Below are 144,179 nucleotides of genomic sequence, written 5' to 3' on the forward strand. Positions count from 1 at the left end.
GCCAGCATCTGCTGTCACCTGAGTTTTTGATCTTAGCCATTCTCACTGGTGTGAGGTGAAATCTCAGGGTTGTTTTGATTTGCATTTCCCTTATGACTAAAGATGTTGAACATTTCTTTAGGTGTTTCTCAGCCATTCGGCATTCCTCAGCTGTGAATTCTTTGTTTAGCTCTGAACCCCATTTTTTAATAGGGTTATTTGTTTCCCTGCGGTCTAACTTCTTGAGTTCTTTGTATATTTTGGAAATAAGGCCTCTATCTGTTGTAGGATTGGTAAAGATCTTTTCCCAATCTGTTGGTTGCCGTTTTGTCCTAACCACAGTGTCCTTTGCCTTACAGAAGCTTTGCAGTTTTATGAGATCCCATTTGTCGATTCTTGATCTTAGAGCATAAGCCATTGGTGTTTTGTTCAGGAAATTTTTTCCAGTGCCCATGTGTTCCAGATGCTTCCCTAGTTTTTCTTCTATTACTTTGAGTGTGTCTGGTTTGATGTGGAGGTCCTTGATCCACTTGGACTTAAGCTTTGTACAGGGTGATAAGGATGGATCGATCTGCATTCTTCTACATGTTGCCCTCCAGTTGAACCAGCACCATTTGCTGAAAATACTATCTTTTTTCCATTGGATGGTTTTGGCTCCTTTGTCAAAAATCAAGTGACCATAGGTGTGTGGGTTCATTTCTGGGTCTTCAATTCTATTCCATTGGTCTATCTGTCTGTCTCTGTACCAATACCATGCAGTTTTTATCACTATTGCTCTGTAATACTGCTTGAGTTCAGGGATAGTGATTCCCCCTGAAGTCCTTTTATTGTTGAGGATAGCTTTAGCTATCCTGGGTTTTTTGTTATTCCAGATGAATTTGCAAATTGTTCTGTCTAACTCTTTGAAGAATTGGATTGGTATTTTGATGGGGATTGCATTGAATCTGTAGATTGCTTTTGGTAAGATGGCCATTTTTACCATATTAATCCTGCCAATCCATGAGCATGGGAGATCTTTCCATCTTCTGAGGTCTTCTTCAATTTCTTTCCTCAGTGTCTTGAAGTTCTTATTGTACAGATCTTTTACTTGCTTGGTTAAAGTCACACCGAGGTACTTTATATTATTTGGGTCTATTATGAAGGGTGTCGTTTCCCTAATTTCTTTCTCGGCTTGTTTCTCTTTTGTATAGAGGAAGGCAACTGATTTATTTGAGTTAATTTTATACCCAGCCACTTTGCTGAAGTTGTTTATCAGCTTTAGTAGTTCTCTGGTGGAACTTTTGGGATCAGTTAAATATACTATCATGTCATCTGCAAATAGTGATATTTTGACCTCTTCTTTTCCGATCTGTATCCCTTTGATCTCCTTTTGTTGTCTGATTGCTCTGGCTAGAACTTCAAGAACTATATTGAATAAGTAGGGAGAGAGTGGGCAGCCTTGTCTAGTCCCTGATTTTAGTGGGATTGCTTCAAGTTTCTCTCCATTTAGTTTAATGTTAGCAACTGGTTTGCTGTATATGGCTTTTACTATGTTTAGGTATGGGCCTTGAATTCCTATTCTTTCCAGGACTTTTATCATGAAGGGGTGTTGAATTTTGTCAAATGCTTTCTCAGCATCTAATGAAATGATCATGTGGTTCTGTTCTTTCAGTTTGTTTATATAATGGATCACGTTGATGGTTTTCCGTATATTAAACCATCCCTGCATGCCTGGGATGAAGCCTACTTGATCATGGTGGATGATTGTTTTGATGTGCTCTTGAATTCGGTTTGCCAGAATTTTATTGAGTATTTTTGCGTCGATATTCATAAGGGAAATTGGTCTGAAGTTCTCTTTCTTTGTTGTGTCTTTGTGTGGTTTAGGTATAAGAGTAATTGTGGCTTCATAGAAGGAATTCGGTAGGGCTTCATCTGTTTCAATTTTGTGGAATAGTTTGGATAATATTGGTATGAGGTCTTCTATGAAGGTTTGATAGAATTCTGCACTAAACCCGTCTGGACCTGGGCTCTTTTTGGTTGGGAGACCTTTAATGACTGCTTCTATTTCCTTAGGAGTTATGGGGTTGTTTAACTGGTTTATCTGTTCCTGATTTAACTTCGATACCTGGTATCTGTCTAGGAAATTGTCCATTTCCTGAAGATTTTCAAATTTTGTTGAATATAGGTTTTTATAGTAAGATCTGATGATTTTTTGAATTTCCTCCGAATCTGTAGTTATGTCTCCCTTTTCATTTCTGATTTTGTTAATTTGGACACACTCTCTGTGTCCTCTCGTTAGTCTGGCTAAGGGTTTATCTATCTTGTTGATTTTCTCAAAGAACCAACTTTTGGTTCTGTTGATTCTTTCTATGGTCCTTTTTGTTTCTACTTGGTTGATTTCAGCTCTGAGTTTGATTATTTCCTGCCTTCTACTCCTCCTGGGTGTATTTGCTTCTTTTTGTTCTAGAGCTTTTAGGTGTGCTGTCAAGCTGCTGACATATGCTCTTTCCTGTTTCTTTCTGCAGGCACTCAGCGCTATGAGTTTTCCTCTTAGCACAGCTTTCATTGTGTCCCATAAGTTTGAGTATGTTGTATCTTCATTTTCATTAAATTCTAAAAAGTTTTTAATTTCTTTCTTTATTTCTTCCTTGACCAGGTTATCATTGAGTAGAGCATTGTTCAATTTCCACGTGTATGTGGGCATTCTTCCCTTATTGTTATTGAAGACCAGTTTTAGGCCGTGGTGGTCCGATAGCACGCATGGGATTATTTCTATCTTTCTGTACCTGTTGAGGCCCGTTTTTTGACTAATTATATGGTCAATTTTGGAGAAAGTACCATGAGGAGCTGAGAAGAAGGTATATCCTTTTGCTTTAGGATAGAATGTTCTATAAATATCCGTTAAGTCCATTTGGCTCATGACTTCTCTTAGTCTGTCTACATCACTGTTTAATTTCTGTTTCCATGATCTGTCCATTGATGAGAGTGGGGTGTTGAAATCTCCCACTATTATTGTGTGAGGTGCAATGTGTGTTTTGAGCTTTAGTAAGGTTTCTTTTACATATGTAGGTGCCCTTGTATTTGGGGCATAGATATTTAGGATTGAGAGTTCATCTTGGTTGATTTTTCCTTTGATGAATATGAAGTGTCCTTCCTTATCTTTTTTGATGACTTTTAGTTGGAAATTGATTTTATTTGATATTAGAATGGCTACTCCAGCTTGCTTCTTCTGACCATTTGCTTGGAAAGTTGTTTTCCAGCCTTTCACTCTGAGGTAGTGTCTGTCTTTGTCTCTGAGGTGTGTTTCCTGTAGGCAGCAGAATGCAGGGTCCTCGTTGCGTATCCAGTTTGTTAATCTATGTCTTTTTATTGGGGAGTTGAGGCCATTGATATTGAGAGATATTAAGTAATAGTGATTATTGCTTCCCGTTATATTCATATTTGATGTGAGGTTATGTTTGTGTGCTTTCATTCTCTTTGTTTTGTTGCCAAGACGATTAGTTTCTTGCTTCTTCTAGGGTATAGCTTGCCTCCTTGTGTTGGGCTTTACCATTTATTATCCTTTGTAGTGCTGGATTTGTAGAAAGATATTGTGTAAATTTGGTTTTGTCATGGAATATCTTGGTTTCTCCATCAATGTTAATTGAGAGTTTTGCTGGATACAGTAATCTGGGCTGGCATTTGTGTTCTCTTAGGGTCTGTATAACATCAGTCCAGGATCTTCTGGCCTTCATAGTTTCTGGCGAGAAGTCTGGTGTGATTCTGATAGGTCTGCCTTTATATGTTACTTGACCTTTTTCCCTTACTGCTTTTAATATTCTTTCTTTATTTTGTGCGTTTGGTGTTTTGACAATTATGTGACGGGAGGTGTTTCTTTTCTGGTCCAATCTATTTGGAGTTCTGTAGGCTTCCTGTATGTCTATGGGTATCTCTTTTTTTAGGTTAGGGAAGTTTTCTTCTATGATTTTGTTGAAGCTATTTACTGGTCCTTTGAGCTGGGAGTCTTCACTCTCTTCTATACCTATTATCCTTAGGTTTGATCTTCTCATTGAGTCCTGGATTTCCTGTATGTTTTGGACCAGTAGCTTTTTCCGCTTTACATTATCTTTGACAGTTGAGTCAATGATTTCTATGGAATCTTCTGCTCCTGAGATTCTCTCTTCCATCTCTTGTATTCTGTTGGTGAAGCTTGTATCTACAGCTCCTTGTCTCTTCTTCTGGTTTTCTATATCCAGGGTTGTTTCCATGTGTTCTTTCTTGATTGCTTCTATTTCCATTTTTAATTCCTTCAACTGTTTGATTGTGTTTTCCTGGAATTCTTTCAGGGATTTTTGCGATTCCTCTCTGTAGGCTTTTACTTGTTTATTAATGTTTTCCTGTGCTTCCCTAAGTGTGTTCAGGTCTTTCCTGAAGTCCTCCAGCATCATGATCAAATATGATTTTGAAACTAGATCTTGCTTTTCTGGTGTGTTTGGATATTCCATGTTTGTTTTGGTGGGAGAATTGGGCTCCGATGATGCCATGTAGTCTTGGTTTCTGTTGCTTGGGTTCCTGCGCTTGCCTCTCGCCATCAGATTATCTCTAGTGTTACTTTGTTCTGCTATTTCTGACAGTGGCTAGACTGTCCTATAAGCCTGTGTGTCAGGAGTGCTGTAGACCTGTTTTCCTCTCTTTCAGTCAGTTATGGGGACAGAGTGTTCTGCTTTCGGGCGTGTAGTTTTTCCTCTCTACAGGTCTTCAGCTGTTCCTGTGGGCCTGTGTCTTGAGTTCACCAGGCAGCTTTCTTGCAGCAGAAAATTTGGTCTTACCTGTGGTCCCGAGGCTCAGGTTTGCTCGTGGGGTGCTGTCCAGGGGCTCTCTGCAGCGGCAGCAACCAGGAAGACCTGTGCCGCCCCTTCCGGGAGCTTCAGTGCACCAGGGTTCCAGATGGTCTTTGGCTTTTTCCTCTGGCGTCCGAGATGTGTGTGCAGGGAGCAGTCTCTTCTGGTTTCCCAGGCCTGTCTGCCTCTCTGAAGGTTTAGCTCTCCCTCCCACGGGATTTGGGTGCAGAGAACTGTTTATCCGGTCTGTTTCCTTCAGGGTCCGGCGGTGTCTCTGGCAGGGGTCCTGCCGCTCCTGGGCCCTCCCCCACGGGAGCCCAGAGGCCTTATACAGTTTCCTCTTGGGCCAGGGATGTGGGCAGGGGTGAGCAGTGTTGGTGGTCTCTTCCGCTCTGCAGCCTCAGGAGTGCCCACCTGACCAGGCGGTTGGGTCTCTCTCTCACCGGGTCTGGGAGCAGAGAGCTGCTGCGGGCCGGGATCCGCGGGTGTGGGACTTCCGGTAAACACAGAACGTGCCCGGTTCTAGAGAAATTCTGCTTCCGTGTGTCCCAAGCTCACCAGGCAGCTTTCTTGCAGCAGAAAATTTGGTCTTACCTGTGGTCCCGAGGCTCAAGTTCGCTCGTGGGGTGCTGCCCAGGGGCTCTCTGCAGCGGCAGCAACCAGGAAGACCTGCGCCGCCCCTTCCGGGAGCCTCAGTGCACCAGGGTTCCAGATGGTCTTCGGCTTTCTCCTCTGGCGTCCGAGATGTGTGTGCAGGGAGCAGTCTCTTCTGGTTTCCCAGGCCTGTCTGCCTCTCTGAAGGTTTAGCTCTCCCTCCCACGGGATTTGGGTGCAGAGAACTGTTTATCCGGTCTGTTTCCTTCAGGGTCCGGCGGTGTCTCTGGCAGGGGTCCTGCCGCTCCTGGGCCCTCCCCCACTGGAGCCCAGAGGCCTTATACAGTTTCCTCTTGGGCCAGGGATGTGGGCAGGGGTGAGCAGTGTTGGTGGTCTCTTCCGCTCTGCAGCCTCAGGAGTGCCCACCTGACCAGGCGGTTGGGTCTCTCTCTCACCGGGTCTGGGACCCCTCCTCACTTTTCAATGCTCTTCTCCATTTCTTCACTCTTTTGATGAGGTCTTTCCCTTCATAGCCCATTCTCTGCCTTCCGCCCTGGACAAGGACACATGAAGCCCTAAGTTCAGCTCACTACAGTAGCCTGCACTGTTTGCCATTCTCTGACCTTTCATTGGATGCCAAATTCTGTAAATGATGTTTCAAGGCTGGTTACCAAATCAGTCTGTTTTAAGTTCCGGTGCTACCATGGTATTCCGGCTGATTTCTTTGTACTTCACTATCCATCAACCAGACTTTTTCTTGCTTTAGTTTCTCTTCAGCTACCCCAGGATATCATCTGCTTCCAGAGTGAAGCTGGTCTTTCCTGTTTCAGTTTATTATTATTATTATTTTTTGGGTAGGTATATATGTGACTGATGTATGTGTGTGTGTGGTGTTTCATGTGTGTGAGTACTAGTGTGCATAGTCGTGATTACATGAGGAGGAGGCTAGAGGAAAATGTTGGGTGTCCTGCTCAGTCTTTGCCTTATTCCTTTGGAACAGTGTCTCTCACTGAACAGAGTGTTTGGAAGTGGGTGGCAAGATGCATATTGGCCTTGGAAGGAGAAAGAGGTTTCTTCAGAGCATGTTGTGGGTTTTGAAAGTCACTGTGCAGATAGCACAGAACCTCGAAGGTTTGGTTAAGACTTGTGTTCTGTTCTGGGTTTTTTTTTTTGTTTGTTTGTTTTGTTTTGTTTTGTTTTTAATTTTGGTTTGGTTTTGGTTTTATTGAGATATGATCATCCTAGGCTGGCAAGTCCTACGCTGGCAGTCAGAAGGCTCTGGAGACTGTCCTGTCTCTGGATCCCTAGAGAACTGGAGTTACAGGGAGCCAGCCAGGCCTGCCTCATTTTACATGGAGGCCTGGGCACTTTATCTCGTGTTCAGGCTCGTGCTACAGCAAGCACTCTTACACACTGCAAGTCTCAGGACGGTCTGGAACTCCAGCACAGTTCAGACTTCACCCTGCATCCAAGGTCTGATGGGCCAAGCCCATTTGTGCACATTTGTGGTCCCAGTTCTCAGGAGGCTGAGTCGGGGGCTGGGGATTGGGGCTTGTGATTTTTGAGATCAGTCAAAACCAAACCAAAATAACAACAACAACAACAACAACAACAACAATAATAATAATAATAATAATAAAACAAGAACAGATCAAAATCCCAAACCAAACCTTTGAGGTTCCACACTATCTGCACAGTGGCTTTCAGAACCCACAATGTGTTAGCCATACCACTTTCTCCACCCAAGGCCAAGATACATCTTACCACCCACTGCCAAACTTCCAACATTATCAGAGGCATAGTGATCTTGGTAAACTATATAGCATTTTCTTTTGTTTCATACAGCATATTCTTAACACACTACATCTCCTGGTAGTTTTTCGTAATTTGATATCTTTAAAATATTATGTCTTTCATTTGGAATTTTATTTTTCCTATCTTCCTATTTTAAAACTATTAGATCCTAAACCCTGGTGAACCAGTCAACTTATTGCCAATCTCATAATAACAGCAGCAGCCCAATGTTACCACACACCTATAAAATGTCAGGAGCATACTGGACATCCATGGACACTTTCCCTTATACTCTCTCAAATACACACTAGGAAAATATTATTATCACTATTTTATAGGTAGATAAGATAGTTTTTAGGGGTGGGTGTTAGCCTGTACAGACGATATGTACATGTAGACTATTTGGGGAGTGATCAACTTAGTACTGTTTTTCAGCAGAGCACTCTTTTCCGCAATGATATGGACAGTCCAAACATCACTTCAACAGAAGGAAAGCAAAAATCCCCTATTATCTTAGCTTTCCCTCCCCCTTCTGTCTGTCTGTCTGTCTGTCTGTCTGTCTCATCTTTCTGTCACTAGAGATAGGGTCTCTCTCTGAGTCTCTGCGCCCCCTACTCTTTTTTCTCTCATTTGAGGCAGGGTTTCATTCTATAGCCCAGGCTATCCCAGACCTATGCAGTCCAGGATGGCTTCAAACTTGCAGCAATCCTCTTTCTTCATCCTCCAAAGTACTGGGATTTTAGGTGTGAGTAGCATCACCAGGCCTGGTATTAGCAATTTTAATAAGATTCAATTAAAGTCATGTGAGAGACTGTCATGTTTTCATTTATAGCATGTAAAGAGCGATCTCTACCATGAGTAGGAGAAGAGCTGAGAAGTATATCATCAAGGAGAATATGTTTATGAACTGAAAAGCACTAAAAACCAATGTTTCACACACATGACTATAACTCAACCGAATTCTTTCGGATATTATAGATACTCCACGTCTTAAACATATTTTACTCACTTCTTGCTTATTAACTGGACTCTAATTTTATAACATGTAATGCTTTATTATCACACAACAAGCTAAGACAGCCTTTGACAACATTCTATTTCCTACAACTTATAGCAGAACTGCATAAATATTAACTTAATATTTTAAAAAGCAAGTGTCTCCACATGTGCTTCTGGGCCTGAGGCTTATCAACTGGCGACTACAGGGCTTCCTGCTCTTGGATTCCAGTCACTGAGGAGAGTTGCCAACTGTCCGTTCATGAGTGTTCTTCACTCTGAATTGGCCTCCCATACAGAAGACAAGGCTGTCTGTCATCCTAGACAGTAAAGATGGTTCTTTCCTTTAGGGATGAGACCTTTGTTTGATCCCTTCCTGGAATCAGTAGGTGTTAGAGCAGCCACTGACAGTAATATAGTGTGCAGCAAAGGGACAAATAGTGCAAAAAAGGGACAAATACACTTCAAAATTATCTATTCATCTGTACTTTTACAATGCAGCCCAGGTTATCTTCCAACTCTTGGTCTCAAACAATCCTCCTGCTTCAGCCTCAAGAGTAACTGGAACTACATATTTATGACACTGTGTCCACCTTGGTCTGTATTTTAATACAGGTTTTCAAAGATAAGTTTGTAAGAATTTCTAGCTGATAGCTGAATTTTTAGGATTGGCTAAGTGAGACACCGTATGTAGCCTTTACAAGAATATCTTAGGCATTTTCAAGTTGATTAGTTCAATTGGAATGGTTGTTGACTATTAATAGTTCTGAGGATCATGTAATGCATCAGTTACCATGAGGAATATGGCTGGTTTTATAAGAGTTAGTCAATGAAATGACATCTGAGTATTGTCACGGACAGTGTATTATCAGCCCAGCATGCATATCTTTGCAGATCAATTTTCTAGCAAGGAACATGAAATAAGGAAGTCAAATGTTCCAGTGTGTTTCATAAAAGCATGTTATTCTACCTCAGAAAAGATCTCCCCCTCCTTCTCTATCATGTTCTTTTCTTGTTCCGTGCTCACAGAAGGCCCCAGAATTGAGAGCCTGTTCTTTCTCTTCCGTAACTGTCCTTGTCAGTTGATTAAGGCTGGATTCCTGCTCCCGCCCCTCTCAAACTCTGATATAACAGAATAAATGAGCATTAGTGTCTGGATGAATGTGTATGGTTCAACACAAAATGAGCTCTGTTGTGTTTTATATAAAAGAAAGAGCCAGGATATGTTTGGTGGAACCAGCTATGGTGAGATGGAAGGGGGTGCCTCTGCCAGCCCATGCTGAGGCATCCCTTCCCCCTGAGGTACCAATCATAGAGGGGGGAGGGGAGTCTGTCCAGGAGCACAGGGAGAGAGAGGGAGGAGGGGAGTGGGGAGAGAAGGGACAGAGAGAGTTAGAGGGTAAGAGAGTAAGAGAGTGAGGAGGGGACAAACACCCCCTTTTATGGTGAGTCAGGCATGCCTGGCTATGGCCAGGTAACTTGGGGCAGGGTGTGGAAGGAATGCTAACATTCTTCCATTTTGGTTTAATTTTAAAAAAGGGAAAACTAGACCGAGGATATGACGAGGCAAGAATAGGGTCATGGTTAGTTATTTCCTGCTGACTTTGGGACAACATGTCTCTGGGCAAGCTAAGAAAATGGTTATGGGGATGTTGGTCCAGTCTTAGGAGAGTTGGCTGTTCTCTTGCTGTGGAACCATCTGTGGATAGGGAGAAGCAGGTAACTGTGGGGCGGAGTCTAGAAGGAGCGCGAACAGGCTCCATGTTCTTGTATTTTTTTGTAATGAGCATTTTGTTTTGTTTTGCTATTTCTTGTCTTAATTCTTTTTAGTCTGTTTTAATTTTGTTTTTGTCTTGAGGAAGAGAGATAAAGAAAAGGAAAGCGCATGGGGTTGGGTGGGTAGGGCTGTAAACACTATCTGGGAGGAGTTGGAGAGGGGAAATACTATGACCAAACTATATGAAAAAAATTTGAAGTAAAAAATGAATTAACTAAACTTAATCCCTCAATTTCTCCATGTAAGGAATCTGTTAGGGTAACGAAATTCTATTTGTTCCCTTGTTTCTGTGTTTCAGAGCTGTAGGGAAAAATTGGCAGGAGCTAAACTGAAAGTTGAACGGACACACAGTGCGGTAAGACCTGAGTCGGCGAGGAGGACTCGGTCATCCTCACTGTAACTTCCCATGGGTGAAACAGGGGGCTGCCTTTGTATTACATTACGCCTCAATGATTTCATGTCAGTTTCGAAGACTCATGATGTATCTGCTTCCCTCTCAGAACAAATAGGTGGTTTCTTGGGTATCAACACTCAATCTGTGCCACACTCTTAATGTTCCTTTTATATTCGCAAAACATCCTCCTGTGCTGCACTAGTGAGCCTTGGTTCTGGGAAAGAACACCAAGGTGTAGAATACTTCCGTGTCTGTCAGGCACGTGAGCTTGCACGCAGCTGGTCTAGTAGTAGTTGGGGTCCTGGAAGTGCCTGCCATTAATGAGGAGCTTGTGGTCATCCCCTGGCCTTCAGAGAGCCACTTTAAAATGAAGCAGGTTCTTATGGACTTAGGTCACCTGCCATCGTCCTTGGTCCTCATCTTTCCTCTACATCAGTGTGCTACAACTGTTTTACTCACATTCTTTTCCCTCTTTGATGGTCCTAGCAGTAAAGCCGTCTGGTGCTTCCCCACTGTACTTAGTAAAATGTATACTAGAAAGTACTGTATTGTGGGTTTTAGTAAACAAACATGGCCTACTGTGTTTGGAATACTGATGGTTTCCTGACATGGCTGGACAGTCATTTATTTACCTGCCCCTAGGTTAAAAAAAAAAGAATTTTTTATATAATTTTTTAAAAAAATAACAAAGACACTATCTTTCCTCATTGATTCTGAGAGGCCACAGGCAAGCTCTGGAAATGAATCAGAATATTCATTCTTGGTAGGCCTGGTGGAGCAGCCCTATAGTCCCGGAACTACCGAGGCAGAAGCAGGAAACTGTGGTACTCAGAGCCAGCTTGGGTCACATGAGATGCTATTTCAGACAACAGCACCAGCACCACCACCACCACCACCAAAGGAGATCTATCCTTTACTTTTGGCTTGGGGGAACAACGCTGCTCCTCAGGTAGCAGAGCTCAAAGTCTGACCAGAGTTCATGTGCTGACTCACCTCCCCTGTGGAGGCCTTGGGGGTTGGTGAGTCTGGCTGGGGCTGCTGGCAAAACAACAACTGTTTTGTAATATCTGTCAATGGTGCTATTTGTTTTGGCCTTTCCTGGGTAAATTTGGTACGTAGCCAGGGCAACACAGGGTATTCCTTAGACTAGAGCTAGGGCATAGCAGCTGTGTGAATCTCTAAGTGGTGAACAGGAAGCAGCAGCAGAGGATGCTGGCCGAGGCCACATCAGAATAGAACTTAACAACTTACCCGCTCATATTTGAATAATGAGCAGAAGCAAAGGAACTGTTACAGCAGGTCTGAGCATGCGAGAGATGCCTGCCCCCTGGGGGAAGGGGTGTGAGAGTGGGGGTCAGGGGCTCTGCCTGTCATCCCCAGTGGCCAAGAATCACACCAGGACTACAGCCAAGCAGTTCCTCTCCACTAGCAAAATTCATGTGTGTGATTGTAATTCCAGGGCAGTGTGAGAAGCTTGACACGGTTGGGGAGTGGTAGGCACGCTCGTGTTTCTGAGAAATGAGAAGGAAAGGATGAATTGGTATAAGAACACGAGCATATTTACCAGCAAGCACCACAATAAAATACTGCGGGGAGAGCTGCATGTGCTGGGAGACTGGGTGTGCCACACACGTTTAAGTGATGAGAACTCAAGTGACGTCGATGCCCTTTCTAAAAATGTTACTTCTGTGTGTGTGTCTGTGACCGTGGAGGTCAAGAGAGGGCATCAGGAATCTGATGAAGATATATACCAGGCATAAAGATGAAGGTAGCAGGCCGTTGAGCTGCCTGACCATACTGGACACAAAACCCCAGCCCTCTGAAAGAGCAGTTACGCTTGCTTTCAGAACCATATTTCCAACCCTGAAGAGTGGATTTTTTTTAATTGTCCCATAGGGTTATCCAAGAAGAGGTACACATGATGATGGTCGTAATATCCAAATACGTGATTCTTCCAAGACTATGGAGTATGAATTATCTTTGAGTCCTATGAACCTATAAAAGAACTCTGAAATCCCCTTCGTTGCTTTGGGCTTATATAAGCAAATCATTACCCAAGATTTTCAACCTGTCTTTTCCTTAACTGCAAAGGTCATCACACTGCTCCTTCTTGCTTTGACCTCATGCAAGACCTCATTAATTATGCATGCTATTAAGATGTTAATTCTCCCTTCAAATACCTCATTAAATACAAGTGAAGTTAGCTATGTATTTTTCCCCCCTCTGAGTCAATTAAAAAGGCCTCAGAGATCAAGAAAAACCTCATTTATTTTACTGTCCTTTGCAAGTCCAAAGCATTACCCTTCCTAAACACTTCGTCTTTTTTTCAGTTGTTGCCTTGGAAAACGTACTCGTCTACCTTTTCTTTTTCTAAATGTAAAATTGCAGAGGTCAACTTCGATGGATGATTCAAGAGACTTACGTCTAGGAACCATCACGTACTCATACACCTGTCTGGATATATCTGTAAGCTATCACACCATCAGCCTGAGTCTGGATAGGTCCATTATAGACTGACAGCTGTCTTGTTCAGAGCGCTCAGATTCCCCGCAGAGGGCACTCCTGTCACGTGATCAATATTTATTTTATATGAAGATGCACCCACTCTCTGCTGTCATAAAAAAATTTCTTATTCCATGCCCATAATTTCTTAAAAATTATGTTTATTCATGGTATGTTTTTTTTTTCCCTAGACGACAGAGAACAGCTAGTCTGGGGAAATGCAGCAACCCAGAGGTTATGAGTGTGTGGGAGGAAAGTCATAGGTGGGAAGAAAGATAGTTTATGGTATTTTGCTACTTGAAATGGTTTGGGGTTTTTGAGTAATTGATAAGACAGATGTATTTTATGTATCTGAAACACATTACGGGAAATGGTAGAAGACTTTTCCACACATGAGCGAACACCTCAGAACACTGAGCTCCTTTCTGTCCAGAGTTGATAGGAAAATACGGTTCTTTTCTCAGCGTCCCATTTCTTAAGCAGAGTCCTTAAATCCCATGTTCTTTCCAAGGAGTCAGACAACTTGCAGTTTGAAGTACAGAGAGGCAGAAATCGAAGTTAAGTCCCCTCATGACCCTATAGCCCTGTCTTGGTCAAAGTTCTACTATGAAGAGTCACAATGACCATGGCAGTTCATATAAAGGACAGTGTTTATTTGGGACTGGCTAAGAGTTCAGAGGCTTAGTCTATTATCACCATGGCAAGCAGCATGGCAGCACACAGGCAGACACGGAGCCAGAGAGGTAGCTGATAGTTCTACATCTGGATCAGAAAGCAGCAGGAAGAAAGATTGACACTAGGCCTGGCTTGAGCATCTGAATCCTAACCCCCACCCCCGGACTACTTCACAAACAAGGCCATACCTCCTAATAGTGCAATACCTGGTGGGCCATTTTCATTCCAACCACCACAAGCTCCTTCCACTAAACCCTCATGACAGCTGGCATACATAAATGGCCAAATACACAGGATGAGAGCCAACTTAATGCAAATCTCAGATAAACCAAGGATGCATTGATGTCTAGCCCTGTATAAACAAATGTGAAATGTCTTCATGTCTCTGTAATCTTGAATCATCTGATTAAAATGCATGATTCCTTTTCTTCAGGAGATTTTACATGTGGATTTGAATTCTACGTCTCTTATCCACACTGTAAGAACTATACTTACTTGCTTGTACTCTAGTAATACTTACTGTGGGGGGCCTTACTTAATAGGTTATGAACACAAAGCTAAAGGAAATGGAACTTCACACTTTTAAACCATCAAGTGTCAGTTACTAAGTATTATGCTTCAGATTCTACCTATTAAGAAGACAACTCATGAATCCTGATATTTCAATAGAAAGCAGCAGAATCTGGGCAGGTGTATTAGTCATGGTTCTCTAAATATTCATTAATAGAATGAATGTGTGTGTGTGTGTGTGTGTGTGTGTGTGTGTGTGTGTGTGTGTGTGTATGGCACATTGAAGAGGCTTATAGGCAGTGGTCAAAGTGGTCCAGCAATGGACATCACCTGATAGAAAGTCCAAGGATCCAGGAATTATTCAGTTATGTCCTAATATAGTACTGGAGTCTGAGGGAGTTCCCAGGGAGCTGCTGACCGTCAGTCTACATTGGCATCTTGAAGAAGTTTGTTCTAACACCAGTCAAGCAATGCCTCAGCAATGAGATAGATGAACTTACCAGTGAGGGCAACAGGCAAAAAGCAAAAATTTCTTATTCCATGCCCTTTTATGTGGCCTCCACAAGAAGGCATGGTCCAGGTTGAGGTGGGTCTTCCTACCTCAAATGATCTAAGATGATTCCATCACAGGCACGCTCTGCTGTTTGGGTATTAGTAGATTCCAGATATAGTCAAATTGACCACCATATTTAGCCATCACAGCTGGGGAGATGGCTCAGTGTAGCCTCAGTGGAGTTCAATTCTCAGCATTTGCCTATGAAGCTGGGTGTGGCTGCCCAATGCAGCTGTAACCCCAAGGCTGGGGTGGGTGGAAGTGGGAGGAGGTGGATCACTGGGGCCCATTGACTACCAGTCTAGTCAGTAGCCAGTACCAAGTTCAGTGGTGTGCCCTGTCTCAAGAGGATGAGGCAGAGAGTGGTAGAGCAGAGCACCCAGGTGTGCACACCCGTACATAATCACACACACACACACACACACACACACACACACACACACACTTTTTATGTATGTAGTATAAATGTGTACACCAGAAAGAACATAAGAAGGGAGGGAGGGAGGGAGAGAGAGAGAGAAAGAGAGAGAGAGAGAGAGAGAGAGAGAGAGAGAGAGAGAGAGAGAGAATGAGAATGAATCTGTAGGCAAATGTGGTAAATTTGGTGGTCTATACCGATAATTCTAGCTCTTTGATTTTATTGTTTATATTGCATACGAAATTTATTATAATGCTAATATTTTTCAAACACAAGTTATTTTGTGAGTACACACTAATGCACAAATAAAAGTTATATATTTCATGATTCATTATGAGGTAAACTAGATACCAGACTGTGCGATGCTCCCTGGGGAGGCCTTTGGAATCCTTACAGTGGTGATGTTACTGTCATTTCTAAGAGAATTGACAGACATTTCAGTATCTATTTTTTCTAGTTTGCTTCATATTGCTGTGTTAAAACCACACAAAATTATTACTAAATTAGTATATTCCAATGAAAACGAACTCCAAAATTCAGATAAACAGTAAAAAATGGAAAATATAGATTTATAAATATAATGTGTACATGCCATTTCTTTCTAGGTATATAGTTAAAACTGTTTATAGTATCTGTCTTAATTAGGATTTTAGTGCTGCACACAGCCACCATGACCAAGGCATCTCTTTTTTTTTTTTTTCTTTTTTTCAGAGCTGGGGACTGAACCCAGGGCCTTACACTTGCTAGGCAAGCGCTCTACCACTGAGCTAAATCCCCAACCCTGACCAAGGCATCTCTTATAAGGACAACATTTAATTGGGGCTGGCTTACAGGTTCAGAGGTTCAGTCCATTATCATCAAGGTGGGAGCAGGGCAGCATCCAGGCAGGCACGGTGCAGGAGGAGCTGAGAATTCTACATCTTCATCTGAAGGCTGCTAGCAGAATACTGACTTCCAGGGAGCTAGGATGAGGGTCTTAAAGCCCACACCCACAGTGACACACCTACTCCAACAAGGCCACACCTCCTAATAGTGCCACTCCCTGAGCCAAGCATATTCAAACCATGACAATATCTTAAAATCATAATTGACAACACTGGAAAATGTGAATGTACTTAGAATGAAATGTGTCTATAACTGAACTTGACATATTTGAAAAAGTTGTTTAGAACATTGAAAACTAAGTATACAATGTGAGGGCTAGCTAGATGGCTCTACAGGTAAAGGTTCTTTAAGTTCCAACCCCAGGGTCCACATTGTGGAAATAAGTGACAGACTGACTTCCACTTGATTAGCACTGCACAGATATGCCCTACCCCCAATAAATGTATGATGCATAAAATTGAAATATGAAATGCTATTATATTAAAATTGACATATCGATCAAAGCCAATTATCTGAAGTAGTCCTGCGACTTATCTATGCAGACAAAGGAGCCTAGTCCACATTTTTGGGCAAAGGTAGAGAGAGGCCAAGAGATAATGTGCGGGCTGCTGTATAGATAAGTTTGGTGTTTTTTGTTTTTTTTCCACTTGAAATTTATATGAAAAACACACAGAGAAGTTTTACTTCTTTAAATGTAGGACTTTTAAAGAAGTTAATTTTTAAATATGTATTTCTATGTTGGTGGGGATAGGGAGTATGGGCTTCGATGTGCGGTGGCATGCCTGTGGAAACTTGAAACCTGTGGAAGCCGGAACACAGCCTGCAGGCAATCTGTTGGTTCGATCTTTCCACTCTATGGGGACTGAAGATGTTACTCAAGTCATCATCTGGGCAAATGTCCTCACCTCCTGGCCATTTCTCCAGCACAAAATTTAAACAGTATCACCAAAGAAAATATCACAACATTAAAAACTTTGCTGAGGATAATTTTATCTCCACAGTCTTCAGGTGAGAATGAAGCTGCAAACTCCTCTCAATCTTAAGCTGGAAGAATTCAGAGACTGCCTATAATTAATACTAAAATATTTATAGCATGCACTGTGTTGGTGGAAATCTTCTGACACTGACTCTAAGGTAGGGATTCCTATGTTAATATCTTTGGCTTGTTGAGCATGTACCCCTTTAAGAAGCTAATCAGGGAGTAGAGGAGGTGGCAGAGAAGGAGGAAGGCAAGAAGCAAAAGTCATGTCAGATGAACAAACAGCATCCCACAAGTCTACAGGGAGCCTAAGGTACATTGTGTATCTGACCCGCTTGGAGGCAGAAGAAGCTCACCTGTTAAATTCCAGTACAAGCGGGGACATAGTAGGAGTTTTTCCAGGATTGAGAGTACTTCTCAGCATGTCTGTTTCACTGTCCAGAGACAATGGCTGAAAAAGGGCCCTGGCTGCTCAAGTAAGTCCTCAAGTGAGACATATACTTGGCTATCAGAAATCTACACTTAAGTTTGAGTATATAGTTCTTCGTGTTTTATTGGGTCAAATAGTCTATAGTAGGAGTTCCATTTTGAGGCAGAGCTTACCAGCCCAAGGGTGTCTCCAGATGTGAGCATTTTCGAAGAAGCTGATTGCTACTTGGTGTGAAGAGGTCAAGAGGACCATACCCTGTAGGTGAATAAGAGATCATACAAAGGCTGATACTTATTGTGATTGGCTTAACATCAACTTCTGCAAATTAGAATCTCCTGAATGCAGAGCCTTACCTGAAGAACTTCCCTGATTGATTGCCTTAACGGATGAGGGAGGACCAACCCTAACTGTGAATGGTACCCTCTGGTATTGCTCCAGATAAGAAGGGGTGTGTCAGAAGGGAGCTTGCCCACGGTTTGCTCCCTTGGCCTTCAAGCTTGCTGTTGAGTTAATTTACTTGCCTGCTGCTGATTGCTTCTGATTCCTTTCCTGCCAGGGCCCTGGCCTTGTGGATGGAGCAACTACCTGCTTCTCAGCTTCAGGGGTTAACCTTAGCTGTCACTATTATTTTTGTGTTCTGTAAAACTGAGGCACAAGGAAGAAAAAAGGGAAGGAAATAAAAACCCATCACCACCAACAAACCATGAAATAACTAAGACCCAGGTCGTGCTATTTGTGGAAGGATAAGGCTACTTAGCTCATGAAACCGAGTAGTGTGCCTGCTGTGGAGGAAGGCTGGTCAGGGAGCCCTCAGCACAGATAGGAGTTACTAGATCAGTCTCCATGGGAAGAGTCCAGTGCAGCTGGGTAGTCACCAGGCTGACAGGACCTGTGTAAGTACAGTGCATTTGTGTAGGCTGCAGGCTGAAGAAGAGCCTGTGTGAGTACACTGCATTCGAGTTGGCCACAGTCTAGAAAGAAGCTCTCCAGGGGCCAAGGAAGTCTGTGGAAGTAAACCTCCGAAGAGGCCTGGAATGATGGCAAGCATAGTACTAAGGACAATGACCTTGGGTGAAGGCCAGAGGAGGGGCCAGCTGCCTCCAAGGGAAAGGAACTTGAAGCTGTCCAAGAACAGACCTTGGAAGGCTTTAAACCTGTGCCAAAATTACTGAGGAACATGACTCTTTTGTGCAAATTACCTCAACCCTTTGAAAGTTGTCTTCTGAAATTTTCTCACACTTTAATAGAAATTCCGAGCCTTTTTGACTCTCCCTTCAGCTTATATAGTTCTGTAGTCCTGAATGAATGTTGTGTGTTACTATGTCGTAATGCTACTATGTTGTTGTGAACCGTGTGTCTGGGTGTGCCTGGGAAGAAAAGTGAGAAGACTCAAAGGCAAGAGATGCCCGGGATTGGGGATTTAGCTCAGTGGTAGAGCGCTTGCCTAGAAAGCGCAAGGCCCTGGGTTCGGTCCCCAGCTCCGAAAAAAAAGAAAAAAGAAAAAAGAAAAAAAAAAAAAGAGAGATGCCCTTGTGTGGTCTTGGTGGGAATGACCTAACCATTGTAGTTATGAAGAAACCTTTCTAAAATAAGAATTAGAGGAAGCATCATAGAGAGAAAGGTCTATTGAGGCTGTGCCATTGGACTTAGGCGTGTTGTGTGTTCATGAACTATACCTATGTAAAAGTTCGTAGCAGGTAATAATTATGTCTTCCCCTGGATAGATGCTAATCTTTCCTTGGCTAGATTCTACCACACTTCATTTTTAATGTTAGAAAGGGAAGAACTAAGAAAGGATACTCAATGGTATTTCTGTGTGTATTTCACTTTACATATTTTATATTTTATAGCAGTTTGAGAGTCATAACAAAATTAGGAGGAAGGGATAGATTTCTCCAAACACACCCAACATGCAAAGGAATTTCTGTAGTCAGGCTTCTACACTAGGGCAGTGCAGTTAGAGCTAATGAACCTCTACATACCACCATCAGCCATCTACCAATTTGCACTGAGCTTACCCAGTATTACTGGATCAATGTAGACTGATCCCTGTCTATTACTGTTTGTCATAAAGTGTCATAAAGACAAAGGAGTGCCTTGAGCTCTAACTGATAATCCCCTTTCCTTCATAATTCTTCATCCTCGCTATCTGCTGGCTGTCTCTAAACTTCTGACAGTGCCATGCAGTTGAAGTCATATTGTATGTGGCTTTTTCAGGTTGCTTCTTTTACTTCATAGTGTGAACTTGTTACCTCCATGTATTTTCATTACTCAATAGCTCACTACTTATCCTTGAATACTATTCCAAATACTAAAGAAAACATTCCAATTTCCTTATTAAATCATGCACATCACAGCTTATTGGTTTATTGACCCAGTGCAAGGAACCACCCTTGCTCCACAGTTCTGACAATTATCAATAAAGCTGTTCTAGTGATCTGAATGCAGGTCTTGTGCGAGCATAACCTTTCAACTTCTTTAGATAATTACTAGGAAGCACACAGTGGTTGGATGCTAAGGCAAATGTATGCTTTGTTCTGTAGGAAGCTCGCCAAGCTGTCTCCCAAAGTGAATCATCTGAGTTCTCACCAGCAATGAAGGAGAGTCCCGTGGCTCCCCATCTTTATCTACAGTTGGCACTGCTGTCATAAGGTTTGACTTAATGGGTGTGGAATGGTATCTCATTTTAGTTTGTGTTTCCCTAATGACATGAAACCACAAGAACCTTTTCATCACGTGTGTGCGATCTGTATGGCTTTTTACTTGTGAGTTATCTATTTGGGGGTCCATTTTTAATCAAGTTGTTTTCATTGAGTTTTCTCTTTTCGAGGTTTGATTATTTATTTGTTACTCTTAAGGACTCTGATTTGATTGCAGTCAGATTTAGAAGTAGAAGCTTTCAGTGAGGACAGCCCACATCTCTGAGCATTCTGCTCCTGGTATTTCACTTTGGTCTCCTTCATTCTCTTTGCCAGAAGTTTAGCATATTCTGCAGCCTTCTCTGTGGGTTTTTCCCCTAGTTGTTTCTTCAAAGTAATGCAGCAGTATTTGAGTTGCAAAAAAATGAAGTAATAAGACGCTGAATCTTGGGTGCTTCGGTCCTGGCCTTCCTTTTCAAGGGCTTTCTGACAACATGTTGGTGGACATCATCATCTTAGAGAGCATCAGGATTTTTACTGGATCCTTTTGGACACACCACTAAGGCACAGTAATATTTGTCAGTCCAGGAACATTCTTCTCTCCTTTCTTTACAATAACGGAGTTGAGAACACTCAGTTTGGCATCCTTGAACAGACTTGGGCTTCCTTTCTCCAGTTCTTGATCTGTAACAAGAATTTTGCTTACTCAACAGCAGACTCTGCTGGGGGGGGGGGGGGGGGGAGGAGGTTCTTCATCTTAAGGATAAGCACCAGGGAAACCAGGAGTGTTAAACACACAGCATTGTCTCTTCAGAGGGAGGAATGCATAATCTGTTTTCCCTCCAGGAGGCTGGGAGCAGGCATGGTTCATAGCCTGCTAACCTTTGTGCTGTCTATGTGATAGAGACCAGACCACACTGGATCCTCCTCCAGACCCATATCATGAGCTTGTCAATCTGTAGAACCTATCTTTATTGATGGTGTCACTTGTACTTTATAAAGAGTTTTTGATGTAGTCATGTGTTAAATTTTATTGTGCACACAGAATTGAGATAATTATCTCTAGGAAAGTTCTCACCAAATCATGCTGTGCTTCAAAATGGCTAAAATAAACTACTCAGGGTCTTACTCACAAAGTAACCAACACCAACTACTTAGTCGTGTTGAACCAAACTAACCTTTTTGCCTCCTATGGATTGTTACTCCGCTGGTCGTGGTGGTCAGAGGAACCCCTGCACTCTGCCATGGGTTGAGATGCCTTACTTCTTGGGAAAACCTTGATTGTCCTGCCTGCCACTTATTCAGACCACATAACTCTTCCACTCTTACTCAGAGCACCGGAAGCTACTTCTGTGGCCATGGGCTTCTTCTGGAAGGCACAAAGCTTACCTTCATTGTTCAATGAGTTTCTGACAGCTGGTGGCTAGGAAGGAGATACCCAGCTTTACCTTGACACAGTTGATAGAAAAGAATTGTTTTTATTGAGTTTTAAGGAAATTAACCAGGCTCAGAAAGAAAAATGACACATTTCCTCTCAGATAATATCAATATTTGTGTTGAGTATAGGTGTGTAACTGTGGGTAGCACATGAAATCAGAAAGAGGGCCGTGAGGATAAGACGTCTACAGGAGGGGAAAGGGGGAATATGAGAGAGTAATACGATGCCATGAAGTGGAAGATGCTGCTATTTGTGGGGAAGATGAGAATCAGTAAGAGGTTGGGGGCAGAGGAGAACCGGAGGTGAGCAAGAAAAAGCAGAATAATTCTGTATAATGCATGAAAATATTACAGTGACACTCATTCATTTTATGCTAACCAAAAACTTAATAAAAGTTGCATTTATTTCATTTTGGTAGCCAAGAAAGTATCACATCCATTCCAACAGTCATGGCTATCCAATCATAACATACCATTCTTTATTAAGCAAGGTACAGATATTCCATGAGTGAGAACATTTCTTTTAACAGTGACCAAAGATTATGAGCTAACACATTTTTAAAGTCAGCAAGAGAATCATGCCCACCCTATTGAGAACTCAACTTCTTCTCTGTGGACCTAAAACGTTGCTATGATTACATTCATACCTTTCTGAGTGATCTTCCCAAAGTGATTTGATTTTTTTTCCAGCCATCTACAGGAGAGCATGATGTAATAACTCCTGTTATAGTCACTCAGCTTCACAGTTCATCCACTATTGATACTTTTGTTACATTTATGCACTTACCATCATTGTTTCTAGATTATGTAAGATAAAATTTCAGGTGTTGTTGTGCCCACAAATAGGCCATGGTGTGAATGGCAAGACAGTTTCTTCACAGAAACACAATCTCACCTCCATACACAAAAATTGAAACATGCCTTTAAGAGCATTGAGTATTTGACGAGTTTTGAGATCTTCATATGCTCTTAGCACCCTTTTCCAACTGTTTGCCTCAATTATGGTCTATGTAGGATTCATAATCCTCTGTGATCATCAGCACATCTTTGACTCTTTAGCATTCGGGTTCACTTCCATTTCCCCATATCTACCAATATGGCTCACACACACCTACACCGGAAGTTAGATTTAAAGACTAAATTAAATTAAAATGCTATTCTTTATTTTTTTATGTTACTATGTAAGTGGAGTTACCATCTTCTATTGGTGATGATATCAGGCTTTGCTCATGGTCTGTGTTTAGGTCTATTAATCAGAGAACCATAAAATGGTGATATTTTTACTCTCTTTCTTTTCACTTATAATCTGATTATTTGAAGAGAGGAAATGTTTCCATCAATTGTTTGGCTATGCACTTAGCACAAAATGTAGAGGAAAGGCTAGAACTGTGCTTGAATCTCTCCCTATAAAATGGTTTTCCCATAACCCATGGGCTTCCTCTAATCCTCAAAAGATAATGAATTTTGCTTTTAAAAATTGTACAGGTTATATTTTAAAACACTTATTATTCTGACTGGTACTCATGGTACGCTATCTTCTGTTTGTTTGTTGAATTTGTTTGACAAATTCACCAGTGGACATAGTTTTTTCATTCACAAATGCTGATAAATCCTCATATCATACTTTTCTGCCCTATATCTGCAATTTCTCCAAAGCATTCCAGAGAAAGATATTTGTGGATGAATGTGTTGGTGATGCATTCAGTGATGTGTTCAATAATGTATTTAATGCTTTATATAGTTTCTAAGTCATTGCAATAAACATAACTAGAGAGTATGCTTTTAAATTTTTTGATGATGAAATAGTTTTAATTTATGCAGATATTTCCAGCTCAATTTTAGGGGTAAAAGAACTATACAAATTCATTAAATTTTCTTTATCCCGTGTCTAAGTTCTTGAATTGTTTAGATTTATTTTATATGTGCAAGTGTTTTGCATGAATGTATGTCTGTGCACCATGTTGTTGTCTGCTGTGAACAGAGGTCAGAAGAAGTCATTGGATCCCTTGTAACTGGGGTTAGGTGTGAGCCACTATGTGGGTTCTTGGAGTTGAACCTGGGTCTTCTGCAAGAGCAAGTACTTTCAACCACTGAGTCTTCGACAAGTCATGGGGAAAATGCTGAGTATAATGGTATACGCCTGTATATCTGCGCATTTTAGACCCAGGAACAAGAAAATTGATGCAAATTAATGGCCAGCATGGCCCCCCCTCTGTCTTGTCTCTCTCTGTCTCTGTCTTTGTCTCTCTTTGTCTCTGTCTCTGTCTGTCTTTGTCTCTCTGTCTCTCTCTGTCTCTCTCTCTCTCTCTCTCTCACATACACACACACACACACACACACACACATCTTTTCAAAGTTTAAATCAAAGAAATAATGATAAGGTTGAGAATTACCCTTATATATTTATATATTTGTGGTGGTTTGAATATGTTTAGCCCACATAAAGTGGCACTATTAGGAAGTATAGCTTTGTTAGAGAAAGTGTGTCACTGTGGAGGTGGGGCTTTGAGTTCATATATATATAATATAATATAATATAATATAATATATGTAATATATTATATATATGTGAATACACACACACACACACACACACACACATGGTTGAGTCTGGCCAGTATGAAAGACCCTCCTCTGGGCTACCTATGGAAGGCAATCTCCTTCTGGTTGCCTTCAGATCAAGATGTAGGCCTCTTGACTCTTCTAGCAACATGTCTCTCTGCAGGGTGCCATGCTTCCCATGATGATGCCATGATGATAGTAGTTTAAAACTCTGAAACTTTAAGCTGTCCCCAATTAAATATCAGCCTTTATAATAGTAGCCTTGGTTATGCTATTTCTTCACAGCAATGGAAACACTAAGATAATATTAGATATTTTTCTGTTGCTGTGATAAAATACCATGACCAAGAACAACTTAAAGAACCAATGGCTTATTTTACCTTATGGTTCCAGAGGGATATAGTTCTCGAAGTCTGGAAGGCACAGGGTGGAGACAAAAGCAAAAAGCTGGCTGTGAATCATGTTTCCATCCATATACGGAAAGAGAGTGAGAACCAGAAGTGAATGAGGCTATGAACTTCGAGCCCAGCATTTTGTGATGAATTTCTTCCACCAAGCCTTCACCCCCTAAACATTTTATAATCTCTCCAAGTGGCACCACCGACTGAAGTTCAAATGTGAGAGTACATGAATCCATGAGGGACATTTCTCATTCAAGCCACCACACCTTGGGACTATTTTCTCAGACTCTGCCCCATGGAAGACTGAAGTGACTAAGAGACCCAACTCAAATCCAATTCCTTTGCTGGCCCAGACCACACTTTGTGAATTCCAGCAGGGCAAACAGCTCCCAGATCTTTATGTGTGTGGGTGTTTTTACCTGCAGGTGTCTTTGTGCTCCACAAACATGCAGTGCCCGCAGAGGCTAGAAGAGGTTTTTAGTGGATATGTGAGGCCTGGGAATTGAACCCAGGTCTTCTTTTTTTTTTCTTTTTTCTTTTTTTCAGGGGCTGGGGACCAAACCCAGGGCCTTGTGCTTGCTAGGCAAGCGCTCTAACCACTGAGCTAAATCCCCAACCCCGAACCCAGGTCTTCTTAACCAACAAGCCAGTGCTCTTAACCACCAAGGCAAGTTGTCCTTTCAGTCCCACCTCCCAGATATTAATCCAATAGGTGGTGCTGCAAACCTGTGAACTCAGTTGTTGTCTCTGTGTATTTACATTATTGTCTGTGCTCCTTTCTACTTTTAGGGAATTCCTTTTATAGAAGAAGATCAACTATGTAATTTATCTATCTATTTACTGTAACTGTTAAGCAATGTAATATTTCTTACACGTAACCTCTCTGTTAAGTAGAAAAGCAGGAAAGATTGTTGGGATGAAAAGAATGGGAGCTGGTTTCTCACACAGGAGTCTCGACAGTTTTTGTCCATGGAATTAGTGGTAGAGGAAGTTGTTCAAGAGTTCCCTGTGGGATGCCTCTTCCTTAATACCTGAACCACAGAGATCTGGTTATTCCTGATCTGTTTGAATCTACTCCATGGATTATCCTCTTTCATTTCCTATCTTATCCCCTTTTAAAACAATCTGTTATGGTCTAATCTATATATCCTGAAGTCTTATTCTGTATAAGGCTGTCTAAGTTCTAGAAAGAAATGAATTGGGCTTGGTTCTGGCTGCATAAGACTCAGATATCAGTGCTTGGGAGATATCAGAAATGGGAGAGTCAGGATGTCAGAGTTAGCCTGGGCTACTTAATAAGATGCTGCTGAAAGAAAGGAAGAAAGAAAGAACAGGAAAAAGAAAGAAAGAAAGAAAGGAAGGAAGGAAGGAAGGAAGGAAAGAAAGGAAGGAAGAAGGGAGGGAGAGCTGAGATAGAAAGAAACCAGAGAAAGACAGACAGAGAGACAGAGAGAGGCAGAGAAAGACAGAGACAGGGGCAGTCAGGTCAGAGAGAGTGCTGTCTGCTTACAGTCCTAGTGCTGGAGAGGTAGAGATAGGAGAATAGCTAGAATTCACTGACAATTGAGCCGCATCTAATCCTGAAAACTCTAGGTCCCAGTGAAAGCGTCTGTCTCTAAACTAAAGAAAAAAATATTTTTATAAAAACATACTTTAAAAAATGGACAGTTGGTCAAAGGAAAAATGCCCCAAAGTTCATCTCCAGCTTCCATGCACGCACACATGCACACGCACACGCACACGCACACGCACACACACACACACACAAACACACACACACGTATCTGCTTGTGTACACAAACAAACATGCACACACACATACATAAATGCAGAACGGGAAGAAAGAAAGGAGAAAGCATAGATGGCTATGGTTCGTGTTCTTGGCTGTTTAATCACCATGTACTTTTTGTTTAACCATGCACTTTTAAAAGGTCACACAACCAGAAGTAGCAGCTGTATTATATCTCAATAGACACACTAAGCAGAAGCCAGGAGTTCAGCAAGGGGCGGGGCTTTGGGGGGAATTACATTCATTTTGTGGATATCACACCTGTCAGATCTCTAAGTTATCCAGACCAGAAGGTTCACTAAGTTAAGGAATATCTCACAGACCTCAGTCCGTTATAACGCACTGGAATGTTTATTCACAATGGCTTGTTCCTTTCCTGTCATTTGCATGGGATATCCACAGATTGCAGAGGAAGAAAAATTATCATCCTAGCTGCAAAGGCTAGGGAGCCCTCAGAGGAGGAAGCATGGGCATCAACGTAAGATTCTGTTAGAGCCTGGAGCAGTGGGGAGGAAAAGGCATTGTTATTATTTTCTTAGAATCAGATTTCCTAAGGATTAATTTTGATCCTCTAACTTATTCTCTGATGTTAGTGAAAATACATATCTCATACTTTCTTTAAAATGTTCAATGTTTATTTTGCTGTGTCGCAGATTGAACCCCGGGCCCTCTCCTGCTAGACAACTGCTGTATCACTGAGCTCTGTCCACAGTCCAGATGTATCTGCTCTAAATAAAGAAATCAACGATATGTCCAATACCATAATAGCATTCCACAGATGATAATTTGGAAAAGTGGATGAATTTGGAGAGTGCAGTCATTTTATAACATATGTTGATCCATTACGGCTGGGCTGTAATAGCTCTAAGGGGCTATTTTTATCTAGAGGGCAAAGTAGGCAGACACGCAGCTGGTGTTTAAAGAAGAGAGGGTATTAGGTGAAACAATATAATTGCTGAAGAAAATCGTTTAAGGACCGAGAGAGCCTGGTTTAAACTATGTGAGCCAATGCATGACGTCAACATTATGGGTGGCTACTCATTACTGTCTGGATGAAGAAGTTCCCACTTAGAGCTAGGAGCCCATGTTTTGCTTTCATACAAATTGGAAGCTTGGTTTCCTCATAGGTTGCAAGTACTGGGGGGGAGGAGTTCACTGAGGAAGGTAGAGGAAAGTATTTCCTTGTTCATGTCAAAAACTGAAAAATGGAAAGAGTAAAGGCGGAACTTGGATGGCAAAGCCTGAAGGTTAGTGGAAGAACCTCTGAGGGACTCAGGCTTCCCAGAGGCAACGAGAAGTAGAAAATGTAGACGCTTCTTGCTTGAAATGAGTGCATTTTTTTATGGAAATGAGAGAGTTGTACGTTCTCTGTCTAGAATAGCAGCTCTCAACCTGTGGGTTGCGAACCCTTTCACAGGAGCCATATATCAGATAACCTGCACAGATATTTACGTTACTATTCATAATGGTAGCAAAATTACAGTTATGAAGTAGGAACAGAAAGGATTTTATATTTGGGGGGCTCATCACAACATGACAAACTATATTAAAGGGTTGCAGTATTCGGAGAAACCCTGGTCTGGAGTATTGTGGGGATTTATGCAAAAGAAAGAACGGTTATGGTCCACAGCAGCCAAGAAAGTGAGAGAAAGCAAACCGGAAGGTTTGTAGAAGTTACAGTACAGGCCCCTCTGAATGGTAGGATGGGGTATAAGATGAAGCTTAAATAAATCATCTGGGGACCAGGAATCCTCAGACGACATTTAAGGTACACCCAGCTGTTGCAGTAAATATTAAAAAACGGGTAACCTTTTATCCCGCGCTGGTGCGGCACCTTTGGGCCACATGGCACTGTGGGGTATTTTTATCTCAGTGGTTCCATGCTGCCCCCAAGTACTCTCAGACGCAGGTGGTCCCTAGTGTTAGTTCCAGCACCGGAGGGCCATACGGAACTAACCATAATTTATCTCTGGCTAGTATGTCTCCTGGCGGCTCTCTGCTAGTCACGAACTCTGTGGTTCCAGCTACTCAGTAAAATTAGGGCTCTAGAAGTCCAGCATGGGCTGGCCTATCGTGGCTCCCAGACACAGACTCTGCACACACTCTCAACAAACCCCCCACCCCGGTAGTTAAGGTATAAACCGCTCACCTAGATAAGATAAATTGACCTATAGAAATCCATCCCTTAAGAAATATACATAACTACCTAGGGCCATTTAAGACCATCGGGATATGGGTTGTACTTCTTCATCCCCATCTTGATTCTCCCACTTTCCCTTCTCTCTCACCTTACACAAACTTTGTCCCTGCCTTATTTTTTTACTGCCTAGTCATGGCCTTGACCAAACTTGTGCCAGACCTCACCTGCAAATAGACATCAACCTACACGTCACTCGGGGGATGTTGGCCTGGAAACCGGGAAAGGGAATAACAATTGAAATGTAAATAAGAAATACCCAAGTTAATAAAGATGGAGAAAACAAAACAAAACAAAAAACAAAAAAAAACCTTTTCTCTCAAATGTAAGTTGAGCACCACTATTATCATTTTTGTAATGCATAAATAAATTGATTTAATTTTCATAATTGGTGTGATATTGAGTCATGATTTCAATGGGTAGTTGGGAGTTTATATTTTAACTACGAGGGGACAGTTGTTGGGAGTGTGAGCAGAGTCTGTGACAGGGAGCTGTGATAGGCCAGCCTCATGCTGGACTTCTAGAGCCCTGATTTTACCGGGTAGCTGGAACCAGAGGGCTCACAGCTAGTAGAGGGCTGCCGGAAGAGCTACTAACCAGAGATAAATTATGGTTAGTTCCATATGGCCCTCCAGTGCCGGAACTAACTCAAAGGACCAGTGTGGCATGGTGCCATGCTGTAAGGGTTCACTGACCGCCTGGGTCTGGGGGCAGCATGGAGTCGCTAAGATAAAAGTACCCCACAGTGCCATGTGGCCCTAAGGGTGTCGGCCTAGCACGGGATAAAAGGTTCTGCTTTTTTAAATAATTACTGCAACACCCAGCAAATTATTTATTCCTAGGAAACGTTCTACATGAATGTAACATTTTAATGGCTTCTTTTTAAAGTGTACTTGGAAAGGTCATATTGCCTCTGAACATCTCCTACTGTGTTTCTGCACTCAAACAGTCCCTCCAACAAACCTTGGGGTTTCATCTCCCAATTTCTCTCAATGTTTAAAGCTACTCTACTTCTCATGTCTATTTTTAAAGCTTGAAGCAAAGACTAAACTAAAAACTTTGGCATAATGACTGTTGAAATGCTATGCCCCCGTTTAATTTACTCCATGTTGTATAAAATGGTGGGTTTTCAGGCTCTGCCTTGCCCTAGAAAACTCCATTTACAAGTAATTATGACCCCATTTTGAGGAAGAGGGATGACTCACCACCCACCCACCCAACATAGACTGATAAATGACTTATTCATGGAAATAGAAGGGAGCTACCCTGTAAGTAGAATGGGAGTCTTGGAGGACATGGGTATATTGAAATCATATCTGGGAAACCAGGCTCAAAAACTCATCAGACATATGAAAATAAGAAAGGGGTAGACCTCATAAAATGGCAGACACTTACTCCATGATAATATGGCTTTATACCAACCTAACATCTGCTACCTGGTATATGTCAAGTACTCAGGACTCCCCAGCTGTTCCTGGGCTTTGTCTTAGCTCTGTCCCCGTTTATTACAGTAGCCTACTTGTCTGCCTAACTGCCCACAGGTTTACTGTTTGTCTGTCCTCATCCAGACCTGGACCTAGTCTACATTTTCCCGCCACTGATCTACCTCCTGCGTTTAACGCTGAAGCTGAACCCTGAAGTTTTCTTCTTAAAGCTGACTCCAGTAGGTCTTGCGGAAGCTCCCTTGTGACACTGGCTTGTCTGTTATCTCATTATAGCCTCTTTCTTACTTCTGAAACCCCGTGAATCCTGCTAAAGCTTGGATTCATCTCATAAACCGTATAAATGCATATAGACATATAACTATATTTATGGTGTGATATGAGAGTCCTTAGTAGTTAAGCTTGGAATAAAAGAGCTTGCATTCTCCTTGGCAAAGCTGGGTATTCTATGGCAAATCAGTGTCATTGAAACTGTTAAGACTTACAAATGTATTGTTATTTAACAGATTCTGATTTTATAGAAAGGGACATATATGTTTATCTATGTTTCTGGAATAGTGTCCCCAGGACAGTGGTGAATACCTATAATGCCATCCTCACTCAAGTGCTAGAGGCAGAAAGACCAGAAAGGTTCCAGGTCATCTTCAGCTGCATAGCAGGTTTAAAGCCAGTTTGGTCTAAATAAGTCCCTGCCTCAAAACTAAACAAAAGGTAAGGAAAACAAAAATGAATGGGATGGCACCGAACTCACTTTGCATTCTTCTGAGGCAGCAGAGAACATCAAACCCAAGGACATAGAACTCAGCTTGCAGTCCACACTGCTGTTTATAGAGAGAACCACTGTAGAGAGAACGTCTTGTGCATTGTGTGGTTGCATAACCTGTCAACTCAAAAGCCTCTGGCCTGAGGCTTAGGCAGGAAACAGAAGAGGGGACATGGAAAGAGAAAGAATTCTGGAGAGAAGGAGGCAGGAGATTGGCCAGGAAGATGTAATGAGCTGAACGAGTGGTACCTGAGGACGTTAACCAGACACGTGGCAGAATGCAGGCTAGAATGAATGGGCTATTTTAAGGTACATCTAGTCAGAGAAGAGCCTGACTATACGGCCAAGGTGTTTGTAAATATATGTTGAGTCTGAATCTTATTTCTGGGAGCAAGGGGCTGGGAGGAAGAGCCAGGGACTAACTTCTACAAACCATAGTTATTTTACTTTTTTTCCCCTTAGAGGAGGCTCTACTGTTTTCTTTCCCAGGACCTAACCAGTTCAGCATTGGGGTTATATGATAGGAGTTAAGAAGCCTGGGCTGAATTTCTTCTGTAATTAGCCTGCTTATCCTTGGGGGAAAACAAGTTTAAAGGATGATAAATGCATAGACTTAGAAATAAACAATTTCCAATGTCCTTCAAATTTTAACTTACCAACAGATATTGCTTGAAAAGGTTTTCTTAATGTGTTGTCCTTTGTTTCTAAGTGTCTTTTCTTGGTGTCACATCAAACTCTAGAGCGGTCTGCTGAGGCTCCGCTAGCATTCACTGTATCTATGCCATAATCAGATTGATTTAAGTATTCGAGAGATTCTGTTTCTTGAGAGTTGAGTAAGGAGACTAGCACAAGGTGTTTTGGTGGGACCTAAATTTTAATATGAGCTAAATTATACAGGTAAGAGACAGCCAGTAAATGTTTATCGAGTGAATGTACGGAAGAAGACATATAAGCACACACTGGCCCCCCCAAAAAATACAATATGACTTTGTTCTTAAGGAGCTAATAGTTAAGAAAGCTGCATGAAATATTCACTTAGCAATTGAAACAGCTGAAAAGATCAACACGGTTTAGTATGTATGTGCTTGAGTCATTTGAAGACCATTGCAGGTAAGTTGTCTGACAGTCATATGTCATAAGGCAAAATAAGGAATGACTGTAATTATTTCAACCAGGTTTTTGGATAAATGCCTATTTTACATAAAATTTATTGAAGGACAATAATTACAGTCGCAGAATTCAATAAAAATATTTTTACTTTTATTGATATTTTTAACCAATTTGTCTTCCATACTGTAAAACCCATACCAAATAACCATTTTCTATATTCTAAGGCACAGTTAGGTTACAGAGAACAAGAGGCTTTATAGCACATTCTGTTTCCAGTGATTTTCTTTTCTTTTTTTTTTTTTTTTTTTTTTTAGCCTTATTGGTTAGACAAGGTTCCTTTCTATTAGGATAATGACAAGAATTACAGAATTACAAAGGAGGAAGGAGCCAGTTAGGGCTGTGGGGGATGGCATTTGGAGGGGTCTGGTGGGTCTGATGGAATTTTGGTGGGGGGGGTGGGCACTTCAGATGGGAAAAGTGTAAGATTTCAGAAGCAAGTCTGAGATGTTCTCAGGACAGTTTCAGTGCAGAGAGATGGCTACTGATGTTAGGATAATGGGATCGTTCTCTTCTAGTCATGGCCCATGTGGCTGCACATGAACATTGTAGCCACTCGGTATACATTCTGAACAGCTCCACTGGAATTTGTACTTCATCCGAGGAAAGACTTTGAGCAAGCAAACAATGCTGTCAAAATACAGATGTAATGAGGTGGATCTTTAGGTGAGACACAAATTAATTTTTAGAGAAACAAAGAGTGTGAAGGCAAAATGCTCAGATTTGGGGACTGGCTTGTGTCCGGATATAACTTTGTAAAGATTGGAATCAGGCTACAGTTGAGAATGAAGGGCAGACTGAACCCATTGTTGGTTGGTGAGTCTAGTTTTGCCCTAATGGCACACTTAGACATTGCTATAATTGAATAATAATACAAGGAAAATACCTATTGGTAATCTTCTCTGTAGGTGAACTAGCATTCGTAGAAAAATAGTTAAAAGTGAGAGCAGCATGGATTCTTTATCTGCATGATTTCACCAAGAACAGTGTTCCCAACTCCGTGTACTTTATTTACATAGCTCATGTAATATTTGAGGTGGACCATTCTGTTGAAAACTTAAGTCCTTGGAAAACTTTCTATACTTTTGAGGAACTCCTGTGTTTTCTTCTGTCTCCCAGTGAGGGCTATAAAGCTCAGACTTCTCTGATGATGGCCTGCTAAGACCCAGCTCTGTTGACTAGGTTATAGTCTGTCTTGCCCCTTTGTTCTTAATTCCTTGCCTTCCCCTACATCTTCCTGGCACTGTGTCCAAACTCCTAAACACAGGCCTCTCTCTGGCACTCTCAGCCTGTAAGCAGATGTCTTCATCTAGCACTTTCTTTGCCCAAACACTAAGCTTAGAAAAATGTGGTCCTTTACCAACAGTGCCTAACATCACTGGGCCGCACTTCAAAATTGTGAATTTTCAGACTCCACTACAGAGAAGTAAAACTTGGGGGAGAGGCCGCACTGTCTGTTGAATGAGTCTTCCATGTGATTCTGGCAGATGCTGAAGTTTGAAAGCCATTGCTTTCATGGGCAACTCGAACTCTATTCTAGTCAATGTGTTTTCCTGTCCATGGCGTCTCTGCTCCATTCTGTATGTTTGGTCTGTTATTCTGCTAAATTCTAAATTCTGCATGCACTCTCTAGAGTATAAGAACTCTTTGTGTCTTAGTTAGGGTTCCACAGCTGTGAAGAGGCACCATGACCGAGGCAACTTGTATAAGGGACAGCATTTAATTGGGCTTACAGATTCAGAGGTTCAGTCCATTAACATCATAGCAGGAAGCAGGTCAGCATTCAGGCAGACATGGTGCTGCAGTCGGAGCTGACTGTTTCGCATCTTGATCCAAATGTAGCCATCAGAGAGACTGGCATACTCTGGCAGCTAATAGGAAGCTCTCAAAGCCCACCCTTACAGTGACGCACTTCCTCCAACATTGCCACACCTCCTAATAATGCCACTTCCCATGGGCCAAGAATATTCAAACCACCACACTTTGTTTCTTCTATTCTGGGTATTGAACTTTGCTTGGCTATAGCGGAACTACAGTCTTAAGCCTTCTTTTTATTCTTTCTTTTGAGACAGGGTCTAAAGTGCCTAAATTGGCTAGGTTTTACTCTTTGGCCTAGGCTGGTTTTGAATTTGTAATTCTCTTTCTCTTAATTCCTGAGTAGCTAGGATTAGATGTGTGTGTGTGTGTGTGTGTGTGTGTGTGTGTGTGTGTGTGTGTATAAATTTATATGTATATGCACACACATATATACATATAGGTATACATACATGTATGTGTGTATACTGATATGTATGTATAAATATGTATATATGGAGGCTATCTACTTGTTGCAGTTAATTCCAAGTTTTCTGAGTGCTGGGATTAGAGGCACATGCCGCCACACCTGGTCCATGGGTTATTCCCTCCACAGGCTTCAGCACATAAACCTGGAGTTTGTGCCTGTCTAAGATACTTGACCTTAAGTGAATATACACATGCCCTTAGCAGAGAAATAGTTGGAAATTTCTTGGATCACCTAGAATTAGACTCCTCATAGGAAAAAAAAGAGGTGAGGAATGCTGCTTGTCACCTGGGTGGCTGTCACCTGCACTGCTTGTCACCTGTACTGCTGTCAGCCACGTAGCTGCCACTAGAAATGGTCTAGAATGGAGGAAGGGTACCTGCCCTGAGTTCTGAATATAACTCCAGGCAGAACTGAAAAGAAAGATTCTAAGGAAATGGGATAAGAATACAGTTCCTACATGACACAGATTTTCTCTCTCTCTCTCTCTCTCTCTCTCTCTCTCTCTCTCACACACACACACACACACACACACAGACACACACACACACACACACACACACACACACACACACACACACACACACACTTTGTGGAAATGTGCTTTAGAGTGTCCAAACTCCAGTCTCATCAACACCTCTCTAACCTTCAGGAAACACTTTGGAAGTTTAAAGGTGTGACAGCTTCATGAATTAAATGACAGCCTGCAAGTTGCTTTGTGAGCATTATGGAAGGAATGAACTTTGGTGGAGATTTCTTACTAAGCGAAGGCAGGACTCGTGGAGATGGAAAGTTAGGCTTTATTTGGCCATGCTGTCGCTCTGCCTTTCTGCAGAACAACATTGAGTCCCGAAACATCATCCTATCACAATGTGAAAGATGTTGGCAATAATGTTCCTGCCAACTGGGTCAAAGGTGGTTTTGTTTTCCATTTGTTTAATAACAAACAAACACATATCTATTGGATATTAAAGATGCATTTGGTTCCTACCAGGGGATTTCTCATCTGGCTGCAGATTCAAGATTAACATGTCTGAAGCAATGCCCAAGGTACAAGACGATAGATTGCTAAGTATTAAATTGCATTGTCCTTGATGCCCTCTGCTCACTCTTGGGTCTCTTCTCCACCTCTGATGACATTTTCTAATAAGTGTGCAGTGGACCAGTGTTTCTGTGTGCTGCAAACATTTCTGACATTTCATTAGCATGGGTATTCTCACAACCGTTTCAATATGCACTATTCTAAAAGCATGTACTTATTCTTAAAAGGGCATAATGGCTTAGACATATGACCCTTGGCGAGACGGTAAAAAATTTATAAATTAAATATCGGGAAACCATGTAGTCAACAGAGCTTGTGTTACCTCAGTGACATGGTGATGCTTTACTGAAACAAAACCCACCACCAGCCCCTGGGCCTATTAGTGTCTGTCCCTGGGGATTCTTTGGATCTTTCTTTACTTAAGATGTATTTGGATTCTTATGTATATGTTTTGATATGTGCATATCAGCATAGATGTTCAAGGAGGCCAGAGGTTTTAGATCTCCTGGAACTGTAGTTACAGAAAGGTATTAGAAGCCTGATCTAGGTGTTGGGAATCTGAGCCTATGGGTCTCGATCCTTTTGTGGGGTAAATACCCTTGTGAAAGGGTTTTCCACAAAAGTCATATATCTGATACCCTGCATATCAGGATATTATATTACAATTAGTAAGAGTAGCAAAAGTACAATTATGAAGTAGCAATGAAGACAATTTTATGGTTGAGGGTTACCATGACATGAGGAGCTGTGTTAGGAGTCAGAGCACTGAAAGGGTTGAAAACCATTGCTAGGCCTACTGTGCTGTTGGATGACTTAATGCTCACCACTTGATTAAAATTACTGCGAAACCGTATCATGTAGATCCTGGGGGATACCTGGTTTGTGTGTTATCTTTTAAAAAATATGCCTGCATTCGCTCTGCTTTTGATATTGTCTCATAATTAGCATCAGGATGGCCCAAACTGACTGAAGCACAGATAAAAAGGTAAAAATTACCATCTTGGTGGTACTTGATATAAGGAAACTATTGAGTTGATCCTGTTACAGATTTTAAAAGATTTGAAGACATGAAATCCTTACTCAAATCGGAGGTTGCCTGTAGTAGGCATAGCTGTTCCTCCCAGGTATATCTAACAGTAAATGTTATAAATGCCCAGCCTCTGACTCTTACCTCTTTACTGTTTGCTTGACCGCAAACAACTGTCAGGCACTCAAGAGGGAGGCAGCAGCTGGAACATTCACTAAGTACTCAGAATGGGGCCAGCTCTGTGGCTTAGCAGGGCCACCCTCCATATTAAGAGTTCTGCTTCTCATCTTCAGTTCTGATTCCTTCCCTCTCTGCTGCTACTTAGAATTCCCAGTCAATACCCTGTATGACACCTCCAGGTTAGCACCCGCTACCCAGTCATTCCCCCATGATGTTCTCATGCCTTTAACCCCAGCACTCTCAGGAGGAATCCACAGGCAGATCACCATGAGTTCAAAGCTAGCCTGGTCTACATAGTTCCAGACCAGTCAGGATTGCACAGTAAGAAACTGTCTGAAAAACCAAACCAATCCAAGCAAACATTCCCTAAACAAAGCAAGCAAGCAAGCCGCCCTCGTCTACAAGACTCCCAACTGTTCCCAGAGGGCCCGGGACAGGGAGAATGTCTGTTCCATTGGGAATGCCAGATTCAGGGTAAGCTTTTAGTCTCTAGGTTCAGCTCCTGCCGTGCTGTATGGTCTCAGCCAGTCCGGATCAGAAATGTAACTGATGTGTTAGGCTAATGCCTCAGAAAAAGGATGTGTGTTTCTGTTTTAAAATAGCTCGTTCATCAAATTCCCACAACTGCAAAAGCCTACAGATAATTTTGTTATCCTACACAGAGCTTTCTCTGCCCATCCAGCTTTCTATGTGTGCTTCCTAATCAGGGATGGTGTTGCCTTTTCATCCAGACATCCACTTCCCCCTCCACAAGGGATGCTCCCTAAGTTAAAATAGAGACCTTCTCTTTGCTCCTGGGGTAGCTATCCTATAGAAGGCTTGTGTTCCCCTCTCCCTTCGATTCTATAAACACTTAAGCCTTTTGTTTTTCCTGAAGAAGCCCACACCCTAGTTCTAACCCATACTTACTCACTTATTTGGGAGCACAAAACAGTGGCTCCCATACAAGATAATATTAATAGTTGTGGGGCTGAAAGCAGGTACTTATGCCTTCACTGGTCCTTCTTAATTAATTAATTAATCTTAATTAAAAAGATGTCTGTCCTAGTTTAAGATCAAATATATATTCAATTTTTTATATTTTTATATTACCATAAAGAGTAAGGACAAGCAAGTCTTGACACGCATCAGTGGTCATTTTGTGACAAAGAGACAAGCATACGTGCATGCTTTTTAAAGCAGCCAGCTCACTGAAAGATGCTGAGGTTCGGAAGGGAAAGCTGTGCTGTCAGTTGACGAGGAGAATGGGAGATGTTTGTGAGGGAGATGTTGTCAGGAAAACAGTAGAACATTTCCTGCCCGTGGGTGCAGTCCTGAGGATTTGTGATAGCCATGACGAACCCTGCCACCATCACCACAGCACCGACGGGAAACATGACACAGGCCATTAACTTATCTGAGTGCGTTCTTGGTTCTTCTGATAATTTCAGATAGCATGCTGAGGGGATGATAAAAATCAAAGGAGCCGCGCAGAGCACACCCTGTGTGTTGAAGACAAGACACGAGTTAATGTTGGAGAGATGCTTTCTTTGGCTCTTTATGTTGTTCTGTTTTTCTGAGACAGGGTTTCACTATGTATTAAAGACTGACATCAAATTGGCAGTGATTCTCCTGCCTCAGCCTCTGTGATGATTTGTATATGCTTGGCCCAGGATGTGGCACTATTAGAAGGTATGGCCCTGTTGGAATAGGTGTGACCTTGTTGGCGTAGGCGTGTCACTGCGGGTGTGGGCTTTAATACCCTTGTCCTAGCTGCCTAGAAGCCAGTATTCTTCTAGCAGCCTTCAGATAAAGATGTAGAACACTTAGCTCCTCCTGCACCATGCCTGCCTGGATGCTGCCCTGCTCCTACTGTGATGATAATGGACTGAACCTCTGAACCTATAAGCTAGCTGCAACTAAATGTTGTCATTTATAAGACTTGCCTTGGTCATGGCGTCTGTTCACAGCAATAAAACCCTAGCTAAGACAGCCTCCCAAGTACTAGGATTACAGACATGTTCCTATAGTTTTTAAAAACCTTTATAGAAGCATTTATTTTTGGAGGGGAGGGGGAAATGGTTCAGTAGGTAAAGGTACTTGCCACCCTGAAATGAAATGCAAATCTGGTGGCCTAAGTTCTACCCCAAGAACCAACACGAAGATGGGAGGTGAAAACTGAGCCTACAAAGTTGTCCCGTTTCCTACACATAAGGCCATGGCACGTGTGCTCTGCGACCACCTCCCACATTTATATCACATGCACACATACATGCGTACACACACACACACACACACACACACACACACACACACACGTACATAATAAGTAAACATTTTATAATAGTCCAGTTTTAAAAGTACTCTTTGTCATACATATTAAAAGTTTCAATTGAGACAAAGAAAAGAAACAAACTATTTAAGAAAGACCATCTGAATGTTTTTTCTTTCCAATGGAATAGTTGCAAATAAAAATCAAACAAACTAACCAACCCTTGATGTAATTGCAGCAAGCCTAAAGGCAGATGACAAGGTGAACTTCTGGCGAACTGGAAGCCCTCTTTTTTAGTCGTATCATCTTTCCAATACGAAGTAGAAATCCCTGTATATCTACAGCGCCTTTCAAATCTGAGTGGGTTCTGTGCCATTCGTGTAGAGAGAGGGACATTGGGAGGTTTCTTTGCTACTGTGTACAGAGAAGGCATGGGTAAACTGGGTGGGCATTTCTCTTTTCTCTTCATCTGAGCCTTTGAAACTAGTGCCTATTTGTGTCAGAGGAAAAATGTACTCCCAGGCTCTAGCGTGAAATCCCATTTCTAAGTCTCCTTTCAAGTAAAGTTAAATGCATTAATGACCCTAGACAGGAGAACTAAATGACAGTAACTTGCTACTCTTCCCAACTAGTTGCCCATCAATCCAACCCAAGGGGAAACTCAGATCGAAAATTGTGGGTAGTAGAGTTGTTTATTGTAAAAACACAGACACACATTGGCTTCAAAGGGAAAGAGGTTTTTCCCTTTCAATAGAACTCATTCTCACAGGAAACTCTGCAAATGTTGTAAATGTTCAAAGTCCCTGTATTTTAGGCAGTACATTTTTACCATCATGTTAGTATTATATGTTACCTCAAACATTAAAGATTTCTGACAAACATTTCTCATGCTTTAGAAGAACTTTCTTTGTAAGTAGTAAATGTCAGTTGTGTATATGAGAGGCTTGAAACATGGTGCCATGGGACCCATGTGGATAACATGTTACTCTGATGGCACAATTTTAGAATATATATGAAAAGAGTAACTGAGTATCTATTATGTATCCTAATTCTCAAACACAGCACAGTGCTGTTAGTCTTCGTGTTGAGTACTCAGCCTCTAGACTTGTTAAGACTGTCCCTTACTCAGCATCTTCTGCCCTGCACCTCCACTCTTTCCCCCCACCACAGTAACACACTTCTAGTCTCTGACTATACTTGAATTTCTCTTTAGAAAATTAAATTCCACATAATCAGCAAGATCATTGCAGGATTCTTTTTTTTTTTTTTTCCGTTCTGCATCTACCTTGTTTCACTTAGCATGATGCTCATGCAGATGGCCACAAGGACAGACTTTCCTTCTTTGTAAAGCCGGATCATATACCATGGTGTACACAAGCTGTTTTCTTCACTCATTCATTGTTGACAGAACTGTAGGTTGTCTCCGTACCTTAACACATGCAGGTAACGCTGCAGTGAACATGCTATGCAGATATGCATGTGAGATGCTCAGTGAGTCAGTAAACCTTGAATAGAGATTGCTGGCACCATGGTAGTCGTTTGTGAATTGCTTTAAGAACCTATGGAACTTTCCCCATAATAAATGTCAACCTCCATTCCTTCCAAGGATGTACTTCGCTAACATTTGTTTCATGACATTAGTGTAGGATGATGTCACAAGTGAGACAGGTACAGGATAGAAGGAGGCCTGTCATTGGAGGAGAAGGAAGGATGGGCGGGAGAGAAGTTTGCAGGAAGAGGAGGGGACTAAGAGAGAGAAGGGAGACGGAGAGAGGGGAGAAGCCATGGCAGGTGACATTAAGATTCTGCTCTGTGTATTTACAGGTTGTTATCAATGTTCTTAAGGGATGGATGGTACCGGGCTTTGTATGTTTAAGTGGTCACTTATATCTTACCAGTTGGATCTAAGATTACTGTGTTGTGTGTTCTTTTATGTGAGGGTTTGAGTGTAGGAAAGTGTGCAGCTGGGCTGTGTTTCCGCCAAGATATCTAGCAGATATCTTGGGGCCCCGAGGTGCAGACCAAGTGGGGTAAAAGACACTGTTACTTTTTATTATTTATATATTTTTACAACAACACATTAGCATCTTAAGTGTGTAATGGTTTATCAGTGGTGGTTTTAACCTGCAGTTTTCTGAGAACGTTATACCTGCCATCCATTTTCTTGGAGGTTGTTCGGGTTATTTTTCATTCATTCATTCATTCATTTATTCATTCGTTTGTTCATAGCCAGGTTCTCAGCCCTGGCTGGCTTATAGTCACTATGTAGATCGGTCTGTCCTCTAACTCACAGAGATCTGCCTGCCTCTTCTTCCTGAATGAGTACTTGGATTACAAACATGTGCCACCATGCCTGACTTTTACTTATTCATTTGTTTATGTATTTACTTATTTGTTTGTTTGTTTATTAATTTCCTTACTTCTGAAACAGGATCTCATTAGCTGTACAATACTTTTAAAAGTATTCTCTAGGACCAAACAATGCAAATTGAGTTTGAAACTAGGTGATATAAAAGTATAGACTATACCATAAACGTCTTTAAAAGAACAAGTTTTTCAGCACTGTCCAACAAAATTATATGTTTAATACTAAATTCTATCTCCGTACTTGAAACTTTCAATTATATACTTCTTTTTTTTTGTTTCTACAAAAAGAAATAGTGACAGATAGATGGCTTTGTGGAGTCAGATTATCCAAGGTAGAAAACTGAGGAAAAATGGTATAGATCACACTGCCTAGTAAGTATTTCCATAGTAAAAGATTCAAGAAGGGACAATACTATGAGGGACCTAAAATGCATCCCAAGCTAAAATACATAGGGCTGCGGAGATGGCTCAGTCACTAAATTTCATGTCATACAAGTGTGAGGATCAGAGTTCTGATCCCCAAAACCCATATAAATACCAAGTAGGCGTGGTGGTCCACTCGTAACTACTCCTAACTTGATGAAGACAGGGCTCCAGAGAAAGCCAGTTAGAGCCTTACTATATTGGCAAGCTCTGTGTTTGATTGAGAGACCCAGCCTCCACCAGTAAGGTAGCAGAGCGGTTGGGGACGTTTGCCTACATTAACTTTGGGTTTCCACATGAATGTGCATGCACACTAGAACACACATGTGCCCACATATATGCAAACATGCATATATACACACACAAATTACACGCACCCACACAGAGATAGAAAACAAGAACAACCGTGGGCACTGGAGAGATCCCTCAGTGGTTAAAGAGCATGTACTACTCTTCCAGAGGACCTGAGTTTGATTCCCTACACCCAGGTCACGTGGTTCACAACCACCTGTAATTCCAGCTACAGGGAATCTGACGCCTCTGGCCTCCTTAGACACCTGCACTGATGTGCATATACTCCCATCAGCTGTCAGATACATACACATAATTAAAAGTAAATAAGTACATCTTTGGGGGTGAGAACAAATGTCTTGTGTCTATTTCAGCAAAACTGTTTCTGTTGGCTTGTGGGTTTGCTTCCCATGGTACTGTAACATAAAAAGGCTGTGAGAAATGCACTCGGGGCTGGCGTGGTAATGACCTGCAGCCCTCCCATATCTGTATCTTGCATCTTTTTTTCTATCTCTCCTATAGTCATCCTCACTCCCCTCCCTCGGCCCAGGACTGTACAACGTTGAACCAGTCCCAGTACAAAAATAAAATAAAAGAAAATAAAAGAAAAAAAGAAATCCATAGACAGATTGTTTTGCCATCTAGCACTTGAATAGACGTAAGTATTTATGAAAGCCACATAGAAAATAATAAAAAAAAACACAAATTATCAAATGGCTGAAACTAAATGAACTGTGAACTGTCCACAAATACTTTGAGTTAAGTTATGGGAAATATTATGTAAATGATGGGGATGAGGGTGGGATCTCACTTGGCCCCTTGCTGCTGCCGCTGCCTAAGTAGTAGAATCAGCCTTTCAGGTTGACTCCACTGGCGTAGGCCTCAGGTGCTAGGATATGTAGACATGGTCCCTCCAGTCCTATGCATCAGTCCTATCTAGGTGACTTGTACTGAGGAGTGACAAAGGTGACAAGTGTGACCCACTTCTGATAGTCCTTCCCTCTGTCCCTGCTTTTACCCCTCAATGCAGTGAGGTATGTGGTTTCTCTGGGTATGGAGCCACCGTGTCTGAGATCGTCAAAGGCCCTGCAGGGTCCAGCCTGCCACCTGCTTCTCTTTAGCAGTCAGAAGCTCAGGATCCTTACTCCTTAGAGAAATCAGGTTGGAGGTATATGAAATGATAGTTAAGGATCTAAAAGTGAGGCTTTCTCTGAAGCCCCTTTTTCTTTGCTCTTGGTCCTTGCCTTCCTAGCAAGCCTCCCCTTCAGCCTCCAGTGTATACCTAATGGCGGCTACAATGCCCTGCAGGCTCTGCCCCCGTCCTGCAGAGCCCATATTTGCCTTGTTTCTGTTTCCTTTGGCTCTTCTGAGGAGTCCTTCTGGATCTCCCTGCGTCCCTAGAGCTTCTCTTATCCCTTCCTCTGTCTTCCTCGTCCTCCTCCATTGCTGCGAATATTTAAAAGCAGAAATGGAAAAAAAAAGACAAAATATTATCTGTCTTTTAAATCTCTTCTTCATAATCAACTGATACTCAAGAAATATATATCTTATCTTAGGGAAAAAAAATAAAAGGCTTTGTCCTAGGAAGCATGCCAACACGGACTCTGGTTTTCTCACCCGATGATTATGTTTCTGTGTCTGGGTTCTCACCGGCTGCTTTCTTCTGCCAAGCAAGCAGCACACAGTGCTTTTGGGACTGGTTCCTGTGGCCACAGCACCAGCTGTTTCTTTTCTTTTTTTCCCCCTCTTTGTACTGCAAGTAGAAACCCATAGGGCCCAATTACTGCAAATGCATTCTTTCCCCTAACAGCAACATCCAGCCAAGATGCTGGATGGAGTCTTGCAACAGAACAGGTCAAGGACTTTTTCTTTCCCTCTTTAAAATTAGGACTGTCTCTGCTTTGAGGATATTTCATTGCTGTTTTCTGCTATGAAAACAGTGAAACAAAGGTGCCATTCTAAATGGGCTTTGAATTTTACCAGGTAACACAAATATGTTACCTTGTATTTATTTATTCATATTTACCAATAACAGTATTTTTCTAATTATGCACGTTCTGATTCTAACACTTACCTCACCTCTGTGGGTGATTATGATATCTAAAAAGCCACAATAGAGAAAGGTTTCTAGAACACTAGAGCTAGTGACCCGACAAGGTTTTGGCCGTTCATACCCAATCACAGAAATTGTATTAATTAATATGAACACTATGAACAAAAAAAAAAACACAAAAAACTTTACTTCCAATTTACTTACAGCCTGATAGTTACTTTAATCCATTAAAAATCGTTTCATATATAGCACGTATTATTCTGAAACTTATTTAAAAATAAATTTAATCTCTCCCTCTCTTCCTTTCCCTACCCATAATTTTTTTCAGTGCTGTGGATAGGACCCAGATCCTTGAGTAAGTTAGAGAAGCAATGACTCCCTGAGGTTTATTCCCAGATGTTGTACATGCAATGAATGTTATGTATTCATAGGCATGTGGATATATTCATGCCTGTGGAGATCAGAAAACTTTGGGTTTCCTGTTCTGTCAATCTCTACCGTATTCCCTTGTTACAGGGACTCTCTAAGTTGAACCTGAAACTTGATGTTTCAGAACCAGCTGGGGCCCAAGAGATAGTGTAGTTAAGAGCACTTGCTGCTCTTGCAGAGGACCCAGGTTCAATTCGAAGCACCCACATGGTAGCTTCCAGCAGTTTCGAACTCTAGTTTCAGAAGATTTGGTGCCCGCCCATCAGCCCTCCATCTTTCCTCTGAGGGTACCAGACATACATCCACTTACATAAATACAGGCGAACCATTTATACACATAAAATAAATAAAATTTACAAACAAAGAATAATGATCACCTGGCAATATGGCTCAGTGGGTAAAACTGTTTACAAGCATAAATCTGACAGCTTGGGTTCAATACTCAAAATCCATGGTGGCAGGAGATAACTAACTTCCAAAACACTGTCCAATGACCCCCTATGTATGTATATAATGCCAGACATGTGTCTGCTTGCTCTCTTCTTGCTCACTGTTTCTGTCTGTCTGTTGTCTGTCTGTCTGTCTGTCTCTCTCTCTCTCTCTCTCACACACACACACACACACACACACACACACACACACCATGCATGCATAGTGAGCAAATAAATTGAAAAAATTTTTAAATAAAAAAAAAGACAAAAAACAAAAAACATTGGGAACTCACATCAGATAAGTCATAAACTCAGGAAGATCAAACAACAATAGAAACCAGGATGGTGGTACTGTGGCTTGAATGAGAACTAGGTCCGTGGATTTGAACACCCGTCCCCAGTGAGTGCTGCTGTTTGGGGAAGTCATGAGTTCTTTATGAGATATAGCCTTGCTGGAGGAAATACATGATTGGGAGCAGGATTTGGGGTTTTATAGCCCTAAACCCATTTCCTGTCGTTTCCCCCCCCCACCCTCCCCATCCCGTTCTCTCTCTCCTGTGAGTGGATGAAATGTGATCAGTCTGCTTCCTGAAGGCCAGGCTGGCCTCATTCTCCTGCTGCTGTGGCCTCTAGTCATAATGAACTGTGAGACAAAAGGAACCTTTTCTTTCTCAAGTTGCTTTGAGTATTTTATCATAGCAGCAGAAAAGTAACTCTATAAGAGCTTGTTATTTTAGACATTTCTACACTGTAGTTGAAATGTTAATACTACTGACAACACTGTGATGTGATGTGATGTGATGTGATGTGATGTGATGTGATGTGATGTGATGTGTGTGTGTGTGTGTGTCTGTGTTGTACAGGCTTGTTTTATGTGACAACTTGACACAAGCTGGAGTTATCACAGAGAAAGGAGCTTCCCTTGAGGAAATGCCTCCATGAGATCCAGCTGTAAGGTATTTTCTTATTTAGTGATCAAGGGTGGGAGGGCCCATTGCAGCTAGTGTCATTCCTGTGGTGGTAGTCTGGGGTTCTTATAAGAAAGCAAGCTGAGCAAGTCAGGGGAAGCAAACCAGAAAGTAATATCCCTCCATGGCCTCTGCATCAGCTCCTGCTTCCTGCCCTGCTTGAGTTCCAGTCCTGACTTCCTTTGGTGATGAACAGCAATGTGGAAGTGTAAGCTGAATAAACCCTTTCCTCCCCAACTTGCTTCTTGGTCATGATGCTTGTGCAGGAATAGAAACCCTGACTATGACAATATATATGTATATGTATGTGTGGTACATATATGTGTATGATATGTGATAGATATACATATTTTCCTTAATTTCCTGCTTCTATTCTAGTGGATGCTCTTGTGTCTATGAATATTTATATGACTGGGTCCTAAACTGTGGTCATAAGACATAATCACTTACGTAATAATTTGAGCCCAATGTTCTCAACACAGTATCCAGTGTGGTGGACTATGACAAAAGTAATTGAATGTGCTTGTATTCAAAGAGCAGTTTGTATTCAAAGAGCACAGTTTGGTAAGTAAGGATAATTCATGGACAATTCAAATGTTACGTGTTCTAAGATCTTATATAAAAGTTACTTTGTAAGGCTAAATGAAAACCATTCACAGGAGTTAAGACTTATATATGATTTGATTTCTGCCATTTGTTTTAGAGATGAGTTCTTACTATACTGCTCAGGCTGCTCAAGTGGTCCTCTTGCTTAGTGTTCTGAGAAGCTAACTAGCTGGGACTACAGGGCTGCATCAACATACCAAAGGAAGGCTTTTTCCTGTTGTTGATATAATGGATGATCCTAGTGTCTGGGGCTTGGGGAAGATGGAGAGTCTCCCTTTCCATGTTACCTGATATAAGAAAAGTTCAAATAGTCCTCAATGGACTATTTTCTTCCTTTCACTGAAACTTGTAGTCACACTGGCACTGGGAGAGCACAGTGATGTGAATATGAAGGAAAGGCCTTCAGTTATCCCACAATTCTCATAGCCAGAAGTATATGATGAACTGCAGTCTGTCCTGTGTAACTCTGTCATCCCTGTGGCAAATGCTAACTGGTTTCCTTCTGATTAGAAATCCTGTAAGGCTAGTTAGTGTAAGGGAAGAATAATGACCTTGCAGTGGTGGCTTTCATTCATTGCTGTCTCATCAAAGGACACCATTATACTAGCTGGACGAAAAAGAAAGGAATCATTCTTGATGTGCTTCTCTGTCCCTCTATGTTCCCAATGGAATCTGTCAAATTAATCTGTGTTAATTTTGTGTGTGTGTGTGTGTGTGTGTGTGTGTGTGTGTGTTCTTCATCATCTACACAGCAGCTAAACTTTCATGTTGGTGAGAAACTTTAGATTTTTTTCTAATTTTCTCCATCACTGTATTTCTGCTGTGTTATACAGAACATTGCTTAATGACTATATGGTCAGTGAATGAATGAGATAGAAGTTGCACTTGGCAATAGTCTTTATAGGATTTAGACAGACTTAGATCGATATGGCATAGTTACAGGCTAAAAATAAATCTAGCATCTAAGGGAGCCTTTGGAGAGGGACATTGGAAATAAGTTTTCATAAAGGCAAGGGCTAGGTTATAGGACAACAGCATTTCCAATTGCTTTGAAAGAAGTGGATCAATTCAGACAGGGCACAATAGAGACATAGATCTGAGTGGTATGAGAGAGGACAAAAGTCTGGGGAGAGAAAAATATTTAAAGAAAAAGAAATTTGGGTCATCCAAAGCCATTATGTGATTGGGATAAAATTTTCTTCCCTCTATAACTCCAACAAGTCCAGTAGATATTTAGATTCCACATACAATGAAGGGTTTAGCCAACTGAGAAATACCTTTACAGTATAGGGACAGGACTTGTAACCATGGAAGCTCTGCCAGAAACTCTATGTGTCTATAAACTGCAGAATATCATTACCAACATTTATCATTGTATTGTGAACAGATTTTCATTATGTTCAGGAAGCAACACTTAAAAAAAAAGAAAACCACAATTTGTATTAAAGGGACAACTTTTTAAGAAAGGAGAAAGCAAATCATTCAATGTACTTACATTGAGTTCCAAAACTATCCCAAGGCAATCAATCAGCAACGATATCATTGTGGCTGCAGTAATAATAGCCGCTGTTAAGATGACGTGGAATACCGATGAAAGGGCCCCACCAAAAAACACATTGGTAATAACCTGGCAACAAAACAGATCAGACTGAGAGATGCTCTCGAGGCTTACTGGAATCACCGTGATCCTTTCACATAGTAGCACTATGACTGTGTCAAACACCCCCAAAGAGGCGATTCGTCAAACCTTAGGTCACTAGGAACGTTTCTATCTTTCCACTGTATTTACCTATTCTCATACATAGCAATAATAAGCATTCTTCACTATGTTCTTTGTCAGTCGGTGTCTTAGGCTGTAGACCCAGAGCACGGCACACCAGGGTTATATATTTTTAGGGTAAGATAGCTCTTTGATTGTTGCTTTACCCTTCTTGAGCTGGTAGGGTTACCACTAAAAGAAGCAACAAATGCTAATTGATTATTTAATGACTTTTAAGGAAGGTATTGGGATTTACCCTTGAGTGCTATCGTTTATTAATAGGAAATCTACGCTACACAAATAAAACCTACAAAGAGGAAAGGCAAACTAAGATGAGTTCATCACTATATTCCATGAATACACAGACCAGGAAGCTAATCTCTGGGCCCCTATTGGATGCAACCCACTCTGATAAATTTACAATAAGAAGATGTCTAAGGGATGATTCCTGTTCTCAAGAACTGACATTCTAAAAGAAGACCTATAACTTGTATAAAGAAACAGAACAGTTTGTGGCAGAATGAAAAGACCAAATATAGTTTAGAAGGCTCTCTAGTTATCTAGAATGTCCAGTGTGTGAAGTAGAGAAATTCATGTACAGAGCAGGTGAAGTCCCCAGTGAATGTTTATTACTGACTTGAGCACAGCCATGTCAAGGACACCAATGTCACAGACTAATGGGATTGGCCAACCCTTCTCAGGGTCTATGTGCAGTTTTTGACAGAAGGTGTACTCTGCCTCATGTCCCTCTTCCCAGATGTTTACAGTCTGAGACCCAGGGCTACCTAGCCCCATCCCCTTACCCTGTATATAATAAACATTTTAGTTTCTAGGCTAATCCTAGTAAGCTCCTTCCATCAGAGCAAGCAGATCCCATCCAACTCCAGTTTTTCTACATGCGAGACTGTGTTCTCCATTCCCATGTTACCCCAGGCAGGTTTTTAGAACCATGGCATATAAACGTGACAGTCAACCTTAAAGTACTCCTCTTTTTTGTCATTGCTGAAATGTGAGTCACCTGTCTGAGCTTGAGTGGGGATAAAATTTAGAGTTGAATTACAAGCTAAAGCCACACTGTACAGAAAAGCAATGTGGGGGGGGGGGGCAGATATAGGACATTATCTATGGAGGACAGGAAGAAGAATCTGAACAAAGTGGTGACCATGTGCAAAATCTCAGAGGAACAAGAATTGTCAATGGGGGTAGAGGGGAGGCCAGGTGCCAGGTACCATGAAGATGACCTGTGTCGAAGAATCACCCAGATAGATGATATCCCCACAGATCAGCTGCTCCAGCCCTGCTGGTAGAGACCTAATGGTGATATTAATAACTGTAGATGATGTGAGTTTGATGTTTCTCCAAATTTATCTTCTTTAAACACAACCCTTCCATACATAAAAAATCTCATAAAATTCTATAAAATAAGATTATGAGGCTGAAATAACCACTTAGGCAGGGCAGTGAAGGACATATACCAAGCCATATAGTCTTTTTATCCGCCTTAGGTGTGCCTGGCTGTTTTCTGTTTTGCCTATGAAGATAAATAGTTCTGTTTACGCTGGTTCTCTCTCTCTCTCTCTCTCTCTCTCTCTCTCTCTCTCTCTCTCTCTCTCTCTCTCTCTGTGTGTGTGTGTGTGTGTGTGTGTGTGTGTGTACTCACGTGCAGAGAGCACCAACAACTAGTGAGATTCATATAGCATCCTGCATGGTATATGCCACCAAGGTAAAGATCTTGGTTTCATTCTGCTTGCCTGTCATGGCAGCCAGAATAGAAACTCCTTTCCCCATTGGAAAGACAGAAAGAAGCTGCAGGTGAAATGCCTCACCCCATCCGCCTACCCTCGAGCAGAAGCCATCTGAGCCTGCACCATCTGCTGCTGTTAATCTGGAGATCCGACCTGAACCTGAAGTACTGGGCAGATGCTGACAATAGCTAGCAAAGCTTGGGAAGAATCTCGAAGTTTAAAATCCCCCCTAGAGTAAGCCACAGTTCACTCCTGTCTTCTGTGGAGGAAGTACACTAGCCGTGGGTTATGCCATCCACGAACCTGGGTGTGCCTGGACAGAATGCACAGTTCTGAACATCCCCTACCATGGCCCGGAACTGCCTCTCATTGCCAGAACTGGCCTACAGGGAGAAACCAGCAGCCTTGAGAAGCCCAAGGATTAGGTAGGGAATTTAAGGCTTCGTTGGTGGTTCCTTCATACATTGCACCCATTCACACAGTGCACTGTGTAAACAGCCTGTAGGGATAGAACCTGACTGAGACCTTTTCACACTGACTCTGAAAGAAGCTCTGTGAGCCAGGATGGTGGGTTCTGCTACTCAGAACACTGGATCTCTGGCCAACAGCATAAGAGATTCCTGATGAATCATGTTACACAATTTTACACAAGAATAGAGTCTCTTCCATCTACATAGCTACCTGTATTTATAACTATGTAAAATTTTCATGAAACATTTATATAACTGTAGATATCAAAGTTTAGCTGTAGACCTGTAGTTTTAAGTTGAAGTTTGATTCCCCATGGACTATAATATTTTAAATATGGGAATATATTATTATATCTATTTCTATATTATATCATATATGATACTATATTATATAAATATATTATTACATATTAAATATAAAATAAAAACAATCTGGCCTATGGTAAATAAACAATAATATTTTAAACGATTTATTTATTTATTTTTATACAAATACACTATAGCCATCTTCAGACACATCAGAAGTGGGCATTGGATCCCATTACAGATGGTTGTGAGTCACCATGTGGTTGCTAGGAATTGAACTCAGAACCTCTGGAAGAACAGTCAGTGCTCTTAACTGCTGAGTCATCTCTCCAGCCCAATAAACAATGACTTATGCAACATCTTGGCAAAATATAATTTTGGAAACAATTATCTTTAAACTTTCATCCTTAATTTGTTTTTTGACATTCCTTTAAAAATAAAAGCAGCTACTTGATTTAGGTGTCCTAAAGGCTACTGCTTACTTGGGAAATAAGTGGTATATTTGTGTTTACAATAACATAGACTCAACCCTGGAGCATAATTTATAGTTACAACATGTGAAACATTTTATTTTCTGAATATTTGAATACATATTTGAGTGAAAATGAGGGCATGACCACTCCTAGGTAGGGTTGAGGAGAACACTTGTATTGTAGATGTAAGGGAGAGAAAACAGCCAGAAGCATCTTCAAAAGTCCAGACCAGGAAGAGAAAGAATCACATTAATCATGGCCGGTAGACTGGATGGGGCCATAGAAGGAGAGAGAGAGAGAGGTGAGAAAGCAAAGAAAAGGAGAGAGAGAGAGAGAGAGAGAGAGAGAGAGAGAGAGAGAGAGAGAGAGAGAGAGAGAGGAGAGAGGGCAAGCTGACCAAGAGAGGCGCCAAGGACAAGAGACCAAGAGAGTACATGGCTGGATTGTGTAAGAATCGTAAGGAGTTGGGGTGGAGTGAGGTGGGGGAGGGAGTGAAGCTCAAGGTCTAGAGAGGTTTAGGTTAGGGGGTTAGGATGAGAAGTGTGGGAGGAGAAGTGCACAGAGGAGCCAGGATTTTGTGAAAAAGACTGAGAGTCTGGCAGCCTGTGTCTGCTTTGATATGTTAATAGGCGCCTCAGTTAGCCATTTGTCCCTGGTTTCTTTGGGGCCTAACCATATTCACCTGTAGATTCTGGTACTTTCTAGCTTATAGAGAAGGCTTTATGAATCTATCCCCTGTCATCATGTGTTTGGGAATCTGCATATTGAATTATCTGGGTTTTCCTAAGTGCAGTAGAACCTATGCTTACCTCTCTGGTCACAAAGCATTCAATTGGGTAAGTCAAAATAACAGTGATGCCGTAACAAAACCTCCCAAAGGTCACCAGGTCATCACTTCTGCAGTAATTTTCAAACAAGTCTCCTGGAGAACAAGAGAAAATATATTTATTTGCAAGGTATTGGGGATAACTAACAAATGAGATATTCTTTTGTATAAAAGTGATAGCGTGTGTGTGTGTGTGTGTGTGTGTGTGTGTGTGTGTGTGTGTGTATCACTAAAAACCTAGATTACCAATTACCAGGTTTAAGTATAACATACTGCCTTTAGTAGCCCCAGGTTTATTCACTGCTATTAAAACTAGGGAATGTTCACTTGAAGGTGAACTTGTCACTGGTAGAGTTCTTATTTGTTTTTGGTACACTTGCCTTAAAGTTGTGCCAACTTTTGAAAAAAAATACTTTGTCCATTGTTTTATTTTTTTTTCTTTCTCTCTTTCTTTTAATAACAGAATCAACTCCCTGAATTCTTATGTGTTAGCCTTTATAAATGGCTTCTGGTCTTTGTTTCTGGTGACTGTATTATTTTTAACAAATGTCAATTAAAATAAACAAATTTCTCTTTGAAATGCTATCTTTAGCTTGAGGACAGCCCCACAAGGAGGGGGAGAAGCAGAACATGTGGGGAGCTGGGTTTCCTGCGCTTGAAGTATGCAGGTCCAGATCACAAACCCAGGACCACACCAAGGAATTCCAAGGAATTCCGTCTTTCATGGCATTTGATACAGCCAGATGTAAGTGCATATTTCACTAGTTCAAAATTGAAAAAAGGGGGAATTCCAGGAACAGACATTAACTTTATTTTCAAACCAAGTAATAAATATATATATTTTATGCTAGCTCTTATTGAGATTCCGTTTATTTTCAGAAGTCTATGAAAAAATACAGGGCTCTGTTCCCGGATCATATGCCAGCACCTAACTTGCTGAACACAGCCTTTGGGCCTCTTTATTTCCTGAACATAACATGGTTATGTGTGCAGACAGCAGTTGCCTTTTTTGAATTAAAACCAATTAGAAGATCAGACAGGAAGCCACATATTTTACGACACTGTTTCAGAAGGGCTTGCTTTTATTAAAGAGTGAGGAGGGAATCTACTTGTACATCCTCCTTTTGAGACACACCTTAAGTGGCCATGTCCTTTCCCTCCACCAAGGACACCAGATGTGTGCTCCCTTTCTGCCACCCCTTCTGGGCAGAAAAAGATGACCGTGCAAAGCAGTTGCAGCAGAAAACAAGCTTGAATGTTGATTGAGGGGTCAACACTGTGAGAAACCTAAGAATGGAGATTCCCATCACTAACCACTAATGACTAGGCCTTGTCTCTTCTCTGAAGTCCCAGGGAATAGCAACAGAACTCTAGACTTCCCACGGCCTTACTGGCTTACATTTACCTGATGAAGAGTGGTGTGTGTAGTTTACACAAACAAGACCAGATCGACAGTAAAAGTATATTTTGTTTGGCAGATGTAATTATCTCCAAGGCTTACTGCCTCAGTCTGCTAACCCGGGCCTGGCCCTGGAAGCTTCTGGCCTCTGTACAGTCTTATCTAGGCCTAGAATCTTTTCAGCCTCTGAGACTTGCTGACAAATAAGCTCACCTCTTCCTAGTTCTTTCTGCTCTCTGGTTGGCTGGTTCCACTCAGCTGTCTGTCTCAAACTCCTCTCCAAGTTGACTGATTTGATCTGGGTTCCCATGGCTTCTCTTGAATTGCTCTGCTTGGCCTCATACTCACTTTTCTAATATAGTCTAATCTTTTGCCTCACTCTCATTCTCTGGCTGGTTCTGTTTCCACTTGCGTCTAGCTTGTTCTTTCTCTGCAACCTGTCTCTGTACAACTGTCCCAGTAAAATTACCTCCTCCCCTTTTCTGCACAGCTCTCTCTTCAGTAGCTTCTCTTTCCTGTCCTTGTGACAGCTGTGTGTTGTGTGTGTATGTGTATGAATGTGTGCAGTATATGCACATACCTATGTGGGTATGTTCATGGGCTGTGGAGGCCAGAGAACACCAAATTTGTATCCTGCAAATCACGCACTGTCCTATTATTTTTGAGATAGAATTTCCCACTGAAGCTATGCTGGCAGCCAGGAATCTCACATGATCCTACTGTCTCTTCCTCGTACCCGAGGACAGGGACATGCACATGTGACCACACTCAGCTTAAAGATCCCCTGTCACACTTCTCTTTACAGGACAGAGTATTGCTATACAGCACCGTCCACACATCCTCTGCCTTAGTTTCCCGTGTGTTGCGTTGGGATTACAGATATTAGGGACCACCTACAACTGTCATAAATACTACAGCATGGTAGCAACAAGTGCTAAAAACACTATGGAGATGTCTCTAGCAAAAACAAAGACATTTACGAATCAAGGTTATCATGCATGCAGGAGCCCTTAGTCCATTCAACTTGGCATACTATGTAGTAATCCCTACTGGTACAGGGCAATGTTTGAACACAGTTCATATGTGTGTGTGTCTGTGTGTGTGTGTCTGTGTGTGTGTGTGTCTGTGTGTGTGTTTATATATGTATATGTGTATATATGTACATTATAGCACATATATTACTCTATTGATATCATATTAGTCATTTTTAAAAAATCTTTGTTTTCTGACAAATGTATATAATCACGGTGACCTATGACATCTATTCAGATCAAGGCATCCCAAGAGCAACACAGTGTCACAGAGAGCTAAGCCAAGCAGATCTGGACAGTAAGAGGCCGTTAGAGGCTTTGTGCTGATCAAAATGTGGGAGACAGACAGAGAAGGGGCAGGGAGAGTATCTGAACTTGAGCATCAGTAGACATGTACACTGGCTGCTACCAGCCAGCTGGGGCAAGTTACTTCTATTTTTGTGCGAGCAGGAAGTAGAACTAGTTATTCCACTTACATCCGAAGGGTTGTGGGAAGGTCAAGTGAGATACTAGACCAGTAACAGCTACAGAATGAATGGATCCTGGCATTCGGGTGCTGTCGGGCTACCCTGAGTACTAAACTCTTAATGATTGGATGAAAGCGTCAAAAGCAGTAAAAAGGGGACCACTTAGTTACTAGGTCCAAGAGATACAAGAAAAGAGAAGTCACTTTGAAGGCAGGGAGGGAAAGGGCTGGCTTTATAGGAAAGATGTTTGCAATTTAGTCCAGAAGGAGACATTTAAGCAGAATCGTCCTTCAGGCCTGGGCTTCAAGGAGAATGAAAAGATTACCCAGAATATTTGTCCACAAAAAGTAGGACCCCAATCTCCGTGTGTGGTAGGGGATTCGAAAGGCCTGAGGAAGGAAACAACAACCACAAAAGAATTAGCACAGAAACAAGAAACGCTGTAACTGTACAATCATCCTTTCCTCAAGTGGGAGGCAGTTCAGTACAGCTAACTGACTCAGAATGGCTCAGAGACCAGAAGCAGAAAGGTTGTCAGCTTCAACTTTGGGAGGCTATTAGTGCCCAGGAAAGGAAAAGCACAGAGAGGCAGTCGAGAGGGAAGCCATGTCCGGAAACAAACAAACAAAAAAATGTGCCTCGACTCAGAGAGTATGGACCACAGAATTGAATCTGAGAGGTTAAGAAGAGAGAAATTGGGGTTGGGGATTTAGCTCAGTGGTAGCAAGGCCCTGGGTTCGGTCCCCAGCTCCAAAAAAAAAAAAAAAAAAAAAAAAAAAAAAAAAAAAGAAAGAAAGAAAAAAGAAGAGAGAAATTGGGGAGCAGACATTAGGCAGGCAGGAGGAGAGAACAGAGAGTGGGTAAAAGAGGGATGGTGTGGGATTGCCCCCCCGGGAAAACTTCCAGAAATGAGCAGAACGCCGATATCGGTACCAGTACACAGTGCACCAAGCTGGACTGTGGCTTAGTCTCTCATTTTACCTTGAGTGAAGCCAGTAAAAGTGAAGTACCCACACGTAGCAAAGAGCACACAGATGAACACAGAAACCAAGATGGACGTGTGGATGACCCGCCGCCACTTGGCCACTGTGGGCTCTTCTAAAGACCCATACACTAGGAAGCAGTTATGGTGGCAGATGAACGCTGCAACATCAAAGAAAACCTCATTACTAGGGAAACAGTGGGGCTGTGTTTTCTACTTTGAAAAGGTGAGAGAGACGTATACTGCCTTAGAATATCAAATATCTAAAATGAAAATATATTAATTTACAGCGCTAAGTAAGCCAGAACATAAGGTCGACATAACAAGGGACTTCATGTAACTCTCAACATAAACCAGACCTGTCCAACGGCTCTCCTGTTTTTTCCTCTTCCCCTTCCTATCTTCAAGAAAATCTGTACTTCATTTTATTTGGTAGCTGGGACATAGAGGAGTTACAGATATTTAGCCAACTCTTAAATCCTTCCTTAAAGAAGTTCATGACATTTGCTGGACTTTCAAGTTTGGAAACACACAAACCATTGGTGGAACTAAGAGGTGGGTTTGACAAAAATCACATTATGCAACAGGTCTCATGGGGGAGGTTTGTTAAAGGGAGGGGTGACAGGGACACAGAGACTGCCTCTGGGAGGAGGAAAGGAAGAAGAAGAGGTTTGGGGGTTGGAAAAAAATGGCTTTTTATTGGGGCCATGACACATGCAGGAGGACATGAGACAGGGCAGCAGTGGGAATTGTTTTGCCCCTGGGCAGCTAGTGATGATACGACTTGTTGCCAAGTCCCATGGGGCTGGCAAGGAAGGTGCCTGATTGCTAACTACTGTAATAATGTCCAGCTCAGAAGCACCATTCTCTGATTAGAAGCAAAATTTAGGAATGAGTGAGAAGGTTTAGTAATGGACACAAGAAAGGCTTGAACCTCATTTTATATCAACACAAACTAGATAGACCCTATGTGGCTAATGGGGAATCTAAACATAAACTACCCTCTATGGACATACATGGATGTATGAACCTCTTCACAGAGCAGATGTGTCATATTGAGAAAGGGTTTGGAAACCAGATACTCACCAAAAGACATCACCCCAATAGCCTGGATGGCATTGGGCCTTGCAAACACCCAAGCATTGTCTGTCTTTGGTCTAAAAGAAAATCAGTTAATTAGATACATTATTAAACAAGTGTAATAAAATAAGTTTATTGGAGAGTAAGAAATAGCGTCATACATAAAGACTGAGTTTCTTTCAATAGGAACTTAATAAACAGGCCGGAGAGACAGCTCAGAATTTATTAAGTACTTGTTTTCCTTGCAGAGGCCGCAGGTATGGTGCCTAGTGCTGCCATGATGACTCATGGCCGTTTGTAACTCCAATTCGGGGGTTGAATGGCCTCTTTTTTTTTTTCCAGAGCTGAGGACCGAACCCAGGGCCTTGCGCTTGCTAGGCAAGCGCTCTACCACTGAGCTAAATCCCCAACCCTTGAATGGCCTCTTATGAACTCTTTGGGCACCAGATACATGTCACACACACACACACACACACACACACACACACACGCGGGCACACGGGGGGGGGGGAGGGAGAGACAGAGAGAGACAGAAAGAGACAAAGACAAAGACAGAGACAGAGAGAGAGAGAGAGAGACAGGGACAGAGAGAGAACAATTTTTGTAGACAAGAATACCCATACATATAAAATAACTTGCTGAAAAGAAAAAGAAAAAAATGAATAAGTGGCTTCCATTCATCTCACTGACATACCTTTCCCAGGGGCATCAGTTTCCCTGTGCTCTAAAATGCCTGTTGAACACTTGGACAGATTCTGTGTTTAATTATACATGTAAAATACTCACTGTGTGATTTGGGGAATCAATTTGCTCAATCAATATAACAACAAAAGTCAGTATGGAGTCATCCCCCAAGATCCTAAGGGAGATATAGAATTGCCAGCATCCTATAACTGCTCTCCATTTACCTCTTCAGCTTTTCAGGTTCTATCCCCTGAGAGAGGTGGAGTGGGAGCTGTAGTTCATTGAGGAGAGAATGCACGAGTTCATACTGACTGAGGGTGCTCTGTCTGTTGCTGGGGAAACATATTGTGTTATTTCATTTGTTCCTTGCAGGGACATTCAAGAATTATCATCGTTTACGCCAGACATAGTGATGCACACCTTTAACCTTAGCCCCTAGTGGGCAGAGGCAGGTGGATCACTCTGAATTCAAGGCTGGCTTGATGTACAAATTGAGTTCCAGGTCAGCCAGGGCCACACGCTGAGACTCTATCTCGACCCAAAACCAAAAACAAAACAAGTATTTTTGTTTAACACAGGGGAGTCTCTGCCTCATCTCTACTTTGCTTTGCTTCCTGGTGTGCTCCGTACAAAAATCTTTTCTTGCTTTGGCCTCAGGTTCCTACCTGTGGGTAGATGATCCTCGAGAGGAGCTTTGATCATAAACACTTTTTAAAATTATATTTTACTCAGTTTTTGGTTCTGAGACAGAGTTCCAGGCTGGCCTCAAACTTGTGATCCCCTTGCCTCAGCCTTTATAGTTTTAGAATTAAAAGTGCGGCTTCCTCAGGCTCGTTTACACACTTTAAATTCTCAAGCAGCATAAATCCCAGTGGAGTTAAAACATCCAGAATCATCACAGATTGGCCTACCTAATACATAAGTTCTTCTCCACCTCTAGTACTAAAGAACATTACAGGCCCTGAGTCTGTTCCTCTGGCCTCTTCTATTTATTGGCTACAGCATGCCTGTTTCAATTTCTGCATTCGTGAAATGGGCAAACCATATTATCTAATTCCCTGAGCTATTGTATGGATTAAGTGAGATAAGGCATGTAAATCTTCTGAAGGAGGGACTGTAAGGCAGTGTATATTCAACATATAGTCAGTTTTATCAGTACTATTTATTAATATTTGATTAGTGTCCTTTCTTAAGTGGTCAAAGGCAGATAAGCATCCACAAGCACGACACAGGCTGAATGAGCCTCAAAGGAGTGCATGGAGGTAGACAAGGAGCCCACTGAAGAGCACGCAGTCACTCAGGGGTTAAATAAAAAAGGGGAATTCTCCAGATGAAAACTCATGTCTGTGTGGAGATGACACAAACGAATCCCATTTGTTTTGTCGAAGTCTGTGGAGTTTGTGCAGTAGATCATCTTTCTATAAACGAACGGAGCAGCTCTCAGGGGGGAAAAAAACCGTCTTTCAGAAAAGCTAGGACGGGAGGGAGGCCTCCCACTGTTTCCTCTGGACCTGCTGGGAATCGCTGCTCTTTGAATGGGAGCTACTGCCACCTGCTGCTTCCACTGCTCCCTCTCTCCAGTCAGCCTGGCAAATTCCAGCCTTAGGGAGCGACTGAAACATGCACTCTTATTCAATACACTTATAAATGATCCCTGTTGAGCAGTATTACAAGACTCTAACTTTCTGATATGCTCTGAGCGAGCAACGTGTTTCAAATCTAGGAAAACAACAGAGGTGACAGGAAGTGGGTTTTCAATGGTTTGTGACAGGTCTGAGTTCAGAAACAGGGAGGAAGGGGAAGGAGGAAAGGAGGAACAAAGGGATAGGGAGGGGGCAGGGGAAGGAGACATGGGGAAGGGAAGAAAAGAGAGAGAAGGAATGGCTCTCTCCTCTTGGTATAATTTATGCCATGACATAAATTTGATACCCAACCTAGCTGAAAACAAATGAAGTTATGGTCTTTCTGCCTTTAGACAGCAACTATTAAATACAGAAGTGTTAGCAATACACCCAAGCAATCCGTATGATTAATACATTACTGAAAATGGTCTTCATAATCAATGCCAGCCTAGTCTCATAGAAACATCTGTTAGTGAATTTGCCATATTAACAGATTAGTGTGGGAAAGCACATGAATCTTAGCACATCCACAAAAGCATATGATTCAGTATTTATGTTCATAGACACACCAAGCAAGCTGTTAGTCTCACCAAATCGATTTTACCAAATCGAACACTTATTGGATGCATTAACAGGCACATGTACTTAATCCCCCATTTGTGGTTTTATGTAAAGGCATATTTTTAAGGGTTGACTCTCATAGATTTCTTCCCAAAGATTTCCTCTGAACACTAATACCCGATGTTTCTTACTTTTTCTCTTTTTAAACTTTGGATCACATGTAGATTAACAGAGACTAGGAAATGGCAAATGGTAAAGAAGGGACTCAGAATAAAGCTGGTAGAAAATTTATTATGTTTTTCATCTGAATAAAAATCTGCATATGTATGGAGCACCATGTATTGTGTGTGTGCTGTGTGCTGTGTGTGTGTGTGTGTGTGTGTGTAAGTTTGTCCTGATTTTAAAATTAATATACACGAATCTCTCTCACACACACAAACATACTCAATCATTTATTCTTTATCATAAAAATATTTAAAATACTTTCTTCTAGCTTTTTAACCATAAGTACTACATTATCATTATCAATAACCATTCTACTGAATATAGGACCTAGGACTTACTTTTGTTGATTGTGACTTTGTGTACCTACTCCTCAGCCTCTTGTGGCAACCATTCGATTTGTAGGAGAGTAACTTTTTTGTTTGCTTTTTGGAGACAGGTCTCATTCTACACCTCGGCTGGCCTGGGATTCTGACAGGTTTGCTTATTTCCACCTCCCAAGAGCTGGAAGTAAAGGATGTGCCACCAAGCCCTTCCTGAGACCAACTTTTAAAATATTACACAAGTGAGTGACATCGCATAGTGCTTGTCTTTCTGTGTGTGGCTTTATTTTACATGACGATATATATCCCTGTTGTGGCACATGATGTGATTTGATTTGATTTTTTTAATGGTGGAATAGCATTGCACTGTATGTGTTTGGCTTGTTTTCCTTATTTATCAGTGGGTAGACACATTGTTTCTTTTTCTTCATTATTAGAAATAATGTTGCAATAATTAACTGGGTAATTTTTGAGAAAGAATTACTTTTCTATCTGTGATGGCTATACTTGGTTGTCAACTTGACTACATCAGGGATTAACTAAAACCCCCAAATGGAGCACATCTGTGAGGGATTTTTTTTTCTTGAAGTGTGAAGATTTACTTCTAATCTGGATATTTGACGTGGGAAGACACACCTTTAATCTAGATCTTTTGAGGAGGAAAGACCTGCTTGTAATCTGGTCTACTCCTTCTATCTAAGGGCATGGAAAAAGGAAGATTTTGCTTTTTACCTTCCTGCTTTCACATTGATACCATGTCCATTCCCTCATAATTGGCACAAGAGCCTATTTCTTTGGGATTCCAACATATATTGAATACCAACTGAGACATTTATTCTCATGGATAAATGAGCAACTATTGGATTCTTGGAACTTCTATTTATAGGCAACCATTGTTCAATTAACTGGACCACAACCTGTAAGTTATTCTAATAAATTACATATATTTTGCTGCTCTAGAGAACCCTGACTAATACACCATCCCCCTTCATTAGACCACAGCAGAATATAAATTCCACATAAAAAGAAATAACTTCTCTAAGGCATAAAATTCTGAAATAAATGATTAAATTTGCACTTACATTTCCATGCAAATCAATAATTAAAATTTTTAACTTGGGCCTAGAGAGATGGTTTGGCAGTTGAAAACACTTCCTGCTATTCCAGAGGATTCCAGTTCCTTTCCCAGTATCCATATTGGATTTATTCTGGCCTCCACAGGTACAAAAACACGCACATGCACAGGCACACATATACTTGTCTATCTAACTAAGCAAGAGTAGAGAGGACACATGGATTTCCCCTCTGTCCTGGGATCCCACTAAAATTTTACTAAAAGAATTTAAATGGTTCCCGAGGGAGAGGATGGTGGCAGAAGAGACATCTGAGGAGAAAATATTTTGTGAAAGGAAATTGTATGTTTAAGTCCTAACTGTGGAGAACCATATGGAAGACACACACCATGAGAAAGAGTAGCTTGAGTCACACCAGCTGGGAGTGGGTGGGGCTCAGACCCCAGTGAGCTATGGTGGGTGCGCCTGTAAAATGGCAAAGCAAAGGAAACCGGGTGCTTTGGGATCCTGGAGAGAGTGTCTGGAACAGGGAACAGGCGAGGGTATATGGGGGTGTGGCGATGGGTGGGGAGAGCCTAAGGTGGTGGGGGTGGCGCAGGCACAAACTGAGAGACTCATCTCTTTTGAAGGCTCAGCAGGACAGGAGGCCAGTCAGGGTGATCCATTATCTTACCTGTGTGAGTATTTGCAAGAAGGTTAACAAAAGGGATCAAGTCAAACGTGGCAAACCGGCAAACACAAAACACAAAGCCGGAATTAAGCTGGGAAAAGGGAGAAGGGGGTAGGAAGTAAGTATAAGAGAAAGGAAGGGACTTAATTTTGAAAACTAGTGTCTATGAACTACATGGTGCAAAGAGAAAAAAGATCATTTAGGGCCTGGCATAGAGCTGTTTGCAGCCTTAGAACGACCAGTGCTTCAAAAAGAAATGACTGCTTCCTTTACATAAAAAAATCAACAGATGTTTAATTATATAATATTTGTTTAGCCTTTTTGGTGGGGGCTGCTGAGGACCAAATTCCTGTGTGCTAACCACAAAGCTATACACAGTCTTATATGCTTTTAAAGAAAGGATTTTTAATCATTTTTATTCATATGTATGTCTGGGAGCGTACATGCCATGTGTGGGCATTCCTGGCAAGGCCAGAAGAAGACATTAGATACTCTAGGACTGGGGCTGAGGCTGGCTGTGAGCTGCCAGATGTGGGTGATGGTTTTGACTCTTGGATTCAGGCATCTTATAGTGATTGGAAACTCAAATTTGTTATCTTCACAATGGCTGAGGGATCGATCGGATGTTGTCCTACCAAGTAAGCCTGTCTTCACAAAGTGATAAAAACAAGTTTCAGGCTGGGCACGGGGTGTCTCACCTGAAATCTCAGCGCTCAGGAGGCAGAGGCAAGTGTATGTCTGTAAGCTTGGGGGCTAGCCTGGTCTACAAAGCAAATTTCAGGCTAGCCTGGGCTATGTATTGAGTCCCTCTTTCTAATAAATAACAACCAGACAACAACTAAGCTTCAAGGTATTGCTACTGGGTCTTAGGACACTGCATCTCTAGGGTCAGGAGGCTCAGAACAACGTGTACCTTCTGGTAGTGCACGCTCAAACTCTTCAGCAGAGCACAGGAGGCTTCCGAATAATGCAGTGTTAGTCAAACCTGTTCTAAATTAACTGCTTCAATCAGACACAGCTTAGCGTTAAATGCCCTGGATACCCCTAGGCACAGCGCAGATCTCCTGCTTTCTGTCACAGCACAAGCTCTAAGTGACAGGCAGACCTGACCACTTCCCCAAGCTCAGCATCAGCTGGCTCCTTAGCCACGGCTCCCTCCCAGCTCAATTGTGTCTGACTCCGTGATACAGATCTGTGTTTGCCTTGAGCTGCCAGGAAAAAAGAAATCCTCCCTTGTCATTACTCTCAATGTCAAAATGGATTCATTCACTTTCTTTAAATACGATTTTTAAAATTTCAGAAAACCTAATGATGAGTTTTTGGGGGGTGAGGTGGGGCAGAATTTAGTGTTGCTCTTACAAAAATGATCTACATGAATCAAGTCACGTAATCGTGAATATGTTTTGCCTTTGATTCTGATTGTCATCTATTCTTTGATTCCCCTGCTGACTCTTCATGAAGTGCTGTTGCTGGGTTGATTTTACACAAACAGGTCGGGGGGAGCGTGCGGGGGGGAGTACAGTAGTAACTTACCTCAAAAAATATTTATTATTACCATTATTATCATCTTATTGTTATGGGTGTGTGTTTTGTGTATTCATTTGCAGAACACCATTATGGGTGTGTATAAGGACATGAGCCTGTAAAGGTCAGAGGTCAATACCCTTCCTCAGTCACTTTTCCACCATATCCTTCTTCCCCCAACACAATATTTTTATTTATTCCTTGAAGATTTCACAACATACACCCCTATCACATTCAGTTCCAAGTTCTTCCCTGTCCAGCCCCCCTCCCTCGTGACCTCCTCCTAGCAAAAAGAAAAAGTCCAATTTGTGTTATCTGTATACTTACTGGTGTTTGCTCAAACTCTCAGGGGCCAACCCTTTCAATAGAGCTGAGCTTTTCCTCACCCGCAGCCCTGCTGGAAGCCACCTATTGTCCAGAGCAACATTTCATCATCCTATCAGTTTTTAAGAGGTCTCTTCAAGGGCTTCCTGCTTAGGATGTTACTATCTATTGGAATGGGGTGGGGAAAGCTCTTTCAATGAACGTGGATTGGTTTAGACTGGATGACCAGCAAGCCCAGAAATCTTCCTGCCTCCACTTTCCTAGCGCTGGGATCGTGAACCCATGATTTGTCTTTACAAAAGGGGTGCTGGAGATTTGAATTCAGGTCCCCACGCTACAGACACATTATGACTGAACCATCTCTCCCCAGCCTCCTAATTTTTTAAATATGAATATTTGTTAGACGTATGAGCATTTTTTTTTAAATTTCTGATGGTTATGTGCCCAACTCTACTCTCAATAAACTTTAATAGAGCCACAAAGGGGGACTGGGTTACAGCTACCTTTGTAGCCCCACAACCTTGAACAACTGACTCAACAGGCATTTAGTACCTCTAATTGATCGACACTAGACTCTTCTATTTCAGCCTTTGGTGGTGAGTTCTGGAACATCTATGAATCTAGTTGCCCTAAGTTAAAAACCTTGGTGTCAACCATCACTGTATGTGACTCTTGCTCCCTTAGTCCCTTCACTTAGTGACTAAGCCTAATTAATTTTATCAGCTTAAAGGTTCTTCCTTCTTCGTGTCTACTACACACACACACACACACACACACACACACACACACACACACACTGGTATATATATTAAACCAGTTATCCTGTGCCTGGGCTCTTGCCACAGCCAGCCTTCTTCCAGCTTCTGTTTGCCCTTACCTTTGCCCTTACCTAGGGCTACAGGAATAGCCCAATTAAAATGGACTACTTTATTTGGCCACTCTTCTGTCACTGTCCACCAGCTGAACAAGAGAAGATTTTTTTTTTTTTTTGGTTCTTTTTTTCGGAGCTGGGGACCGAACCCAGGGCCTTGCGCTTCCTAGGTAAGCGCTCTACCACTGAGCTAAATCCCCAGCCCTCAAGAGAAGATTTTTACACTACAGCCTTCCCTTCATCTTGGTTTAGCAAACCATTTCTTTGTATACTCCAAGCAGACTTTAGCCAGAATCAGCAGAACTCTAGTTATGTCTTAAGCACAGTATCTATGTGTTTAAGGGGAAAGCAGGTGATAGGAAAGTGGGGGTCAGTGGTCATTATGATCTGGGTTCGAAAAGTAAACTTAGAAAAGGACTTTTACATGAAAATTTCATTGTCTTGGATTGATTCCTACTTTTTAATTATATCAAAACCATGTTCAGCTTTGACTAAAGCAAGAGGCTTATGATAGCTGTCAACTGATGATCTGGGAATGCTCTGCTCTGTGTCGAACACTCGGAAGAGCTGAGCATAGAGTGAAAGAGCAGATTCGACCTCTGTTCTCCAGGGGCTTGTAAGCAAGATGAAAAGACATGAAGTACCCTACAAGAAGATGCCTAAGAGATGAACAGAGACAATTCAACAAGAAACATGATCATTTTGTGTCTAAGTAGAGAACCCTTCTCAATTCCTTCTGGTAAAAGCTCCGGATTTACAAAGCCAAAAGACTCAAGTTCTGAATCCACTCTTGACCACCATTCCAGGACAGCAACAGAAGCTCCTGATGGGAAACTCAGATCCTCAGAACAAATCCACACGCTCCTCTCTGTATCCGTAGGTCATCCTTTCACGGATGAATAGCCCAATGCCCCAGAGGCCTTCAAGAGCTCCTAGAAGCAGGATGTGGTGGCTCACACCTTTAATCCCAGCACATGGGAGATAGAGGTAGATGGTTTCTGTGAGTTCGAAGCCAGCTTGGTCTACACACTGAGTTCCAGGACAGCCAGAGCTACATAGGGAGATCTTGTCTCACCCCTCCTCCCAAGATGACTCGAGATAACAAATTTAGATTCATCTTTTGACTTGACCTATCTATCATTTGCTCAAGAGTTCCTATGTTTAAAACAAAGTAAGGCATTTCAGCTCTTTTGTCACCTTGGGCCAGTTTCTCCCACGTCTTTATTTCATTTCTACCCTTTATCAAATCAGGAGCTTTGTCTTGATCCATTGTTTTCTACTGAAATAACTTATTGAACATAGTCATACCATATGGTTTTTAAGTAGATAAGTGACACGAAATACTTTGCTAGAAACGTTGTGGGATTTTTTTTTCTTTTTAAAAATTTCATTAAACCATTTCTCCAGGTTCCAATAGGAGGGTTTTTCCACCCATGAGGATTATTTTCACTTATATCATAAATTCTTCTGTGTGTTCTTCCCATACCATGTAAGGAAACCCCTATTATCTAAATGGGTACTGTAATTGGCACACTGGCCCTTCCACATTTCTAATCGTTACGCTTGGCTTTTGGGGACACTCGTTTTTCTATTCGGTCTGGATGCATACTTGGTGGGAACCCATTCTTAGCTCCAAGGGTGCACAGCTAGGACCAGATTACAAGCAACACAGATCCTGGGGTAGGAATCCTTATAGATCCTCCACAAAGCCAGATGGAAATAGTCTTTGCAGTGGACTGGAAGCACCTGAAAGAGAAAACTCTTTCTCTTTCTGTGGACTTAGACCAGACCTGTATAGGTCTAAGTTAAGACTACCTGCTGTTACCTTAAGACAATAAGCAGGCATTTCAAACAAGAGTAGGACAAAGAGACAGATATTAAAAAGAGCCATGTCTGACGTCACTAACTGAACTTCTGCATACAACATACTGGTGACCATACCCAGCAAACAATCTTGAACCTTACAGTTGGGTTAATAAATTGTCTTCTACTTCAGTCAGATTACAGTTTGGTGATTTTCCTTTACAACGAAAGCAGCCACAATTCATATGGCATAACGGTTAAGTGATTGACATTTGTCATAACTAATCAGAACGCTTCCTCAACTATGCATGTTTACATATTCTTTACCCATTTTTCCCATTCCTGTCCTGAACCCTGTCTAGTTTGTTAAATTGTAGAGTTTTAGGCTTAGATTGGACGGAGTAAGGAAATTAATGCCTGCTGAGTTCTAGGGTACATTGTGTGTATCTGAACGTCTGTAAAAGTGTAGACACAGTACTCCAGCTATGTTTAGAATGCTAACTTATTGATTAATATGCTAGGACAGAGATGTCACATGAAGAAAAAGTTTTAAATTTAATTACATGCTATTTCCACAGTGATTTTAAGATATGAATTAATCATATCCCAAATAATGAATTTTTTAAGATGCCTCTTATTGAAGTTAGAAAAAAATAGAAAAAAAAAACCAAGCATGTTATTGCATTTTTATACTTGTGCCCTTTCTAGAAAACAATTAAATTGCCTTGCTAGCCCAATTTTTATAAAGCAAAGACCTAGAAAATACAATAAAACTGTCATAATTTCCAAGAGGAACTGAAAGTTGTTGGGCCGTGGCTATTTGAAATCATACCAGAAAGCAGAATTTATAGCCCTATGAGTTATAGAAAAGGAAATTGAATTGTGTTTTATTTTTAAAACACAACCACTAAAAAGGTGTTTCCATGGTAACAAGGTCAATACCAGCAGCTGTTACAGACCTGCCTCTCTTCTGATAGTGGGTTTAAAGATATTTTTTTTCAAATACCATTTTAGAAGACCTAGGGAGAGGAATCTACAGCCTTTCTGATTGTTCATCTGAACTGAAAATGAAGAAACACACACACGGTGTATTGGATTTCTCATGTTTTATGGATGATAAGCATCTTTGCCTGTCTTATTTCCAGAAAGAAGCCTGCTCGACTGGCTACTGTGCCAACCTCTATGGAGATTTCATTAGCCTGGTTGCAAGCAGGGCAAGCAGAAATTGTTTGCAGAGCTATTCAAACAGAAATAAAAGATGGCACTGTAGGAAAAGACATGCTTCTTAGACATCTAAATATTGGAAGAGTTAAATAAATCATTCCTGTCACTGTAAAAAAGAAATTACTCTTGGATAAAATATTAGATCATGAGTAGAGGAAATTAAGGCTACATTTTGTTTAGAACCCAAACAAACAAACAAACAAACAAACAAACAAACAAACAGCTCTTTAAGCTCTTCAGCCACAAAACGAGCTCGTTTAACCTGACAGGAAGTGAACAACCTTTCCTGATGGACCCCCTGATAGTTATCTACAGGGGTTATTTCCCCACTAAGCGGGAAACCCTTGAGAGCAAAGACATTTTATTTCTCTTTGTATTCAAAATAGTCTGTCACATGACACTTTCCACATAAGAATACATACTGAGAAACACAAATGCAGAGCAAACCATCAACCATGGGCCATCCAGAAGAAACCAAAAGCCCTGGTTTCATGTGGGGGATGGGGGGCAGCTGTCATATACGTGTGGCCAGTTAATGGGTCAGAGTCTCTTTCTGGCTCCTGGCTCATGGACTCTTAATTGTTCCATGAGGAGGACAGTTGCCTGGCCCCTAAGCAGATGCTCTCAGAGGGTCTGTGGGTGGGACGCTGGCACGTCAATCATTGAAGCTAGTCAGGTGAGTGGAACCTGTAGTGTAGATGGGGAACATTGTTTGCCCCCCGCCCCGCCGCCCAGCATAACTGAGCTCTGATCCATCGACTTCTCAAGTTTCCTAATTCTGTCTCTCCCCTTCCCCCTTTCGACACCATCCCATAGTGTTATATATACCCAGTGAATAAAACCTTTTATTGTGCACAGCTACTCACATTTACGTCTCTGTATAAAAGTTTCAATCACTGTACTTAAGTCTCATATTGTCACCATCTTGCCTAAAAGGTTACTTATTGTATGATTTAATGCATTGATTATCTTCTGGTTTGTGTGCCTCAGTTTTTGAAAGCCAGGTTGGCATATAGTATCAGCACAGTAAATACCAAACGAGCAGCAATAGGACTGTTTCTGTGTGCACATTTATGGAGCCTATGATGCCTTCCATCCACTCAACTCTCTAAAAAAATTCCAATCTATCTGTGAAGATACCGAGATCATACATTGTTCCCTCCTCAGAAGAGCTCTCCTAGATCCAAGCAGGTCGTGACACCCTCCCTAGTTTGACCATTGCCTCTAACCACCCCCACTTTCACGTTTCTGCTTCACACATATCACGTGTATGGATTTGTTTTCCTTCTGGGTTTAGAACATCCAACTGATGAATGGCTTGCAGTAGATACTGATTTAGATAGTACATTGCTCTTCTCTCCCAGGACATAGCACAATCACCAGAAATAATAGGTATGCAATGACAGCCTCCTGAAAGGAGAGATAAACGGCCCTGCTGACCTGAACCAAATCATATACGTTTCAAAGCTGTTACAGGGGTGTAGGGCTGGATTAATGACCCCTCCCCTCCCTCCCTCCCTCCCTCTCCCCCTACCTCCCTCTCTCTGTCTCTGTCTCTCTGTCTCTCTCTCTCTCTCTGTCTCTGTCTCTCTGTCTCTGTCTCTCTCTCTGTCTCTGTCTCTCTCTCTCTCTCTCTCTCTCTCTCTCTCTCTCTCTCTCTCTTCTTTTGTTGCTCTTGGGAAATGAATTTAGGGCCCCTTTGCATTCTAGTTAGGTACCCATCCAAGGAGCTCTCCCTCCCCAGTTATTTGTAGCAACTCTTATGGCAAAGCCCTGATATTTCAGTGTGGCGGTGTCTGACAAGAAGGCCTTTAGGAGGTACTGAGGCTCAGATGAGATCAGGAGAGGGACAACATAGCTGGTTGCCATGTGAGGACCTGTAGCAAGGGTCAAGAGACACTACTAAATCAAAGCACGTTGTTACTCTGTCTCAGATTTCCTACTTGAGTCTAGGTATTTTTGGGGGGTGTGGTGGGGTAGTGGATAGGTTTGTTTTTGTTTTGTTTTGTTTTGTTTTGTTTTTGACATTCTTTTCTGGCCAGCTAAGGAAGGAGTTTTTCATAAGCATGAAGAAGCAACTTTACAGAGTAACAATTAACCAAGAGGGAAACAGATTCTGTGCACAGCACTACCAATCAGATCTATTCACTGGGTTTCCTTCCCCCCTTCCTTTCTTAGAGACCATTCATAGAAGACAGTGTACCTTGCACTGCTTAAGACATAGTGTAAATTAGCTTCTCTATTGCTCAGTACAATGCAGGTCTCTCAGTTCATTTCCTAACTGTAAGTCTTTCTCTGATTCTTCCAAGTACCACCTATATGGTGTTTCTTACTGCTGTGTATATATGACCTCTTTTTCTTCCCCTTTTCCTTCTTTCCTTACTGATTTCCTATTTTGAGACCAAGTCTCCTGTGTCTCAGCCTGGCCTTGACCTTGCTACGTAGCTGAAAATGACTTTGAAACTTGACCTGGCTGCCTTCTCTTCCTGGGCCCTGGGTTAATAGGCATGAGACACCACATCCTGACATTTCTTTTCACTTCAGTATTTTACTTATGTTCCTGAATATGCTATATTTAAGCAAATCTTGATGTAAAATCAAAGATACAACAACACTTACATGTTTGACCCCAAGGAAATGGTTCTTGTCACTACCACTCCAAGAATCACAGTTGTTAAAATCGTAGAGATGAAGGAGATCTGCAAAAGAAAATGCGAAGACATCGTCAGTGTGGCATGCAGATAATTTATGCAAAATAGCGCACCATTAAACACAGATATGAACCTATTCATAGATTTTCTTTATCCAGTTCCCAAGGGGTTTATAAAGTATAGACCGGTCTCGACACTCATGGGTTTGTAACTACTTATCATATCGTGATTTTTGTCCCTGAGCCACAAACAGAGGATCAAGTGTGCACTGTGATCTTGCCACAAAGCTCTAAGGATTTTTATTTACTTCTGACACAGGATACAAAGTGAGGATTTGTCCTGGAACTCGCTTTGTAGACCAGGCTGGCCTCGAACTCACAGAGATCTGCCAGCCTCTGCCTCCCAAGTGCTGGGATTAAAGGCGTGAACCAGCACTGCCCAGTCAAGGTGGACTCTTAGGAAGGTAAAAGTGAAATTATCTTGTTTTTCATGCCTCATTTTAGTATTGACGTAAGGTTCTATTTATGATTGATTCTTCCATTTTTACCACACCCTCCCTTTCTTTCAACATAACATGCACACACTCATCTCCATTGATTTTTAATATCTACCATTTCCTCTTTGCTCTCTAGCTCAGTCAGTCTATTTGCCTGGTGCAGTTTGCCCTTTGCTCTGTCTCTGGGTCTGTTCTTTGTCTTCCTCTCAGGGCAATGCCCATTTCATCTGGTTAAAACACGAGCTGGCGCGTGTGTGCTTGTGCTTTGCTCCATACAGACACTTATTCCATTAGGTTTGTGCTTTGAGTTTTCATTTAAAACGAGTAAGCACATTTGAGACGATTTCTATGACAAAGGGAAAACAAAGTCTGAGAATGCTTTTATTTCATGTGATTATTATTAACATTGTGATCTAAGTTTTTAATGTTTAATTTGAAATAAACGTCTATCATGAGTTCCTGATCTTCTGAAGAACAGGGAGAAAAATTAGCAAGTTGAAGTTCACACAGTTAGACAGTAATAGGGGTGGTATTCAATGCCAGCAGCATATTCCAGAGAGAGGGCCAGCACTGTGCTCTGTTCATTGGGATTTCAGTATGATACCTTCAGGGGACATATAGTAATCAATATGTTTAGTATTACCATTTTCCCAAGACTGTTTTCCTTTCTACTCTCAGAAGATAACATTATGCATCATATTGAACTTGTGAAGGGAAAAGTTGTTTATTCATTCATATATATATAATTGGCACATAAAAATTTTCCTTTGGATACACTATTTTATTATTATTATTATTATTATTATTATTATTATTATTATTATTATTATTTTGAGACAAGATCTCATTCTATAGCCCTGGCTGACCTAGAATTACAGGTAGATCAGGTTGGCTTTGGAATCACAGAGATTTGCCTGCCTCTCCCTCTAGCTCCTAATTCTGGGATTAAAAGTATGTGCTGCCATGTCTGGCCTGCCTTTTAAAACATCCTTGCTAGTCTCTGGATGCATGTTGGGAATAGAAAGCCTGGTGGTAAGAATATTCTGGAATGGTGACTCTGCAAATCTGCATGGAAGAAGGGACTTCCTCACTGGATATACTGTCAAACATGAGAGAAAGGCGTATGATATGCTTGATGGTTGCAGTTCTCAAAGCAGATTTTAACAGTATCTCATAATTAATTATTATCAGAATATTTGACCATGCAGACATAGTAACAATTATGTTTTGGATAAAATAGAAGCATTCCTTGGCAATAAGAGAATAAAATACAGAGAGACGGGGACTGGAGAAGTAGTTCAGTGGTTAAGAGCACTAGTTCCTCTTCCTAGAGGTAGGTCCTGAGTTCAATTCCCAGCAACTCTGTGGTGGCTTCAGCCATCTGTAATAGTATCAGATGCCCTCTTCTGGTGTGTCTGAAGACAGCAACAGTGTATATACTTAAAAAAATATGCAGACAAATAATGGATAGTTGATATAAATAAGTTTCTATGGGTATGCCAAATAATTATTTAGTTGATTTTATTTAAAAAATTTAGTGTCATAGGTCAAATTCTCAATAATTGATCACTCAACAAATTGGTACTTAAATTCACTGAGTGGAAAATGTGCATAAAAACATTGTAATTTACAAATAAAAAACTTTACATCATTTAAGGATATTTTGATTTACCATTAATTTTGACTGATACACAAAATATAACCATATAGATTAGGGTTACCACTCCAAGTTTGTCACATGCATAAACTGTACAATGTTACATGGTATAGATTATACAATGTTACATGCACGGATTGTACAATGTTTCATGCATGGATTGTACAATGTCTCATGCACAGATTGTTTTGTTTTTTGGTTTTTTTTGGGTTTTTTTTTTTCGGAGCTGAGGACCGAACCCAGGGCCTTTTGCTTCCTAGGCAAGCGCTCTACCACTGAGCTAAATCCCCAACCCCTTCATGCACGGATTGTACAATGTTACATGCATGGATTGTACAATGTTACATGTATAAATTGTACAATGTTACATGCATGGATTGTACAATGTTACATGTATAGATTGTACAATACTTGACTAAGATTAGGCACTTATGTCTTCAAATACTCATCATCTCTTTGGCATGCTTAGCTTAAGTATTTAAATTATTGTCAAGAAGAATGGGACACTTTCTAATAATGTAGACTTGCTCTAAATATAGTTCTCTGTATTTTCTAAATTTAAAACTATTGTCTGACATCATGTTATCTACTTTAGTGAAGAAAAAGGAAGAACATATTTTATTCACATTTACCACCAGTTTCTCAAATGAGCTAATCACAGTTTGCTCAAGAATACTAGTATATTGTGTACAAGCATGCTTGTAACTTGAATAGGCTGTAGATTCATAAAGCTAAGGGTTATTTAAAATGTAAAAACGGAGCTGGAGAGATGGCTCAGTGGCTAAGCATACTGGTTGTTCCTATAGAGGACCTGGGGTGGATTCCCAGCACCACATGTCAGCTCACAACCCTTTGTAAACACTCTAGTTCCAGGGGGTCTGTTGCCTTCTTCTTGCTCCTGCAAGCCCATGGTGCACATACATACATGCAAGCAGAACATTTGTATACATAAAAAAAAACAAAAATAAATTAATGTTAAAATATAACAGTTACCTTTCCAAGCTTTGCTATATCACGGTACAGCGACAAAGGCAGAGTACATGTAACCGTTGAAACCACAATAATGAAATGTCGACTAATAAACCAACTTCCAGGATCAACTAAAATGTAGTAAATATTATTTAGTTTGCAACTATAAACCACACACTGGTGACGTAGTAACTACCTAAACATTTTCATCATCAACAATGAATTAAAAAACATCAGTCATATATAAAGATGATTTTGAGTTAATAAACAAAAAAAATCATGTTAAAATAGAAACATGCCATGAACTATAAACACAAAATAACCCCCAAGTGAGCCTATGTTTCACATGACATCATAGAACTTTACATTCCCATTAAAAGCCTCTTTAAGAATGTATTTATTTATTTAATATGCTGTTTTGGTGTGCATATGTCTCTGCATCATGTGCATGACTCGTGCTCAGGAAGGCCAGGAGAGGGCATTGGATCCCTTGGAACTGGAGTTACAAATGGTTGAGAGTCCATGTAGGTGCTAGGAATTGGACCCTGGTCTTCTGCAAGAACAGTCAATGCTTTTAACCAGGGAGCCATCTCTCCAGCCCCAATAGCCTCGAAGTTAGTTTATCTGCTCCTATACAAGCAACCTTGCACAATGCCTTCTGAATAACTCCCATAATGAGGATATGATGACATGATGAACAAGAAGTGGGTTTGTGATACACGCGCAATTGCCCCACAATGGAAATGGTACAAATGTTCCTTAGCTGAGTGACGCACTAGTTATTTTGTATTTCCATAGTATTGAATACTCCTAACAACAAAAATATTAACAGACTCATGATAGAGCCTCAGAAAGTGATACATCTCAGCTACATACAACCTGCTGAGTGCAAGAAGCAAGACTCAGAAAACTTCATGTTCTTTGGTGCCATTTACTTAGTAATCTGAAAAAAAAAAAATCAAAACTACAAAGAAATAAGATGAAAGTTTATGCCACTACATCTTACATGGAAAAAAAGAAAGTTTATGAAAACTAGTTATTAACAAATTAATTATTTTCGAGATAGGGTTTCGCTGAGTAGCCCTGGCTGTCCTGGACTTGGAACTTGGAGAAATCTATCTACCTCTGCTTCTGGAGTGTTGAAATTAATAAAACCATGCACCTCCATATCCTGAGAAAAATAGCAACTTAAAAAAATTACTTAATAGCTAATATAGATCTGTGGCCTGGGATGGATGTGGATCGTGGGAACTGTGAAGTCTGTGAGGTAGTGTAACCCTTCCTCCAATATTTTATAAATGTTTATGAATTACATGATAGCTATGCAAACCAAACATCTTTCTCATTTTTACCTACCTCCCGGGAGTCTTTGAAAAACTTTGCTCAAAGTATCTCCAGTTATTATGTTGTAACTTATCATAGCTGAAAACACAGTGACAAGAATGGTCATTAATAACATTAATACACATTTTATCTTGCATATTCTGAATACCAGAAGTTATTAGTTTCTAAATATTTACACTTTTAACACATATTACATATACTTTCTGGAATATACAGATTAAGGATAACTTGATTGTTGAGGTTTGTCCTGTTGCTATGTATTGTAACCCTCAATTCTATACCCGAAGGTCTAGGACCATGCGTGACTTCTCACGTTTACAAGCATTTGTTGTGCAAACCTTGTTCCTTCACTTAAAACTATTGGTTAAATAAAATTGGCTACAGCCAATTACTGGAGGGATTAGAGATAGATGGGTTTGGAGTGACCTGGTAGGGGAAGGAAGATGAGAAGAGGAGGAGGAAGGAGAGAGAGGAAGCCGCCATGAGGGGAGATGGACCATGAGCACATGGCCAGGAGAAAGAGCAAGTACCTGGGGTACACCACTGGAGAGGTAGCCAGGCCTGCAGTTAGAAGAGTAAATTATGGGTGACCACCCAGTAATTGTCAAAGCCCAATAAAATAACCACAGTCTGAGTCGCATTTATTTGTAAGCTAGCTGGAGATAAGCTTAAATTGGTTCTACTACATGTGATAGATTTGCATCAGATTATCAACTTGAGCTTCAGGAAAGTTTTCACTTCACAGTTGGTTTATCCTAGAGTGCTGTCAAATATTGCGTTTGACACTCATTTAAACTGTGGTTTGTTTTGATGTTGAAGGTTAGCTTCCAAACACCTTTTTAGGAACACGTGTGCTGCTTAAATTGAAGTCAAATAACCATAGTAAAATTTAAAGGCATACCCTCCTTCAGAGCACCCTCAATTGAAAAGCAAGGCTTTTGAAGGGAGTAGTATATTTTTATATTTCTGCGGGAATATGTGGACTTACTCCAAGTATCTTTGATTTTAATATAAAATATAAAGTCAACATCAAAATTCTCAAAGAATTAATTAGATGTTTTATAAATGAAGTAAACTTGGTCATTCATTTATATGAGTATTTTATCTAGTTAAGGAGGAGTAAGCAACATTTTCACAACTGTAGTATAAACATAGGCACACAGCTCCCCCAAATCCTTACGCTTTCAAAAAAAAAATAAAAATAACTGTATTAAGCCTTAAGAGAGACTTATTGTCACCCACTTTAAATCCCAACTCATTGTGTGTATATCTGTGTGTTTGTGTGCATGCATGGGTATGCATGAATCTATCTGTATGTACACATGTCTATATATATATGTGTGTGTGTTTGTGAGTATATGTGTAATATTTTTGTGTGTATGTTATATACTTATATGTGTATATGTTATATACTTACATATATTCTGATGAGAGAGAGAGAGAGAGAGAGAGAGAGAGAGAGAGAGAATAGGACAGTTAGGGAAAACAAAAATATTAACCAAATCCCATTCATTTTAGAAAAAAATGTTCACAGCATAGATTGAAAGTATCAGAAAATGAGAAAGAAAATAGTTAATATGCAAACACTTAATTTGGACAACACTACAACTACTAATTATCTTTGCTGACTCTCAAATGTCTATTAAAGCTTCTGTTATTGATTCAAAAAAAAACCCAAAACCATGCAGGTACCAACTATTGTCACATCTGTCTTCACAGCCATCTTACCTATAAAAGGGTACATAAACTGTAGGGTAGAGAGCAGCAAGTACCCTGGAAAGCCAAAGGTCTTGTTAACCAAAGACTGGTAGGAGTCTGTTCCAGAGAGGGCTCCGCCTTTTATCAATAAAACTAGGGAAAAGTCTGTAGTGAAACAAAACAAACACAAATCATTTGGTATAAAAATTTGATGCAAAGCATTTGCGTGACTCAACTGAATTGTCTTAGAAAACAAGAGAACGGTCCATGTATCCCAGGTTGACCTCAAATTTGCTATGCATCCAAGGATGACTTTGAACTCCTGATCTCCCTGCCTCAAGCCCCTGAGCGCTGAGATTATAGGCAAGTGCCACCATGCTGGGACATTGGAACACGGTCCAAGAATGGAATTGGGAGAGTGCCTGTGAGAAAATGCCAAGAAAATAAGACAAGGGTCTTGAGAACTCAGCTTCCTCAAAAATACAGAACTGTTCTTGGAATATGCTTTAGTGCCCCTCCACGGTGCAGCAAAGGGGAGTGAGATTAGGAGTCTCCAACATGCTTGCCATAGAAGAACAACTAACATCGACTCCCAGTTGATCTGAATGAGGCTGTATGTGACGGTGAACACCTTTAACACTAGCACTTGCGAGACAGGCAGGCAGATCTCTGAGTTCGAGGCCAGCCTGGTCTACATAGCAAGTTCCAGGCCAGCCAGAACCGTGAGATCTAGTGACATATACATAAGCAAGAGAAAAACCACAGATGTGTGGCAATGTTGTAGAGTGCTGGTCTACGTGTATAATCCCCAGCAACATGTAGACTAGGCCTGATGCCCCCGTGCCTATAATCTCAGGACTCAGGAGGTGGAATAGGAGGTTCAAGGCCATCTTCTACCCCACAGCGAGTTGGAGTGAGGACAGCCTGGAAAAGAGATTTTTGTCTCAAAGAAATCTAGAGATAAATCACCATTTAATTGTAGTGTTCCTCAGTAATTTCCACTGGGTTAAATGGCTAATAAGAGCTACAGGGTTAAGGAGGTAGGATTTAAATTGCAGCCTGACTTGAAAACTTAAGATTTTTAATTACCATGTTGTCCAATAGAGTCATATCTTTTTAAACAAAGTCTGATTCCACTAAAAAACAATTTTAGTGGGGCTGGGGATTTAGCTCAGTGGTAGAGCGCTTGCCTAGGAAGCGCAAGGCCCTGGGTTCGGTCCCCAGCTCCGAAAAAAAGAACCAAAAAAAAAAAAAAAACAATTTTAGTGTTAATTAAAAAAAATTAAAATACTGTACTTGTAGATTTTGCTCTTAAAATGTAAGAAAGAAAATGAATATGAGACATAATTGTTTGGCTTCTGTAAAGGGAATCTTTCCTCTATTAAAATTATTTAAGGATTTGGATGCTATTAATAAGTGAGTTGTTCAATCAATACTGCCGACAGCAAGCTTACAATGCATGACTTTGGTGAGACTGCACACCGTGGGTACATCAGCAACTGAACGTGCTGTGTCCATTACGATTTATTTACGTGTACTACGATGTGGGTTTACTAAACGATTCATTTTCTTCCAATCCTGACTCACAGGTGAGAGGTTTAATTTTCTCTGCCTGCTGATTTATAATTATGTCTTTACAATGCACTAACGCTTTGGTAATACAACTGGGTGGAAATTAAATATTTGTCAGCACTAACCGGGAAGCAGGAAATTAAAAAATGACCAGGCTCTTAAAGATAATTGTACTCATATGCATAGATGAATGCTTCTCTCAGGCCTGGTCAGAGCAGCTGCATTTCGCAGTGGGAGACAACCGACGCATAGAATCACAATTGAGTACTTGACCCTAGGGCAGACATATTTCTTGTTCCTTCTACACTTCAGGAACATTGTAAAACATGGAACCAAAGAAAAACCAGTGGAAAGAGAGGTCCCATGAAACATTGTACTCATGACACAACACGTGTACTCATGAACTCTGTACCACCTACACAAGATAAGGGTCCTCTAACACTCCATCATGCCCAATGGGGAGCGCCTCATGAGACTCCACCCTTCCTTGTGGAGCTATGAACAGTTAATGGTGGCTAGGCAGCAAGAGAGGTTCTCATTTTCTTAAGTGGTATAGCCAATGGTAAGTTGCCCATATTCTATTAATAACCCCTGCCTCTGCTCGTGCAAGCCACTGTAGTTAGACTCAGTGGAACACACACACACACACACACACACACACACACACACACAAACACAAACACACACACACACTCTTCATGGATGGGGCAGAGGAAACAGGTGACAAGGGGGAAGTCTTGGGTAGAGACTAGCAACACCCCAGGACTGATGGTTTATCTCTGGAGCCCCAAGTGTACCTCCCATAGCCCTACCCCTTCCCCACAATGGCGACAAAGGTTGACTAGTTTTCGGATTGTTAATAGGAATTGCTTGGAATCCCTTGTGAAAATAGGGATTAGGGAAAGTATATAAACTTACAGGAAGGGGGTTTCTTGAGGCACAGGCCACAGGTTCAGAGAAAGGACAGCTGAGGGGTTTTGCACTAGTTGGTACAAGACATCCATCTAGATTACTCCTGATAACTGTCACCACAGCAAAACAAGGACGAAACAAAAACAATAACAAAAACTGTAAACAAAGCCACCTGCATCTGTTAATGATTGCTGGCTCTTTCACAGGGATCCTAAGTCAGGGGAAAGTTTCACAAAGTAAGCCCGTGGGATGACAGGACTGGCTGAATTGAGGGTTACAGCAAGGAGAGGTAGTCTGAGTGCTGAACCTGCATTTATATGAGGAGTGACAATATGTGGGTGTGTGGATGTGGCATGAGTGGGGAGCAAAAGAGAATGATTTAGAAGCAGCTTTCTGGTGTGTAGGAAGGCACTGGCAGACAGAGCACACACAGGCAGCACTGGAGAGAAGGGACCAGCCTTGCCACGTGAACACCCAAACCCCAGTGTCACCTACACAAACACAGCAAACAATGGCTGCCCATTTACCTGCACCTCCCACCCAGCACTGCCTTGTGCACTGTGGAACAGTGTCCTCTCAGCTACACAGTCTTGGAAATGACTTTCTCATCCACCATGTTCTGCTTGAAGTAAAAAAGGCACATGACCAGCTTTAGGCTTGCTGATATAACATGCTACTTCTACTAATCTGTTTAAAGGATTAGGGAATAAAGCAAATCTCAGATGTGCTGCTTAAATTCCTCAGAACGCTTTGATGCACTTTTTAATTAAGTAGGAAATCCAATTGCAGGGTATAGCTGTGCCCGTAAAGAAGTCATTGCACAATTTAAATTGGAGGGATGTGTAGTTGTAGGCTATTTACCTGTGATGTATGAGACCCAGAATAAAAGCAGTATTCCCAAGGGAAATCCGGCTTGCTTCATTGAATAGGGTAATCCTGGAAAAACAAAATGCCCCAATCTCACGTTAAAAAGACATATCGGAAATGCAAAAAAAAAAAAAAAATCTCTTGCAATTCATACATGGTAAAATAAACTATGTAAGTGATTTAAAAGTTGCAAGGTGGGGTGGGTAGTCAAAAATCAAATATAAGCATATTAGCTCGTATTTCAGAATGGAATGTCATTAAGTTAAGGACCTGTCAAGAAAGCAAGCACATGAGACGATGGAAGAATTAAAAAGCAGCAAATGAAAAACTGATTCCAGGTCACATAAACAATGCTTCTCTCAGGGTGACGGTTAGTGCCCTGGACTCGGTGGAGGATGAAGCCCCCTTCCTTCTATGCTGCTATGGAAAGCACCAGGGAACAGTTGCAGGATCTTAGGGAAAACTGGTTCTGGAGTCAAAATGGGGGGACGATGTAAAAAATAGAGAGAATGCGGAGGAACAGGCAAGCAATTACTTCTTCTCGAGCCAAGTGGGGTCTATAACATGATTTTTTACTGCTTTGCACCTAGGGGTCATTTTAGATTACAGACTATAAAATATCCAAAATAAATTAATTTAAGCATTTCATTTTTCAGAAAAAAAAAGATTTCTCTTTTAAATAACTCTGCTGAGGGTACTGAAGGGGAACATTTCGGCATCGCTGACTAAGATTAACCTGGAAAAGTATTCACATGAGGAGTAAATTCTAGAATTCTGTCAGGTTGAACTGTCCATATTCCTGTGATACATGGAGACAGGCTTCCAAACAGGCGTGTGCCCTGCTTGTTTCTGTTTCACTCCAGGAACCTACAAATTATTGTTCATTTAAAAAACATGTATATGGATTAAGGCAAAGCCAGAAATCACAGCACCTTGTGAAAAAAAAAAAAATGTCGGGAACTTATCTCAGGGACTAGAGAGAAGGCTCAGCCATTAGAGCCCTTGCTGCTCTTACCAAACACCCATCTCCCTCACCCACATGGCGACTCACAGCCATCCTGGAACTCCTATTCCAGGTTACCAGACACCCTCTGCTGATCTCTGTGGGCACCAGGCACACATGTGGTATATATGCATTCAGGCAAAACACCTATACATGCACATAGAATGAAATAATAAATAAAAAGGATCCATTTGATAAACTTACACTTTTAAGTAAATTAAAATCTGGAAATTTTGTAATCGAAAAGTTACATATTTGGTGGGCATTGCAATAGATAGGTTTTTGTCTTCCCTGCCTTTTGGGAAATGGAATGTTTCCAACTACAAAAAGAATAACAAACACTGGAAAATACTGCTTCTATTAATGGAATGGAATACCTTTAAACGTTTTTACTTTTTTAGAAGCTTTTCCTTGCTTCTAACTTAGTGGAATAACATAGACTATTCTTACCAATTGTAAACACTGTTGTGAATGAACTATATTAATGACTAGATTGAAGAAAGGATTTCATAAGTTCACATTTTTAAATTTAAGGTCACATAGGTGCACAAGGAGATATTATCTAGTTTAATTTTCATAGGATTCTTAAAAGTCTCACATTAAACTTTTGTACACTTAGTATATGCAAGAATCCTCAAGTTTCACACTGATATTAAGATGATTTTTGTAATAGATTCTACTTCAGAAGGAAGAAGCAAATGCTCTAGTTGAAAGGATCCACTGATCAGGCAACCTATGAAAGCCAGTTTCCCCAGCTCCTGTGCAGCCCCTCCCTCCAACTGGAGGACGCTATTGTCTGCCATGGAGGGAAACAGTGCAGCTTCACATAAAGAGGATGGAACATTACTATGGAAAAATAAATAGAATGGCTTTTATGGAAGAAAACCACCAATCTCCCCATTGAAGTCTGAGAATATCCTAGAATAACAGTAACACTTTGAAAAGCTGGTCTTTTTACTTCATAAACAGAACCAAGCAGACACAGGTAGCTTACCTATTATCCCAGATCCTATAACAGAATTGACTACATTGAAAACAGCTGCAGACTGACTCGATTTCCCTCCGTGTTCATGTCCGGAGACCAGGCTCTCTCTGTCACTCGGGTCTGTCTCTCTCTGTTTGAATAGATAAAGTGATTAAATATTCACTAGTTTGAAAATGAAAAACGTCAGACGAATAAGCAATTCAGGATTCAAACATAGTAATGCCACCAAGTTATGCCTATAGTGTTAATAGTATGTCAATAAGCCGTGAAAACAAGAATGGCCGGTAACCCAAAAGAACTTAAAGTCTACCCTTAGGTCTCTACAAGTCTCCATGCTGTAGCTGCCCAACCACTTTGACCCAACTCGAGTTTGTCAAGAGTCAACCTCATGAAATTAAAAAGGTTACTAATGTTATTGAAAAGTGTTTGCCAAATCGGCGTAGGTTAGATGAAGTCAGATCTACCCCTTTTTGCCAAACCAAGACCCCAGCCTGAAACTTATGGAAGTTGTTCAGCTTCTGCCCCCCCCCGCCCCCGTTGCCAGTTTTACCTGCAGAGGACCCCTCAGCTGTGGCTGCTGGTAGCTCATGTCTGCTCAAGGGAAGAAGGTTCTGGGGCTGGGAAGCAGGGTCCCACCTGGCCAAGCTCCCCTGCTGTTTTGCCTGCAGTCAAGTTCGCCCGAGAGTTGGAGAGAGCCGCACTCTGGGCGCTAGGCTGCAGCTCAGAGGTCTCCGCCTTCACAGGGCGGGTACACCCTGCTGGCTGCTGCTGGTGAGCATGCTGTAGGACGTTTCCAACCCCGTTGCCCAGATTCCCCTCACTCAGGGCGCACCGCACCGCACCGCACTCTTTCTCTCCCTGAAACTGCTTACAATTAACTTTACCATATGCACCACAAGCATAAACTGAAACGCTTGGTAAAACTTAACTCTTCAATCAAAAAGAAAATTTTCAGTTTTAAGAAGCATAAGGTAAAGGGTAAAAGCAAACGGACAGCTAGAGGGAGAAGGAGGGAGAAGGGCAGTAGAGAACAGAATGAAGAAAATGAAGTAAACTGACCTAAGAACATGGCATCTCGACACTGTTACTTTATGTGCTAACTTAAAAACTCATGGGGGGTGGGGATTTAGCTCAGTGGTAGAGCGCTTGCCTGGCAAGTGCAAGGCCCTGGGTTCGGTCCCCAGCTCCGAAAAAAAGAAAAAAGAAAAAAAAAACCTCATGGAAAATAAAGATTGCAGGTTGGTTGCTGTCAGTAAAAGGGCTTGCCACAGGGGTCTGGTGGTCTGCATTCCATTACTGCAATCTGTGGTTGAAAGAGAAAAATGACTCAAGAAGTTCTCTGGCCTCCCTGAGAACACCCTGATGTGCATGGTAGTTTGCCCCCTACCCCAATAACCAAAATTTTAAAGGAACAGAAAACAAAAAATAAAATACAGGTAAGTTGTCTTATCTCTCCTCCAAAGATAACCTTAAGATAAAGAAAACTGTGTGTCCCTGTCTGTGTATTTATTTATTTTTCTACTGGAAAACATAGAGTATGTGAGTTTTAAAATATGTTCACAAAGTCTCTCTCTGATATTTCCGTCAAAAAAGCCACTTTATTCATTCATTCATTCATTCATTCATTCATTCTTGTGACTGGACGAGACTCAATGATCCCCTTCTAATCACCAACTTTTGATAAGAGAGATGTGTACCATTTCCGATGCCAAGTCATAGAGGTGTCGGTGGCCACTAAGTTGCTACTTCTTTGGTTATGTTAGGAATTCTAATTGTGTATGGGGAGGCTCATGTGGTCAGGAATGCTACAGCGTCATGTGGCTGACACATGAAGATTCTTCAACCTCAGTCTCCCAGTTGCAGCCTCTCACAGCAACCTAACTGTAAGTCCATGAAAGACCCTGAGCCAGGCTGTCCAAACAAGTTGCTCCTGAATTCCTGATGTACAGAAAATATCAGATAACAAGTGTATTGATCTTTTTAGGTAGGCCACTAATTTTATAACTGTTTGTTACAAAGAAACAGATTAGCTAAAGTAAGGTGTATGCATTTATGTGTGTAGTATGTATGTATATATGTATATTGGTTTATAAATGCATAAATAATTGTTGGATAATCTTTCTATACATGTTTTAATGGTATCTTTGAAAGGACCTTTTCATGATTCCAAAATTATTGTCATTTAGTATAATTTCAAAAGTACTAGATTCTCAATGAGGAAATCTGAAGATGAACAGTCAGCATAGAGTCACTGACAGTCCTCCCCCTCAGAGGCAAACCTAAGAAATGCTGCAGAAGCCTTTGGTTTAGACAGATTACATAGTGCTTTCTCGGTAGAAGTGCATCTTCACAGGCAAAAGGAAAAACAACCACTTGATATTACTGAATCTGTCCGCTATAGCACCAGACTGAGGCCAGAAAACCAGAGTTTCAGGAATAAAGAAAGCCTTAATTTGAGCTTTTTATAGAATCATGCAATTAAACGAAACGTATACTTTGCTCACGTAGGACATTGTTTTTCTAGTTTCTTTCATTATAATCCACGCTAGCTAACTTCTGAGAGCCCCCAGCTTCCTTACAACTCATGGACAAAGGTTCATCCAGGCAGAAGTCTGGGTTTAGAAAGCTCTTCCCAAAGGTTAATCTGACCCTTTTCTGACAAGTGTTAAGGTGTGAGTAAGGAAAGGATTGTTAATTGGTCTACAATAAAGCCTTTATAAATGTTTGCTGTACCTAAACAGAAACATACTTTGTTGGGCTAAAACTGTCCAACTGTTATCTAGCTCAAAGCATTTATGTCTTAAGTTGGGATTTCTTTTTCTTTTCTTTTCTTTTTTTCGGAGCTGGGGACCAAACCCAGGGCCTTGCGCTTGCTAGGCAAGCGCTCTACCGCTGAGCTAAATCCCCAGCCCCATAAGTTGGGTTTTCTAATGCTGCGATAAAATGCCCTATGTGATAGCAACTTGGTGAGGAAAGGACCTCCTTTATGCTTCCAGGTAACAGTCTGTCACTGAAGGGGGGCAGGGCAGAAATTCAAGCTGAGAACTGGACACAAGAACTGAAGTGGAAGCCAAGGAGGAGAGTTGCTTGTTGGTTTTCTCTCATGACTTCCTCAGACTGCTTTCTGGTGCCATTTAGGACCACCTGCCCAGACAATGTACTGCCATAGTGGGCGGGGTCTTATCACATCAATCATTGATCAAGAGAATGTTCGTAAAATTTTAAAAGTTATAATCTTTTCTTTATCTGGACCAGCTAGCTCCCACATAAATGAGATAGAGACTTTAAGATTTATTTAATTAAGCTTTACAGCACAATAGCTGAGCAGTTATTAACCTATTCTATTCCTCTAAGCTAATCTGGCTACCTCCCAGCCAAAGGCCCTGAGATACTTGGATTTTGGTATTGATCTGGCTCTCTCTGCTTCAGGTGTGTTCCCATGGTGGCTCCTGGACCCTTTCTTCATGGACAATCAATCTCTCTCCTCTCTCCTACCCCTCTCCTGGCTGGGTTCAGAAGTCTAGCCCTATTCTCTCTTCTGCTCAGCCATAGGCTGACCAGCTAATAAATGTGCGGCAATGTTTACACAACATTGAGATTCATAGAATAAGATTTACAATGTCCTGTCTTGATTGCAATCAGATATGGGAGCAGAGAAATCAGCGTTTGAATGATACAGGGATAACCTTTACACAGTTCACAGCAAAGCTACAAGAAAATACCCTACAGACTTTCCTACAGGCCAATCTTTTTTTTAAAAAATAAGAATGGTAGCTGACTTTATTTTATCAAGTAGTTTACTTTTTATTTATTTTTTAAATTGCATTTTATTTACATTTTAAATGTTATCCTGTTTCCTGGTTTCCCCTCCAGAAACTTGCAATCCCACCCCAACCCCTGCTTCTATGACCCTCACCCACCCATCCACTCCCTCCCACCACCCTGCCCTGACATTCCCCTACACTGGGACATTAAGGGTTGACAGGACCAAGGGCTTCTCCTCCCTTTGATGCCTGACAAAGCCATCCTCTGCTACATATGCAGATAGAGCCATAGGTCCATTCTTGTGTTCTCTTGGGATGGTGGTTTCATCCATGGGAGCTCTAAGGGGTCTAGTTGGTTGATATTGTTGGGATGGCAAACCCCTTCAGGTACCTCAGTCTTTTTTCTAACTCCTCCATTGGGGACCCCGTTCTTAGTTCAATTGTTGGCTACAAGCATCTGCCTCTGTATTTGTCAGGCTCTGGCAGAACCTCTCAGGAGACAGCTGTATCAGGCTCCTGTCAGTATGCACTTCTTGGCATCCTCAATATTGTTTGGGTTTGGTGGGATGCATCCCCATGTGGAGCAGTCTCTGGATAGCCTTTCAGTCTCTTCTCCACACTTTGTCTCCATATTGCCTCCTGTGAGTATTTTTGGTCCCCCTTCTAAAAAGATCTGAAGCATTCACACTTTGGTCTACTTTCTTCTTGAGCTTCATGTGGTTTGTGAATTGTGTCTTGGGTATTCTGAGCTTTTAGGATAATATCCATTTATCAGTGAGTGCATACCATGTGTGTTCTTTTGTGATTGGGTTACCTCACTCAGAATGCTATTTTCTAGTTCTATCCGTTTGCCTAAGAATTTCATGAAGTCGTTGTTTTTAATAGCTGAGTAGTATTCCATCGTGTGTCTGTATAAATTCTCTGTTGAAGGACATCTGGGTTCTTTCCAGCTTCTGGCTATTATAAATAAGGCTGCTGTGAACGTGGTGGGGCATGTGTCCTTGTTGCATGTTGGAGCATCTTTTAGATATGTGCTGGGTCCTCAGGTAGTTCAATGTCCAATTTTCTGAAGAACCTCCAGACTGATTTCCAGAGTAGTTGTACCAACTTGCAAACCCACCAACAATGGAGGAGTGTTCTTCTTTCTCCACATCCTCGCCAGCATGTTTTTTATCTTAGCTATTCTCACTGACACACCTATGGTCACTTGATCTTTGATAAAGGAGCTATAGGCAAATCTTATTGAGGCATTTTCTCAGTTACGAGTCCTTCTCAGATATGTCTAGGTTTGTATCAAGTTAACTAAAAGCTATCAGCATAATCAGATTCCTTTTCTTCCACCAAGGGTGCCTCTGAGATGTTCTAAGAATTCTTCGGAGAGTTAGAACTTTTTTCTTCACCTGCACTTGTCTACGGGCATGTGGAGATGCAGGAGGAAGGAGAGTTCTAAAAGGGAAGGGTACTCACACCGTTTCCTCTCTGCTTTTTATAAGTGAAGTTCAGAGACAGGATGATGTCCAGAGTGGGAGTGTTGTTCTGAAGTAGCCATCTCCTAGAAACTCAACACCAAGGATAACAAACTACCAAGAGAACTATCTGGATGTTCAATAGATAGGCGAGGTTTCAAAGAAGTAAGTTTAACATTGCCTTAACCAGAGGTAACCTGGGGCCTTCCATCATTTGCATTCATTCATTTCTTAATAAACCTTCACGGGATACTAATATTATAATCCTAACAGTCACTGTGCTCACTTTAGGCACTTCTACATGTGTAGTACCAGGAAAGAAAGATTGTTTAATAGGATTCCTCTTGAAAGTTACAGGAAAGTTGACTTTGTTTTCTTAAAGTGTACATTAGTTGAAACAAATGGCCCTTCAGTGATAAACTATGAGCCATGGACTTCTGATGTGTGTAGCTTTACCCCCTGGCCTGCTTAGCTGGTAGAATACTCTCTGCAGGTTCCACCTGGATCCCTGTGCGCAGGTCACATGTGGGTTCTTATCTGAGGAACTTGGGTCTGTGGTCAGTGTGACAGGCCAGGTCTTGGATAGGGCGGTACCAAGAAATCTTACACATTATGGATGCGAGTCTGACTTGGAGAAACTGTACTCTGACTTGTCAAGTGGGGTCCTTAGTATCTGCTGCTGTGTTGCCATGATTATCTTGTAGAGATGCAGATTACATTTCTGTGTGTGGGGATGTTTTTACAGGTAATCTGAACCCATTTAATCTTTCCTGTTATAGTTTTAAAGTTTTTCTCTGAAAGGTGATAGAACATTCTTAGTCTCTAAGAGTTGAGATGTCTACCTGGTCTTTGATGCTCATTCTCAGGTGACTAACATGATGCAAACTAACGTGAAGAGAAAGTGGGCAAGAGCCTCGAACACATGGGCACAGGGGAAAATTTCCTGAACAGGACACCAATGGTTTATGCTCTAAGATCAAGAATCCACAAATGGGACCTCATGAATTTACAAAGTTTCTGTAAGGCAGAGAACACTGTCAATAGGACAAAACAGCAACCAACAGATTGGAAAAAGATCTTTACCAATCCTACATTCCATAGAGGGCTAATATCCAATATATAGAAAAGAACTCAAGAAGTTAGACTCCAGAGAATCAAATAACCCTATTAAAAATGGGGGACAGAGCTAAATAAAGAATTCTCAGGGGTTGGGGATTTAGCTCAGTGATAGAGTGCTTGCCTAGCAAGTGCAAGGCCCTGGGTTCGGTCCCCAGCTCTGAAAAAAAGGAAAAAAAAAAGAATTCTCAACTGAGGAATATCAAATGGCCAACAAGCACCTAAAGAAATGTTCAACATTCTTAGTCATCAGGGAAATGCAAAACAAAACAACCCTGAGATTCCACCTCACACCAGTCAGAATGGCTAAGATCAAAAAGTCAGGTGACTACAGATGCTGGTGAGGATGTGGAGAAAGAGGAACACTGTTCCATTGTTGGTGGGATTGCAAGTTGGTACAACTACTCTGGAAATCAGTCTGAAGGTTCCTCATAAAATTGGACATTGTGCTACCTGAGGACCCAGCTATACCACTCCTGGGCATATACACAAAAGATGCTCCAACATACAACAAAGACACATGCTCCACTATGTTCATAGCAACCTTATTTATAATAGCCAGATGCTGGAAAGAACCCAGATGCCCTTCAACAGAGGAATGGATACAGAAAATGTGGTACATCTACACAATGGAGTACTACTCAAAAACAATGACTTCATGAAATTCATAGGCAAATGGATTGAACTAGAAAATATCATCCTAAGTGAGGTAACCCAATCACAGAAAAACACACATGGTATGCACTCACTGATAAGTGGATATTACGCCAAAGGCTCGAATTACCCAAGATACAATCCAGAGATCACATGAAGCTCAAGAAGAAAGATGACCAAAGTGTGGATGCTTCACTCCTTCTTAAAAGGGGGAAAATATTCATAGGAGGATCAGTTTGGAGCAGAGACTGAAGGAACAGCCATTCAGAGCACACACACACACACACACACACACACACACACACACACACACACACATATATATATATATATACATATATATATATATATATATATATATATCTCCACCAAGTAAGATGGATAACGCTAAGAAGTGCATGCTGACAGGAACTGGATATGGAATTCTCCTGAGAGACACAGCCAGAGCATGTCAAATACAGAGGCAGTCGCTAGCAGCAAAGCATTGAACTGAGAACGGGTTCTCCATTAGAGGAATTAGAGAAAGGACTGAAAGAGCTGAAGGGGCTTGCAACCCCATAAAAACAACAATGCCAACCAACCAGAGCTCCCAGAGACTAAACCACTACCCGAAGACTATACATGGACTGACCCATGGCTCCAACTGCATATGTAGCAAAGGATGGCCTTGTTAGGCACCAAAGGAAGGAGAAGCCCTTGGTCTTGCCAAGGGTAGACTCCCAGTGTAAGGGAATGTGGGGGGAAAGAGGGTGAATGGGGAGGGGAACACCTTATAGAAGGACAGGAGGGGGAGGGGGAGGGGGAGGGGCATAGGGGGCTTATTGACAGGAAACAAGGAAAGGGAATAACATTTGAAATGTAAATAAAGAAATGTCCAATTAAAAAAAAAAGAAAATGTGGTCTTTACATACAGTGAAATATTCTTCCTTAACATGAAATAGATTTTGCTTTATTATATGCGGTATATGCATAAAACTTAAGGATACTTTTCTAAGTGAGTGAAACCAGTCACAGAATGAGTAACACTGTATGATTTTCCTCTTGATTCATGTGTATGAAAGTTAAAATAAAAAGGAAGAACAAGGGTTATAAAAATGTTTATAGTAATCAACACAACTGATTATTCCCAATGTCCTACTATTACATAACCATTAAATTGAACCATTGTCTTAAGTTTTATAGTGGACTAAATGAGTAGGCTTTTAAAATCGAAATTGCATTATTTATATTATATGGTATATAAATATTTCCTTATTATATTATATGGAATTGACTAACTTATCAACTCACTGGTTATAATGCATCATCTTGGTATTATGATACCTTAGTCATGTCTCATGCCAGCAGCTGAACCTCTGGAGATTTGGAGCCAGCATAGAAAAATCTGTTTTATGTGTTTTCCCCTGAAGTTTTCCCAGAATCCCTATTGTGCAGTCTCTTCTAATAGATTGTTAGCACTCTTTTAGAATTCTACATATGGACCATTTAGGTGAGTAGAAAAATAAATTTTAGGTTTAAGAGGCAAATATCCTAAACAGAGTTTAGTAAATAGAATAAATAAGATAATTATACATTTGTGTTGCTATTAATAATATTGTGTTACAAGGGCAATGATCATTAAAAGTGTGAGCACACACACACACACACACACACACACACACACAGAAAATATCTTTAGTGAGATAACCCAATCACAAAAGAACACACATGGTGTGCACTCGCTGATAAGCGAATATTAGTCCAAAAGCTCGGAACACCCAAGATAACAATTTACAGATCACAGGAAGTTCAATAAGAAGAAAGTTCAAAGTGTGGATGCTTCAGATCTTCTTAGAAGGGAGAACAAAATACTTAGAAAGGTGACAAAGTGTGGAGCAGAGACTGAAGATAAGGCCTCCAGAGACTGCCATCCCCCATGCAGTCACCAAACCACTACTGGGGATGCCGAGAAGTGCATGCTGACAGGAGCCTGATGTAGCTGTCTCCTGAGAGGCTCTGCCGAAACCTGACAAATACAGAGGTGGCTGCTCACAGACAATCACTGAGCTGAGAACGTGGTCCCAATTTGAGGAGTTAGAGAAAGGACTGAGGGAGCAGAGTGGGTTTGCAACACCATAGGAAGAACAACAATATCAACCAACCAGACACCCCAGAACTCCCAGGGACTAAACCACCAACCAAAGACTACACATGGGGGAACCCATGGCTCCAGCAGCATATGAAGCAGAGGATGGCCTTGTTGGGCATCAATGGGAGGAGAGGCCCTTGGTCCCGTGAAGACTCATTTCCCCAGGGTAGGGGAATGTCAGGGTGGGGAGGCAAGAAGGAGTGCATGGGTGGGTCGGGGAGCACCCTCATGGAGGCCAGGGGCGGGGGGATGGGATAGGGAGTTTCTGGAGGGGAAACTGGGAAGGGGGATAATATTTGAAATATATAAAGGAGATATCCAATAAAAATGAGAAAATATTGTTTCATTCTTCATTATTTCATCACACACACACACAAAATGTCAGTATGAAAGGAATGATGCTCTGTGCTTTTGAATGTATCTTAGTCAAATGAATCTATGGGTGTTAAACTGGAATAATTAAGAGCTCATGTACTTATCACCCCTACGCCTCCTTCTGATTTCATAAAATTTAATTTGCCACATTTTAGTCTTATCTTGGTAGTATGGGACTAGACAGAAGGATATTATTACCCATTAGGGTGGACTGGTGAAGAACTCACAAGAGAGTAGTTGTGATGACTTCAGCTAAAGTAACGGAAGTGGAGTAGAGAGTGGCATGGAGCTCTGGCAATGGAAGGTTGTGGCTGCGTCTTCTGAGTGCAGCACTGTTTTCTCATACATGGTGTTTGCCAGGACACATCTGTGATAAAGAATGTCAAGTGGAGCTAAATCTGGGATGTGAATAAAGAGGCCAAAGAACCTTGTGACTTTAATCCCAGATCTTCCCAGTGACAGGCATATGAGGCAAACATTCTACATAGCTCGAAATCTTATGTACGTCTCTGTGCTTACTGGCTTTAATCAACTTGACGGAAACTGAAATGTGGAAGGAGGGAGCCTCAACTAAGTTATTGCCTCCATCAGACTGACCTGTGCTCATGTGTGTAGAGCAGTTTCTTGACTAATGACTGACGTGGGTGGGCCCAGATCACTGTGGATGCTGCCACTCTTGGACAGGTAGTTCTGGCTTGTATAAGGAAGGTAACAGAGCAAACCAGTAAGCACCATTCCCTCATGTCTTCTGCTTCAGTTTTACCTCCAAGTTCCTAATGAGTTCCTACCTAAATTTCCCTCAGCAATGGACTATTATGTGGAAATATAAGATGAAATAAATCCTTTACTCCTTGAGTTGCTTTTGGCCAGTGTTTTATCAGAGGAACAAAAATCGAATTAAAATAAATTCCTTCTTTCTGAATTTGAGTAATTTTGTTTACTTGTGAATTGTATTAATTCATTTTTTATTTCATGCTAAAGGTATGTGTGGTCATGTGTGTGGGAATAGCAATTCTATTGAGGGAAGGATTTATAATGTAGATAATTGTTTTCATCAATCCATGTAGTAGTGATTCATATCATTTCTGTTGCTCATTAAAAATGCACCAAATGTACATTACACTATGGAATACTTTTCTGCTGTGATGAAAAATGAAATAATGAGATTTTAAGGTAAATGGAATATAACCGGAAGAGATAATATTAAGTGAGGCAACCTGGACCCAGAATGACAAATGTTTTGTGCTCTCATCTGAGGCTCTTAGCTCCAAATCTTCAGATATAAATATATAATGTAGAGTAACTGAAGAAGAAGAAACAGGAAAATAAAAACGATCACAGGATGGGCAGGATGATGTGTTGGAGAGAGCAAAGAGAGAAAGCAGCAGTGTGCTAATGATCTGAAGTAGAGACTGGGTGAAACAGGAGGGCTCTAATTACGGAGGGGAGAGGAAGATTAATCATGGAGCAGTTTCTGGATGGTATTTCAGTCTCTGCTCCATACTTTGTCTCCATATTTCCTCCAGTGAGTGTTTTTGTGTCCCCTTTTAAGAAGGTCTGAAGCATCCACATTTTGGTCTTCCTTCTTCTTGAGCTTCATGTGGTTTGTGAACTATATCTTGGGTATTCAAGCTTTTTGGCTAATATTTGCTTACCAGTGAGTGCATACCACGTGTGTTCTTTTGTGATTGGCTTACCTTATTCAGGATGATATTTTCCAGTTCCAACCATTTGCCTAAGAATTTCATAAACTCGTTGTTTTTGATAGCTGAGTAATATTCCATTGTGTAGATGTACCACATTTTCTGTATCCATTCCTCTGTTGAAGGGCATCTGGGTTCTTTCCAGCTTCTGGCTATTATAAATAAGGCTGCTATGAACATAGTGGAGCACGTGTCTTTGTTATATGTTGGGGCATCTTTTGGGTATATGCCCAAGAGAGGTATAGCTGGGTCCTCAGGTAGTTCAATGTCCAATTTTCTGAGGAACCTCCAGACTGATTTCCAGAATGGTTGTACCAGTCTGCAATCCCACCAACAATGGAGGAGTGTTCCTCTTTCTCCACATCCTCGCCAGCATCTGCTGTCACCTGAGTTTTTGATCTTAGCCATTCTCACTGGTGTGAGGTGGAATCTCAGGGTTGTTTTGATTTGCATTTCCCTTATGACTAAAGATGTTGAACATTTCTTTAGTGCTTGTTGGCCATTTGATATTCCTCAGTTGAGAATTCTTTGTTTAGCTATGGAGCCCATTTTTTAAAAGGTTTATTTTTTAAAAGTTTATCTGGAGTCTAACTTGAGATTTTTGTATACACTGGATATTAGCCATCTATGGGATGTAGGATTGGTAAAGATCTTTTTCCAATCTGTTGGTTGCCATTTTGTCCTATTGACAGTGTCCTCTGCCTTACATAAGCTTTGCAATTTTATGAGGTCCCATTTGTCAATTTCTGATCTGAGAGCATAAGCCATTAGTGTTTTGTTCAAGAATTTTTCTCCTGTGCCCATGTGATTGAGGCTCTTGCCCACTTTCTCTTCTATTAGTCAGAGGATGGCCTTGTCAGGCATCAATGGGAGGAGAGGCCCTTGGTCCTGTCAAGGCTCAATGTCCTAGTGTAGGGGAATGTCAGGGTAGGAAGGTGGGAGGAAATGGGTGGGTGGGTGAGGAAGCACCCTCATTGACACAGGGGTGGGGGTGAGATAGTCGGTTTCTGGACAGGAAACCAGGAAATGGGATAACATTTAAAATGTAAATAAAATAATGCAATTAAAAATAATGGAGCAAGGAGAGAATAATAGTAAGGATATCTGGGAAAGTCATAAGGAAGCATATTATTACGTATCTATCTAAAAATACCCATAATATATGTAAGTGACTATACATGTACAAACACACACACATGCACACAAAGACACACACACACACACACACACACACACACACACACACACACACACAAAGGGGGGAAGTATTTAGATGAAAATTTCCTATCGGGCTGACAATGCTCCCCCAAGAGCCATAGGCTATCTAACAGAACTAACATCAGGGATGAGAAGACCTCTTTTGAAGTATTGATCAGGGATGCCCAAAAGACTCCTGAAACATTATGGACAATTGCTGTTGTCAGGTTGCCTCCTATTGTTGAAGATGCCACACACTTCAGACACAGGGCTCAGAAGACTCAGGTTGGAGCTGAACTGAAAGCCTCCTCCGTGGGTATTTATCTTTCTCACCCTACTTTAATAAGGGTTCAACTTCCCCTCTAGCTCACGACCCAGCAGAAATAGTGGAAAAGAATTGTTTTAGAATACAGGGAGAAGTATACCTGTTTACAAACAGCCTGTTAGAAATAGTTCTCTGGGCCAATTCCAGCATTTGTTGTTCTCAGTCCAGTCCACTAGCAAACACTGAACACAAATCAGTCGCTGTAGTCCAGTTCACTTGGCAGACACCACACAACAAGGGTAGTTCAATCCAGAAGAAACTGTGAGGCTAGCCAATCAGCCCGAGTCCTCCTCGGAAGCAGCAAGAAGCTGCAGGAACCTCACAAGAAGTTCTTTGCTGAGTTTCTCTCTATGAAGTCACCACAAGGGAAACTCTGCAATGCAATGTAAGGTGACCCAATACATGCGTGTCGTCAGTGAAGCCTAGCAAAGTGGAGCAAGGCAACCAGTGCTCCAGCTCCCACTGTCTGTAGGGTCGTATTTATATTATTTCTAACTATTACACATCCTTTCATGTGTCTGCTTCAGCAAAACATACTTTCCCCTGTGTTCCACAACAAAACACCATTTGATATAACTGACTTCCCAACGAAACCAGAAGTTCCCACTTCATTCCTCACTGAGGACTAGATTCCCTGGCACCAAAAGGTGCCATTTACGCTTCTAAAGGAGGGAAGCAACCTGGAGTCCTATCCAGCCATGATGCCTATGAACCCCAAGCAGGAGCATGGCATGGTAACCCTAAGAATGCAGAAGTGGAGTGTATACCTTGGTGATAAACAAGAGATGTGTAACTGGAATTAAATTCAATAAGATTAAAACCATTCATAGACAAATGGATGCAACTGGAAAATATCATCCTGAGTGAGGTAACCCAATCACAGAAAAACACACATGGTATGCACTCACTGATGAGTGGCTATTAGCCCAAATGCTCGAATTACCCTAGATGCCTAGAACAAATGAAACTCAAGACGGATGATCAAAATGTGAATGCTTCACTCCTTCTCTAAAAGGGGAACAAGAATACCCTTGGCAGGGAAGAGAGAGGCAAAGATTAAAACAGACACAGAAGGAACACCCATTCAGAGCCTGCCCCACATGTGGCCCATACATATACAGCCACCCAATTAGACAAGATGGATGAAGCAAAGAAGTGCAGACCGACAGGAGCCGGATGTAGATCGCTCCTGAGAGACACAGCCAGAATACACCAAATACAGAGGCGAATGCCAGCAGCAAACCACTGAGCTGAGAATAGGACCCCCCGTTGAAGGAATCAGAGAAAGGACTGATAGAGCTCGAAGGGGCTCGAGACCCCATATGAACAACAATGCCAAGCAACCAGAGCTTCCAGGGACTAAGCCACTACCTAAAGACTATACATGGACTGACCCTGGACTCTGACCTCATAGGTAGCAATGAATATCCTAGTAAGAGCACCAGTGGAAGGGGAAGCCCTTGGTCCTGCCAAGACTGAACCGCCCCCCCCAGGGAACGTGATTGTTGAGGGGAGGGCGGTAATGGGGGGAGGAGGGGAAGGGGAAGCCCATAGAGAAGGGCAGGGGGAGGGGTTAGGGGGATGTTGGCCTGGAAACCAGGGAGGGGAATAACAATCGAAATGTAAATAAGAAATACTCAAGTTAATAAAGATGGAAAAAAAAGATTAAAACCATGCCTGGTACTAGAAACCTAGCCAACCCAGGGCGAATGTGGCCACGGATCTTGGAAGGGAACCTTTTTGTTTCTTAGCTGACAGCACCCAAGAGGTTTCCCATCCAAGTACTAGCTAGGACCCACCCTGCTTAGCTTCCAAGATCAGACTAGAATGGGCACATTCAGGGTGGTATGGCCACAGACTGGAAGAGAACCTTTAACTACTACCATATTAAACCACTGAGGATACAGACAAGTGTAGTTTTCACCCCTAATTAAGAAAACTTTTCTTTGCAACAGATGGAGAGCATTACACAAAACTAGAACTGATTAAAATGTAGAGTTGTAGAGCTCAGTCTCGACTGACACATCTACAACGTAATTCCTGCATACTAGGAGCAGAGATCTTTGTAGAAGAGAGGGCAGAAAGACTGTAAGAGTCAGAACACAGAAAGTGTGAGATTGTGTTTCCTTGAAATCAGAGAAGGAATACTTTTGAAGTCTCATCAACATGACTGCTTAAACATAGGACAAAAGTAGACATGCCAAAGTGAACTGGAAAAGACCATGAGGCTGCAAACTTACAGAAATAAGCACAAGAAATGAAATTAAGAAATGCTGGGGGTCAGCAAAATAGTCTACAAGGAAGAGGACAACAATTGGTGATTCAATACCAAATGGTCATCCCTGAAAACATATATACAGGTAGCACTATCTAGGAGATATCTCTCTCTCTCTCTCTCTCTCTCTCTCTCTCTCTCTCTCTCTCTCTCTCTCTCTCTCTCTCTCCCCCCTAAGAATGCAGTAGTGGCATACACATCTTTGTGATGACGAAGAGATCTGTAATTGAGTTAGGCATATTCAGATATATGATATGTGTGTATAAATTTATATATCCTAAATTTATTATATATACATACATATATATATACAATTTTTAAAAGAGACATGAATTTGAAAGGGAAAAGGAGGGAACACAGTAAGAAAGGAAAGGGAGAAATGACATAATTATAATCTCAAAAAATAAAAATTATTTTTAAAAACGGCATATGCCATTATGAACCACCCAAAAGTAAGGCAACTTTGTTTGTAGAAAATTTTCTTACTGAGTCTGTGTTGAGTTTGTGAATTCCCCTTTACAAATAATAAATAAGTAAATAAATAAAAATAAATAAACAAACAAACAAATGAGTTTAAAAATATATCAGATAGAAGAAATGTTCTCAGAGGAATTATTTAGGAAAAACTGTGGACATTAAGTGGCAGTAAGTTTAGTTTAGACAGCAATAAGGAGCTCAAGGAGAACACTTAAACTGTAGATTTGTGAACTCTCATGCCTCTAGGGTCTCTTGAGAGGCTGAGAAATGACTATTTTATTTATGTTTTTGACACATGCACACAAAGTATTAAAAGATAACTGTTATTTTTGTGTGTTATGTTTGTGTGTTCTTTCTCTCTCTCTCTCTGGGAAGGGATGAGCAGGGACTAACCATAAAACTCTTTCTTGGAACTCCCTCTGTAGATCAGGATTATCTAGAATTCACGAGATCTTCTTGTCTATGTCTCACAAGTACTGAGATTAAAGATATGTGCCACCATAGCTGGAAAAAAGATACATTTTAAAAAGGTAGCAGAGCCATATACAGTATAGCACATCTTTAATCCCAGCACTTGGAAGATTGAGGTAGGAGGATTGTTGCAAATTTGAGGCTAGTCTAGGCTACTGTCTTAATCACTGTTCTATTGTTGTGAAGAGACCCTTAGCCAAGGCAACTCTTATTAAAACAACAAGAAGAAGAGTATTCAATTAAGGACCTGCTTATAATTCAGTGGTTAATCCATTACCACAGTGGGGAACATGGTTGCACACATGGCATTGGAGATGAATTTGAGAGCTTTACACCCTAGTCTTCAGGTGTGTGTGTGTGGGGTCAGGGGTCAAAAGGGAGGGAGGGAGGGAGAGGAGAGAGAGAGAGAGAGAGAGAGAGAGAGAGAGAGAGAGAGAGAGAGAGAGAGGGACTGGGTGGGCCTGGCTTGGACTTTGAAACCTTAAAGCTGACCCCTAGTGACACATTTCTTCCAAAAAGGCCACACCTCTCCAACAAAATCATACCTCCTAATCCTTCTAATCCTTTCAAACAGTTCTAATTCCTGGTATCTAAGCATTCAAATAAATGAGGCTGGGAAAGCATTCTTATTCAAACCACCACAGCTATGACAAGAGACTTTGTCTCAAAATATTTTAAAAGGGGGGCAGAATAATATGAAATCATTACATAATTTAAATATGTCCAATTAAGAGGTTAATATTGAGTAATGTTATATACTCAAACATAATAGAATGTCATGCTAGTGTGGCAGAAATGAGAAGATATTGCTGCATTCCCATGTCTCTGGAGATGGACCTAACTGGAATGTCCAGGGAATGATGAAAGAACAGACATATTTGAATACACAGACAAAGAAAAGCAGCGCTGGGTAGACTGATGGAGAAGCTACAGCATGCCAGAAGCTCCCTGTGTTTGTTATATATAGTCTAGCATGGATGTGGGGTTATTATATACAGCTGTATACAGTGGCAGGGTTAACTAATCTTGGGAGGAACAGTATCTGTAGGAGAGCAGTCTTCAGATGTAAACATCTGGAAGCAGAAAACTGTGGTAGACATTTTCTGCATACACCATCAACATTCACAGTTGGAATAAGGAAGTCTTTGCCATCCCTCTGAGCCTCACTTGGGGAAGGCTTTGCTACTCCCACAGGGCTGAGGCATTGCTCTTTGATAAGGCCATACCCCTGCCAAACAATACACATTCACTCAGAACTTCATCAGTTCCCTACAGAATGTGGTTAAACGTCTCCTGCACTCAAAATGCATGAAAATGAAGTAGGTAAAAGTGGGACATGCATTTAGACATGCCTGTGAGTACAAATTTTAATTTAAACCTGTGTAGCTATTCATACAAACTCTTCAAGCATTGAGGGCTGAAGTCAGTGGCTCTTTTCAAACTTCTGTTCAGGCCACCTATCTAAGAATTCTACTTAGTAGAAGCATACTTTAAAAGAACTAATGATGTCCACAATATTTTAGAACTGAAGTAATAAGTCATATACTCACTCACAAGTCTACGGTCTTATCTACTTGTTTTCTGTGTAAGGAGTTGGAAAAATATAGTAGTTCCTCTTGACCAACCCACTGTAGTCACAGGTCTAGAAAACCCAACTGTTGACAAGAAAACACTATAAGATCCCCTGAATACATTTAAAACTTATGTTCTTAAAAATAATTGTTAGTTAATAGTTGCATTAGTTGAAATTCAGCAGAACATACGAAGAGAATGGATATATATTACCAGGCAATGGATTAGATATGAACTGGGTAGAAGAACAATGGCGGTCTGTATGTTGCAAAGGCAGAAATGCAAGAGCTGCTTGCAACCCACCATGCTAGGTATCTCAGTAATTCTGATATGGTGCTGAAGGACCAGGAGATTTCTGAAGACCTGATTGTCATCTTCTGACCACACCGGAAGGCTGAAGAACCCGAGTTCTGATGTCAGTGACGGAAAGCAGCAGCAGAGCAGATTCACTCATCAGGAGGAAGGGGAGGGCGGGCAGGCAAACGGATTCTGCTTTTCACTCAGACCTTTTTATATTTGGGCAGTCATGGAATTTGTTGCCCACATGGGGAAATATCCTCTCCTTTCAGTTAATCCTTTTAAGAAATACCCTTGTAGACCTACCCAGGTGCAAGACTCCCAGTTCATTTTAGAACCTATTAAGTTGACAATCAAGTTTGACCATAACAAGTGTTTTCCAAGACAGGGTCTCATTATGTAGCTGAGGATGGCCTCAAACTCATGACCTTTCTGCCTTAAGCTACGTACTGGTATTACAGGTATGTGCTACTATGTCCAGTGTAAGATTGTCTAATGCAGCATGCTATAGGCTCTAAACGTGAGGTATGCTATTCTATCCTTTGGACTCAACCTTCATAAAGAGATGGTAGGCTGACAGGTATCGAGTACAGATAGTAATATAACAAGTAACTAAAATAGAGCACTTTAGAGGAACATGTGATCAAAAGAGCCTGGGGTAGGTGCTCAGGGATACCGAAGACTGAAAGTATAAGATCAAGCTCATCAATGATAAAAATTAATAGGCAAATTTAACATTCTATTGGATATAAAATCCAATTCTTATACAGAGGTATAAGGTGGAAACAGGCCTATGTGCACATTCCTGCACACATATACACACAAAAAGAAACATAAATACATAAAAACTAAATCATTATAGAAAAGACCTCAGTGTACATGGAACCCAGTTTAGTGATGGATTCTTTTCTAGTTTGGCACTGTAGCTTTTCCAGCAGGCCACAGATTTTCACCCCTGAGATGTTGTCTGTACATCAACGGCAGTCTCATCATCTGTCACGACGGCTGGTCCTGGAGCTTCCTTCTTCTCTAAATTAAGTGTATATAAACAATGGTGATGCGTGTCTGCCTTTAAACTAAACATCACCTCTCTCTCTCTCTCTCTCTCTCTCTCTCTCTCTCTCTCTCTCTTCGCTTAGAATCTTTTTTGTTTACTTTTTATTGGTTCTTTGTGAATCTCACATCATGCACCCCAATCCCACTCATCTCCCCCTCCCTCAAACACACCCTCCACACTTGTAACATCCTCCCCAACAGAGAAAAAAAATCTCAATGTGGAGCTGTGTCATAGTGTGGTGTCCCACAGTATATCTTTTTGTCTACATTTCTTTGCTTGCAGATGTTCATTTGCAAATGGTACGAGGTCTGGTACAAGTCCCCTAGCTTCCTCTACTTACTGGACTCCTCTCAGAAATCCTATTGTTGCCCTGTGTCATGGAGGTTCAGTAGTACCAGTTCACTCATGTGCTTCAGTACTTCATTGGTGAGATAGATGTTGGTGTGAGACAATGCAAAGTCCTGGATCTGGGCCTGGGAGGTGAAATGGAAGTTTCTAGATATGTCAGGCAACGCAGACTCATGTGGTATTTTGCTTAAAGGCAAGGCCTGTGGGAGGACATATGATGTTTGGAGAAAGTATAACTAGAACTCAACAGACAGTGACGGCACACTTCTTTTGGTCTCGAGTCTTTGCTGATTGTTGCTTATCTTCACTGATTTTTTAGCTTCTTTGAGAGAAGCATGGCTGACAACTTCTTCTGTCATTCCCTGCTGGTCCTGGTCACTCCCACTAACTTTTTCTGATTCTCCAGAGGCCTGGCTGTTTCTGCTGGATTGTGCCACTGCTGCTGATTTATGTTTGGTATCCTGGCATTACTCAACTGGACGGCTGGTATCCTGTCAGACAGAGATGGGAATTACCCCCAAAGAACAACAGGTCCACACCCCCTTGTCCTATTTACTATCTTTTCTCCCCTACATTTGGATAGTGGGCTATAAGGCTGGGGGTCAAAGCATTTGCAAACCCTAATTAAAAGTACATTTTGAAAAATGTGAGTCTAAAATATAAGAGAGAGAGGTATCTGTGCTTGTCGACCCACCTACTCCCCTACTCCCCTGCTCCCCTGCTCCCCTGCTCCCCTGCTCCCCTGCTCCCCTGCTCCCCTGCTCCCCTGCTCCCCTGCTCCCCTGCTCCCCTGCTCCCCTGCTCCCCTGCTCCCCTGCTCCCCTGCTCCCCTGCTCTCACACTGTCCTACAACCAGAGCTAGCTCTACTCTGCTGCCCAGGAGAGGCACAGGGCTTGCTCTCTGGAGTACTGCAGTGGGTGAGAGGCAGGGACAGCTCTCCTGCTCTAAGGTCAGGTCTCCTGTCTGAGCTGGTGGTAAGGAGTGAAGGGGAAGAGGTTATCTCTTCCTCTAGCTCAGCAAAGATAAAAATTAACAAATATAACATCCTGACAGTGGATGTAACATTCGATTCCTATACATAGGTATGAGATGGAAACTGACTTTTCTAAGAACTTGCATGTACACATGTGTCTCCATACATGGGAGACAAGGGTAGAACCATGATGCCCACATTTGTATCCTCAGGGCCACTGACCCTCAACTCCCATAGTGTGCAGGGAGGGGTGGAGGTCAGGGGGAAGAGGGGAGGGTGGAAGGTAGAGTGCACTCTCCTGAGTTACGGCAGCTGGAGTGGACCAGGGTCAGCTCTACTGTTTCTATACCCTCTGTGTCAGTTTTCTCCCCACAACCCTCACTGTCCAGGTGAGGGATGAGGCCAGTTCTTTACAGCCCTCAGACATCAACATGTTACCAGAAAGCACCCCAGACCAGGGATGTCCACCTGGCCTTTGATGATAACAGACCCATGTTGATTCAGGGCCAAGGAACCAGTTGTGGCCCTCAATGGCAGCCCATGCCAAGACCCCACTATGGTCTCAGGTGGCATCACCCAATACTCACATCAGGCTGCTCCTTGCTACTCTGAAGGCTACAGTTCTGTCTCACTTCATTGTGCCCACATCCTTCACATTCTCTTTCTCTTCCATTTTTCCACCACTTATTTGTCCCCTTTAGTGGCAGCTGGTGTCTCTAATTGTCCAGGATCATGTCAAGAGTGGTCTCAGGAGAGGTTTCAGGCATGTTATGTCCTGCTCATACATTATGGTGCCAGGCAGGGGTCATCTCCAAAATGGCTTGCCACCCCCTCACCCACACACACGCCTGTACAGTGCTAAACTGGTTGATGGTCATCCCAGCTTTGCTTTTTTTTTTTTTCTAAAGGGGATGTTAGGCTACTAATTATTCAGATGTTTATGAACACCACTATGTTATGAACAGGTCAGAACACTGAGAATAGACTCAGCCTCTCTCCTCTCTGCCACCTACTGACGCACATGTAACCCAGCGGCCACACTTGCAATGCCTCTAGGGGCAGAGCCTACTTTTTCTTTAATAATGCTGTCGGAACCCCAGAAGACATGGGGAAGGAAAGAAATCAGCCAGCTACAGGGAATTCACCCCTGTGCAGTTCCCAGTAGCCAAGTCTTGCTTTTGCTGGTATCCTCCTTGACCCATAGCTGTGGGCTATCTTCAGTCAGTTGGTAGCTGCTGATTCAAGGTCTGGTGAACTAGGCAGCTACAGGAGGAACGTTCAGTGCTGTGGCAGGCAGACCCTTCCCATGGATTACTGGATGCAGTGGAATCTAAAGCAGATATGGTCCTTTAGGAACCAGAAATCTTGGAAGTACCAAAAGCCTTTAGACTTTTTTTAAGCAAGGTAGTTAATAACTTGTTGGCCTCCTGCTCTACTGGGATTTCAGTGGCAGCAGTCACCTTCTCTCCTCCCTCCTTCCCCTCATTCTTTTTGATATATTGGATTGTAGGATGATGTCATACAGCTGAAGGCAGGTACAAGATAGAACGATGCCTGTCATTAGTTGGGAAGGAAGGATGGGCAGGAGAAAAGTTTTAGAGAAAGGAGGAGACTGGAGCAAATGAGAAGCAGTGGCCAGCAGAGAACATGGAAGCTGATGTTAAGATTCCTCTCTTCACCTTTACAGTTGTTATGAATATTCTTATGGGATGGATATGTACAGGGCTTTGTCGTCTAGGTGGGCAATTACATATTATCAGTTGGATCAGAGCTAATTGTGTTGTGTGTTCTTTCATGTGGTGATTTAAGTTCAAGAAAGTGTGTGGCAGCTGGAGACACTAGGCAGCCATGGAATTGGGATGTATATTTCTGGCATGGTGGCAACCTGCCTTGGGAACTAGATGGGTAGAAATTCCTGCCAGGCTCAGAGAGAAGACATCAGCAGTGTGATATGGGATAGAGCAAAGCGGGTAAGAGGCTTTGTTGACTGAGGTGAAGATATCTACTGAAGATATCTACCAGATATCTTAGGGCACCAAGGTGCTGGTCCTAGTAGTGCATGGTAATAGACAGCGTTTTTTAAATAATTTTACAGCAACATTGGATACCTAGAAGAAAAGAAGAGTGGTTAATAAAGTCATCAAAGGGTGATCACTGCCTGAACTTAGCCATCAGGGATGGCTGAACCATTGGGCTGATGAAGGTACCAAACTTGTTCTCTAATCAGGGGGCAGAGTGGAAGTGGAGAACTGGCTAAGCTAGAGGTGACTGTTGTCAGTGCTATAGCATGAGCAGTAAAGTGATATTCTGGACAGTGTTAAATTTCCTCCGTACCTCATAACTCCTCATTTCTAGGCTAGGATTAGAATCGACAGGCAGTGACTAAGAGCAAGCTCAGGGAGTACATGCAGAGGCAGGTCCATGGGTTGTTGCAGCAAGAAAAGCAATGAACAGGACGAGGCAGCTACAACCATTTAATGTGAATCCTGGTCAGCTTTTTTTTTTTTTTTTTTTTTTTTTTATTAACTTGAGTGTTTCTTATTTACATTTCGAGTGTTATTCCCTTTCCCGGTTTCCAGGCAAACATCCCCCTAATCCCTCCCCATCCCCTTCTTTATGGGTGTTCCCCTCCCCACCCTCCCCCCATTACTGCCCTCCCCCGAACAATCACGTTCACTGGGGGTTCAGTCTTAGCAGGACCAAGGGCTTCCCCTTCCACTGGTGATCTTACTAGAATATTCATTGCTACCTATGAGGTCAGAGTCCAGGGTCAGTCCATGTATAGTCTTTAGGTAGTGGCTTAGTCCCTGGAAGCTCTGGTTGCTTGGCATTGTTGTTCATATGGGGTCTCGAGCCCCTTCAAGCTCTTCCAGTTCTTTCTCTGATTCCTTCAACGGGGGTCCTATTCTCAGTTCAGTGGTCTGCTGCTGGCATTCGCCTCTGTATTTGCTGTATTCTGGCTGTGTCTCTCAGGAGCGATATACATCCGGCTCCTGTCGGCCTGCACTTCTTTGCTTCATCCATCTTGTCTAATTGGATGGCTGTATATGTATGGGCCACACGTGGGGCAGGCTCTGAATGGTGTTCCTTCTGTGTCTGTTTTAATCTTTGCCTCTCTATTCCCTGCCAAGGGTATTCTTGTTCCGCTTTTAAAGAAGGAGTGAAGCATTCACATTTTGATCATCTGTCTTGAGTTTCATTTGTTCTAGGCATCTAGGGTAATTCAAGCATTTGGGCTAATAGCCACTTATCAGTGAGTGCATACCATGTATGTCTTTCTGTGTTTGGGTTAGCTCACTCAGGATGATATTTTCCAGTTCCAACCATTTGCCTACGAATTTCATAAAGTCGTTGTTTTTGATAGCTGAGTAATATTCCATTGTGTAGATGTACCACATTTTCTGTATCCATTCCTCTGTTGAAGGGCATCTGGGTTCTTTCCAGCTTCTGGCTATTATAAATAGGGCTGCGATGAACATAGTGGAGCATGTGTCTTTTTTATATGTTGGGACATCTTTTGGGTATATGCCCAAGAGAGGTATAGCTGGATCTTCAGGCAGTTGAATGTCCAATTTTCTGAGGAACCTCCAGACTGATTTCCAGAATGGTTGTACCAGTTTGCAATCCCACCAACAATGGAGGAGTGTTCCTCTTTCTCCACATCCTCGCCAGCATCTGTTGTCCCCTGAGTTTTTGATCTTAGCCATTCTCACTGGTGTGAGGTGAAATCTCAGGGTTGTTTTGATTTGCATTTCCCTTATGACTAAAGATGTTGAACATTTCTTTAGGTGTTTCTCAGCCATTTGGCATTCCTCAGCTGTGAATTCTTTGTTTAGCTCTGAGCCCCATTTTTTAATAGGGTTATTTGTTTCCCTGCGGTCTAACTTCTTGAGTTCTTTGTATATTTTGGATATAAGGCCTCTATCTGTTGTAGGATTGGTAAAGATCTTTTCCCAATCTGTTGGTTGCCGTTTTGTCCTAACCACAGTGTCCTTTGCCTTACAGAAGCTTTGCAGTTTTATGAGATCCCATTTGTCGATTCTTGATCTTAGAGCATAAGCCATTGGTGTTTTGTTCAGGAAATTTTTTCCAGTGCCCATGTGTTCCAGATGCTTCCCTAGTTTTTCTTCTATTAGTTTGAGTGTGTCTGCTTTGATGTGGAGGTCCTTGATCCACTTGGACTTAAGCTTTGTACAGGGTGATAAGCATGGATCGATCTGCATTCTTCTACATGTTGACCTCCAGTTGAACCAGCACCATTTGCTGAAAATGCTATCTTTTTTCCATTGGATGGTTTTGGCTCCTTTGTCAAAAATCAAGTGATCATAGGTGTGTGGGTTCATTTCTGGGTCTTCAATTCTATTCCATTGGTCTATCTGTCTGTCTCTGTACCAATACCATGCAGTTTTTATCACTATTGCTCTGTAATACTGCTTGAGTTCAGGGATAGTGATTCCCCCTGAAATCCTTTTATTGTTGAGGATAGCTTTAGCTATCCTGGGTTTTTTGTTATTCCAGATGAATTTGCAAATTGTTCTGTCTAACTCTTTGAAGAATTAGATTGGTATTTTGATGGGGATTGCATTGAATCTGTAGATCGCTTTTGGTAAAATGGCCATTTTTACTATATTAATCCTGCCAATCCAGGAGCATGGGAGATCTTTCCATCTTCTGAGGTCTTCTTCAATTTCCTTCTTCAGTGTCTTGAAGTTCTTATTGTACAGATCTTTTACTTGCTTTGTTAAAGTCACACCGAGGTACTTTATATTATTTGGGTCTATTATGAAGGGTGTCGTTTCCCTAATTTCTTTCTCGGCTTGTTTCTCTTTTGTATAGAGGAAGGCAACTGATTTATTTGAGTTAATTTTATACCCAGCCACTTTGCTGAAGTTGTTTATCAGCTTTAGTAGTTCTCTGGTGGAACTTTTGGGATCACTTAAATATACTATCATGTCGTCTGCAAATAGTGATATTTTGACCTCTTCTTTTCCGATCTGTATCCCCTTGATCTCCTTTTGTTGTCTGATTGCTCTGGCTAGAACTTCAAGAACTATATTGAATAAGTAGGGAGAGAGTGGGCAGCCTTGTCTAGTCCCTGATTTTAGTGGGATTGCTTCAAGTTTCTCTCCATTTAGTTTAATGTTAGCAACTGGTTTGCTGTATATGGCTTTTACTATGTTCAGGTATGGGCCTTGAATTCCTATTCTTTCCAGGACTTTTATCATGAAGGGGTGTTGAATTTTGTCAAATGCTTTCTCAGCGTCTAATGAAATGATCATGTGGTTTTGTTCTTTCAGTTTGTTTATATAATGGATCACGTTGATGGTTTTCCGTATATTAAACCATCCCTGCATGCCTGGGATGAAGCCTACTTGGTCATGGTGGATGATTGTTTTGATGTGCTCTTGGATTCGGTTTGCCAGAATTTTGTTGAGTATTTTTGCGTCGATATTCATAAGGGAAATTGGTCTGAAGTTCTCTTTCTTTGTTGTGTCTTTGTGTGGTTTAGGTATAAGAGTAATTGTGGCTTCGTAGAAGGTATTCGGTAGTGATCCATCTGTTTCAATTTTGTGGAATAGTTTGGATAATATTGGTATGAGGTCTTCTATGAAGGTTTGATAGAATTCTGCACTAAACCCGTCTGGACCTGGGCTCTTTTTGGTTGGGAGACCTTTAATGACTGCTTCTATTTCCTTAGGAGTTATGGGGTTGTTTAACTGGTTTATCTGTTCCTGATTTAACTTCGATACCTGGTATCTGTCTAGGAAATTGTCCATTTCCTGAAGATTTTCAAGTTTTGTTGAATATAGGTTTTTATAGTAAGATCTGATGATTTTTTGAATTTCCTCTGAATCTGTTGTTATGTCTCCCTTTTCATTTCTGATTTTGTTAATTTGGACGCACTCTCTGTGTCCTCTCGTTAGTCTGGCTAAGGGTTTATCTATCTTGTTGATTTTCTCAAAGAACCAACTTTTGGTTCTGTTGATTCTTTCTATGGTCCTTTTTGTTTCTACTTGGTTGATTTCAGCTCTGAGTTTGATTATTTCCTGCCTTCTACTCCTCCTGGGTGTATTTGCTTCTTTTTGTTTTAGAGCTTTTAGGTGTGCTGTCAAGCTGCTGACATATGCTCTTTCCTGTTTCTTTCTGCAGGCACTCAGCGCTATGAGTTTTCCTCTTAGCACAGCTTTCATTGTGTCCCATAAGTTTGGGTATGTTGTACCTTCATTTTCATTAAATTCTAAAAAGTTTTTAATTTCTTTCTTTATTTCTTCCTTGACCAGGTTATCATTGAGTAAAGCATTGTTCAATTTCCAAGTATATGTGGACATTCTTCCTTGATTGTTATTGAAGACCAGTTTTAGGCCGTGGTGGTCCGATAGCACGCATGGGATTATTTCTATCTTTCTGTACCTGTTGAGGCCCGTTTTTTGACCAATTATATGGTCAATTTTGGAGAAAGTACCATGAGGAGCTGAGAAGAAGGTATATCCTTTTGTTTTAGGATAGAATGTTCTATAAATATCCGTTAGGTCCATTTGGCTCATGACTTCTCTTAGTCTGTCTACATCTCTGTTTAATTTCTGTTTCCATGATCTGTCCATTGAAGAGAGTGGGGTGTTGAAATCTCCCACTATTATTGTGTGAGGTCCAATGTGTGTTTTGAGCTTCAGTAAGGTTTCTTTTACATATGTAGGTGCCCTTGTATTTGGAGCATAGATATTTAGGATTGAGAGTTCATCTTGGTGGATTTTTCCTTTGATGAATATGAAGTGTCCTTCCTTATCTTTTTTGATGACTTTTAGTTGAAAATTGATTTTATTTGATATTAGAATGGCTACTCCAGCTTGCTTCTTCTGACCATTTGCTTGGAAAGTTGTTTTCTAGCCTTTCACTCTGAGGTAGTGTCTGTCTTTGTCTCTGAGGTGTGTTTCCCGTAGGCAGCAGAATGCAGGGTCCTCGTTGCGTATCCAGTTTGTTAATCTATTTCTTTTTATTGGGGAGTTGAGCCCATTGATGTTGAGAGATATTAAGGAATAGTGATTATTGCTTCCCGTTTTATTCATATTTGGATGTGAGGTTATGTTTGTGTGCTTTCTTTCTCTTTGTTTTGTTGCCAAGACGATTAGTTTCTTGCTTCTTCTAGGGTATAGCTTGCCTCCTTATGTTGGGCTTTACCCTTTATTATCCTTTGTAGTGCTGGATTTGTAGAAAGATACTGTGTAAATTTGGTTTTGTCATGGAATATCTTGGTTTCTCCATCTATGTTAATTGAGAGTTTTGCAGGATACAGTAACCTGGGCTGGCATTTGTGTTCTCTTAGGGTCTGTATGACATCAGTCCAGGATCTTCTGGCCTTCATAGTTTCTGGCGAAAAGTCTGGTGTGATTCTGATAGGTCTGCCTTTATATGTTACTTGACCTTTTTCCCTTACTGCTTTTAATATTCTTTCTTTATTTTGTGCATTTGGTGTTTTGACTATTATGTGACGGGAGGTGTTTCTTTTCTGGTCCAATCTATTTGGAGTTCTGTAGGCATCTTGTATGCCTATGGGTATCTCTTTTTTTAGGTTAGGGAAGTTTTCTTCTATGATTTTGTTGAAGATATTTACTGGTCCTTTGAGCTGGGAGTCTTCACTCTCTTCTATACCTATTATCCTTAGGTTTGATCTTCTCATTGAGTCCTGGATTTCCTGTATGTTTTGGACCAGTAGCTTTTTCCGCTTTACATTATCTTTGACAGTTGTGTCAATGATTTCTATGGAATCTTCTGCTCCTGAGATTCTCTCTTCCATCTCTTGAATTCTGTTGGTGAGGCTTGTATCTACAGCTCCTTGTCTCTTCTTTTGGTTTTCTATATCCAGGGTTGTTTCCATGTGTTCTTTCTTGATTGCTTCTATTTCCATTTTTAATTCCTTCAATTGTTTGATTGTGTTTTCCTGGAATTCTTTCAGGGATTTCTGCGATTCTTTCAGGGATTTTTGCGATTCCTCTCTGAAGGCTTCTACTTGTTTATTAATGTTTTCCTGTGTTTCCCTAAGGGAGTTCTTCACGTCTTTCTTGAAGTCCTCCAGCATCATGATCAAATATGATTTTGAAACTAGATCTTGCTTTTCTGGTGTGTTTGGATATTCCATGTTTGTTTTGGTGGGAGAATTGGGCTCCGATGATGCCATGTAGTCTTGGTTTCTGTTGCTTGTGTTCCTACGCTTGCCTCTCGCCATCAGATTATCTCTAGTGTTACTTTGTTCTGCTATTTCTGACAGTGGCTAGACTGTCCTATAGGCCTGTGTGTCAGGAGTGCTGTAGACCTGTTTTCCTCTCTTTCAGTCAGTTATGGGGACAGAGTGTTCTGCTTTCGGGCGTGTAGTTTTTCCTCTCTACAGGTCTTCAGCTTTTCCTGTGGGCCTGTGTCTTGAGTTCACCAGGCAGCTTTCTTGCAGCAGAAAAGTTGGTCTTACCTGTGGTCCTAAGGCTCAAGTTCGCTCGTGGGGTGCTGCCCACGGGCTCTCTGCAGCGGCAGCAACCAGGAAGACCTGTGCCGCCCCTTCCGGGAGCTTCAGTGCACCAGGGTTCCAGATGGCCTTTGGTGTTTACCTCTGGTGTCCGAGATGTATGTACAGAGAGCAGTCTCTTCTGGTTTCCCAGGCTTATCTGCCTCTCTGAAGGTTCAGCTCTCCCTCCCACGGGCCCTGGTCAGCTTTAGTTATTGTTATTATTCTCACTTTGTAACACCGCTTTTCGCCTTAATATTTTTACTAACTGATGAGGTCCAACGGGCATGTGACAAGACACAAAAGTAGTGTGGGTTCCCAATTTACAAAAATAGAACCTTTGAAAAATGTGAAACACTGACTGGTGAGTTGAACTTAATATGCTGTATTAAGCGTCTTCATTGTTATTTGTGACTAATTTCTTCACACTGAAAACCATATAGGAAAAGAGCCAGTGAGATAGTTCAGAGAGTAAAGGTGTTTGCTGCTAAGCCTAATTAATGATCTGAGTTTAATCCACACATAGTGGAAGGAGAGAACCTCTTCCGGGAAGTTGTCCTCTGACCTCTGCACACATATTACGCAACACTGTGCATGTGCACACGCACGCACACACGCACACACATAAATGTAAATAAAGGAAGAAGAAAAAAGTAAAGCTAAGCATTCTTTTTTCTGTGACACTGTTTTTCAGGGGGCCTCGATTTTCTATTTTAATCTTAATTTTTTTTTCTTATCTGAGTTTCTGTCTCACGGCTGCTACAAACTATTTCCTTCTTGCCCAAGACTCCAAGATGTTTCTAAGACAGTATCACAGGGACCACTTGCGACGTAGGCAGCCAGGACCTAAGCCTGACTTGAAGAAGCAACACTAGAACCCTAAACAGAGTGGGACCCTGCTTGGATTTGTAGTAAGCCCTGCTACCTTCTTTATTTCCCACCCTCTTTCATAAGCAGCACTTGCCCCTTTATAAGACTCCCTACAGGCTTGAGAAGGAATGTCCCAGATTTCAGCCACATTCCCATGACCTCTCTTCCCAGGGGCCTGTCCAGATGTGGTGGGAAGGACAGGGTGGAAAAATCTCTTCCTGCTGCATCCTGGCCTGGCTTTCCATGTCCCCACTACAAGGGAAGAAAATGCTAATTCTTCTTATCATGAAATATGTAAAGCCTATTGAAATAAAAATGTCAGTTTTCAGAGAGGTTTTGAACTTCAAGATTGGACATGTGGAATACTGAGAAGAAACGAAACGTAACCCAAGAGGACAGGCACTTTAAAGTCTGATTATGAAACTCTGTCAACTCGGGGGCAACAAGGGTGTTATACTAAGAGTCTATGTGTTTTATCTTTAGATAGCTTTGGGGGTAACATAAGAGCTATCTGATAAATTCAATGCCTAGTTATGCCTCTGCTCTCACAGAGCGTGTTCTATTTTGGTAGACAGAGAAAACAAATGAGGTCTCTATTCCCCTTTTAACTTGGGTAGCCAGTGGCTCTCCCGCATTTAACTCCTCATTGATTCAGTCCGAGGGACAAACAATTACATGTTTTTCTCATTTACCCTTTCTGATGTACCCTCTTTAGAGGAAGCATCTTTCCCTCTCAGACATTTCTTTTTAAATGATTTTCTATTTCACAACAAGTTCTGAAATTATTTTTCCCGGCATCCATTCACGGCAGGCACTCGTATCTCTCCCTTTGTCTGAGCTTACTTCTCTTATGAACTAAGACAGACTCTTCTTTGTCTAACGCGTCACTGACAACACTGAAGCAAAGCAGCTTATCTCTCCCTCAGCCAGTTCATGGTAATACAATTGCACCCAGTCAGGAATCTGGTCTTAATTAACTGTGAAGTCCCCAACACATTTTAGGCTGTCTGTAGTCCTCCCCGTCCTTCAAACAATGGGAAGACTTTCAAGCCCCTGGGGCCAGTCTTGCAGTGGCTTTAGACCACATGCCTGGGCCATTGACCACACAGTATCCCTGGGCAGTGGTGAATTGGGTGTCTGTTTTTGTTCTTTTTTTTTTTTTTAATTCTCAGCCAGTCCAAATACAGTTTTTCTTAGAGAGGAACCTAGGGACTCCATTTCTTGGTTTATTCTCCTTTTATACCCCCCCCCCCCTCACGAATTTTCTTAACCTAGTCTCCATTCCTTTTTCTTTCCAGAGGGCTCAAGTCCACTTTGGGTGGGGTAGTGTCTAATCCCTTTCCTCTCTGGAGAATTCCCACTGTTATATGAAGAAAAAACCGACTCTTTGTTTGTTTGTTTTTGTTTGTTTTGGGGTGAGACAGGGTTTTGCTTTGTAGCCCTGTAGAACTATGTTGACCAGGCTGGCCTAGAACCCATAGAGAACCACCTTCCTCTCCCTACTGAGTGTCACCACATTCAGCCCATTTTACATATTAACTGCTCCTTAAGGCATTACTGACACACACACACACACGCGCGCGCACACACACACACACACACACACACACGCGCGCACGCGCACACACGAACTGTCCTTTTTTTTTTTTTTTTTTTTTATTAACTTGAGTATTTCTTATATACATTTCGAGTGTTATTCCCTTTCCCGGTTTCCGGGCAAACATCCCCCTCCCTCCTCCCCTTCCTTATGGGTGTTCCCCTCCCAACCCTCCCCCCATTGCCGCCCTCCCCCCAACAGTCTAGTTCACTGGGGGTTCAGTCTTAGCAGGACCCAGGGCTTCCCCTTCCACTGGTGCTCTTACTAGGATATTCATTGCTACCCATGGGGTCAGAGTCCAGGGTCAGTCCATGTATAGTATTTAGGTAGTGGCTTAGTCCCTGGAAGCTCTGGTTGCTTGACATTGTTGTACTTTTGGGGTCTCGAGCCCCTTCAAGCTCTTCCAGTTTTTTCTCTGATTCCTTCAACGGGGGACCTATTCTCAGTTCAGTGGTTTGCTGCTGGCATTCGCCTCTGTATTTGCTGTATTCTGGCTGTGTCTCTCAGGAGCGATCTACATCCGGCTCCTGTCGGTCTGCACTTCTTTGCTTCATCCATCTTGTCTAATTGGGTGGCTGTATATGTATGGGCCACATGTGGGGCAGGCTCTGAATGGGTGTTCCTTCAGTCTCTGTTTTAATCTTTGCCTCTCCCTTCCCTGCCAAGGGTATTCTTTTTCCTCATTTAAAGAAGGAGTGAAGCATTCACATTTTGATCATCCATCTTGAGTTTCGTTTGTTCTAGGGATCTAGGGTAATTCAAGCATTTGGGCTAATAGCCACTTATCAATGAGTACATACCATGTATGTCTTTCTGTGATTGGGTTAGCTCACTCAGGATGATATTTTCCAGTTCCAACCATTTGCCTACGAATTTCATAAAGTCGTTGTTTTTGATAGCTGAGTAATATTCCATTGTGTAGATGTACCACATTTTCTGTATCCATTCGTCTGTTGAAGGGCATCTGGGTTCTTTCCAGTTTCTGGCTATTATAAATAAGGCTGCGATGAACATAGTGGAGCACGTGTCTCTTTTGTATGTTGAGGAATCTTTTGGGTATATGCCCAAGAGAGGTATAGCTGGATCCTCAGGCAGTTCAATGTCCAATTTTCTGAGGAACCTCCAGACTGATTTCCAGAATGGTTTTAACAGTCTGCAATCCCACCAACAATGGAGGAGTACGAACTGTCCTTCTTAAGACTTTGCTCAAGCTGCGCCCTGCTCTAAGCTACACAATATTATGTAAAACAGTTACATTTTTCCAGGTTGTTCTTGACCCAAGAGCTATTTCATAAGCTGCATTTGACCCCATTTTGAGTGCACACACAGAGACAGGAGGACTCTGCACCTTGTTGGGCACACAAATAGCACCATCTGTCCCCCAATACAACCCAGGATGCACAGACTGACGACTTAATCCTAAAAGTAGAATTTGTGCCACCCTATAAATTTACCCAAGTAAATTGGAACTAGACCATATGAATAAATTGGCATATTAAAACCATATAAAATCATATTCAAGAAAACTAGGCCCAAGAATGTATTGACCAATCCTGACAGTAGAAAGCATGTAGTAGTCTCATTTGAACCCCATAAGGAGGCACAGATACCAAACACCGAGTTGCCAGTAGTTCCCCAAAACCTGATATCTGATCACGGAGAGTTTGCATGAAGGTACCCATGGGCAGAAAAGTATCTGTTGCCCTTGAAGCTGTAGTTTAGCGTGGTCCCTATTGTTGGTGTGGCCTACCCAGACTGCTATATCTGTACTTGTTCATCCATCTAGACCTAGGATCTGGCCATTGATACGTTGATCTATTTGCCCATTTTCCCAGCTGGACCCAGTGCTGCCCTCTGTCTCTATGGCCTTCTTGCTACACTTCATGAAGCCTTGTCTCAGAGTTCATCTTGTGAAGATTTGTGACAGGGGAACACTGGTTTTCTGTAGATGACACACTCTGAGGCTAGGCTTAACTGAATCTGCAATGGGACTCTGGCACTGTGTCTCAAGAAGACCCTAATGGGGTACGCTACCTAACTCCCACGATATCCCCTTTACATCCTTACTAGTCAGGTCTCTTTGGGACTTCTTGAGCTCTGCTATAGCCTCTTTAGCCCTTCGTAGCTATTTTGTAACCCACATAAGCCTAAGCATAGAGTTTTTCTGTGCGATACAAAAGTAATTGTTAGTGGCTAAGAGCTGAATGAAAGAGCTTGTGTGTGATGATCAAAAGATGTCAGGATGGCTTGGGAAGCTCAGCCAGAAAAAAACAACAACATAACTTATGGGTTGGTTGTTATTAAATGAATTCCAACATTGTTAAAAGACACCAATTTATCCATCTCTTTTCCTGACACATTACACTCTCGACACTACTTAAAATATTAACATTGGCCTCTGTCACACAACCATATTTCACAGAAGAAAGTACAGACAAAGCCCTTAGAATGAAAGCCAAAGTTCAGTCATTTTCCCAGGGTTGGCCAATCTCTTAGAACAGCTTGGAGATGTGGTAGCACCCATGTCAACTGTACTTCTATTGCTTTTGGAAATGGTACACACCTGCTTGTCATCCTCTTGCCCACCAGAGTACAGAGTTTTCTATTGCTCCCACTTGCCAGTCTTCCCCCACCTCTGACACAAGTTGCGACTTATCAACCGTCTGTCATTGTAGATCAGGTTCCCCTGTTACAAATCTTCATACAGATGAACTCACACAGTAAGTGATTATCTGTCAGAGCCTCCTGGGTCCCCTGCAATGTTTCATCCCCCCCCCCTTGTCAGACCCTTCTGGGTCTCTTGCAGGGTTTGACCCCTGCTGAGCCCTGCTGATGCATGTGGAAGCCTTTTGTTCCTAACAAAGGAGCAGTCTGGCCTGGTATGGACACACCTGGGCAACGGTCAATTCGTTCCTGCCTTTTGTCTTCTCGGCCTTTGTCTTTGAGATTTAGGCTGGTCTTCCTTGATTTCTCCCTTGTTAATTCAGGGCACATAGCCGGTCTTTTGTTACCAAAGTTTCAAGCCAGGGTTTCCAACTGTGCTTCCCAGATATTTTCTACCTGGTGAACTTGGGGTATATATTTGGTGAATAAAGCTACAGGAGCCCCTTTTTTTCCCTCTTCTGGCTTGGCACGAATAACTGTGTGTGTGTGTGTGTGTGTGTGTGTGTGTGTGTGTTTCTATAATCCCGCAGGCTTTCGCCCGATTCTCGGTATTGTGTCAGTGTGGGCATCGACAATTATCCATGATTTGAATCATTAATTATTTTATGATCAACCCATGTGACTGAGAGTTTTTATTATTTATTTTTGTTGTTGAATAATATACCATAGTTAATATGTCTTAATACTTATTAACTTACTCCAATGTTTGAGTTGCTTCCAGTTTTCGTTCACTATGTAAAAAGCTTCTGTAAACACTTATGTTCAAGCACTTATGCAGACAATTGTTTTCTCCTGGTGAACATCTACAGTGAGTGTTACTGAGTGACAGGGTTGATGCATGATTAACTCTATAAAGCACGCCACCATTTTTCCAACTCATTAGCACCAGAAAAGGGGTCCTATCTACTCTATGTCTTTCTAGCATCAGTTGTTGTTGACAGATGTAAAATATCAGAAAATCTAAACAATATACAGTGATGTGGAAGTTCGGTTTAATCTTTGATTTTGCTGGAGAGATAGGGACAGCCTATGTTTACTCTTATAAGGTGTCTTTTAGACACAGTAACTGAAAGACCCCTGGAGCAGGGAGACCCTCACTCAAGTCTCGGGATGATGCGACCCCCCCAGGAACTCACGTGAGACCGTCCTTGCTGTAATAAACATGAGGTTTATTGATAGGAACCAGTGCACTGGGGTCGAGACTCATATCCCACGCAGGGGCAGTGGAGTTCGACCCCGAGAGGCTGGGAGAAAGGGTATTTAAAGGGAGAAACCACAACCTGAGGGGGCAGGGATGGCGTCATTGGAAAGTGTCGAGAATACTAATGAAAAATCACAAGGAGGAGCTTCCTGTTTCTCGAGATTGTTTAACTTTATGGTCCATCAGTTCCTGGGAGAAGCTTCCTGTTTCTCAAGATTATTCTCTACGTTTTAATCTAACTTTATGATCAATTAGTACAGGTAGAGGGCAGGGTCTGGAATTTGAGGTATTTCGGGCTTTTTTAAACTTCTGACTTCTTAGCTGCATTTTTTATTCTTTCATAACCAAAATACAGAAGACTCTCAACAAATACTTGTTGGACTGATACAAATTAAACACAGAAGATGCAGTTCATTTATGGAGTTAGTTTTAAATTATTCCCTGGCACTTCTAAGGTACTGTGCAAGTTACCAATGGGTAAGATTAAAGTCTCAGAAATGTAAGAGAACAGTGTATGCTCTCTTCTGCCTATCAAATATACTTCAGGCAAGTTGCCCAAAGCAATGAAGGTAGCAGAACACAGTAAGAATCCACATATCCTCCTCAATTGAATTCTCCTCATACACGCAAGGTAAATTTAAAACATTGATTTCTTGATGTCATTTTATTGAATTTGTGTTTTATTTGATTACATTTACCACAGCTCTCTCTTCCCCTTCAACAGAACAAACTTAGCTCCATGATGACAATCTAACCGTTCTTTAAAATGTATTTCCCTTCAGGAAAACATATTGCAGTTTCTAGATAGCTGATTGACAAGAGAATCTTAGTCATTTCAGAAGACATACAGATTGGGTAGCATCTTTTGTGGCTACATTATTATTAACTGATAATCAAGGAGAGGTTAACCAATACAGAGGCAAATTGCCTTTTTTAAAAAGTGCGATTTGAATTAGCTCTATATCCTGTTGTTACATTTAGCTGTGACTCAGATGAGCTGTGCGAGTACATCTAATTGATGGACCGGGACACTCCATAACCCAGACCAAGGCATCAGTGACATTTAAAAGACTTGTTGAGTCAAAGAGGTAGCAAAGCACATTCTTCAGAAGGTCCTGGTTTCTAAACCTTCAGAGTCCAGGTAAAATTTGTGGGCAGCAAAATCCTATTTAGACAGAGAAATTCAGGAGCCAGGCATAATATGGTGCTTTGGATGTTAGAAACAGGAAACCTATGTCAACATCTGTCCATCTGGTCATCCTCATTAACCTTTTAATAAAACAAAAATAAAACAGAACATAAGTACCTTTTCCTGTTCTTATTTAGATGGGATAAAAAGGAAAACTATTGTCCTTTTTAGCTCCAGAGGCAAGTTTATATCATTATGCATTTCTAACACGGTAACAGAGTACATTAAATTAGCGGTGTGCTTGAAAGTTTGGACTCCTCTTCATATACTCTGTTTTTCATTGAATTACAGTGTGTGATGAGCTCAGGCCTCTTCAATCACTGGGTAGAATACATGAAAATCACTTTAGTTTGTAGCCAGTGTTTATTATTCATCCAAGATACTGCATTTTGGTAGTCTAATCACAGTTCTTGACAACGGTCTTGAAATTTAGAGACGAAAGTAATGTCTAAGAGTGGTATCCCTAGGCACAAAAATAGCAACAGAACAAGCTATTGTTGTGAGAGATGGATGGATGTGACCAAAAAGACTTTTATATTAATTGAAGGCTATGTCTTAAAATGTTTCTGTTTTTCTCATTTATGAGCGGTTTGGATGAGGAAAACAGGAAGTAAGGATTAATTCACTGGATTGGTACCTGGTTGACACTATGCCTAACAGTGTGTGTATAGCGCAGTGTGTGTCAGGAGCTGCGCCTGACACAATTCCCACTGGGGGTTATTAAGTGACTTCATTTAACCTTTACTGTGGTCCTACAAAGGTCACCACTAAATGCTGAAGGTGAAGCTCTGTGCTTTTAATAGTTATAGAATCACACAGGCCTACTTTGAGTCTTGCTGCGTGTCTCAAGAGGGATACTAACATTTGGACAATTAACAAGAATTTATGATTAAATATTTATGAAACCTCTCAAATTCACCAAGCAGGGTTGATATTTAGTTCTTCTGTGTTTTTCAAAATATTTTAACAGTTTTCAAATGTTTGTCCCATTTTGAGAAGTTCAGAATAGGTTGTTAAAATACACTTGAAAACATGTATTTGGCCTGAGTCAATGACCTTGAACTTACATATCCTTTTTTTCAGTGATACTTTAATATTTTTTCTTGAATATAAAATACTTGTATATAAGAGGCGTTATCCAAATGGGTACCAGGTACAAGCCCCGGCCCCTTGTCTTTAGTTTTCTGATGCTTGCTCTTTGATGGGTGTTGGTGAGTTCTTTCCGAAGACTGGTTTGTTCTACATCCCAATGCTTCATGCTGAGCTATGCTATTTTGGTTATTTACCCTATTTTGTGTGTTGCACGGAGCCATATTGGATTTGGGCCTAGCCGCTTTTTGAACTGCATGGTTCAAAGTGGCTAGGTGACTCTGGGCTTTTTTGCCACAGAGACTCACCCCTAAGATGACTGCCATAAGTCTTAAGATTGTTGGACAAAGCCTCTCCCATGAATTTACGGCACAGGAAGATAACATTCAAGGGATGCCTCAGCTCGAGCAGATACCAGTTATCTCCTCAGTCTACACCCGGTGTCTCCACCACCTGACCTCATCGCCTGACTTCTTTGCCTCCAGCTATCACTGCCTATACCCTCATCTCCCCCTCCTTCATGTTTCACAAAGGTCACTCCCCCTACCTGAAAGCCTTAAAAGCTGTAACGTTCATCCCAATAAATGAGACCTTGACAACAGAATCTTGCTTGGTCTCCTTCTTCTCTCGCCCCCCATTTAGGCCCAAGGGTAGCGCCCCTTCGGGACCCTGAATAACTGGGTCCCCGCTGGCGGGGACAGTGTGTATTCTGAGCCTTTTGTTTCAGAGCATTCTATTCATTTTTGTTTATTCTCAGAATGTTTACTTCCGACATTAGTCCCTTTGATCCTGACACCCCTCCAATATCTACTTTTGCATTTTCTGCTACCTCTCCTGCTTTCTGCAACCTTGCCACCTTAAATTTGATTTTCAGTCATAACAGAGATGCTGAAAGTAAGAGGTCGTTCTTTTCTTCATCCCAACGGGGCTGAAGGTTTAAGACAATACTCTACACCATATAATTACTCCATAGACAGTCCCCCATACAGTGTACTCCTGAGTTTGAAGGAACTTTATTGTTACTCCAGGAACACACACAAAACAGCTGATCACCCAGTCTTGAACATGCTTACATTCTTGCAAATGATTAGGACAAGTCCAAGACTCAGTGGGAGGAACCAATCTCAGGAAGAGAGCCTACAGCATTACTTCCAGAAGTAACAGATCACTGTGATCCAAAACTCACATCTCCCCCATAGTGCGCATGGAGAACCTTGTAAGTTTTAGGAGTAAATAGGAAACAGGGATTCAAGGCAGGAGGACATATTTGGAAATAAATCACAGTTTGGAACTCTGGCTGGTTTTAATACTGGGAATTATATAAACTCAACAAATATTTGGTTATCAAATGGAAAAAAAAATCTAAGTAAAGATAACATATGCTTCTGACAGAGAGGGAGCGTTCTTTTCTGCTCTTAACTGGAAGTTCTAGGCAACAGGGTTGAAGATCACAGTTAGGGAGCCATCTTTAACTTGGATCTAAAAGCATCGAATGAAAAGAAATGATGGAACTGCTGACTTTAAAAAGAGTTTTAGAAATGGCACGAAGTTAAAACAGATGCCAATGAATAGGAAATAAAATTCCATAGGTTGTGTAAGAATACAAGATAAATCCTGAGGAATCTCACTCTTCTTCTCATCTAAGCTCCCTATCCCGGCCTTATCACTTCTGTCTTTGTCTAAAGGCACAACACAATTATACAGCAAAGGAGAAGATTGATATGGCCTGCTATAGGGAAATACCTACAGGGAGGAGAGACTACATAGAACATTAAACCCTTCCATTTATATGTGTGCCTCACCCTTTCCTGGTTTGGGTCCCAGAATCATAACTTGGGACCATAAGGGAGGAAAGGACAGACACATGGATGCATAGGAAAGCTGGAATGAGGTAACCTGGGCTCTATGATTGAGCAAACCTTGGCACCCCAGAAGTTCAGTATGTTTATTATTTATAGCTGAACAAAAAAGCAGGGTTTATTTTACACAGCTGGGTCAAGGAGACAGGTTTAGCTAATCTCAGTAGGAGCAGCCTCTGTGATGAGAGCCATCTTCAAACAGCAAATATTTGGAGGGAGAGGGCAATGGTTGACATTTTCTTCGTGTGCTGTCAATATTCCCACTCAGATCTGAGGACAGCTTTGCCAGTTTCCCATGAGGCTGAGCATCATCCTGTGGGGAAGGCTTTGCCAGTTTCCCATGAGGCTGAGGCACTGGAGTTCTTGGTATGGCCATGCCCGTGTCAAAAACATGCATTCACTCAGGACTTCACTGCCTCCCTCCATTTCCATCTTTCTTGTTTCTTAGATGTTCACAATGGATCCTCATGCTTAGACCAGAGACAGCTCATTTCAATGCTGGACACAGGACTGTAAGGGTGATAGGAGGGGAGATCCTTGTAGCTGCTATGCCTAGCAGAAGCACAAAAAGTGTTTAGCATGTTTAAGCAATTAAAGACTTACAGTGTGACAAAGACTGTCTCTGCTGTATTGGCAGGAGAGCAATGTGATTGCAAGCTTTTGAGTTTCAGGAATAGGCCAAGTAATTGGGTCACATCATCACATCATTACTGTGGGTCCAAGGACCCGCAATGGGAAGGTGGGACCTAATTATTCTCAAATATATTTAAGAGCTGCTGTCACACAAATGTGGTCTGTGTGACAGTAGTCTTTGGGACATATTAATCATGTCTGGACTGCAGGGATTTGCCCATCCCAAAAAGTTAATGGAGCTCACTGGGACACCAGGTAGTTTAAGTTGTACCCTCCCCACCACCTTACCCCCACCGGGAACAGAGGGAGTCATTAGTATAAACAAGTATGGAAGGATGTGGCCAAACTACTGGAGCAAAATCATAGACCCAGTCAACAGGCCTCCTCTATGACTGGGTTTATCTGCATGGATACAATTACCAGATGTACCAGAAATATAGCCTCTGGGTTACTTGGGTCAGGTTGTTCAAAAATCAGATAGTGTTTAATGCAGCTAAGATTTTTCCCCTTGGGCCATATGTCTCCTCTGTCAGATAGGTGTTGCTTCAGCTGCTATTGGCCATTTTCTTATCATTGGCCACTGGAGATACCAAGGTGGAGCTGAGACAAGGCAAACTTTAGCAGGACAAACTACCAGTGAAGACTTCTGAACAGTTAATTTGCCAGCTGATTCAGAAGGTGGGGCGGTCACCTACCTACCCAGTGCTCCACCAATGTCACAAATGTCACGTGCACACCCCTCACTTTTCATCAAATTTAACATGAAAACAGTTAAATCGAAAGCCAAGCGGGGAACACGTGGAGTTCCTCCCTTGTTTATTTACTGTTTTCAAGTTATGTGTAGTTCAAGACAAATTCACTCCCTCCCTGAAAAATCAAGGGCATCCTTCCAGAACACAGCCCCCTTCCCTGTCAGACCACTTTTGTGGTCCCCCCAAATCTCCCCTAAGCACTAATAGAACTGCCCATCCCTAGACTGCTTGTCCATGAATTTTCATCTGGTGCTTAGAATTCCCTTTACTTCCTTTATCGATTTATTTAATTTTTATTTGTGTGCGTCTCCCAGGAGCTTCTCCTCTTCTGTCAAGGCAGGTTTTCTACCCAACATCTGAGACCACTTGGCTGAATCCTTGCACTGTTCCTGGGATTAGCCTAAGTGTGGCAGCTACAGAGAGGATGAAGAAATGGCACAGCATGGAGGAGCTGGGATTGGGCAATCTAGACTCTCGGATGCAGAAGCCAAACACAGTGCCTTCCTCTGCTGCCTCACTTTTAAACAGGGAAAGACCTCAACCAGAGTTTACTCACCAAGCATCACCTTGTAACCCTCTTATTTTCAATGGGCTTTTCTTACATGTCACAGACACAGGAGTACGACCTTTGTACCCTGTTTCTACTGAACGTTCACTCTGACTTACTGAGGTCTGGTTATAGTCTCGTGTGGTGATTGTTTCCACTCACTGTCTCAGTTTGAGTCCAAAGCGTGGAAAAACTCAATTCCTAAGACTCCTGCAGATAACAGAATAGCAAAGTCAGTGACTACTTCATTTCTCATTTCACATCGATGGAACTGGAATGGCTCTTCTAGAAATAACCAGTTTAAGGGGTGTGTATGTGTGAGTGCCTGTGTGAGTGCCTCTCTCTCTCTCTCTCTCTCTCTCTCTCTCTCTCTGTGTGTGTGTGTGTGTGCGTGTGTGTGTGTGTGTGTGTGTGTGTGTGTGTGTAGGAGAGGGTCTCTCTGTGTAGTCTGGCTTTCCTGGAACTCACTCTGTAGACCAGGCTGGCTCTGTAGACCAGGCTGGCCTGAAATGCATAGCGATCCACCCGCCTCCTCCTCCTGAGTGCTCGGATTACATGTGTGTGCTACCACCATTCAGCTCTACTGTGACTTTTAAATTTACAATTATGATGTTTGACAAAGAAGCTTTTTCCTGGCTCCCTGTGTTCTCTTCCTTTAACCCTTTTTTGCTGCCTTTTTACAAAACCAGATCTTTTTCAAGATTTTTGCCTTAGTGAAGTCTTGGTATGACAGAAGTATGAAACACTGGGACTATAGGGGGAAAATGGTCAATTTTAAAAGCCAAATCAGTGCTGTCTGATTAGCGCACAGTGTCTCAAAGGTTTTATGGATTTTCACTTAGGACAGAGATATTTTATAAAGAAGGAAGCTTTTTCTAAAAATTTACAAAGGTGGGGGAATCACTACGTAAGAGGAAGAGATGTGAATTTTTTTTGTAAAGAAGGTTATAAAAATGTGATTTTAGATCACAAAGGATGTTTTTAATGATAAAATGAGATTTTGTCCTAAAGGCATTGCTAAAATTGGAAATAGAGAAAGGAGGATAATCCTGACTAAAGGAAGATAGCGTAGGTGAAAGCAAGGTGTTGAGAGTAAGTAAAGCTTCTTAAGGCTTGGGACAAGAGATGGTTCAGAGGTTAAGAGCACTGGCTGCTCTTCCAGAGGACTAGAGTTTGAGCACCCACGTGACTGCTTACAGCCATCTGTAACTTAGTTCCAGGAGGTCAAAACCCTCCTCTGTCTTCTGTGGGAACTGCATGCATGCATATGGTACATAAACACACTTGCAAGAAAAACACTGAAATGCACAAAATAATAAAACTAATGAAGAAAATTCTTAAAGGTCAGAATTCAATACTCTGTGTAGAACTGGGGGCAGACTGTTTTCAGTAATAAAGTGTTCTTTAAACATTTGACTGCTTTCAGTAACACATTAAAAACTAACAAGACTTTATGTGTTATCATTTTTACTTAGACGGGCTACTTAATGCCTGGTGTGTTTGTGTGTGTGTGTACATATATGTGTGTTTTAGCCGACAACCAAGTAACAGTTTGTCTAGTTAAATTTTCCCTTAAACCCATGAATTAGATAGTGAGCTCTGTCTCTAGGCAACATATTTAAAGCTAAAACGTTTTTTAAAAAAAATGACACAAACAACACATGTCATCAGGTCCAAATAAAAATGTCCATCTAGGGCATTCCAGAATCGCGGGATAGCTGCCAAGGAGAACTTCAGACAGGGAGTGGAACTACCCAAAAGAAAGAAATATGTTGCAGGCAGCAAAGACAAGGGACACAGAGCTTCTAATTTGATATTTTCCCTGCTGGGTTTTGGTGTGGCTATGCTGCAGTATTTCCTTGCTATTCCCCCTTTCCTCCTTTTGGGAATGGCATATGTATATTCTGTTCTGTTGTGTGTTGGAAGCACGGGATTTGCTTTTGTGTTTTAAGGGGGTTGAAAGTAAGAGGTTGCTTCGAGTCTCAAAGAAACCTGGACTTTAGACTTTAAAAGAGCACTGAGATGGAGAACCTGGGGACTTGTGAGCTTGTACTAAATGCATTTTGCAGAACGATGTAGCCAGAAGCGTCTGGGGAGCAGGGAGTGGGATCTGGTGCTTGGAATAAGAGTGGTTCCCACTGCACTTCTCTTCACACTCCTGGTTCTGTGCACATCTGGGCTTCCTCCTCTTTGGTAAAGCCATTTTTCATGTTTAAAAGGATTTGTAAGTCTTCTCAGGGCGTTCCTTCTCCTTGGTCTTACTGGAAACAGCCTTGCATAAGACATCGAGCAAATCTTTGATGTCCGAGTATTTTGCAGCCAGAATAACTTCACAAAGCATTCCTTGGTTGACTTTCAGGACTCTTAGTCCCAAACGGGGATATCGTCTGTCTTCTTCTCTTTGTTCTCATCTTCCCTGGGACAAGGAAGGTCATCTCTGTGGTGGGCACATTACTGAATGACCTTCTTTAGTGCTGCTGTATCAACATTAGGTAAACATACATCATTTCCTTCTGCCACTGCTCTTGAATCTTCCAAACATGGCCTTACATATTACTTGGCAATTTCTAATCAAGTTTCTATCTCTCCCTCACATTGTTGGAAATTCCTCTTTCAGCTTTACTGAAAATCTGGTGCTCCATCCCAAGACCACAGCCCCAAGTATAACAGGCACAAAAATGGATCCACAGAAGAAAAGAAGGATAAAAGGAAAAGCCACGACTCCATGGCAATCATTTTATCTCAGTGCTGTATTTTTTTAATTTTTTAAAATATTTTTATTATTTTTTATTTATATGAGTACACTGTAGCTGTCTTCAGACACACCAGAAGAAGGAATCAGATCCCATTACAGATGGTTCTGAGCCACCATGTGGTTGCTGGGAATTGAACTCAGGACCTCTGGAAGAGCAGTCAGTGCTCTTAACGGCTGAGCCAGCCCTCAATGCTAAGTTTATATGTTTCTTATTGGGTAAAAGCCTCCACTTGCCAAATACCTACCATCATAGCAGTAGGGGGAAAATTCTATTTAAAAATGATTATTCTGGGCTGATGAGATGACTTGGTAGGCCAAGGGCTTACTACACCAGACCATGAATTTGAACTCAATCCCCTAAACCCAGGTAAAGTTAAGAGCAGAAGGGTTGAGGAGGGGGTGATTCAGCAATTAAGAGCATCTGCTGCTCTTACCAAGGACCTGGGTTCCATCCCAGCCCCCACAGCTTGGCTCACAAATCATCATGCCATCAGTTCTGGGAGATCCAGTGCCTTCTTCTGTCTTCTGTCGGCATCAAGCACACATGTGGTGCACATACATACAAGCAAGCGAAAGACTTTTGTGCATTAAAACCAATCTTTTTTAAAAGTAGAAAGGGAAAGCAGAGATCTTCCGGTTCCCATCTGTGCATGAAAATGTTCCCATACCCATTCACACTTATCATTCACACTTAATAATTATAAATATCAAATTCAAAAGGAATTTTTTCTTACTTGTGACATTTACACTAAATTATGTAGTAATGAAATGTTTAAATTTCAGTAAGCAAATATCTAAACCTGTTTCGATATGTTGGCCTGTTGTAGAGAGTTTTCACTGTGAATGTGAGCTCAGTCTAGATGGCTGCTTAAATGTACAATGACACTAATTGACAAACTGAAGTGTTGAGAGTTTGTTAGTGTGAGACTAAGTCCTTGGTGCCTATTATTTAAGATCTATTCCTTTTGGGAAACATAATTTACTTATAAAATAACTAAAAAACAGTCAAAGGACTTTATGAGCCATCTTTGATAAAGGGAGACACTTTCCACTATTATAGTGGATTTTTAAAGCTCATAGGTCACTAAAAATAAGAACTAGACACAGAGTGTTTCAACAGTGAAATGAGATAAAGAACTAGAAAAGTAGGATCTCAAACCAGGTGACGTCATCAGTTGGGCAAAAGAGACACTTCAAAGACACCTTCCAGCCTGCAAGGAAAGGGCTCTTCCAAGTCCTTCAAATGTCTCATCTGCTACACCTGCAAGGAGATGTGTTCTTAGGTTCAGATCGCTCATTTCAACTTCGTGCCAAGTTCTGAAAATCATGTGGATCTTTGTGGAAAAGTTCCCTGTGGAAGTCTGAAAAGCTGGACTTACCATCAGCTACTTGACACACGAGTACCCCCAAATATCACTCTAAACCCCTTCAATAACATCTACAACGTTCCTACCATTTCCTACCTTATTTTATTTCTTCATTCCTTTTAGATTTAGCTACTATACATATTGTCTGAGGTTATTTGAAATGTTCTTTGGTACGTGTGTAAGTAATCAGAATAACACTAATTTTGGTTTTGATAAACTACCAATGAGGATGGTGTGTATGTTCTCATAGTGAGCGTGTTCTGACTGTGGGCTCATGCAGCCCTCCTATGCTACTTGATACAAGATTTTGTTTTTAAAAAGGGTGGAACTTTTTTTGTGATTTCCATAAGAATGATTCTCATTAATCAATATAATTTGGATAAAGAAAAGGCCCAATGTTTAAACTGGCAAAAACTTAAAGTTTTTCAAAAGGAGCTTCATTTTGCAGGCATATCCATTTTAAGCCTAAACTCTTAGAGCCAAAGCAAAGGAACTCCTTCCTACTAAGACGAAAGGAAGACTGTTGACTTGGTGCAGCCAGTTGGACTCTGTTCTAGCACTTATATCAAAAATGCTAATGGGGAGGCCTTTGGCCTCCTCAAACTTCCGATTCCTTTAACTCCCCTGGATCTTGTAAAAGATGCCTGAAGGTTTTGGTTAAAACTTTTTATCCAAATCGTGTAAGAGGCATGGATCTCCAAGGACAACATTTATGGCATTTTATACCTTAAAACGCTATATATTTTTAAATCCCACATTTCTTGATGAAATAGTATGTAAGGTTGTAGAGGGCCGCAATAACATTCGCCACCACTAGATGGCGCTGGCTTCCACTGCGCCCCACGTGGTAGGCCAGGATAGCCTCCGCCATTACAAGATGGCACCAGCCTTCGCCGCGCCAGCCGGCCCCCCTTTCAGGAAGTTAACTGTGCGCATGTGCAAGAGTGCCTTCGTGCCAGGTCTTTGCCCACTCTGGTGCGTGCCTAATGAGATCATGGGTAAAGCAACCAATCAGGTGTGGATGCGCGGCACTAGGGGGTTTATAAGCGCACCATGTTGGTGCGGAGGGGCTTCTCCTTAAGATTAGAATAAAGTTTTACTCATAGCAAGGACATCTATGTGTCCGAGTGCTTCTTGCCGGTGGGAGGTTGCGCGCGGGACATAAGGTGCTCTGTAACACATGTACGTGAGATTTAAAAGGTTAACCAGTCTCTATAATTTACAATAAAATGCTAATGTGTAATGTTGCAAAATGGCACCTATTAGAGTCCCATTTCTCCCTCTGATTATGGAATAAAAAATAAGTTAGCTGTGCTGGAATCCTGTTTTTCTCCAATTCTAACTTCCATCCCTGCTAATAGTACTTGTTACACGGGAAAGATAGTATCTTGAAATGATACTTGAGGGCTACCTGATTTCTGTAATACCAAAATAGTAGGACAAAGAAAATTATTAGTCACAAATGATGGCTATAGTAATTTAGATATTAAAGACCAATCTTTTGTAAATTATAATTAGCCATTCCACATGAGATCGCCGATATCATGGTATCCCCAATATCAAAGCAACCAAAAGGAAAGCTAGAATTAAAAGATATTTTATTTTAAATACTACCAGTATTTAATCGAGTATTCCAGAGTACAAACGACTCTGAGCCCATGAGAAAACAGACAGCTAACTTACTTCAAGTATGTTTCTTGATCGGTTAAAATATTGTTTTTCTACCAGGCATAGTGGCACACACTTTTAATTCTGAAAGACCCCCGGAGCGGGGAGACCCTCACTCAAGTCTCGGGATGATGCGACCCCCCAGGAACTCACGTGAGACCGTCCTTGCTGTAATAAACATGAGGTTTATTGATAGGAACCAGTGCACTGGGGTCGAGACTCATATCCCATGCAGGGGCAGTGGAGTTCGACCCTGAAAGGCTGGGAGAAGGGGTATTTAAAGGGAGAAAATGCAACCCGAGGGGGCAGGGATGGTGTCATTGGAAAGTGTCGAGAATACTAATGAAAAATCACAAGGAGGAGCTTCCTGTTTCTCAAGATTGTTAAACTTTATGGTCCATCAGTTCCTGGGAGGAGCTTCCTGTTTCTCAAGATTATTCTCTAAGATTTTAATCTAACTTTATGGTCAGCTAGTACAGGTAGAGGGCAGGGTCTGGAATTTGAGGTATTTGGGGCTTTTTAAAACTTCTGACTTCTTAGCTGCATTTTTTTATTCTTTCAATTCCAGTTCTAGGAAAGCAGGAAGAAAGAGGCAGGCAGATCCTGCTGAGTTTAGGCCAGCCTGATCTACGTAGTTAGGTCCAGAACATCCAGGGGGGCTATGGGGTAACACCGTGTCTTCAAGAAAAAGTGAAGCTGCCTTTACTTCCTTAGACCATACTGTGCGTTGTCATTTATTGATTATCAATTCATAGAACTCTTGTATTTGTATGTCACATGTAAATGCTGCGTCTGATATGCAGGGCAGGAAAAAAGGGACTAAATCATACCTGGATTATCATGGCTGGCCTGATGGTTTGAATGAGACATGTCTCCATTAGGCCCACTATTTGGATATCTAGAACTCAGCTGCTGGTGCCTTTTGGGGAGGTTGCAGAACTTTCCGGAGGTGGAGCCTTGCTGGAGGAAGTACTTCTCTGGAGGGAGGGCTTTGCCTGTCCCACTTCGAGCCCCTCCTCCCCTCTGCTTCCTGTTTGTGTTTGAGGATGTGCTCTCTCAGCTTCCAAATTTATTGGTGACAGTTTTCTTTCTTTCTTTCTCTCTCTCTTTTTTTTTTTGGTATTTTAATTTTTTTTTATTTAAAAATGTCACTAAAAAATTGGAACTGGAAGGGCTGAGAATCACAAGGTTAAAGGAAATGGTTAAAAGGTATCAGAGCCCACTCTTTAACAAGCGAGAACCCAGAGGTTCCCTGTCAGGAAGGGAAGAGCCAATAAATACCTGTTGCTACATTGATCTTTGCTAATATTGATAAGGAAGACCTCCTTTCACTATCGTATTGAAAGACCCCCAGAGAGGATCTTCCCTCAGGAAGGAGACCCTCGAACCCAATGACCAGTCCGAGTCCACAGGCTGCAATCAACAAGAGGATTTTTATTGATCAAGAAGCACAGGTATCTGTGGGCGCCCGAGTCAATTCGGAAGACTGGCGCGCCTAGCAGAACCAGGGATGGGCTTTTTATAGGGTTCTGGGAAGCAGAAGCAAGCATACAGAAGCAGATGCATGGTTACAGGGGTCAGTACAGGGGTCAACCTGGGGGCAAGTTCTCTAGCTGTCTTCCTGGAACATAACGGCTGACTCGGCCTCCCACCAGGGTGTGGGACCTCTCCTGGGGCTTTCCACATTTCTTTCTCATTGTCAGGCGCTCACCCGCAATCATCCTGTCACCAGGCTCTCCACTCATCTCCTGCGTGGCCTGTGTACTCAGTGTTCTGACCTTTCCCTGAACCAGTCATCTTAAGTACAGCCTTGCAAAATGGCGTTACTGCTGCTAAGCTGGGGTCTTTCCGTTACTGCTGCTATGCTGGGGTCTTTCAGTATTTCGTTTTTTTTCAAAACCTTGTAGTTTCTTATCTCACAAAAGTCAATTTAGCAATGTGATAAAGCTGGAAAATAATTCTTTCTTGAAAATATTACCTAGGTTGGGGATTTAGCTCAGTGGTAGAGTGCTTACCTAGGAAGCGCAAGGCCCTGGGTTCGGTCCTCAGCTCAAAAAAAAAAAAAAAAAATTACCTTAAATATTTCTTGAAATATTACCCTGAATAATTTCTTGAAAATAGTAAATATCAATTCTCTTTTACTCTGCTTTTAGATTTTGTAAAACTCCAAAACTAGACATGGCGAGTCATGCCTACAATGTTAGTTGAGACTCAGAAGTTCAAATCCAGGTCATCCTTGGCTACACAATGAGTGATACCAGCCTAGGCTACATGAGACCCTCTCAACACAAACATTTCAAAAGTACAGAAAGGGTGTAGGTATAGTGTGATAGACACCCTTGTTTACATTTCCCTATAGTTCTCTTTCATTCTCTGTATACATTATATATGATAGTTTGAACATGCTTGGCCCAAGGAGTGGCACTATTAGGATGTGTGGTCTTGTTGGAGTAGGTGTGTTACTGTGGGTGTGGGCTTTAAGGCCCTCATCCTACCTTCCTCGAAGCTAGTTTTCTAGCTGCCTTTGGAACAAGATCTAGAACTCTCAGCTCCTCCTGCGCTATGTGTGCCTGAACAACGGCTTGCTCCTGCCTTGATGATAATGGACTGAACCTCTGAACCTGTAAGCCAGCCCCTATTAAATGTTGTCCTTATAAGAGTTGCCTTGGTCATGGTGTCTGTTCACAGCAGTAAAACCCTAACTAAGATATAACATGCATGCATCTACACAATTGTATAAGCATATATGTACACAAGCTGACATGTATGTGTAGGTATTTATGTGGCCTCATGTGCACTAATATTATCTTTGTGACAGAAGTGTTTGAGAGATAGTTTAGACTTCCTCACACCTTAATTGAAGATGAAATTCTTCAATCAGTATTTTATAAAACGCGTGGATACTCACTGTGTTGGCAAAACTATGACATTCGAAATTTAACCACGACAAAAGTAGACTTAGTGTCTGGCTCATTTAAATATTTCCATTGTCCTAGCCATTCCTGTTCTCGGTGGCTGCCCTCCTCACATCCTTAATCCAATCAAACATGAAGCCTTGTGTTCTGTTTGTGGAGATTACCCCTCCTTGGGGAGCACAGGTCTGCTCCATGCTGTCAGGGAATTATGTCATCTCTCAGAGCCTGTGGTGAATGGACTCACAGACTGCAGGATGTATGGCATTCATTGGAACTGCTGTTCCCTAGCAACAGCTAATGGGACCACTTGAGGTCACCAGCATCCCTGGGGACTGAGGCAATGCTCTGTGGTCTGCCCCAGATGAGCCACACAGCCTGGCTGTTTCTCCAGGAAACACATGGAAGATGAGGCTGTGTGCATTTCTCATCTCAGGGTTCACTTTTAGGAAAGCCAGTCTCAGCAGCTGGCCAGGCCTTCTCAGTGCCGTTGACTGTTCTCAGTTACAATTTTTCTGTTTCCATGTTTAAATTTACGTAGGACATCTAGCAAGAAGTCTATATCGCTGATGGTGTCTTTCTTTCATTGACTTATTTTATTTTTGAGACAGTCTTGTGTTGTATTCAGGCTGGCCTAGAACTCATAATTCTCCCACTTCAGCCTCCTGGGTTCTGAGATTACAACTATGCCCTAGAATTGTGAGGCATCTAACAGAGAAGACTACTTGGACGTGGGTTTGACCCAATAGAAGGTCTTTATTGGCCTGTTGGTGTTCAGGATCCTACCACATACCTAAGCCTTTCTCAGGGTGAGCTTTAAAGCACAAAAACCACATCCTGGGTTGACACACCCCAGTTAGCAAGAACAGTCTGCTAGAAGCAGAATTACAGAAGCCAGTGAACAAGTTTAGTGCGTTGGGGGGACTTTTTCAGAACCATGGACTGTGAGGGACTAGGCCTCTGTTTTGGCCGGTGTTGCTGCTTCTGCGCTGAGTTTCAAGGCCTGGATGGTGCTTCCATAATGGCGTCTGTTGTGATCAGGTCTGGGGGTCTTATATAGTGGTATACTTATTTTTCCTCCCCCCCCCCTTTTTTTTCATCTTGAAGACGTTCAGGAGAAGTTTGTTAGCTGCTTATGATCGTCCGAAAGATATTAGTGGTGTCTGATCTTATTTAATTTACATAGTACGTGTAAGGTTTGATTTAGGAACTATCTAGGACACAGTCCCTGGAGCTTGCATTCTACAGAAGGAAAAGATTTTTTGTAGTTAGTTTTAAAGAACGTTTGATAATTACACGTGAGTGCACACACACACGCACACACACACACACACACACACACACACACACACACACATTCTGTGTTTGAGCATATGAGCTCTGAACTTTCTGCTCTGGCTGAGACCCTTTTGGTCTGGCCACTATGCCTGCCACTTACAGGCACACTTCCAGTACCATGATGAACTCTAATCCCTCCGGAACCATAATCCCTAATACACTCTTTCTGCTGTAAGTTGTCTTGGCCATGCTGTCTTCTCACAGCAACAGAAAAGTAACTAACTGAAAGAGGGACTAGTTGTGGAGAGGCAGGCGAACATCAGGAGAGCCAGAGTGATAAGAGACAGTAAAGGGGCAATATTATGGTAATAACGCATTGAATGGAGTTATTAGAAGTAGGTCATTTTTTACTTCAAATGTTAACAAAGTGATGTTGGAAAGATAACACAGTGAATAAAGGCATTTGCTGTTCAGTGGTCCGAGTCTGACCACTAATTCCTACTCAAACACGAAGTGTATCATGTAGTTTTTACTACCCCACTTTAAGCTCAGGTCAGACCATGCTACCAGCCCTGCCCATATTCCATCAAATCCTCGGATGAAAGCCACACATACACATTAGCTTAATTTTGATGTGCTTTAGCTCAATGGCTGAGCTCTTCTAAGCCTTCTTTGCACTCCCAGCTCAGCACCCTAAATCTGCCTCAACTTTAATTGTTCAGTTACCTTTATTCCCAGCTCAGTCCCCTTCATCTATCCTCAGCTTAGTTTTGTTTCTAATTTCTTTTTTTTTGGAGCTGAGGACCGAACCCAGGGCCTTGCGCTTGCTAGGCAAGCGCTCTACCACTGAGCTAAATCCCCAACCCCTTGTTTCTAATTTCTTTTTTTTTCTTTTCTTTTTTATTTTATTTTATTTTTTTTTATTAACTTGAGTATTTCTTATATACATTTCAAGTGTTATTCCCTTTCCCGGTATCCGGGCAAACATCCCCCTCCCCCCTCCCCTTCCTTATGGGTGTTCCCCTCCCAACCCTCCCCCCATTGCCGCCCTCCCCTAACAGTCTAGTTCACTGGGGGTTCAGTCTTAGCAGGACCCAGGGCTTCCCCTTCCACTGGTGCTCTTACTAGGATATTCATTGCTACCTATGGGGTCAGAGTCCAGGGTCAGTCCATGTATAGTCTTTGGGTAGGGGCTTAGTCCCTGGAAGCTCTGGTTGCTTGGCATTGTTGTACATATGGGGTCTCGAGCCCCTTCAAGCTCTTCCAGTTCTTTCTCTGATTCCTTCAACGGGGGTCCTATTCTCAGTTCAGTGGTTTGCTGCTGGCATTCGCCTCTGTATTTGCTGTATTCTGGCTGTGTCTCTCAGGAGCGATCTACATCCGGCTCCTGTCGGTCTGCACTTCTTTGCTTCATCCATCTTGTCTAATTGGGTGGCTGTATATGTATGGGCCACATGTGGGGCAGGCTCTGAATGGGTGTTCCTTCAGTCTCTGTTTTAATCTTTGCCTCTCCCTTCCCTGCCAAGGGTATTCTTGTTCCCCTTTTAAAGAAGGAGTGAAGCATTCACATTTTGATCATCCGTCTTGAGTTTCATTTGTTCTAGGCATCTAGGGTAATTCAAGCATTTGGGCTAATAGCCACTTATCAATGAGTGCATACCATGTATGTCTTTCTGTGATTGGGTTAGCTCACTCAGGATGATATTTTCCAGTTCCAACCATTTGCCTACGAATTTCATAAAGTCGTTGTTTTTGATAGCTGAGTAATATTCCATTGTGTAGATGTACCACATTTTCTGTATCCATTCCTCTGTTAAAGGGCATCTGGGTTCTTTCCAGCTTCTGGCTATTATAAATAAGGCTGCAATGAATATAGTGGAGCACGTGTCTTTTTTATATGTTGGGGCATCTTTTGGGTATATGCCCAAGAGAGGTATAGCTGGATCCTCAGGCAGTTCAATGTCCAGTTTTCTGAGGATCCTCCAGACTGATTTCCAGAATGGTTGTACCAGTCTGCAATCCCACCAACAATGGAGGAGTGTTCCTCTTTCTCCACATCCTCGCCAGCATCTGTTGTCCCCTGAGTTTTTGATCTTAGCCATTCTCACTGGTGTGAGGTGAAATCTCAGGGTTGTTTTGATTTGCATTTCCCTTATGACTAAAGATGTTGAACATTTCTTTAGGTGTTTCTCAGCCATTCGGCATTCCTCAGCTGTGAATTCTTTGTTTAGCTCTGAACCCCATTTTTTAATAGGGTTATACCCTGGACCCAGTCAGGGAAGCAGCCAATGGCCACTCTACCCTGGATCTCACATGGCTGCTGCCTCTTTCTCCCTCTGAAGCGTGGTGAAATCTCTTCCTCCTCCCCTGCATCTGCTAGCACGTCTGCGGGAAAACTGGAAGTCCTGCCTCTTTTGCCCAGCTTATTAGCAGCTTATTGATCAAACAAAAACCAATTGGGAGACAGGACCATCAGGGTTCTCACATAGATTTCCCATGAGAGCATCAGAACCACTCCCTACAATGAAGTTGTGATGAAGTTGAACAAGGCATCCTCAGTGAAATTGTGCTTCTGGAATATATTATCCTTTTCCTACTATATGGATTATATGTCCTATATAGATTTTATAGCTATAGTAAAACCGTTTACCCCATGTCTATGTTCTGCCAGCTTGTGTGATTCTTGGCTAACTGTCTAACTTCTTCTTCCTCTCTAGGTGTGTTGTATTCCTTTCAGCAGCAGAAACTTTTCAATCCCTTCATTTGGATCTTCTGTCAGTTTTCTTCAGTGGAAGTTTCTTGTGCTTTAGACGTATGTGGAGTTTATCTTTTCATATAATCAAATTGTAGGAGTCTTGTAGGGGGGTTACACTTATCACGCTAAGCAACATGGAAAACTCCTAGGGAGTGCATACCTGAGATGTTCCCAGGCCCCAGGAACTTTTCCTGCCCTTGTCTTGTTGACCCAGAGACTCCAAAGCTTCCAACCTAAAGGAGAAACTAGAGAAAATCACTCAAATTTGTCCCCTCCAGGGCTATGTCAATTTATGGCACCTTCAGCATAGAACACTAGGAAAGACTGGATGTGGCCCTAAGTTCAGTGTCTAAGATTCCTGGAAGACTGTCTCCTGCTCCCCTAATTTTAGTTGATATGGTGTCCATCCCTAGTTGTACTGTGTGTCTCACCCCGTATGTTTCTCTCAGTTCAGTTGGTTGGGGAAACAGATCTAAAATGGGAGGAGTGAACAGTTTCAAGACCTCAGCTGGTCCCAGACAACCTGAAGTAGCAGAGGACAGCCAGGGCATCACAGAGAAACCCAGTCTTAAAAAACAACAAACAGAAACATCTCAATGTAGTATGATTTAGAACTTAAAGAAGTATTTGCTTGTATCATGTAACTGTGCTCTGCATTCAGACCGGGGATACTCGTGTGCATTAGGACTCTGCCTCAGCTTTGATGGCTTTGGGTAACAGAATCTTAGGATGACGTTCACGCCATCAGTTTTATACATCAGCCACTAGATGGAAGCATTTTGCTTCTTTTGGGATTTAATGCGCTTCTTGGAAAATGCTGACCTATGCCTGCTTCCTCTGTTGAGTTAAAAGTCTTTAGGACTCCTCAGTGAGATCTGTGATTCTTTGATCTTAGTGAGAGGAAGGAAACGTTCTGTGTGATTGCCTTTCCATGTTCTGGGTAGAAAATTAGATAGTTTGGCCAAGTTATTAGTCTTTGTGGCTGGGAAGTTGTCAGAACAGTGAAGCTCTAAGTAAAATTTAGACTGCTGGAACGGCTGGTGAAACTCTAATTTCACCTTTCAGACTAAAGGTACTTGTCTCAGTTACTTTTCTATTGCTATGAAGAGGCATCATGACCAAAGCAAGTCTCACAGAGGAAAGCATTTGGAGTCTTGCTTACGGTTTTAGATGGTTAGTCCATGATCAACACTGTGGGAAACAGTCAAGCATGGCACTGGAGCAGGACCTAAGAGCATAATATCCGAATTTACAGACAGCTGACAGACAGACAGAACCAAGCAGAAAGAGGGGCGGGGGGGGGCAGAGACAGAGAGAGGGAGGCAGAGAGAGAGAGAGAGAGAGAGAGAGAGAGAGAGAGAGAGAGAGAGAGAGAAGGAGGAGGAGGAGGAGGAGGAGGAGGAGGAGGAGAAGCAGAAGCAGAAGCAGAAGCAGAAGGAGAAGCAGAAGCAGAAGCAGAAGGAGAAGGAAGAGGCAGACCATAAACACGTGGAGAGAGGACAGAGCAGGAGCAAGAAAGCAAGAGGGAGGGAGCAGAGGGAGCAAGGTGCTAGCAGCCCTTTTGTAGTGAGTCAGGCGCACCTGGTTGTTGCCAGGTAACTGTGGGGCGGAGCTTAGACAAAATGCTAACACCCTTTAGTAGCTGCAATCTGCCTGCAGACCCCACTGTATCAGCTGCTTCTACCTGCCCTGCCCGTCCATCTCTTTTCCATTAGCTCTTCTTACCATTTGTTTGCATAGCTTTAATTTTAATGTGGTTTTGTGTGCTTGCTATCTGAATATCTCCTCAGTTTACTCACAAGCACAATGAGGACAAAGACTACATTTTACATTTCTCTTTTGTTTCCTACTGTATTCGAAGAGGGAACAGGAAATATGCTCAACAAAAACTTCCTGAAACAATAATAGGCAGAAACAGGCCAGTTACAAAGTTAATGGGTCAATTTCCTGACGACCTCTGGGAACGCCTATAATTTTGTATGCAGACATCCAATTTCCCTCTCTAGGGTCCACCACCACCACTCTGTCCCTAGTCCCGTTTTCCTGCTTGGCTCATCAGGGCCTAAATGAAGGAACTAATGAAAACTAGTGTCCTGATGGAGCTGCCTGTTTCCCTAAGTGTCTAAGGCAGTGTTTGCATAATCTATAGAATGCATGCTGCTTGCCTCAGATCCTGTTTCACAGGATCCTCTTAGGAATTCATATTTTGTGTGCTTATTTGCTGAATTCCTGCCTTCCTTCATAGGTCTCGACCTTGAAAGCAAAACCAGACTTGTTTTGGTTTGCTTCCCTTGCTGTATTTAGATAACATCTTGCTATGCAGCCCACACTGACCTAGAACTCACGTTCCTATGTGCTGGCATTACAGGTGTTCGCCACCTTGTCCGGCTTAAATCTCTACTTTGTTCACTGTATTAAGTAACCTGCTTCTAATTGAGCTGTGCTCCTAGAACATAGCCTATATAGGCATAAGTATAAATGTAGGGTACCGTGCCTTAATCACCTTATTTAATTTGAATGCTTCTTCTTTGCCTTATATTAAGTTGAAACCTAATTATCCCCTAACAATTCCAACCCTCCAGTCGTCCAGAAGCTGAGCCCATCCACATTCTGTTTCTTTGCTTTGGCCAATTACAGTTTCCAGGATCCGCTGAGACGTTTATATTACACAGTTATGATCTGAGAGCAATTTCTTTTCTGGGGATGTTTATTTAACTGCAATTTTAAAAGAAGGATTTCTAATTGCTCCATAAGAAGGCTAGCAATAGTGATAACTTTTAAATCAGTACATTATGGGTCAGATGAAGCAAAGATTTTTCTTTAGCAAACACATCACCGCAGTTCACAAAGCATTATATATATAGTCTGGAAAACGGGTACAAAGTAGCTACTCTCTGTAGTGAGTGAACTGGCTGGGGAATCAGCCTGTCCCAAAGGAATGAACACAACACTCCTTTAACAAAGATGCCGGAGTGATGGCTGAGGAGGGAGCTCAGCAGACAGAAGAGGACACATTTTCCACGTGAGTCGCGCACACGGTGAAGCCAGCCGTGCAGGTCAATTTGCAGAGACAGAGAAGTCAGTTCCCTTAGGCATTTGTTGAGTTTTTTAAAACAGAAAATATTGGGATTTAACCTTTTAAATAAATAAAAAAAAATGGTATACGGAGGCATTTTGTTGTAGGTCATGAACCTAGACTAAGGTGAAAATTTATGGGGAGCAATGTTTGCCTATCAGGAACAAGGCCCTGGGCTCAACAGTTAGCACAAACAGAATGGGGGGTTATTGAAATCTTAGTTTAAAACCCAGGAGGTTCTATCCTTTTTCTGTTTTTGAAAAGACATTAAAATTTTTCAGAGATCTCAAACCAATTATGTTTACTATTCTGTTTCTAATCAGATATTTAAATGTTCAGCAGGGTGAAACTCACTTACCGTGCTGTTGAGAGAGAACAGACTAGTTACTGACATTAAGTGATCTTTCCTAGTTTTAACAGTAAGCCATGTCGGCATATTTGTGCTGCACCTAGGGGCTCTCTTTTTATCCCATGTATAGAACCTGTATCTAACGTGTCATTTCTGTTTTCATATTCGCATCCTTAACAGAGGTGACAGCACTCTACATTAGTGACTGGCAGCTTTCTCTGGAGCTGGAATTTTAAGGTGCTTTTACATTTACATAATTCTGTCCCTGTGTTATGTATTTATAAAATTCTGACTACACTCAGAATTCAGAAGGAGATTATTTAAACACGCTCTTATTTGTACACTGATGAGCTCAGATTCTCCTGAAGGCTTTCTATTTTGATTAAGGCTCAGAGGTGCATGCATTTAAAATAACAGAAACATAGCTACACATAGCAAAAGGTTGAGACTCGTTAAGATGAAAGCCAGAGCTGGTTGCTTAAAAAAGGAAAGCATGTAGGAAGAGTGTATAATTTCCCTACTATCTTTGGGCTTGGAGAAATGCCCAGGTTAGTGACAAAGGAAACTTTGGGAAGCAACTCTAAATCTACCACACTGTAAGAGAGAAAATGGAAAATCAGATGGATAGCTTCATTTAAAAGCACAGCCAGGAAGAATCTTGGAGAGTTCAAGACATAATAGTAGGATTTCGATTGATTTTCTTTTTTGTCTAATTGAAATATTACTATGATTTACCAATTTAAATTATTCTGCTATAAGCAGCAATGCAGCTGCGAGGCATTAGCCACAGTCAGTCACCAGGAGCTGCTTTTGGGCCTATTTTTCTCATCCTGCAATCATCCAGTCTTAAATCCTATTGCCCTCTTTGGCATTTGCCCATTTTAAATGATTTATTTTATTTTACTTTTATTATTTTTTGTTGTTGTTGAATTCCTGCGAGTTTCACATCATGCACTCCAGTCCTGTCTGCCCTTTGCCCTTGCAGTCCCCCCCCCCCCCATATCAAATTAAAAAACAACAGACAAGATCAAAGCATAGAGAACGTCTTGTAGTGGAAGCTGTAGCATACCACAGTATATCCTCTGTCCACACATCGCCACTTGGAAATGTTCATTGCAATGACTCACTGGTCTGGTTCAAGGTCTCTGGCATTTGAGACTACATCGATACTGAATCCTCACTGACCCGCCTTCTGGTTATCCTGTTTTTGTTCTGTGTCATGGTGGTTCTGCAGCTTTGGATCAGCAAGACTGCCCCTTTTACTTGTCCCAACCATTCTCATATGATATAGATTTTGGAGTGGGTCAACTCAGAGCCCTGGATCTGGACCTGTGTGGTAGCTGAACTGGTCAGTGAGCTGGCGCTCCCTTTTCTGAACACCAAGGAGAGCTCTCCAGCACTGCTCAGGCCAGACCGCCCAATGCTGGCATTGGCAGGAGGCAGGATCAGCCATCCTGTTCTCATGCCCTCTGAGATGACTCAACTTTGACCTCCCTACAAGGCTCAACACTACTATGCTGCCCAGGTGAGAGGCAGGGCCAGCTCACCCATTCTCATGACTCTCGGGTCAACTCTCCCAATTGCCTCAGGTGACAAGGGACAAGGGGGCAGAGGCCAATCCCCACCCTCTCACACCCTTAGGGCTGGTACCCACATCCCCATCATTGGGTCAGTTCTACTGCGCTGTCCAGGTGATCTGCAGGGTCTGCTTCCCTGAGTGTGGTCTGGTGAGCTGCAGGGCTAGCTCTCCCATACTTATGACCCTGTGGGCGGCTTTCCCAGCTTCCAGAGGTGGTGGGTATTAACTTTGTGCCCATGCCACACCACAACAGATGAGTGGCAGGGTCAGTTCTCCAACAGTCATACCTTTGGGCCAGCCACCAGGACCAGTTCCACTGTGCTGCCTGGGAGAGAGATGGGGCCAGCTCTCCAGAGCACAGCAGCCAGTGAGGAGCTGGGCCAGTTTTGAAGAACCCCTGGACATCCACATGCTCCCTAAAGGCTGCCTGGACCGGGGATGTCTAGTGGCAATAAGAGCAATGGACATCAACACCGATCCCTGCCACTGTGTAGGCAAGGACCCAGGCATTGCCCTCAGTGGCAGCTCAGGCTGGGACCTCACCATGACCCCAGGTGGTGGGGCTGGGCACTCACAACAGGTAACTTTTCTCCACTCCTGAGTCTCCAGTTCCATCTCTCTTCATGATGCTCAAGCTGCTCCACCTCTCTCTCTCTCTCATCTGACCACCACAAATATTGTGCATTGTGGTGACTCCCACTGCAAGATGGCAACACGGCCGATGGGCCCTTGGGTGGCATCCTCCGATCTGTGCTGCATGAAGTGGCAGCAAGTCAGTGTCTAGGGCCCACCTGCGCCATTTGCTGGAGGGCAGGTCTGTGGGTGGCAATGGTGGTCCACGAGTGTCTCTGTCTGTCTTCCTCCTCCCGTGCCGCACTGCCTGGATTTGATTTGATTTTGATTTGTCCCAGGCATAAAACCGCTTTGGCCACCAAGCCAGTCGTCAAGCTAGAATGAACAAAGAACTGCCATCTGCTCTGCCCCTTATATAAGAAAAACACCACCAGAAAGATGTCTCCATTGCTAGGAGGTAAAAAATTCTTATTTTTAATCATGCATATCATGTATATTTGTGTGTGAGAGAAGGGAGGGAGGGGGAGAAGGGAGAGAGCGAAGGGGAGGGGGAGGGAGGAGGTAAGGAGGGAGGTAAGGAGGGAGGGAGGGAGGGAGGGGGAGAGAGAGAGAGAGAGAGAGAGAGAGAGAGAAGAGAGAGAGAGAGAGAGAGAGAGAGAGAGAGAGAGAGAGAGAGAGAGAGAGAGAGAGAGAGAGGAATATAGGAGGGTTGCAGATCTCCTGGAGGTGGAGTTATAGTCAGCTGCGGGGACCTTAATGGGGATTTTAGGAATTGAAAGCGCACCAAGCACTTTCGCCTCCAGTCACCTCTCCATCCCTTTTTATTGTTGTTTTTTTTTTTGAAACACAATTTCTCTTAGATTCAACCTCTCCAGTATTCTCATTCGAAAGATGTCTTGAATCTAGAGTACTGTTTCTCATGGAATGCATTCAACCAGGCTCTGGAGATCTGGACGCTCAGGCTTGAGGCTTCTCACAAGCTCCTAAGCACCGATGATGCTTTGTTCTGTGGGAAGCAGGGATCTGAAGCATGGAACAACAGCTTCTAAAATCACACACCAAGAGCTGTTTCTACAGCACTACTTTAATAAGGATTTTCCTTGGCAGGAAACCACCAGGAAACCGACAAATCTAGTTTAAAGCCCAAATCAAATCATTTGCTGGAGAGAATCTCTTGTACTGAATGGAAGCTTCACCCATCAATCAAAAGCTGATTGGTCAATGAGCTGAGGCAGGAAATAGGAGGTTGGAGTTTCGACAGAGAGAGGAACTCTGGGATAGAGTCACGTTGCAAGCATTCAACCAGAACTCTGAGGAAGCCGGCCACGTGAAACTGAAGGTGAGGTAACTAGCCATGTGGCATGGTTTAGATTAGTCGAAACTGGTTAACTGAGCTATGAGCTAGCTGAAATGAGCCAAAGCTATTGGCATAGGCATTTATTCATATATAAGAAGTCTCAGAGTTGTTATTTCAAAGATCTTGGACACGTATGGAAAAGCCCATGGTTACAATTTGCAGCCCTTTACCGGAAATAACTTTCTCATATTAATTCTGAGATGACTATGACCTTGTTTTTTTCATGGCCGCCTTTTAAAAAAGAAGTAAAAGTCGGTCAACCTTTTTCTTTTTCCTCTGTAGAAGTGTGTTTCACTAGAGAGTGCGACCAGCAGGCTTGCTAGCTGCCCTGCGACTTTCCACGTATAATTTAGAAGAAAGGAAGGAAAATGGAGGACCCTGGGACCCCCACAACTGGGTAGTGGGGAGGCACGGCTGCTTAAGTTTGTATGAATATGGTGGTGGCCTTAGTCTGGAGCGAAGCATCTGAACTTCCTTGCTGGAATCAATATTGATGCCTTGTCCCTTTGATCTCTCTGGACACTTCAGTACCGGATCGCATGACTGCAATGTTGTGAATTACCCAAGCTCAGGTATCCCCAACATTGTGCAGCCCTGCCCGGTGTTTGTAAACTGACCATGGGGTTTCCCAGCTCAGTCCACACCTAGTCCCACAGATGAGATGTTCAGTCTCTAACATTTCTGTCAGGAGCAGTAATTAAGGTTCTCGTACATGATCTTCATCAGGTTTAGCTCCTTGTGTCATGCCCACTTTGTAAGGAAATCTACTTTCTACACTCTGAAATCATTACTATGGAATTAGGGTTATTTGATGTTGGAGGTCATGTGAGGTCAACAGATTAGTTGACTCATGGATGAGGTAACTTCTATGGAATTTAGTTGACTTGAACTAATATTCATATTTAATGAATGACATCTGACCAATCAAATTTACTAGAACATCATTACCATTTTATCTCTGTATTGTTTAATAGAATTGTATAAAAATCATCTTAAATTAGTTTCTAAAGCATCTTTTAGTGGTTATTTCTTTTCTGCACATGGAGGCAACTTTTCTCCAAGTAAATTACTGATTTTCCCCAAAGCATTTTTTTTTAACTTGAGTATTTCTTATATACATTTCGAGTGTTATTCCCTTTCCCAGTTTCCGGGCAAACATCCCCCTCCCCCCTCCCCTTCCTTATGGGTGTTCCCCTCCCCATCCTTCCCCCATTGCCGCCCTCCCCCCACCAGTCTAGTTCACTGGGGGTTCAGTCTTAGCAGGACCCAGGGCTTCCCCTTCCACTGGTGCTCTTACTAGGATATTCATTGCTACCTATGGGGTCAGAGTCCAGGGTCAGTCCATGTATAGTCTTTAGGTAGTGGCTTAGTCCCTGGAAGCTCTGGTTGCTTGGCATTGTTGTTCATAAGGGCTCTCGAGCCCCTTCAAGCTCTTCCAATTCTTTCTCTGATTCCTTCAACGTTCCCCAAAGCATTTTAATTTATTTTTCTATTTCCTCTAATAATTCCTTTCCTTCTTCTCATCCTCTTCCTCTATCCTTCTGTCCCTTCCCTTCAGTCTTCCTTGACTGCTGCTTACCTTGTTTCCTTTCCCTAGGATTTTGGGTTGACATTGCAGTTCCTGTATTTTTATAATTTCCTCTCTATCGATAGAAATATTGATGGTTTTGCATCCCCATGCACATCAAACTAGACGTTTATTGACATGGTCCTCAGTTACAGACCAGCAGTGTTTTCGGGTGCATCTGTTTTCCCTTTAGCTACTCCATTTAGGGCACACTGTGTCTCGTTGGAA

The 144,179-nt window shown here is 41.8% G+C and overlaps 1 protein-coding gene and 1 pseudogene across 5 annotated transcripts; both read right to left on the reverse strand.

Moving 5' to 3' along the window:
• Nucleotides 1-19,624: 19,624 nt before the first annotated feature.
• Slc38a11 (solute carrier family 38, member 11) lies at nucleotides 19,625-82,929 on the reverse strand. Of its 5 annotated transcripts, XM_087653119.1 has the most exons (13): nucleotides 82,175-82,929; nucleotides 81,634-81,754; nucleotides 79,631-79,705; nucleotides 76,316-76,450; nucleotides 74,600-74,665; nucleotides 73,268-73,374; nucleotides 70,090-70,169; nucleotides 56,576-56,646; nucleotides 55,489-55,650; nucleotides 51,594-51,706; nucleotides 47,527-47,658; nucleotides 37,605-37,693; nucleotides 19,625-20,608 (listed from the first exon to the last, which is right to left on the reverse strand). In XM_087653119.1, exons 1-13 carry the CDS (start codon nucleotides 82,211-82,213, stop codon nucleotides 20,440-20,442), a joined length of 1,359 nt encoding a protein of 452 aa, XP_087509245.1. In that variant the 5' UTR covers nucleotides 82,214-82,929; the 3' UTR covers nucleotides 19,625-20,439.
• Nucleotides 82,930-102,733: 19,804 nt separating this feature from the next.
• Nucleotides 102,734-102,886, reverse strand: LOC120102041 (small nucleolar RNA SNORA17; annotated as a pseudogene).
• Nucleotides 102,887-144,179: the final 41,293 nt, after the last annotated feature.

This window comes from Rattus norvegicus, chromosome 3 (assembly GCF_021556685.1).
Source record: "Rattus norvegicus strain SHRSP/BbbUtx chromosome 3, alternate assembly SHRSP_T2T, whole genome shotgun sequence".
NCBI classification, from domain to species: domain Eukaryota; kingdom Metazoa; phylum Chordata; class Mammalia; order Rodentia; family Muridae; genus Rattus; species Rattus norvegicus.

Coding starts and splice junctions, on each gene's coding strand:
- Slc38a11 (XM_087653119.1), bottom strand. CDS start 82,213: ATGAGCTACCAGCAGCCACAGCTGAGGGGTCCTCTGCAG. Junction 76,451..79,630: donor CTGGGTCTCATACATCACAG/GTAAATAGCCTA, acceptor GTTTCACTACAG/ACTTTTCCCTAGTTTTATTG. Junction 51,707..55,488: donor TTTTACTGGCTTCACTCAAG/GTAAAATGAGAG, acceptor CTTGTTCTCCAG/GAGACTTGTTTGAAAATTAC.